The following is a 121896-nucleotide window of genomic DNA, read 5'->3' on the forward strand; positions in this document are numbered from 1 at the left end:
TCATTAAATAGTTTTACAATTTAACTGTATATTCTTTTAACTTATTTATTCATATATAGAAGTATTTATTCATTTATAGAAAACAAAATAAAACTTGAGTTTCATCGTTCTGCCAAGCTTCTTCGAAATCCTCCTTCGTTTGTTTCCAGTATAGTGATGAGCATAATCCCGTAAAATTGTCACCCGAATCTTCTTGTTCCGGTTCATGGGATCCATCCCTTGGTGGAGTCGAGCCCATTCCCGGGCTTGCTCGAGGTGAATTACCCGATGCCTCGTCTAAAATGCAGTCGGACTGACTACCATTGAGTAGTTTCTTCGTCTCAATCTCAATATCCAAGTTTACGTGCGGATAATTAGCTTTCTCAGCTTCGTCAATTCTCTCAAACGTGCCGATTGTCATTTTCGACGATCTTTTTTTAAGTATGCTTCGTACACTTCTTATTACAAAGCGAATGCTGTTGCATATCTTAAATGCCATATTTATACCAATTGCCGCGAACTGCACATTAATTCAAAGTTGAGTTTTTTTTTAGCGAGCTTAATTCCATTTTTTCAATTACGAATTTTATTTTATGGCTGCTACGAACGAAATTCTCGCTCAATTTTCAATCTTTAATTCGCGGCTGTGGCAAAATCGAGAGTTGAGTTGGCACAAATTGCTGCTTTTAGTCTTATAAACGTTAATTCGTTTTTTCACTCCGGAATGTAGCGCTTTGACGCTTTCGGTTATCGATAAGGCACGTCGGAGGTGTGCGAAACGTATTTCATAACAAATCATCGATGGTTGACGAGTTTGGATAAACATACATTGGACTTATGCGTGTGGAACATAGAATTTTTTATCGCCGCTCTGGTAAAATCGAGAATCTTCGTTTCGTAAATTAATTCGTGTTTTCGTGCAATGCATAATACTTATGATACGCATTCGCCTTTTCTACCCTCGTGTATCTACATTATATTATCTAGATATACAGTTTAACACTTGATGTGATCATTAGTTGTTATCAACCACTTATCATCAGAATCGATCAGACCTATATAATTTATGTATGTTAAGGGCTCACGGGTACCTTTTTCTTCAAGTATTTTTCTTCACCCTTTGTAGCATTTTTTTAAACTTTCAAAATATTAATTTTTTACTGATATACAGCTATTTCTATGAGCATTTTTCGCATACTTTGCGTGTTCAATTTTTTAATCTGTAACGTTTTCTGGCAATAATAATGAATAGTACGCAGTTTCACATTTTTTCCTGCTTGAATAATGATGGAATACAATTTTTCAATGTCCTGTTGGTTAATCATTGGAGCAGAGAAAAAATTTCGTTTTGAAAAACCCAACTAATCAATTTATACTGGGAGGTACTATTCTCTGAAAGTTTTTGATGGACTTATCGATAATTTCGCGCTACATACGAACGCGTTAACTCGATCGCCACACGCTCATTTCTAAGTCTGCGTGTGCGCCCGAGGTGGATGCTACACGAAAAGCGAGCGCCGAAAATCTGCGCACGCGCTTGTGCAGTCTGCAGCTGTCGCGATTATATCGAAACGGCCTGCCAGTATCATTTGGCCAGGTCGGTGGCTCGAGCAGTGGCGGCGAGCAATGGCCAGAGCCGAGAAAACGCGACGACAAGAGCATGACTCGGCTGCGTTGAAGTTTATCTTCGCTAGATCCGCGAGATAAGGAGCGGTCTTATACATCAAAGCTAGCCAGGAATCGCGGCTAGTTGTAATAACTTGCGTCGAAACGTCGATTAGGAATATCGAATAGAGGAGTTCTGTAAAAATTTTAAATATCTCAAATTTTAATTTGAGGGTTTTTAAACTAAAATCAACTTTAATACAACGTATTGAGATAAATAAGTTATACGAAGTTAGTCGACGAAATCATCTCGAGGGAGACACTTGTTTTTTAGAGAGCTACTACATTGTTTACTCTCGAATTCTACATTTCTAGAAGAATTCAATTAGCATTAACATGTATAAAAATTTATTCGTTCGAATATTAAATTTTAACCTATTGGATGCTTGTAGAGTATTTATTTAAGTTTTGAGTCTCAATCACTGTACCTACGAAAATTTGTCATATCTTCCTAAATATTAAAATTGGGCTGATAAGCTTGAGAAGTTTTAAAAAGCGTTTATAGATTGAAGACTAGGCATAAGTTGAAAGTTTGAATTAATTGAAAGTAAAAAATTGTGCTTCATTTTCCTCCAAAAATGTATTTTTAAGCTTTAAAGTCGTGTATTAATGAAGAGAAATGTAAAAAATTGTAAAAATTTATGATATCATTAAAAATAAAAATGTTTTGTTCAATTTTCAGAACGAATACATTAGGTTTACATCATCGTTTTAGAAAAAAACAAAGTTTTAACATTTAGTAATACTTAATGCTCAAACTATACACACTTTAGTATTACTTATTTATGCGAAAATCGAACATGCCTATCGAGACTGGTTTGATATAAAAAAATCTTTCCGCCCACATGGGCCCATTTTGAGAGGATTTTCCACATTATAAAAAAATTTTTGTTATTTTCTATATCGATATAGAAGTACTTAAACGAAAAAATGCGACGATCAAGTTTTAAAATTTTTCAGAATTGTTGGGACCATCTACCACTCTCTTTAAAAAGTCCTAAAATCTATTAAAAAGGCGTCAAATTTGGGCCTCTTGAATTAAGTGATGGCCCCAAAAGTTCTGAAAAAATTCAAGCATATTCTTTGAAAAATTTTAAAACTTTTGATCGTTGCATTTTTTCGTTTAAGTACTTCTATATCGATATAGAAAATACCAAAGATTTTTTTATAATGTGGAAAATCCTCTACAAAATGGGCCCTAAGGCCTATTGGATTAAACTAAGCACAGGGAGCTTCAGTATTGAGTACCAAAAGACCCCAAAAAAGTTTGGTAAAGATCTGTGACCCGGACCTGAAAAGCTTTCTTTGTGAGTTATAACTCGTTTATACTATAGAATATTTTTCAGTCAACTTTGTAAATTCATAATCACTCCTTGCGTTGAAGGATTAAAAAAATTCTTAATCAGAACATTAAAACTCTGTATACGATAAATCTCGTTATAATACACAAAAAATTTAGAATTATCAATCGTCACATATTCATATATGCAATTTTTTCTGGAAAATATTTTAGCATTTACTGCCGTCTTTATCTTTGTGAATGTTCAACTAGGATACATTTAAATACAACGCTATAACGCGTCCCAGTCTGGAGTCATCTCATGTACATACATAATCACATGTTCGGGGTTGTAATTCTGTAGCATAAACTATGAAACAAATGCAGCAGCCATTGTTTAAACTTCTCGGTAAGTTTTCGTATTATTAATAATTGATTTTAAAACATTCTGTTTCAGATGAAAATCAAATTTTTGAGAAGGTTCAATGTAATCACTGCAACGGATGTAGCAGCATGTGCGTACATTTTTTTATCAACTATTTCTAATATTTTTTTATACTCATTATTAAATCTCCGATACCTTTTTTTTATTCAATCAAAGTCACATTTATTTTGATAGAACTGATACCCTAAAATATCAGATAAAATTATATTGATTTATTGTTCATTTTTTTATTTTAAAAGAAATTGATCTGTCAATTGGCGCTTCTCATAGACAACAGATTCTCTCATTTTTAAAATTTTTTATCAAATCTCGAATCGCAGTGCGTCACTCGACACTTCTCAGCTCGTCAGTCAGACAACTTCAAAAAAAGTCGCCTCGCGATAAGCGCATAAATTAGCCTCGGTCTCACACATGCATCTTGTGTCGCTACTGCACCTTGCCCCGCGAAAGCCAACCGACTTCAAGCCGAGTCAGTTCGGAGTTACACGCATCGACGACGGGCCATAACTCGCATGCTCGGTGCGCAGCGCGCAAGGTGCACCTATGTACTCCCATGTGTATAGCTATACACTATCTACTACGTGCGGTCGCAAAATTTTGCGGTTTTGTAACGTCTTAGTGTATAAACGTATTGCGCCTTATAGACTCGATGAGCTACCTATACGTGTGCGTGCGCGCTTACTCGTATACACCGATGTGCATCACATGCGGGGGCTTCTTGCGCATATATAGGTTCTATATGGGCCGTTTGAGAAACTCGTATACACACACACTTGCGCGCGTATAAAGATGTATACGAGGCGCGACCGTATAGGTAAGCCGTTCCCATAGAGGTGTACGGGTGTCTTTTCTCCCTGAGTCTTTCCGTTATCCCCGCTTCCCATGGACTTCCTCGGCTAAACAGCGACTTCCTTGAGCCGACACCGCCACTGCCGCCGCCGTTGGCTTGGCTGACTGCAGATGCGCGCGCCCGCTCACTTGCCCTATTAACTTTTACCCTGGACTCGAGAGAGAGAGAGAGAGAGAGAGAAAGAGAGGTACGCGTTCACATGTATATAGACTCGAAGGTCCCACTTATTCTCAAGACTCATTCCTTAACGTCTTTTCTTGGCGCGTTACGCTTCTTCCTCCTACCCGACACGACTGCACTGCTGCCTCCCTCTGTCCCCCTCGCTCGAATAATCCCTGTATATGCATTATACCTACAGATATGAGTAGTGGTGCCAACGCATACCCATACGAAGCATATTACTCATGCATCTCTCTTTCTCTGCTGTGTGTGTGTGTTTTTCACGCTCGGACGACGTTGTCTTCTCTCGGGTGTAGAGTGCATGAGCGCTTATACGTATAACCCTCCGCCAAGAAAAAGGCGTTGCACTTGCCATGCTTGTACATACACACCGCTTCCTTGGGGATCCCTCGATCGGCTCTCACTCACTCACTCTTTCTCTCTGTCGAGCGCCACGCTCTATGCTTTTTTCCCACCGATTCTTATATAGTGCTCCGTATCGCTCCTTGAGAATACGGCCCATCCACGCACGCAGCACCAAGTTTATGCGCAAACGAGCGGCGGTTCAACTTGCACCTGTAATAACGACCGAAATCGCGGACGGTACCGATTTTTTTGTAACGCATATTTTTTTTTAGCAATGCTGTTGCTGCTACAGATGCACCGAGTAGTGCGCGAGCGATATTATGTATGTAATCTCTGAACGAAATGGTGAGGGACCGAGCGCGCGCACGCATGTGTGTGGTGCAGGTAGCATCTAACTGCCTCTAAGGTAGCAATTTTCCTTTTGTGGCGCCAGTTAATGACTTGAGCGCGCAAAAAAACGACCAAATCGACTACATTAGATGATCGTAAACATACGCTACGCAACGGGTGGTAGCTACCGTAAACTAGCGCTAGTGATTCACTATAACTCGCGTCAAATCTTTCCAACTGTTATAGTATTTATTTAAACTATTTCAATTTAGTCTTAAAATTGCTGATTTCGGAGCAAAGAAACCCTGATCCCTGAGCTTCAAAGCTTTTAAATGTACCAACCCTGATAGAAATCCTGGACATTGATAATGACCTGATGATTTAAAAGTGATAAATTTAAAATATTTTACAATGTACACAAGTATAACCATTGGGTGGTTTTTGGCGATTTTTTTGTTACAAATATCAAGCGCTTTTTAAGTAACTTGTTAATTATAATCTAATTATTTCCACAAATTTATAACAATTCCCAACCACTCTAAACACGATGATACTACTTGAAAGCTCTACCACTAGATGGCGAGTACCCATTCACATGTAAATTTGCAAGTGCCAAAGCAGAAATAATTGTATAAGTTACGTAAGTTTTGAAAGATTTAAGTAATATCGATAGTGCAAATATATTTTACATTAAAAAAATAGTTATAAAGTAGGAATAGTTTCTCTTAAGGGGTTACATAGCTGTGTACTTTGTGTGACGGAAATTATTATTTTTTTTTTAATTATATTTCAAAAACGGAATGTTCAATCAATTTGAAATTTTTACACAATGAAGTTTATTCATTAGAAAAGCTGTAAAAAATTTTTCAGATAAAAATAATGAAAATTGTTGATTTTCCATCAGTGTTCCTCGGTCATCCTGTTGTCCTGCGGTAGGCTGGATATTTCCTGACAGGATCATCTGAAACCAAAAACTCGACATATTTCTTAAAGGTTATACCTTTGTCTAGTGATTGATCGAAGGAAAAGAAAAAAAAATGAAATTTGATGAATTGACAAGAGTTTGAATGCATTTTTGCCCTGATTTTTAAGCATTTTGCAAATTTTGACTATTTTTCACTACTAAATAATTTTATTTAAAATAACAACGAGTCGACCGATCAAAAATCCCTTCGATCAATCACGAGTCAGTACCCTAGAGAGGATCTGCGCAAAATTTCAACTCAATCGGTTGACTCATTCTCGAGAAAGCATGCCTACTGCACGAGAAAACAAAGTTTCGAGAAAAACGCGTTTAAAGTTTTTGTACCGTGATTTAAATGATATGAATGATTTGAATTGTATATGATAGCGACTTACATCAAATCTTCGATTCCGCATCCATATAATAATTCCTTAGCTTCACCTGCAATTTCTAGAGCATCTTTTTGATGTTGTCGACGAATAATTCTAGCCTCTCGAGTAGTATCCGAAGCTCTTTGCTCAGCGATCAGCACGCCTTTTTCGTGTTAGAAACAAAGTTTGATTCTCATACTGTACATAATTGTAAGTAAGGCTTCTGTCCCTTAATTAAACACACAAGCAGCAGTGTATGCAGCAATTTCAAATATTTTTGAGCCAGCAGGTAATATTTTTGGTGTAATTTTCCAAATCAGCTGATATAGAACAATAAAAAAAGTCGATTTTTCGAAAATTACAAAGCTATGTAATTCCTTAAATTCTCTTAGATTTCTATTGAGTATATTTAACTAGGTGGCATTACTATGCCGTTAATCTTATTTTCTTTTAAATCATCAGAAAATTTAAGAAACGTTTCGATCGTGTCGCCTTATCGGAAATCGAGGCAGGAGAAGGAGTGCCGCAAGAATCACTGCGAAGAGCAGTAAATGCTGAAGCCTCCGAGAGAGTACACTTGTCTTGCGAACATATAATTACAACAAATTTGTACAATTACTTTGTAGAAATAAGAAGTATGATTGATTTGTCAAAATAAAATTGTGGTTAATTATAGTGAGTTTATTTGAAAAACCAAGTGCTGTATTAATTCTGTGCCCCGAATTCTACACCTTTTTTACATTTAAATCTTCCGAGGAACTCAACATTTTCCGTTTTACCACCACCTTAACTTTCAAGGTAGAGCGACTCAAATGAAAAAAAAGTTTTATAAAATGAATTTTGAATATATATATGTTCATTTCCATTCTGAGTAATTCAACACTCAAAATATTTTAAATTCTATCATTTTTATTTTCAAACGCTTCAGCTATCAATTATAAGTAAAAACGAATCAGAAGATCAAAACAATGAGTCGAAATCAAATTATGATTATACATTTACGAAAACGGAGCGACAAGTTTGAGTAGTCGCTTAGCCATCGGAACTTGGCAATAAAATTTAATTAAAAGGAAGGCCCGAAACGCTGCGAGGGAAAAAAGCTAGAAAAAAGGCAAAAATGAAGAATAGAAAAGAGGAGGGAACGGTTCGAGTGCAAGTTGAGAGTAGCAGCGGCAGCGTAGCTCGTATCTTTTGCGTCGGCAGAATTCAGAAATTGCGCGAGTGTGTGCGAATAAGCGTGCGCAGGTATATATATACGTAGGCAATGCATCGGGGCCGGGAATAAAAAAGAATACATATAGACGCCGAGCAGCATCAGCATCAGCAGCAAGAGAGTAGCGGTGGCAAGGCAAAGGGAGAGAAGGTCAGTCAAAAGATATGATCGCGTCAGAAGTGGTATATAGCTGCAGCTAGCGGTGGTGGCGGTGGCGGTAAATCGGCGCGCAGCTCCCGTCTTGAGCGTGACTCGCGTGTGTGCCCCGCAGCTCGCACAGCAAGAAGAAAAACGTCCGCAGGATGGACGCGCACCATATACTCTGGAGGAAGGGGGGCAGAAAGATTCATCTTAGCGCGCGCAAGCGGCCGCATCTGCTTCACGCTCGTATATTCGTATTGTATACACACACATAGGCTGTATATACATACGTGCATTGTGCGTTCCACGACACACGCAGACGCACGAAGCAGGGCATACAGCTCGTCTCTCTCATTTTTTTTCTGTCCAGGACCAAGTATGTACCCCGCGCACGTGTATGGCCTCCTGCAAGATCGTCGACGACAACGACGATGAGCCTATAGCTATTTAAACTATGTACTTATTCGATACCATTATAGGTACGTGCTATGTGCCGCCTGCTGCTGCTGCTCCTGCTGATGCAGTGTCATCGTTCGCCAGCAGCGTATTATGTATGATCCAACGATCCTTGCGCGATCGGGATACGTTTTCATCTTTGAGATCGCTCGGGCGTGACCGATCGCGTAATTGTATCGATAGATATATACCGCGTGCCGCTGCTGCTGTTGCCGCTGCGTGCCAATGTGTAAAAATCACTGGACCAGTGGCTTGTGCATGCTGTGCAGCTTCGCAAGTGCTGGCAGACGATGCAGCCTGCGACCACCGTGGGTGAGATTCATCCAATGTATCATTGGAGCGCGTCATAAATTCAAGCTGACGTGAATAATAATAATAATAATGATTACTTAAATTATATCGATCAATGATTCGATCGCAAAAATCGCACGAAATTAATAATTGATAAAAACTCTTACTCTTTACTTTACTTTCTCTCTTTCGCTCTCTCTTCCCGTTGGCAACTTCCTCCTTCTCTCCTTTTAACCATGGGGTGAATTGTGTTTTGACGTTGCGCTTATTATTATCATCATAATGATTTTTTCTCCCCAGCGTCTCTTACTCTCTCTCTCTCTCTCTCTCTCTCTCTTTATATGTGTGTATGCGTTTATATGCGCAGCACAATGCAATCTATATCCCCTAAGCGCTACCGGCGAATAAAGGAGAGAATTAAGAAGGAAGAAGAGAGAATTCAAGACGCGAGCGAGAGCACACGCGAGTTGGGCCCATATTATACTTGAGATGAAAAATAAAAATAAAAAAAGGAGAGGAGAGAAAAAGAAATACTTTGAAGAAGAGAGTGGTAGTAGTAGTAGCTGTTGTAGTAGTAGTAGTAGTAGTAGGTAGTAGTAGTATTAGTAGTAGTAAAGGGCATTTATATGCGTAAAGGGGGTTCTTGTTGTGTGTTGTGCTTGTGCCTGAAGAAAAAAAAACTGAATGAATCCGGCTGCATGGAGAAAGTATAAAACGTAATCCATGAGCTCGACGCCGCCACCGTCGCACCGCTTTATATGTTATTATTGTGCCTCGCGCATTTAAAATTCGGGATGGGTCGTCGTCGTCGTCGTGGGCACGCGGCGACAAAGCAGTGCAGAGCATTATACATTTATATAATAATACATATAACCCGATCAAGCATAAAGCGTCTTTGACCTCGATTGCTTTTCTCCTTCTTTCTTTCTCTCTCTCTCTTTCTCTCGCTCGCTCTTTCTTTCTCTGGCATGTGTATCGTCGATACCTAGCGCTAATCATCCCGAGTCCTCCGAGCTCCCACCTCGAGATTTTATTTTTTATTCATCTCGTTTTGTCTTCCGCCTTCGGCGCATAGTACGTATAGTGGGCATAGAGAACACACAAATTGGGTGTCGTCGATAAGATAATATGGTAAACGGATACGCCGCGCGCACGGGGCCGGATATACGTTTTGTTAGACGTAGAATTCGGCAACAGGTTGCTACACGCACATTTCCGAAAGTGATATTACACTCCGGCGTATAGACTCATTGCTCGAATAGTTCTATCGCTCTAAACAACACCCAAGTTTGTGTGTCACTTGCCTCGGATGGTAAGATTCTTTTTTCACAGCTTCATCGACATTCAAAGAAAGTTGCCGCTTAGTTAAATTTCCGGGGCCGATCCTATTTTCTTGTGCAGTACACTAATTAGAATCGAAACACGGGTTATATTCGTTGGAAAAATATCAGGTGCCACAGTGTAAAATGATGCGGCGCCATAATACTGGTAACGAAATCACAGATTTGGTCAGCTTGTACAAATAATCGATTTCCCGGCTCTATGATGCCTATGATCATTAGATTACGCGAGTCATCGTCGTGCGCTCGAACCTCATGGTCTAAACTTACACAAAAAAGTGTCAAAAATTCTTAGTGCGTGTGTTTACGTTATTGGATTTGTGTGTTTGTTTGTGTGTACGTGATTCGAAAGAAGATTCTTGGATCTAGGAAGCGTCATCGGAGATGTGTTCGCGACGCCAAAAAGTTATCGAGTCATAGTCACTGCTAAGCTAATGGTACGCTTATCAACTTTTGTTTCTTTTTGTTCATTTGTTTTTTTCTTCCTCTCTACTGTTCCTCTAATATTCATGTGTACGTCAGTGCGACATATCACATTGTGTCGCTCAATGAAGTACTTCCTCGGACTTTCGAGAGTCCTTATAGGAAGTCGAGACTCTCATGGCGTCGCAGGGGTGAAATCACCGCGCGATTGTGCACACTTGATAATGCCTCGTAGCGCGAAAATTCGCTGAACGTCCTTGTGCGACTCACAGTGCGCACAAGCAGCGAAATTCTCCGTGGGAGCTGGGAAGCTGCTGCTGTTCGCTGCTGTAGATCTCTCTTCGTGCTGCGTCCGAGCACTCGAGAACGGATGGATACGCATATTATGTATATAGGACCAAATAGAGGCTCGCGCGCGAGAAGGAGAATCAGTGGCTGAAGGAAAGAAGGAAAAAAAATGGGCCTGTGTGTGAGAAGGAGAGAGAAAGAAAGAAAAAGAGAGAAGGAAGAAAAAGACGAAGAGCAAAAGTTGTATACTGTGCCGCCCCCCAGCAGAGTCAGTCTCTCATTCTCTCGTTCGTTCGCTCCATCCTGCGCGCGCTCTATAGAGACGCATCATCTCTATATCCCACGCTTTGGCTTCTTGCTCTCGAGCGGCATATTATATATTATAATATCGAGTCTGTGTGGGTCCGTGCGGCCGTGCTATATATATACACAAAAACCTATATAGGATACGTGTATTGGCGCGCGGGCACTTATATGCGTGTGTAAGTATTCGAGAGCGAGCGAGCGCGCGCACGACTGGTTTTCGTTCCTCCTCCGACGAGTGGAGTGCGATCTGCTGCTGCTATACTATAATGCCTTCGTCCGTCTGTGCGTGTCGAAGCCAAGCTTCACTCATGTATACCAGAATAATATCGACAGCGCGAACGCTGATTTTTTTCTTCATTCATTATTTTATACGTAATAATACGCACGCCTATATATCGATGTCTGCTTTCTGTTTTTGTAAACACACATGTGCGTTGTGTATATCATTGTTATTATTGTGCTCATAGAGCTTCGCTGCGTCGATTGAAGTTACGATCTACGTTTTTTGAAGTCACATCCGAGTGATAACGAAGTTTCGAACTTCGAATTTCTGTCCCACCGCCGAACAAAGAGCCTCTTTCATTTTTTTTTCGTCTATTTATACTTCATTCGGGTCAAGGTCGAGGGAAAATCTCAATTGGATCTTCCTATCTCTGAACTTCATCGTTCATTATTAAATATGAATGCGAGCTTTCAGCGTGTGCAAGTACACCGGGGACTGTGTGAAAATTCGGCCCGCGTCGACTCTTTGTTCGGGAGGGAGGTGAAAAAAAGGAGGGTAAATAAATTAAGATCGCGTATCGTCGATGAGTAAAACGGCGCGTATAAATAAAAGAGCTTGCTCACGCACACTCGCGAAGGTACTTGAGAAAATAATGATAGTTGACGCAAGGAGCTATCGCGCGAAGAAGTAAGCCTTTTTCTAATTTTTCTTGCGCCTCGAAAAATTGGGCAAGGCTTGGACCATTGCGTCTGGTGCGGGGGGTTGATGCGGAGTCTTTTTCTTTCTTTCTTTCTTTCTCTCTCTGTTCCATCGATCATGCGCTGCCTACGTGCCACCCTCGAATCAAATTGGTATATAAGAAAAGAAGCTGTAAAGAAAAATATATATAGGTGAGTCGTAGCAAATAGAGGAATTGCACTTGGAAGGAAGCGCAGCAGTTCGGCAGCTTATACATAATACCTTTATGCTACAAGAAGTTTGAGCGCGCGAAAAAGTGTGGCAGCTGCTACTTCATGGTCTCGTCTCGTCTCTTTCTCTCTTTGGCCCCGACGACGGCGGAGGGGGTGGGTATGGGGGCCCTATACGTAAGGTGGTGCACGCAGCGCACACACGAATGATAAGAATGAGAGAGAGGCGATCCGAGCCCCCGTCTAAGAAGGAAGATCGCGCCAAGAGAGAAAGAGCTGTGCGCGAAGGAAGAAAATAATACTTGCAGTCCTCTATACGTGTATACGCATATAATGCGTGTGCAATGCGTGTGTTAGTGTGTATATATGCCGGGGCCGGCACACGCGCTCTCGTTCCCTCTCTTTCTTCTCTCTCGATTCTCGCCGTCGTCGTCGTAAGGATCTTCTTTGTAAGGGGCCCCCACTATTTCTTCTGTAGGCATGGAGTTCTCGTGTGCACGGCAGCGGCACACACGGCCTGTGGTGCGTGTGTTGTATATATAGATATATATGGAAAAGCTTGAGTATATACAAACGACGACGACGATGATGACGACGGCGCGGCGGCGGCGGCGGCAAGTATAAGCAGGCCTTCTCAGAGCCTTAAGGTAGGGGAGCATCGGCAGCAGCAGCACACCATGGGCATTATGTGTATCGCTCTCTCTCTTTCTCTCTCTCTCTCTCTACTCTTCTCGTGGTGGCGGCGACGGCTATACGGCGGCAGCGGTCCGCGTGTTGTTCTTCCGTGCATGGTGTGTTTCTTTCAAACTCAGTTTCGAACAGTCCTTGGCCGAAGACGCAACTCGCGTGAGATATGGCTGGCTGACTTTGAATCGCAGAAAACACAGACGTCTTCGTTGATCGCGTATACGCACGAGGGGGTGGTCGAGCAACCATCGTCAACCCACGTTGTTATCGATTATTTTTTTGTTGTTATCGTTGTAACGCACGCGAGACCGTTGAACTTTTGATCATTATCGATCGAAACGATTTCGAATCGAAGAGTTACCCGCAAAAGTTGCCCCCGGTGTCAGTGTGTTTTGCGACTTTTGACAATTATCTCGTAACGTTATTATTATCAGCGTGTCGAGTGATCGAATCTGAATTGTGTGTGGAAAGCAGCAGCGATTCCAGGACATAAATAAATAAAAAATCTCGACTCGCAAAGAGGACTAGACACGAGAAGGAGGCAAACTACTCTCGACTGCTCTGGGGCTTTTTTCACTGGTAAGCACTCTCGAGTCTTTCTCTTCCACATAATAGTCCTGTCAGACGTTCAACTATTATCGCGCGCGCGTGGCTATTACCGATCATCGTCATCCTCGAGGGCCCCCAACTTGTAAACGCGTATAAGCGCGCGGTTGACGGGTGTCTGCGGTATGCGGTACACACACTTGCGCGCGTGTGTACATAATACGCGTATAGTAGTATCTAGTCTCGCGACAAGTCTTGGATAGTAGAGAGGTCCAGAAACCAGTTCCGCTTATTATGAATAGAGCCGAGAGATGAGATGAGAAGCTGCTGGTGGTCATCCCGCTCTCCGCAGCTAATGGACTTCAACCGGATCACGCGCGCCTATATGGAGTACTTTTGGCATTGTGTGTGTGTGATATATACGATACACGGGGAGACGCAAATTACACGTTTATATAGCATGAATTAGCAAACGAGATGTGGCTCGCGGCGCTCATGGGTGGTACGTAATGTGTAATATATAGTGGCAATTGCACTTGTCGCGCATGTTAGTACCGGCGATTATTATCTGACGGAGTTAACAAAAAAAAGAGGGTTGAGAGCTTCTGATACATGCGCGAAATAATCGCCGCATAGCAGTTTTTTAAATGTCTCCCCTCCGGTATAGTATATCCGTGCGCACGCGTGCAACGAGCCGAGAAAAGCCCGGACATTTAAATGATTTTTCGCCTATATAATAGCGTGTAGCACATGCTCTCTCTGATCCATTGAATGCACACTATATACACGTGCGTGGGTGTCCCCTCCCCCGCACGTTCTACTCGGGGACAGCGAGAGAGAGAGAACGTGTATAAAATCAGAGCGGCGCGCGATTCCAGTCGGGGGAGGAGGCCTTGCCTGTGTCTGTGTCTGTGTCTGTGTCGTATTATATATATCGCACCGCGTGCAGACACGTGTTGCGCTCGCTCGACAATTGCCCGGTGCGGAAAAAGGTGTGTGCTGCTACGTGCGTTATTCGAATTACCGATCCGCGATTATGCTTCGAGTCTTCTTTGCTCACCTTCGTTCTCGCCCTTGAAGCGTCACGACCCGAATGATAGAGATTCTTTTTGCTTTGTGTATCTCGACGAAAATTCGTGTAAAGTTTGAGAGACGTGAAAAATAAAATTGCGTACAGAAAAAAATCAGATCTATCAGCTTGTTTTTCGATCGAATTCGATCATCTATTTCGGATCGAAGACGCGTGTTTATAATACCCAACGAGCTCGCGAGACCAATTAGACTTTCGCTCGTGAACGTCACGATCCGCGCTTGTAAAGACGCGTTCTTTATAAACATAAATATATACATATATACGCCGGCGTCGCTGTCGATGATGATGTACCTGCGGTTATATATTCATGAATGAAAGTGCTAATCGGTCGTTCTTCGTTCGGGAATTCCGCGAAGCCTCGAGTTCTGTTTATATCGTTTTAACTTGCAGGAAAATGACTCGGATGAAACGATCGGTTTTTCACATCAAAGCTTATTAGCTTACACGTTTATACGCTGTTAGATATACACCTCTTTCTCTCTTGTTTCCTAAGTTTATAGAGAAAATAATGTACAATATAGTGTAATGTAATATGCGGGTTATTTTTTCAGTCTCGAATTTATATACATCTTCTTCCTCAAACTTACACCTTTTTTCATTGTTCAGTCCCGAAAAGTCTATACAACATTCGCGAACGATACGTGTGAAACACGAAATCGAACGAAATACACGAAAATGCCGTAAAACAGATCACACGTGGATTTTCGTAAATTTAACGCGCTCGCGCGCGAGATCCCGCAAGTCTCAACCCTATTCATATCATCCCTTTTTTCGCTCGGGTGTATTAAATCTGTTGCATTACGGCACATTTTGGGAAAGTATAAATTCGTGAGCGCGGATCCGTTTCACGCTTTCGCACAAAAGCCCGCAAAAAAGATACAAAAGTGTACCTGAATCGAGTAACCCCCTTTTCCACGAGATGAACTGACCCCTTCGCGACGCGCCGGCAATCTATCACCCTATCGCTACTATGAATTGCACTGGCACCGCGTCAGGATTATGTATAGGTATTTTTTCTCTCCTCCTATGGCTCTCTTGAAATATTCCCAGAAAGCTGGAAAAAAAATGAATTGCGGCATTGCGTCGTCGTCGCGCATCTGTCTTATACAGTATAGTAGTAGTAAACGCTCGGCGGACAGTTGCTCTCCGTACGTAATAGCTCGAAAAATGTCTAATGCACGTCGTCTCCTCACTCGCTCGTTCTTTCTCTCTCTCTGTGTATGTCAGTGTGCGTGCAGCAGCAGCAGCTCTTCTTTGTACTTTGGCCGAACAAAAAGCAGCAGCATACATAGGATATATCGGCACGCACAGGCGCGGCGGCTGCCCCTGGAGTCCTCGATCCATAATAATATTTAAACCTGCGCGTACACGTACGTACGTAGGTACTCTTTGTGCCGAGATCTCCTAGAGCTTTTCCATTTCGCGACGATGTTCCCCTTCTGGAGTTGAGCCTAAGTACACGCATACGCACATCCACGCACACACAGAAAGAGGAAATGTGCCTCGTCTTCGTCGTCTCTTTCTTCGCTCGTGCGTAAATATTACACACACGCGCGTGTGTGTGTGTGCGTACGTCCGTCCGCCGGTCCGTCCCTGGGTGTAGGTAACTACTATAAAAATCGACAATAACGTAGTCACGATCCGTGTAAAAGGTGAAGAAAGCAAAAGATTCGCTTGACGCACACACGCACATGTAAACGCAGACATGTGCGCCGTGCGTAGGATATATCGTATGTGTATGTGTATCGCTCACGCTCGCGCGCCCAAGAGAGACAGTTCTAAGATTCAATTGTCCTTCGCAGCTTCTTACAAATATATAATATAAATCTTTGCTCTCTCTCTCTCTCTCTTTCTCCGTGCTCAGCTCCTGCAGTACCCGCGATCCGCATGACGGTCCATGGGGGATCAGATGGAGCATGTTATATGTAGGGTATATGCACACATACGCGCTTTACACCGGGAGATGGGATTATCCTCGCTATACTTTCTCTCCTCTCTCGCTTCTCTTCTCTTTCTCGAATTATGTTTGAAAAAAGCAGGCGGGGGAGTGCTCCTGCTGAGACGACTGCTGCTGTTGCTGTTGTCGATCTGTGCGCAGGGGGCTCCTCTTTTTTCTTTCTCCTCGATCCGTTTCTCTCTTAGAGCCTCGAAAAATTTGGTGTACGAAAGAGCCAAGACGAAGATATCTCTGCCTGCAGTACGTATACTACAGGGCTTGGAAGTTCGTTAAAGATTTGCGCTGCATCATACTAGTACCTGAAAGAGAAAGAGAGAGAAACTAGAAGTTGCGACAATGGCTGTACATAGGAAGCGCAACGAAAATGATCATATTGTCCTTTGTGGACCAGTGTGTTGGGTATATACCTTGTAAATACGAGATTCGTTTTAAAGATCAGCTCGGCAGCAACTGCAATATCGTGTCATATGTACAGAAAAGAGCTGACACGATCTAACTCGAACTTTCGTTCGCATACATTTTTTTTGCGTACTGGAAAGACCGTCTATCTGGCGTACACTACGCAGCCTTCAAGCAAAAAGATCGTTAGGAATATATTTTATGAAAAAAAAAAATTAAAGTCGTTGCGAGCACGATGGCGAGTAAAAATTTGCGCGCGTTTCGTGGACCCAACAACGGTCTCGATCAAACTCGTTCTATTTTTATATATTATTATGTATACCTCGCATCGCTGGTAGTAGTACGCCAGCCAGAGAAGCGAAAGATTGAAACGAACCAGCAGTCCGAGGTTCGCACGTTTTATCATTCCGCACGTGTATCCGTACGCGCGAGGCCGAAATCGCGAGCGACAATGAGACAGAGAGAGAAAAAAATATGAAAAGCAATGGTATTCCAGTACGGGACGAAGCGTCCCGTCCCGTAGGCAACAGCACCAGCACCAGGTCTCAAAGGTGGACCTGTCGGGTTTTATAGAGATACAGCCTCTAGATTAGTCGTCGTCGAGCAAGTAAAGATGATGAGAAGCTGAACGGTAGCTGGTTATAGCCGGCCGCATAGGTACACATACACACAGCAGTCACTCGGGGGGAGAAAAACCGGTATCCTTGACTAGGACCGTTGGCGAAAATCGCTCACTTTCTTTTCTCTCCCGTACGAGAAGACAGGTTTGCGTCTTTGTGCCCGTGTGTTCTCTGTGTACGTGATATTCGCGCGCGTCTATCTATCTTGCTCCCAATATGCTAATGCCCAGCGCACAACGACGTGTGACAAAGAAAAAAAATGAGAGAGAGAATCAGAAGTGGTAGCAGTATAGGTAGTAGAAGAAGAAGAGCTAGAGCAAAGAAGTTGACAAAACAATTGGGGTAAAGACAAGACACAAGAGGGTTGCTTTTTAAGCTCTCGGGTATTATTATGCATATAGACAGAGAGAGAGAGAGAGTGGCAAAGAGAGAATTAGCATATTTTCGGCCCGCAGATATAAATGTGTGTTAGTAGGGGCAGTTGAATCGCTGCTAGCTTGTGGGGTGAGTGTTTGCGCTCATCGTCGTTCGTCTTGCTCTTGTTCTACTTCTTTCCACCGTACATAGCTCTCTCTGTGTGTCTCTCGTCGGGATGTCCCACGTGGGAATGCGAGTTTTTATAATCGCATGCACTTGGCCCCGTACAACATGAGCGCAATGATACACATAACAGTTAGAAAAATAAAAAGGGACACCACACCACGTCTAATAATGTAACGTTCGCCTTTTTTCCTCATTGTTCCGCACACGTTTAGCCATTCATATGTATAACATAAAACCTATATATATGGTAGGTATCTCTCTCTCTGCCCTCGAGTTTAGCATCCGCACATAACGTATTATGTGTAAGGGGTCACGCGCATCGCCCATCGAGCTATGGGCCATCGAGAGAGTGCGATAAAAATTCCGGCCGCACATAGTTTACCTTGCACGAGGTGTTGACGAGGGATATCTCAGCCATTGTCCTTGCGCCGTCCTCATGTTTGACCGTGTCTCTTCGGCCTTTGCATTTATCTTTGTGAACTATGGGAAAATGTAGGCCGCTATGGACACACTGCGACAAACGCATTTCAATGATGCATTACTATACATATAGGGACATTATAAGGAGCAGTGGCAGCTGGCGTACATTTTACGAAATATTTCGAGAAATCGATGCCGTTACTAATATCGATCGTCTTCCTTTACATCTTCATCGTGCATATAATGCCCCAGCTATGCATATATTCCACACACACACACACACACATAATATACGGACTACTTATATACGGTGAGAGAGCTGCGTGAGCGTATATATGAGCGACGAGCAGCTCTACTGGGGGTGTGTGCGCCGCTACCGTGTGTTGGACCACCTCGACGCATCGGCCTCGGCCGGAGGTCTTTTGCCTCTTTTGCGCGCGATTCTCATATTATTATACGCTCTCGCATAGGTCTCCCAAAAATTGAAGATCCGCCGTATTATTGTATTATTTTCGCTCGTAATATACGTCGCGTATAATACGAAGACGACGACGCACCTTTGGCGCTTTTTTGACTTTTTGTCACTATGTATGTGACCATTATATGCCGTCGACGTACGTGTCATTTTTCTCGGCTCTCTCCATCTCTCGTATATACAGCCGTCCGAGATGTTTGCTCGCGACCATACATCGTATGCTTATGTGCGTGACCGAGCTTATGGTTGTATATATGCTGATATATATAAAGGAGAGAAGGAATACACGTAAGAATGAAAATACGTGTGGCTGACTTTTGCTGCGACTATGTATATGTGTGCAGGTATACATGTATAATATGCGGCCGGTATATATAGTACGCACGGGTCCTGTGTATAATACGTTTATAAAACTCGGGGAATGCCTTGTGCTCTCCGGCTTGATCGCCTTTTTCTTTTTTCTTTTTCTTTTTCTTTTTTTTTATATTTTATATAATGGGTTGAGTGTGTACGACTCTGAAGTTTTGCGCGCGCGCGTCGGTGTCGTTTGAAGACCTTTCGGGTATATAGAGCGCAGCTTTTATAATATGTATCACGTGTATTGTTGCCGTTTCCATATATATTACGGGACGAATCCTCCTCCCTTTCAGCAGACTCCCTCTCTGTGTGTCTCTCTCTTCTTCTACCTGTTTTTTTTATTTCTTTTTTTTATTTTGAGGTAAAAAATGAGTAAAAGATATGTACGGGTCCTTCATTTACGCCGATCTGACAAAAAAACCGCCACTAATGCCGCCGCCTCTCAATTTCCTGCGCAAGCTTTTGCTCTGCTCGCTCAGCACGGAAGCTGAAAATTGTCCTGTGTGCGAAGATCTGCGGTGCGGGGGGCGCGCGTCTCTCTCGCCACCACCACCGCCACTTGCGCGTTAATTAGTTAACGCAGCGACAATTAGCCACACAGGGGGATATAAACGCGCGACGGGCAGTGGTCGTCGTGGCGAGGTGAAAGAAAGGAGATGATCGAGAAAAAAAAGGAAAAAAATACAAAGGACTCGCAGTCAGCCACAAGGTGGAAAGTATTTTGCTGCCGGCGCTCTGTGTTGCTCTCTCTCTCTCTTTCTCTCTCTCTCGGTTGAGCCATGCACTCTGCGTTCCAATACAACACACACACATACACACCTGTGCAGACAGAGAGAGAGAGACTTTGTATATGTAAGCGGGCCTTCGTGTGTGGTCCGGTGAGCCATCGTAGCCGCCGTCGCCGTCGCCGCCGCAGCAACAGCAGCAGCAGCTCGCGATGGGTATAATACTCACTCGTTCGAGCTCTCTCGCGCGCAGCCAGAGGTGTCGTTCCTTCGGCCGCCGCCGCCGCCTCGTGTGTGGTATATACTTACTTAAAAAACAGCCTAAAATTTCGACCGAGCTCGGAGGTGCTCGCAGGTGTTTTGTGTGCACTCTGCAGACTGCACTGCAGCCCAAATGTTCGTTCACCCTGCGCAGAGAGATTTTTACCTGCCACGCACGAAGGAGGAGCATATATATACGAAGGCGAGTCGCGAAAAATGTTTTCTTCGGACCGGCTTATCTTTTGTCGCCGGGACACGCTGCGGTGTTTATAACGACACGCAACAGTCACGAATGCAGACTCATGTATACATCATGAAATTCCGCTAATTAATCATCCGAACTGCGCGTGCCGCAATCGTCTTATCACGCGCAGCGATTTTATTATACATACGGTGTTCCCTCCTCATGCACACGTGTGCGCGCATAAAATTACCCGGGCGATTAGCACCACGCGCCTACGCATGATTTGCGCGCGTCTATGTGGCATGAGGTCTGTGTGTGTATCTGTGGCGGTATTATAATCCTGCCTGCATACACTGGACTGCGACAACGACCACTACGACGAAGACGACGACGACGAGAAAGAGCAAAAAGGAAGAAGCCAAAGCCATTCAAATCAATTGGCTTCTCTCTTTTGCCGTGTTGCTTCTTTCGCTCAGGATATTGTGGAGATCTCGCTCTCGCGAGTGTATGCGTGTGTGTGTGTGTGTGCATGGATAAAGAGGAAGTTCTCGCAGCCATAATACCTACACACACCAACGTATAATACTTGTATGTATATACGACAAGAGAGTGGAGCCGTTTTCAACGTGGGAGGTCCTGTGGCTCTCTTGCTGCTCCTCGTCCTTCTCTGTCTTTCTTCTTCACTCGCGTATATACATCGTATACTGTATGCATACACACACACATCTATACGGGCGCGCGCATATCATTTGTCAGATATAGGCTCTCTCTCGCTCGGGGAAGAGAGAGAAAGAGAGAAATAAATTCGACTCTGGGGCCCCCGCCGTTTGAAGAGGCGCCAGCGACTCTCAAGACTCCGCAGGCATACTCGTCCGCTCTTATATCCACGCTCAGAGCTATATTGTGAAAATTAAAGAGCGATTTCGTTAAACGGAGTAATTACCAGGTATACGCGGAGCGAGCATAGACTAATTTGGCTTGGGACCATTTTAATGTGAGAGAGCCGACGATCCCTAATGCGCGCGTATATATATACAGGGTTGTACGTCTGCAGTCTGCGTGCTATGTAGCCGATGTTGCCGCGCATCTAAATAACGCCGTTGTTGTTGTTTTTTTTATTTCGGAGCCCGGACTCTCGAGCTGGACGAGATTTTGCTCGTAATTGCAGTATCAGCGGCAGCGAATACTTTGTCGGAGGCTAATAACTCACGAGAGAGAGAGAGAGCTCGCGGGGCCCCCCGGTAAAATTAAAGCTCGACTCATTGAATTTTCGGGGGCTGCTCCGCTTCGTGCGCGCAGCGGGCTTCGGGAGCAATTAAGCTTGACGCACATTGTATTATATTACAGGCGGCTACAGCACCTTTTCGGATGCTATATCTCGCATAGAATGTGCATTATTATACGTATAGATATATTTTAATGCGATAAAATTGCGGAATGATCGAGACAAGCCGCGAAGCCAAGAGAATATATTCGTCGAGCGAGAGAGGCTCCGACTGCACGGAGGCTCTTCGAATCCGAGAGTCAGAGAAAGAGAGAGAGAGAAAGAGAGAGGTGGGAGGACCCCTGGTGAGCATGGGTATACATGCACAAACGTTTCTCTGTACGTGTGCATATTCGATATATACACGCACACACAGAGACACACATACATGGCAGAACATACCTCCCGCTGAGGTACAGTAGCCATCTTCTGTCGACTGCGAGACACTTTACGAGCGAATATCTTTTGCGGATTATTATTACAATGCGTAGTGGCTGCTTGGGAGCTTATATTATACATGTCTACGTATATAAGTACGTGTGTGTATGCGCGGCTCTCGAGGAGCTCGAGCCATGCCACCGCCGCCACCGCTGCAGCTCGGACTCGTGCAAACATTCTATGTATATAGAGCCAGCCGAGTGCAGCGATCGAAGCGCAGCAGGATCGAGAAAGAGGCACCGCGGAGCGCCCGAGTGCCGTGAGATTTTCTCTCTCTCGTCTCTCGCGGCCTTCGCTTATGTATTTTATTATATTATATATGCGAGTCGAGCGCGTAACACGGGTGGAACGGATTATCGTTGCTGCTGTGTCGGTGGTATATGGCGCGGCGGTGGCGCGCCTCTACAGGGGGCAAGACCAGCACCAGCAGCGATGGTAGTAGTAGTAGTGGTGGATTCGACCTATGAGCCTCGATGTTTCTTTTTTCGTCATTGAATTTTCAAGTATAGATTTTCCAAACTCGGATGGCTTCACGAGTGTCCTCCGACAGCGTTTGGACTGTCCCATATGCGAGAGTCGTCGTGTGTTTCGGAATTCTCACGTTAATACTTGTCCCGCTAGGCTCCGAGTGCATTTTTGTCTCTCGTCTCTCGTACATTATTATCGCACTGTGTGTGTGTGAGAGAGTAAGCGAGACACGAATTCTCGAGGTTGCCTCTGCGCCGAAACAAATCATAATAAAATCCCAAAATTTACAACAGCACGCACCGAAGAACATATATCCATGTATCGCTTGGACGAATCTTCCCGTGTCGGGTGTGTGTGTGTGCGTCAGTCAGTCAGTCAGTCAGAGTCAGGCTGCAAAGATAAGGAGAAAAGAAGCGACGTCGCACAAGCACACTCAGACGTCCGCCTTGTGTCTTTTAACTTAACCTTGGCGTATTTTGCACGTCGCGCTTGCTTGACAGCAGCCACATCAGCAGCAGCAGCAGCAGCAGCAGAGACAGAGACTTCAGACTCGTGGTGAAAGAGGAAAAAGAGAGCGAAAACATTTTTCGGTTAGGGCGAGAGCGCATATACCTGCGAAAGGCAGAGTGAGAGAAAGAAAGAACCTGGCCAGGCTTCTATTAAATATATTTTATACATTTGACCAAAGCAACGCGGCGCAGAAACACAGGCAGCAACAGCATCAGTAAAGCGTAGCGATATAGCTATATGTATAATATTGTATGTGTGTGGAAGCGAGAGATCAAAGGATTCGTGCCGCGCACTCGCAGGGGTCTTATATTTTATTACGTACACACACACACATACATACATACACACACAGAGACAGACGTATTATACACAAAGATGAGGCGGCGGCGGTGGCGGCAACAGACGTACACAGCCTGCGATGCGCCGGTGGGAGAGCTGCCACTTAATTCTTCTCTCCTTTCGTCGTTCTTGTCTTTTGCCTTTACTCTCGTCGTCGAGGCGAGCTCTCACTCGAAGTAGTAGTTATAGAGTCTTGTAGTAGAGTAACAGAGCTCGCGAGCAGCCCGTGCGCGCGATGATACGATGATGAGACAAACCAGCGAGAGAGACAATGGATAATGTTAATGTGGCACGCATGCGACATTATTTATATAGATGACGATCTGCGCCATCGCACACGCACATCTTTAGTAGATCAGCAGCTACTTGGAAGAAAGAGAGCTGCGAGTTTTTTTCGGAATCCATATTGACTGGGGGGGACTGCTGGACATCTGGCGTTTATCTAATTATTGCGGCCTTAGCCCGCGGGACTGCGCCATTATGTACACGCGCGCGAATCGAGACACGACAAACTATGATGTACCGCGGGAAAATCGTCACCCAAACTCTTATATAGCTTTTACTTAGCGCTTCAGGGATGTCTCCGCGCGCGTATGTAGAGCAAAATTTATGGCACATGCTCGCGCGGGACAACTCTGTATTATACCAGCGGCGTGTTATTCATCGCGCGTTACACATTTGTGTGCGCGCCGCGAGATTTGTTGGCACTCGAGTGCTTCTAAACTCGCGATTAGTCTCTAGGCAAACTACACATATGTGTGTAATACTTATCGTGAGAGATTTTCCCAGTATATAATAGTGCGGCAGCAATGCGCGCTCGACGCACGTGTAGCTTACGCACGTCGATATTGTACATTATTATCCGCGTCTAAGCTCGACTTGCGCTGCAGCTCAAGTAGTATATAGTAGTGCTCTTATCGCTCGATTCTATTCTCGGTACGCGGCTCTTTTTCTCCGTTTAGTTGCAAAATTCGCCAATCGCTTCGTGATCCAATCAATAACAACAACAACAACAACAACAAAAACAATATTATAATGAAAAAAAAAAGAAACGAAAATATAAGAATCATCGATCTGTCGTCGGTATATCGCTCGAGCGTCCGATCGTCCTGATGATATGCCGATCAGCGACTCGCGCCGAAATTTACCTCGACGGCGCGCGTCTGTCTCGCTGAGCAATCGAGCTTATCGCATACTCTCTCGAATACATGCGCTTTGGAACGAAAAATTCTCTCGCTTTCCTGTACGAGCGTAATTTTTTATTGTTGCTCTTCTTTTTTTTCATTCTACTACGTACGAGTCGAGCGATAAATATACAGACAATGCAGAAAATTTATTAGCTCGCGGCGTGCGCGCGCGCAACGAATCAATAATAACAATAAATATATACACTCGCTCGATTCTCTGCGCCCAAGTCGTGTGTGTGTATTTGTTTTTAATTGCATAAGAGTAGACAACAACGCGACAATTGCCTGCGCTCTCGGTTGTATATGAAATCCGTCGACGCATCGACGACAACGACGATATGTGCTTGCTACTATACGTACACGATCGGCGCGACGCTAGACGTACCCGATGCACAACTTACAATTGCATTCATGCTATATACGTGTATATAATCTCTCTCTCTCTACTCTGAGAAAGCGACGAATCGCGTGCATGGCTTGTTTACCGCTCGGTGCGATCGAGTCGAGAGACTCTCGGGGCCTTTATCGCGCCTCTCTTCTTTTTCTTTATTTCTTCCTCCTTCTCGACTGCGTCGCACACTCACACACACTCATACGCATATACCCACTGCACACCACTAATGTCTCATATTCTCTCTGCTATATACGGCGTGTTATACGCGTAGCGGCACGGAACCTCGACGAGTCGAGCTCGAGTCCGCAAGACCCCCTTGTGCGCACGTTTCGATCATTCTTATCGAATTTCTGCCTCCTTGTGTGCTGCGCGAAGCGAGTGTTTTTGAAGCGAGGCACGCACACAGACTTGTATGATACGCCAAGTTTTTGTTTTCAATCGTTTATTTCTTTTTTATTTTCTTCTTCGTCTCTTCTTTTTTTTGCCAAATCCATCGATAATCGGCACTCATATACCTTTAGCCGTGCTTATCGTTACATCATGTACACAGCTGTATGTACAAGACGATGCGTTTATAGCGCACATACCCACACACGTTCGCTCGGAACAACTAATAATATCAAGCGCGAGCCGTACTTATAAATCGAGCAGCTCCGAAAGTGCAGACACATTAAAGCCGTCTATATCGAGTTTAATCAGCTGTTATGACAACGCACCGATTGATACGCGCAATAAAAAAAAGAAGAAGAAATTAAGCTGGCAGTGCACGACTTATTTCCTCGATTTTCGTGCAGCTCCAGATGCATCGCTTCTTAAATTTTGCATCGCGAGCCCGTTCAAAGATAAAATATATAACGAAGCCGCTGCCGCCAAGTAGTAGTAGCAGCTCGATATAGCCTGCGAAAGTCGGAAATTCCTCATACGAGACATTTGCAGCAGCGGCAGAGAGTCGCGCGATTGAATTTTTCGATAAATAAACGCGACTCGTGCGGAGGCCACCAATCGGTTTGACACGATGACTCGATCGCATTACTGCTGCCGCTGCCAATGTATAAATATGCCTATAAGTAAATGCTGCGCCGCGCGTGCGTGTCCAATAATGCATAAACAAATGCGATCGCGCAGCTCGACCTCTCTCGTGTCGCAGCCGCGTGTAGCTCGAGCATGACGAAAAAAAAAAAAAAATAAGAAAACGAGTGAAAATAAAATGAAAAGAAGAGAGAGAGAGAGGAAAAAAGCAACACGAAGAGTCGAACGCAACGAGCGTCGCGATAGCGCGGGCGAGAAAGACCTCCCACTGGGCCAGGTGTGTTGCTGTTGTTGCTCGCGCGCATTTGATACACACACATATTCAATAAGTATACTCGTTAGATGTTGCACGAAGGCGACGGTGTTAGTATATGATATACATTGGTATATGTACACACGGACGGATTGAAACGCACGTGAATCGGCGCTCGTGTTGTCATGTCTCTATTATAGCTGCGCACCGACGATGTTATATGTATGTATTATATAGAAGACGATGTCGTCTTGTCGTCGTCGGCGTTGCGGAGGCGGCAGCAGAGCACTTGATACGCGATAAGAGAAAAACGAGGGAAGATCGACACATTCTCTCGTGCTCGACATGATAATCGCATTTTTCTTCATATAAAACATGTAGCGACGCTGCTGCTGCTGTGTGCTTATATGTACGCCGACGAGATTATATACTTACCTGTCGCGCGGCGCAGAAAAAAAAATTTGTATTACAATGTATGCACATAGAGATATACGATGCACTCCGTTGAGTACACTTGCTCACGAGCCGAGCGATTGAGGAAAAAAATCTTTTTTCTTTTTAATTCTTCTTCTTTTTCTCAGCTCTCTATCTTGGCTTTGCGTCGTCGTCGTCGTCGGCCGCTATACGAGAGAGATGCACCGATCGACTTACTTTTTTTTATCGGAATAACTTTGCGCGCTTGTTTACAGCGATTAGAAATCGCCGAAATTTCTGGCTGAATTACGGCTGGCACGCGACAAGCTCTTATCTGTCTTGACTGCTGCTGCTGCTGCTACTGCCGCCGTATAACATTGCGGGAATGACATCGAGAAAGTGCCTACGTGACCGCAATGATCGCAATGAGATTTTTTTTATTTCTCCTTTTTTTTATTCGAGCTTCTCGATTATATGCGTATAATCGTACATACATTCATGGCAACAATTATACACATAAAATATGAATACATGCGTATATCAAAGTCGCGGGCAAAAGTCGCGCGCAGTGGAAGATTTTTTGCCTCGTCTCGAGCTCGAGCGCACGAGGATCCCCGACAGCTCGATCGGAGCAGCCGCAGTCGTCGTCGTCGAGTTTGTCATGCACACATTTGCTTGCTCCGCGACTGCATATACACGCGTATGTTTTATAGGTATATATACACACGTCGTAGTCGTCGCCAGTCTGCTGCCGTGCAAATATTAATATTGGAGCCTCCGAGTACACTCGGCGCGCAGAGCAGCAGCAGCTCCTAGCCTCTCTACATACACACACGCATATGTACCGATCTTCGGGCAAAAACATATTTTTCTCGGTTGGAAGGAGTATCGTGCACACACGTACCCCACCTACGGTCGTATAGCCTTCGTAGCGGGCCATACGCGCACGTGTCTACCTATTGATACATATATACATAGATGCGGGTGCACTATCGTGCGATCGTGTTTCTCCCGTAATGCTGTACTTTATTAAAAATAGTTCGGCGCGTCATAATTTTGCACGTATACAACAAATAATAATTTATTATACGCGACGCGATTGTAAATATTACGCAACCTGCTTTTCTTTTCACTCTCTCTCTCTCTCTCTCTCTCTCTTCCTTCCGAGATAAAATAGAGAGAGAAAAAAGAAGCTGTTATCTCTCTTTTTCCCCGGCACGGCCTAATTATATATAATTATGCTTCCATATACGCTACGACTCACACACGTAGCTCGAAAATCGTGTATCGTAAATAGTCGAGATTATATGCGCGGTGTATAAGACTAACGTAGTATAAGACTATCTGCTCGGGTGCATCGGCGAAGAAGCGATGACGTGACAAGTGTCGTGTCTCGGGGCAATCGCATCGAAGCCGCGCCGCGCCTCAAGGTGCCGGAGTGTATAGACGGCGGCTACGGAGCTCTCGACCGACGCACGATGACGACGATATTAATTTTGTTGATTTTTTCACTCTCTCTCTCTCTCTCTGTTTCGCGTGTATTATTGTTATAATTGTATTCGCAATGCAGACGTGTGGGCCTGTCTCCCCCCTTCCGCCGCAAACGCCCCCGCTGCCGTTTCTATTTAATAATAATCTCCTCCACCACGCGCCGCTGACGAAAGATTAAAAAAATCGTTAAAAAGCCCTTATGTAACTCTCGACTCTGTCTCTCTCTCGTTGTTGTGTTTTCGTCTTTCCTGTCTGTCTCGCGCACGCACACGCATACACCACGATTGCGCTTGTCATGTGTATCATAAAAGCCAGCTAAAGTACATATTAGATTCAAAATAATAACTTTTATTAATTCTCTCTCTGTTCGCTTTGGCGCGAGTCGGTTAAAATAAAATACAACAATAAAAAAAAATCCGCCGCGATATTATTGAATTTACAAGCCGATAAGCCGCGCATGAGTCTGTACATACTCCGAGTTTACGTCTGTGTATTTGTAAGTGCACACACCGAGCTTATCGTCTTCTGTGCAACGCGATCCCGAGCTGATAATAAATGCCGATGTTTCTCATATACCAAATGCAATTGCATCTAATAGCGATGTATCCAGCTCGATATACACAAAAAACACGCATTTAAATAAACATCTCGGCGTCGCGAAAGTCACATTTATACGCGCTACAACAAACATCAAACATCATCGTCGTCGTCATCATCATAATGGTATATAGTAGCTGCTGCTGCGAACGTTGTCATCGCTGCCGCGCGCTCCTATATACGGAGTCGAGAAGAGTCGCAGTAGCTCCCCGGGGGGTACACATAATAATCGTCTTGTCGTCGCGTCTTCGTTGGTTCATTCACGCTCTCTTTTTCTTTCTTTCTCTTTATTATTATAATACGAAATATTGGCGCGTTTTATCGTGTCGAAGTCGTAACTCTATCTCGCCCTGTTATAACACACGACTCGAACGCGAGCTTCTTTTATTTTTCCGGCCCCGACATCTCTCTGTATCACCAGAAGCCGCTCTCGCTGTCTCTCTCTCTCTGTCGAGTTTTGTAGCTCGAGCACAGATTATAAAACGCGAAGTAATAGGTGGGGTCCGCGATCTATAACAAGGTCACGCACCAAGACATGCTGTACATACATTTTCTTCGACTTTTTCCGCGGTAAATTTTCGCGCGCATTCGATGTTATACGAACGAATCGCAATCGCGACCCAAAAAAAGTCTATCTGGTATTTTTCGCACACGAGGGGGGCCGCCGCGCCGGTCTAGCTGGCACATGTACAGCAATCGTGGCTCATGCGTGTAATATAACTCTTTGCCGCGAGCAACATGTGTGTGCGTGGCCCGCGTGTATTGTCTTCGCTCCTTAATGTGCGTGTGCGGCTATACGATGTGTCCCCACTTGAAAGCATCACGTACGTATAGCGGAGAGGAACTGATAGCGCTTCTGTCTCTCTCACACGCACACGTTTGCTCTTTAGCTCGGCGCGTTTATAAAAGACTCGCTGCGGCGCGGACTCAGCAGTTGTCTTGCGCCAGTCGCTTCGATCGGCATATCATTCTCAGCTTATTACAGTAGTAGCTCCGTAATCGGTCGGCTCTGCCACATACACAAGTACATCTAATATCTCGTGCGCCAGTTCGTTCCTATCTCTCGCTCTTCACTGCCTTTTTTCTGCCGGAGCCACAGCGCCAGCAGCAGCGGATCGAGCAGCTCGACTCCTGCGTCGTGTGTAGCAAAAAGTGTGACAGCAGCAGCAGCAGCTAGGGAGAGAGGGACAGTTGGATCCCGCGCGTGTGCCCAGTGCCAAAGGGAAATTAGAAAAACGAGCATAAAAAACCTATCGTCATAATGGAGACGTCGTACTCCTAGCAGTGGTTCAACGTGTGTCTCCAGAGTGTGCTCCCGTTGATCGCCCGCGTATCGCACCGCACGCTCGGCTCGTGCAAAGAGAGAGAGAGAGAGAAATAACTAGACAGTTTCGTAGATAAAGCGCGCTGGTCGCCAGCATAATTAGCCCAAAAATCACAGCCAACAGCGACAAGTGTCCGACTAACAAGTGCGCCATCGAGTTTAGCGCGCGCTCCTGACATACGCCCAGTGTCCCGCGAAAGCCTCATAATTCCGTACATTCGAACCGCAACCATACGGCCCAGACATGTTTTCCATCGAGTACAGCAAGCAGTTCCTGAGCTATCGCATTCTCAAGTCCAACCGTTTCAAATACATCTGACCATAAGGACTCGGAACAAGTTGTTATTGTTATTTTTACGTTCTTAAACGAACCCCACCTGCACAGCAGCAGCACCGCAGTTACACCCGTCAGTGTTCTAATTAAACAAAAAAAAACCTCTCTAATCGAGTTTGATCCTTGAAACTCTCGCAGGAGCGATTAAAACGACGAGAAGAAAGAAGAATCCTGAGATTCGAGTGTTTTTTCGAGTGTGTACCCCGCCGCGCGCGCGACCCCTTCGAAAAATATTGAGAGAGAGACCTGGAACGTCCTCTCGACCGATTCGAAAACAAACGAAAAAAAAACTAGACAAAAAACAAGCAATTATAATCAAGAAAGAAAAAGCGAAAAAGTCTATAAATTTTGTTAGCGCGCTAAGGGAGAAAAGGAGGAGGAGTCGTTGGACTCGTTGAAAAAAATTGTCGGAAAAGTTTTCTAAACAAAAAAAAATGATTGTTTACGTACCTGGCAGAATGCCTGTGAGGGCCTACTACCCGCACCATCACCAGCAGGGCATCTATCAACATCAGGCGGGGGTGGCAGGGCCGATCCACGGCTACTACAGCGGACCAACGAGCTCGACGGCGGCCCAGCACGGCAGCGGCCTGATCTTGGATCAGCATCGTCATCAGCAGCGGCGGCAGCACACCGTGACCATCGGTGCTGACCGTGACCCGTTGCAAGGCGCCAATCTGCAGGCTTGGCCGAGGATCATGCCGCAGGACGAGGAGATGCAGCTGATGCCTGTGGCGACGGCGCCGGTCGCCCAGCAGAATCCGGCCTCGCCGTCGGATCCCGTCAATGCCGGTCCAGCCAGTCCGGCGCACAGCGACTCGGACGCTTCGAGCTCGAGCCTCGAGGTGCCCAACAGCAGAGGCACCAACGAGCAGCAACAGTTGTGCAGGTCAGTACTCTTCGTAATTACATCATCTTACGTACATATACATGCGATCGCGTATGCCTATATGTCTCATTTCGATAACATTTCGATCGTCGTTGAGTCTATAGGCTAAAGCGGCGTCAAAAATAGCTCCACGCATCGACGACACGATCGGCTAATAATAAAATCCGACGTGTGTGCAGGCGGGCCGCGAGAGTACAATACATTATCGATAAAATTGCGTGTAAGTCGTGCCAACGCGACGCGGACAGGTCTACGATTATTCAATTTATCGGCGATATCGCTTTGCCGCGCGCACTCGGCAAAGCACCGCGCGTTTATTGACACATCGGTACACTACATACCTATATGTGTGTATGCGCTCGAGATTTATCTCTCTCTTTTTCTCTCATATATACACACGAGCACGTGTAATTGTAATTAATATAACGTCGAGAGCTTGTTACGTGCTCGATCGTGGGGCTATTGTAGTACATACAAGCGTACGGCAACACTCGAGATTAAACTCGAACGAAGAAAAAAAAGAAGAAATATAAAATATAAAAAAGAAATAAATAAAAGTCGTCGAGACGCCGGTAATTTTCCGTATTATATCCCCAACGTGTGTATGTATGTAATATCTCGACACTGCGCAATGTATGCGAGAGCGTATAGTATACGTCGTCGTCGTCGTCGTTGTAGCTCGCGACTCGCAGGTCTTTTTTACTCAATTGAAAAACAAGGTATATAGACATTATAAATTGATCAAACATCGATAGATAGAGAGAGAGATGCGCGTGTGTATACACAAGCGATTCATCTATACGATCGGAGATTAATCGTCGCCGATCGGATCGACGGCGGGAGATGATCGATATAAGATCGTTTCTTGATTTTTCTTTTTTTTTTTTACGCACTCGCGCGGGCGACACAGTCGATTTCAGTCACGTTACGTATCATAGGTCAAACGAAGCTAAAACGACGCGACGTCCAAGACACTGAAATGACTTTTATTGAAACGATCATATACGGCACTGGCATCGGAAAGCTCGGCTCGCGCGCGATCCGGTTTCATCCGGTAGCCCGCCTAGTGTGTGTGGATCGACTTAGACGACGTCGAGTGAGAGAGCAAGAAAGAGAGAGAAAGAGCGAGATCGAGTACTCGAGAGAGAAAGAGAGAGAAAGAGAGTAAATAAACGAGATGAAAAATCACGTTCCGATCGTCATTTGCGTATTTGCGCGTAAAACGGGTGCTTTAATGCGCGTATTCATATGCGCTTACATACACCTTTGGTCAATAATATCGGAGAAAGGCAGTAATATTGGCACGAGACGGTCACGTGAAAAAGCTCTCTCGGTATCGAATCATATTAAATCCCCATTATCTTATCTGACGAGCCAACACCGAGAGCTCTCTACGTATTATATACCTATATTTATAAAATAATGTATATAATATTTATATATCTTGACAACGAGTCTGCGCGTATTTAAAATATAGATATAATATGCGACAAACTCGCCACGCCGAGTGAGGATAAGGAGAGATGTCGAAGTTGCATCGATTTAAAATACGATAGATCGTTCGCTTGTTACGGCCGATGATCGGTTGATTCTTTCAACGACATATGTATGTACATTATGAGCGTAGTCGACTCGACAACGACTCGAGCACGTGCGCGATCATTACTTAAATAAATACATGCGAGAGACAGAGACGGGCTGAGAGCTAATCATTCGTACGTACATACACGTACGACACATTTAAAAGCTGCTGTGACGCATAAGCCGCCTGTTGAAGGTTCCGTTGATATTGAAAATCGGCTACGCGCGATCTCGTCTTTTTTATCATCGATTCGTTTTTTTCCATCATTCAAACGAATCTAAAAAGATTAGGCAGCGATCAATAATTTCGATTATTTCTTTTTTTGTTACCAATAGATGGCAAAACTGCGGAAGATGGTGCACGTCCCTGGAACAATTGGCACGTCACGTCGAGAAGGTCCACGCCGCGCCGGGAACGCGCGGCTTGTTCTTCTGCGGCTGGGAAGACTGTCAGAGAGGAGAGCGAGGTTTCAATGCGAGGTAAGCAACAAATCCACAATACCGATTTTTTTGGTCTAGTATTTAAAATCAAAAAGAATGAAAAACTTAACCGATTTAATTTACTCTTTACCTCGCAGGTACAAAATGTTGGTGCACGTGCGAACGCACACGAACGAGAAGCCGCATAGGTGTCTGCAGTGCGACAAGAGCTTCAGCCGGGCCGAGAATCTAAAAATCCACGCGCGCTCGCACACGGGCGAGCGGCCCTACGTCTGCCCGGTGGCGGGCTGCAACAAGGCCTACAGCAACTCGTCGGATCGTTTCAAGCACACGAGGACCCACTCCGTGGACAAGCCCTACTGTTGCAAGATCCCCGGCTGCCCGAAGCGCTACACCGATCCGTCGTCGCTGCGCAAACACGTCAAGACCTATCGGCACTACGTCAACAACAACAACGACAGTACCACCAACAACAAATCGACGACGGGAGCAGCAACGACGACAACGACGACGGCGACGACGACCCCGTCTAAGGATGAAACGACACCGATGATCGTCGTGAAGAGCGAAGAGTCGCTGAAAACACCCACACAGGTCAACAATAGCCTGAACTCGAGCCAATTGGACCTGGATAAGAAAGATTCGAGCCTGGAGAGCGTAAACGCTAGCAGTACTAGCTCGACCTCGTTCGTTAGCAGGTAAGAAAATCGTAAAATCATGATATCATAATTTCCCAATTATCGTTATCTCAATCTGATTGTTTGAAATTAAAATCCCATTTCTTTGCTCATCAGTGACAGTCCCAAGGGTACAACGACGAGTTTCGAGGAGCAGCAGAAATTCGTCGAGCTTCAAAATCGCTACAACAATCAGATGCAAGAACCGAAACATGCGCCACAGCAACACATGAATCGGCACCTGACGTCGGCCCTGATGTCGTCGCCCGCGTCGCCTCTGTCCACGTCGTCCTCGTCGAAGAACAGCAGCGGCTACGAGCACGACTTCCACAGCAGCGGCAGCCCGTACAGCAACAGCAGCGGCAGCAGCCGCATGTACGACGAGTACATCTTGCCGAGAATCGCCGCAGCGGCAGCCAGTGGCAACGGTACCGATCAACAACAGCAGCAGCAGCAGCAGCTGATTGTCCGCATGTCGATGAGCAAGTGCCAGTCACCACCGCAGATGCTGCAGTCGTCGACGCCGATCAAGAACGAGTCGGTGGATTATCGTCACATCGAGTCGATCGTTAATAGCAACGCGACGCCCATCAGGCCTGCTTCCAGCGATCTCGTGCGCAACTCCGTGATCAAGCGCGCCAAGTCCAACGTTACCGATCCGCATCAGTTGCAGCAACAGCAGCAGCAGCAACAACATCATCATCATCATCAGCAACAGCAACCAATGCCGATGACGCAGAGTCCCGTGCCGGATCACGACTGCTGCTGCAAGCGTCACAAGTGCTGCAAGCACTCGGACGACGAGAGCAACAGCAACCTCATGGAGAACACCAAGATGCTGTCGGGCTTGATTTTGCAGTCGCGCGCGCCAATTGTTCGTCATCTGCTGGCCTCGGTCGATCTCAACAACGACTTTAGATTCTCCATGTGGCAGCAACAGCAGCAGCAACAGCTCCACCAACAGCAGCAACAGCAACAGCCACAAATATTACCATTCGAGCAGATGGCCATCAACACCTGCGCCCGAGATCTCAGAACCAAATGCGAGGCGAGCGACATGGATCAGGATTTGCCGCTCGATCTGACCGTCAACAAATAAGAAAGATCACGCGTTTTATTTTATCAAATATTTTACCAAAAAAAAAGAAAAGGAAAAGAAAAATCAGAAAGTAATATCGATGCGATGATAATATTGTGCCTAATACATTATATACATTCATAAATATATACCTTGATTATTACCTATATACACGAGAGAGCAAAGAGTCGAGTTTTATGAAAAGCCAAATATTGCATTCTAGTGTATATAATTTTATCTTTTGTGAGATTCATTGATCGTCGATAGTTATCTTTTATGTATCTGCGATGAGCTTATCGAGTCGTGTGGTGTTCTTTTTTCTTTTTTAATTATTATTTATGTATGATATTATTAAACAATTATGGGGGCTACTTTTTTATGAATATTTTTTTGCGAAAAGTGCCATTGTTGACTTTTCTAGTATCTTTGACTGTTGTTTATGCATTGCTTTATGCTGCATGGGTTCAGAGCGACAGCGATCGATGATTATTAGCGATGTTTCGGAGGATGGCTGATTTTAATTCGGTCGGAATTACCAAATCCCAAGGCGCCTGGTAATTTCACGTACCTGTGATCATGATTCTACATTGTTGTACAAAAAAATGTTATTATATCCTATTCTATATCTTTTGTACATTGATTCTTCTTGTTAAATAAGATGTTTGAGTTTGTCATTTTTATGAGCATTATTGATGTTTTGGCGCAAAATTAAGACTTAGATTGTAATTTTAAACTAAAACTACGATTGTCAAATTACAAGTTGTCAAAATTTTTAAGTGTACAAAATCAAATTTATTTAATCTGTATGTTAGTTTTAGAATTTGATCATTATATTTTGATTTCCAAACGTTTGTAAATCATCGTTAGGCGTGTAACCTGCCATAGTCAAGCAGCTGCCAAAATGCTGGTTTTAAGTTGATAAGTAAGATCAACACTTATTTTTGTAAATTTCTGTTGTATTTTATTGTGATCTTGTTGAGTTAAATTGTCGTTCTCAAAATCTTGTCTTCTACTTAATTATCTCCAAGTGCCTTGAAAAAAAATGTTCATTCAACAGGAATTGAATTGAAATATTATGATAATTGGAGTACCTCGAATAATTACTATTTTTTATAAGGCGATTTATTAATGCTCAAAAACTGTAAATAAAATTGAAATCAGAAACAAAACGTCGTTTTCAATTCTTGTACATTCATAAGGGGAGTACGATTGGGAAATTTAACGTCTCTGCTTCGTACTTGACATTATGATTGCGCAAAATAACGCGACATTGGGATGAATATTGTTACCACGAATTGGCATTTGTCCGAGTGCCGCGTTTGGACGCGTTTATAATGGAATTTATAAAGTTCACGAAGTTATTATAATTGTTATTACTTTGGTAATTGTCAGTACGGAATTGCAAGTTTCAATAATTAATGAACGTTTGGAAAATTTCGCTGGCCGTAAGAATGATAAGTTTTATGAAAAATATGTGCCTTAACTCGAACATTTATAAATTACTTTTGTGGATTCAATAAACTGAATTTCATCAATTACACATATCTTATGTATTGTTTTTTTATTATTAAAAAAACGTAATCTTTTTAGTAATTATATATTAAAAAATATTATACTTATTTAATACAAAAATTCCTTAAAAATCCTTAACAGCTCCACACATTCATACAGTCCAAATAACAAAATTAGCTATCCAGGGATGAGTATCATCACTTTACAAAACTTTAAAAAATATAGTTTTTTCTTCGATGAATTTGTCATTAAGTTCATAAGGTAAATTATACATTTGTATTGTCTAGCACTTGTTTATTCAAGACACTGAACCGTGACTGCTTAAGAGTTCCGACATTCCATCTTTTATAATTTTCAAACTTTCTAAATCGTGGTTGACGGTGTCAATAAGTTGTGCCATTCCTTGCTGCTCCATATTTAGATACTGAAAAAATATCAAGTATTTTGTCAAAGATTCAATGTGATCATTTATAATAGTAAGTCTACTTCAATTCAAAATTGTTGCTGGAACTTACCGATTTAATGTCGTCCTGAGCCATTGGATCCATTGTGTATCTTTCTTGGCTTTGATTCTCTGTATGTCTTCGCATTCTTAATTGAGATAGCATTTCACTAATTCGACCTTTGAATTGCGTGGGTGCGCTAATTTGGGAGTGCATGGCTTCAAATTTATTCGTTAGAGTTTCTTCCTCCGGTTGCAAAGAAAAACCAACTTTTCGACTAGTTTCTTGACGCACGAGAACCTATGAAGAATAGTATTTTTAGTTCGAGTTCTTTTCAATTTGAAATACATTAATTGCGTTAATCTTACCGAAAGAACTCTGTGTTGAAGCTCCAAAAGTGTTCTACGATGTTCTTTTAGTCTAGCCTGTGTAGCTATGTGCTGCCTCTGCAGACCCTGAATATCTTCTGCAACCATATCAAGAAAAGCTCGGTGTCTACCAGTTTCTTCCTCTTGACATTTAAGCCTATGTTTAACTTGTTGAAACCCTATCATAGGCACAGGTATATAATTTTCAGGATTAGGATTGTCAAGTTGGGCCTGTTTCCATAAACGTGGATCAATGGAGCATGGTGGATTATCCATATACTCTTTGATTTGAGCTGGATCCAATTTGACTTGAGGGAAAATATTTTCCACCCCTATTTGGGTAAGTTGTTGTTTTTGCATACCCTGTGTAAAGTAAGTGTATAGTTCATTGGCCGGAATTTTTCTAGCAGAGCCAGTAACTCCTTTTTCAGTTACAAAAATAGTGGCCTGACTTTTACTTTCACCAACTGGTTTGGTACTGTCAACTGTAACAGTGAGATTGGGTTTATTACCCAAAATTTGATTCAAAGATGCAATGAATTGAGGCCTGCCATCTTTCAATTCTTGTTCTTTTTTGGCAAAACAGAGAACTACTAGACCATCATTATTATCATTTTCAGGCATCCGACTGTATCCAATCGCTTTAAATCTGCATAAAGGATTTTCTTGATTCAATTCTATAGGTGGAGCTGCAGCTGAATAATAAGCCTTTCCTGTACCCCATAATGCCTGAATTAAATTCCACCTAGCTATGGTATTATCTCTTTCGTCATTAAATAACTGACAATTAAATACTGCGTTATACAAAGCTTCAGATATTGCATTTGCATTTGATTGAACCTGTTGTTGTTGCTGCTGCTGTGGTTGCACCTGTTGCTGTTGTGTTAAGCCCGAACCAAAACTAGAAAAAGCATTTCCTGAAATGATTACATACAATGTTACATAAAAAATCTATAAAACCACTGAAATGATTTACTTTATTATAAATGAAAAAATTAACTTGGCATTACCTGTTCCAAAACCACCAAAACCAGTGGAAGCAGTAGTTGCTGCAGGCTTAGCTCCAAATCCTCCAAAAGTATTTGTTCCAAAAGTACTTGGTTGTGTGCTTGTGTTAGCTCCAAATCCTCCAAATAAGTTAGAGGATGTGGAAGTTGTTGGATTAGTGCCAAATCCTCCACCACCAAAGCCTCCAAAAGTAGCTGTACCAAGACTATTAGTTGTGGCTGTTGTTCCTAAACCAAACGTCGGTGCCGATGATGTTGCAGTAGGTGTTGTACCAAATCCACTTGTATTTCCACCAAAACTGAAATTATTAGCTGGTGTGCTAAAAGTGTTGGTGGTGGTTGTTGTTGATGTACCAAAACCTGTTGCAGCTGGTGTACCAAATGTTCCAGTACCAAAACCAGATGCTTGTGTAGCTGCTGGCGTACCAAACAGCGATGGTTGAGAAGTCGCAGCTGGTGTGTTAAATCCTCCAAAGTTACTTGAACCAAAACCAGCTGGACAAAAATGAAATTGAAAACAAAATGTTCATGACATTTATTTGTTTATGTTTTAATGAAAATACATGGTGCACTTTCATATGTCTATTGAATATAAACACCAACCTAAAAAGTTTATTGATTTGACAGATCAAATTGTTTGGTTAAGATCAAGAATATTTTTTGTACAAGGTATCAAATTGTTTACTCAGAGTATAATTTAACATTATTGGTGATATTAAGATAGAGTATTATTGCAGGAGATTTCATAGCAAACATGTCTAACGACATGATGAATAATTCATCTGAAAACCATCCAGAAAGAAAAATAAACATATTAGAGTTGGACATTGAAGTTACATCTGTACCATATAAAGATATTGTAAATTCTCATGGATCATTTGGAATATTTCCCCAAAACATTTTACTAATTGTAACAGCATCTTTGTGTGCTGCTTTGCTTTTCCTTTGCCTCATCACCCTGTGTTTATTAAAGCGGTGGAAGAAAAAATACTACGATTGTGTTCAGGGTGGAGAATCAAAGTGCGATCCAAGATGTGGAGGTTCACGAAGACCTCTACTTAAAAGGAATAAATCAGCAGACTCATTGAGTAGGACAAGCAACAGTTCAACAAGAGAATGAAGTTTGCTTGACCTTTTAAGAAAAGTTTATCGTTTGGAGTTCATTAACTTATATGATCATTTGAAATTTTATCATATTTTTTTGTTAAAAATCATGTACATTGATTTTTAAAGTGATAAATAAAAATGAAATGAATGGGAATTGAAAAACAATGCGACATAACCTATCTAAGTGCAAAGAGCCAAGGCATGTTGTGTATACCTGGTCTGATCGGAGTAGCCGTTGTCGCAGCACCACCGCCGAACGAGAAGGCTGAAGTGTTGGCCGGGGTGGACGAGCCGAAGCCCGAGCCGAATGACATCTTTTCAACTGCTTCTCAAAATTCAAGGTTCAGGACACAATAACAACAGTTGCAATCAGAATCGCAACAACAATCGAGTCAGGCAAAGTTGTAAATATAATGTGTCTTTTCCTTGGCTGCAACTTTTCCCGCCGCCGTCACCTGCTGCTACTTGGGCGACACGAGTTGCTGAGAGTCAAAAACTCTCGAACTGCTTTAAGCCGGCGTAAGTCGGTAACATAACTGTCTGCCTGCTCATTCCGTACCCTCCGTTACTTTTGGCGATCCCTTGTGGCATTCGCACGAATCATTTTGCGGTACATGGTAAAATATGGATCATTTCGTCCGTCATCGTACACAGAGAGAAAATATACGCGTTTGAGGGGGGACCTGTAGTAAGCAAAAATCGCTGGAACGGTTGCCTGGCTCAATCGCTGGCTGTCCGGCGATGATCGTCGGAGACTCCAGCGTTGCTTTGGCCGCTCGTGAGTCCTAGCGTGGAGTCTCCGGCGATCATTGCCGGACAGCCAGCGATTGAGCCAGGCAACCGTTCCAGCGATTTTCGCTTACTACAAGTCCTCCCTCAAACGCGTATATGAGCGCGTCCAGCATAAGTCGGCCACCCCGCGCGATTACGGCATTTTTGGCCGAAAGTGTCGTATGTTTAGTTCGCTCGGACACGTTTACTAAGAGTCAGAAAAAAAATCAAAACACATAGATCGATAGATTTTTTCCTCCTCTTTCTAGTGGTGTAACTCAAAAAATTCTTAAAAATTGATTTTGAGGTTAAAACTCGACTTGAATGTTTAAGTCCATTTTCCCAAAAAATGTATCCTCCGATTGCAATTTAAACTGCACCAATCGAAAGAGGAGGCAAAAATCTATCGAAAACGATGTTTTCCAGGATGGAGAAATGATAAGAACTATTAAAGATATCGAGATGAATAGCGCGGGACGGCGCGCGCGGACCTGTTTTCCGTGCGCCAGCGGCGGCACACGCGCGGCGCCGTGTCTTTGTCTTTTCGACTCGCTCGTAATCGCTTAAAAAAGGCTAGAAAAATGATGTGAACACGTAAATCGATAGATTTTTTCCTCCTCTTTCTGATGGCGTTGTTGAAAAAATTCCCAAAAATTTTTTTCATAGTCAAAACTTGACTTGAATTTTTAAGTCAATATTTCTTCTAGTATTTTAGTATTTTGACCTCAAAATTAACATTACCAATCGAAAGAAGAGGAAAAAATCTATCGATTTACGTGTTTAAATTATTTTTTCAGCATTTTTTTAGCGAGTCGAAAAGACATAGGCAGGAAAACAGGCCCGCGCGCGCCGTCCCGCGCTATTCATCTCGATATCTTTAATAGTTCTTATCATTTCTCCATCCTGGAAAACATCGTTTTCGATAGATTTTTGCCTCCTCTTTCGATTGGTGCGGTTTAAATTGCAATCGGAGGATACATTTTTTGGGAAAATGGACTTAAACATTCAAGTCGAGTTTTAACCTCAAAATCAATTTTTAAGAATTTTTTGAGTTACACCACTAGAAAGAGGAGGAAAAAATCTATCGATCTATGGGTTTGGATTTTTTTTCTGACCCTTGGTAAACGTTTCAGAGCGAGCTAAACATACGACACTTTCGGCTAAAAATGCCGTAATCGCGCGGGGTGGCCGACTTATGCTGGACGCGCTCATATTTTCTCTCCATATATGAAGTAGGATTTGGGAAAGAACATAAGTAATAAAGTAACTCAAAGATAGTAATTTTTATCGATACTTGTATTCTTTATTTATAATTAAAACAGTAGACGATTACCTCTAAAAGATTTCGTAATTGCGCAGAGTAGTCTGCGAGCTTTCTGCGCTTTTTTATATATAATCAACCAAAATAACAATTTCATGTGTATATATTATACTTAATACATATTATTTTTTACATACCTTATGATAAATAATAAAGAAGATCGAACGTTTTCTTTCGCGTAACTTTTGGTGTGATTGATTTGAATATCAACATGACGCTTATACATTGTCGTTAGCGCGCCTGTGTCATCAAACCTCGTCTTTTTTTCATCGTTACAATGTATGCATATAATCGATGAGTTTATTAAAATGGAACAAATCTTACATGTACATAGATAGCGGCGTTACATACGTGCGTAAATCTGTCCTCTGTCTCTCACTCTGATCTATCAATTCCTCTTAATATATTACAAGTTAAACTCATATTACGCGTAATATTTACAAAATGTCGTACTCGACAGAGCAGGTAATGATAATTAATTAAATTATACATGTACAGCAACCTGCGTTACATTGTTCAACTCGTCAATACCCGAGAGATCGCACGATAGCTGTTAAACAGCCGCCAGGAACATAACAATACATTAATATTCGTTTCTCGATTTATTAAATCCTTTGAACGGACTTTAAATCTATCGTAGCTTACAACGCAGTAGGCTGACTTTTTTGTTAAATATTTTATTTATTGATTTTCTTTTTGTTACCAAATTTACAACTCGTCACCCATAAGTCTTAGGTATCATAATGCGTGAGCAGTCTCATGTATAGTGCACTCAGCCGCACGCGAAATTATTTGATAGTTTGCAACGCAGTCTCGACACGTTGACAACTCTTTTATGTGTTTGGAAAGATACGTGACGCAACTTTCGCCCGTTTCAACGCTAATACTTTGAGTTTTTATTACAAAAACGATTAAACATCATTGTCATGCATTTTTTATACAAATAAACGTAATCAGTATTCTCTGTTTTTTTTTTCTACAAAATAATCTACCTCGTTGAATTGTCGATAAACATGGAAAAATAGACATTAGAAAGGCGCTTGATTGATTAGTTTTCATTCGTGTAAACATTGAATAAGTACATATTTACGATATTTATAAATGTTTATAACATCACATGCGCATATATAATAGTAGTAAGAGCAACGTGTGAAACTTTTTTTGCAAATGTACGTCTGTGTGTTTAACTTCATATATGCCGTTGCACACGTATGAAAAAGTTAAAAAATAGATGCATCAAGTTTTTCTTTCCAGCTTAAGAGTACTTAAATAAGTGTTATCCTCCTTGAGCGATGAAATATTGACTTTACACAATAATTGACCGCACGAACAGTAAAAAGGCACCGGGCATTCGTCGGCATATCGCAATTACTATACAATATAATATTTATAATTTTTTGCATATCGGCATATCAGCGTATAAGAGTATGCATTTTTCAGACTAAAGAGATTTGTCAGGTACACGCGTGCGGAAAAGAAAACATTGAAAATGACGATGAAGAAATTTGGCTGATTGAGAGAGGATACAAAGGTGCGAGAATCTTGGCATGAAACTTGAGTTTCGTGTTGTAGAGGCCGCATATACGCGAACGTCACCAGAACATTTTTAAACATTATAACGAAGCACGAGTCGAACTAGACAAGCGTGTTGTAGTGCAGACGAGTACACTTTTTTTTATATATATACATGAAATAACAATAGCGAATCAGTCTCGCTTAATTTTTTTTCATCGTCCCCCGTCTGCATGTATAATGCAGGTTTTTCAGGGCACCCCGCTGCACGTACCGGGACACTGCGCCGAGCACAGCTTCCCCAAGGTAAACGCACGTCGCGGTCAGGCGATACGATTCCTTACGAATATCACAATTTGTTAGATGATTATCTTCGTAATCTCAATGACTATTTCGATTGATTGATCGCGGCGATTCCTCGGTCTTTGAAGAAGCGGAAGACGAAGAATCGCGCGGCTACTATCAGGCGTAGGACTGGTCCAGCGATATGGCAATTTTGTTGCCCTTTTCCACCCAGTTGCGCAGCCGTCCCCTCAGCTCCTCCAGGCTCTTCGATTTGGCTTTGTTGATGCGTTTGTACTTGACGTCCTTTGGCTTGGTCACCGATCTGTGATTGCTCATGACTCGATTGTAAGTGACCTGCGAACGGTGCAACGCAAAAAAGAAGAGAGGGCAAAAGTTAGTAATCGTCCTTTTTTCAAGTGCTCGTGACCAGAGCTGGATTTATAATAGAATGTCAGATATATATTATAACGCACGCACGACTGAACGCAAAAAGCGTATGAAAAAGTTTTTACGCGCGCGCCCGGCCCGCGCCCAAGAGGTAAAGCAATTTTAATGAGTCGACTTGTTGAAGCTTTACTTTTGCTCCCTGCGCCGGAATTTGATTACGAAGCGTCAAGTGCGCGCGTACAGACCTCTCTATAATACATACGCGTATACATCTCCATCCATCGAAAAGTTAGACTCGTCGGCAGCGCGCAGGGAAATTGTTTTCATACGAAGGAAATGCGGTACTCGCTCGACCGTCGCGCGGGAAAAAAATCGTACTTTGGCGGAAACAGCTCGAGCAGCGGAGAAACTTGCCGAGAGATACGACAGCGCGCGAGATGTACTTCGATGACAAAGATCAAACGGTACAAAAATTCAAGATCCGACGCGTAGCTAAACTTTTTTTCTCTCTTTCTCTTCCAACTGCGCGTATACGATTCAATGAAAAAGTTTTGCCATTTCAATGCGCGAACGAGGTGGCGGCGGCGGCGGCGGCGCGCTTATATTATATGGCTTTAAGTGTACCTGAGCTTGTTGGCTGTCGTCTCGGCTGCTGTTCCTCTGATTGCCCGAGAGTTGACCGCAGCAGTTGTGACTGTTGAGCAGCTGCTTGCACGACGACCTGCCGCTGCTGTCATACTCCTGCCGATGCTGATGGTGATGATTGTGCTCTCGATCGAGCCTCTCGAAGCTCCCGTAGATGTCCCTGAGTCGCTTGTTCTCGTCCGGCGAGGAGGACTGCACCTGCTGCTGGTGGTGCTGGTGCTGGTAGAGCCGCCGCCGCTGCTGCGTCGAGGCGTCGGCGCTGACGTTGTCCTCCTCGTCGGCCTCGATCTCGTCGCTCGGAGCTGTCTGCTGGTGCTTCTGATCGGCGTTGTTGGATGCCGACTTGGCTGTGTTGTTCGCGGAGCCGCTGTTGTTGTCCGCGTCGGCGTCCTCCTCGACCGAGTAGACGGTCTCGAGGACCTCAGGCCTGCGCAGTAGGCCGTTGCTGCGCCTCGACGACAGATTGTACTTTGGTTCAACGGCGTCCGACACGGATCGGATGAGCGTCACATCGGTATAGTTCGAACGGAATCTGCAACGACGAATAGAGACATTGCATCAAGATCGATCGAGTAATGAGATTTCGACGCGATTACGCGCTCCGACGATCACGAATGACGTGTGCACGCCTGCGAGATTACCTCGATACTTCGATATTCAATATTCCCTTTTTTTCCATTCAACTCCTATATAAATGCATATAAGTAATAGCGTTCCGACTTCATTCTCCGAAATCGCCAGCCCAGACGTAATTCGTCGTATATAGAGACGACATTTTCCTCAGTATGATTAAATTTCGTAACCATGCGCGGAGGAGCTTTGCGTGATTCGAGCGATGCATTATGTATACTGTTACTTATATATACGGGATCGTCGTCGCCGTCGTGGGCAGCTCTTATCAATGGCGCAAAAAGGCGAAGGAAGAAGCACAAGAGATATATAAGGCTCGAGACCGAGGGAATTGTCGCGCGACAATATATCGGGTAAAAAGAGTTATGCAAGTTTGTCACGAAACGCGAGCGTGCCGGACTCGTGTGGCCGCTCGTTGTTCATTTTCTTTGTGCAAAAGCAACGGCGGAACAAAATTTCGTTCTCCACGGAATAAGCGCGACACACTCGGCGAGCATCGAGCATGATAAACCGTTTTACAGTCTCGATGACTCTGTTGGCTCATTCTATGGATGTGCATAGTTGCGCTTAGTTTTAAGACGAAACAAAAAATACGTAAAAATGATAAATACGTTACCTTGGCGGGGTAAAGTCGTCGGAGAAGGCCTCCTCGAGCACGACGGCGCTGTCGCTGTCGCCCAAACTGTCGAGCCGGTCGAAGGCGTCGCAGCAGGGCGGCGAGGCGGACGAGTCCCTCATCATGGTCTGCTGGAGCAGCAACAGGCTCGCCGTGTCGGCCGACTGCTTCATGCTGGCGCTGTTGCTGCTGCCGTGATGATTGTTGTTGTTGACGAGGAGCTCGTTGCAGGCGATCCTGAGCTTGCTCTGCAGCTGCTTGATGACCTTCTGCTGGCGCAAGATTATCGACTCGCGCTGGGCCAGGCTCGCCTCGATCTCCTTCTGCTTGCGGCACAGTCGCGACTCGAACAGCAGTAGCTGAGACGACAGGCTGCGCAACTGATCGGCTTTTTCGCGCGTCAGACGAGCCACCAGCTCTTCCTGCGAACGGGGCGAAACAAACAAAAAAAAACGTCATTCATATAATACGTCGGTTTAATCTCGGTGTCGATGCGCTTTCATACGTCGCGTCTTCTCTCGCTCTCTCCCCCGACCTCTCCCTACGGGGGCTTTGTCTTTTTTTTCGAATCCTTTGTTTTGCATCCCGCACGCGAGGTAAAAACGTCAAACTGTCGTATTATTAGGCGCGTCACGCGTGCTGCTGCATGTCTTTGAAGAGCGATCAGCAGTGAAGCACAGCACCGCGAGGGCTCACAAAATATAAAGCGTGGCGCGCGTCCCGAACTAAAAAGTTTTTTATCCGCGCACACTGGCAGGCAGGCAGCAGTCCGCATCGCGCTTATAAAACAGTATTAAAAATATTCGCCAAGTAAAAAATAAAAAAAAATCAATTTAATATCGACGTTCGTACATATACGTATATGGGCTATTCCACAACAGGTGTTGCAGGCCCAAAAAATGAAGTTGAAAGTAACCATTTACTCTTCAAGAACACAATGAAAAATGAAAATCCTGAAAGGCACAGCCCCCTAGGTCCAACCCTTATGGATCTACAGGGGCTCAAAGTTGGATTTTCATGGTATGAGGATATTCTGCTTCTTACTCTGCTTTTCTGGGTGGACATAAGAAAAAATTTTTAAACCATGTTTTTTCATGTAAAATTTGATGTAGAATTCAAATCTGTACTCAGATGAGACATTAATAACCTCAAAATCCCTTGAAATAGAAAGTATGGTGTAATAGGACATAAATGTCAAAAAAAAAATATGTTCGTATACCTCAAATCAGCCCATATTGTAATATGTTCATCGATACACCAAAATACAACTTCTGATAAAGTTTGGTAACTGAGTCTCCATTACAGACAATTTGGTAGCTTTTGAAAGCCCAAAAAACATGGTTTTTTCCTCATTTTCCATGTTTTTTGGCTCTTTGCAAGCTATCAAATTGTCTCTTTTAGAGACTCAGTTACCAAACTTTGTCAGAAGTTGTATTTTGGTGTATCGATGAACATATTACAATATGGGCTGATTTGAGGTATACGAACATATTTTTTTTTTGACATTTATGTCCTATTACACCATACTTTCTATTTCAAGGGATTTTGAGGTTATTAATGTCTCATCTGAGTACAGATTTGAATTCTACATCAAATTTTACATGAAAAAACATGGTTTAAAAATTTTTTCTTATGTCCACCCAGAAAAGCAGAGTAAGAAGCAGAATATCCTCATACCATGAAAATCCAACTTTGAGCCCCTGTAGATCCATAAGGGTTGGACCTAGGGGGCTGTGCTCCTCAGGATTTTCATTTTTCATTGTGTTCTTGAAGAGTAAATGGTTACTTTCAACTTCATTTTTTAGGCTTGCAACACCTGTTGTGGAATAGCCCATATATATATTTCAATTCATAAAATATGTAGCTCCGAGCTGCAGCAGCCCCGCACTGCTGACGCGCGCGCCCGTATATTACGAGCCGAGATTAAAAATTCAGCATATCGCGTCGAAGAAAGGCTTGTGTGCTGCAGTGCGGAGCCCGGGACTCATGAGAGTAAATTACCAAACTGTTTTGCCACGCGCGCGCGCGCACAAGCGTCAAAGCGAATACATCAGACGATTTAATATAGAAAGGGAGCCCCAAAGAGAGGAGCGCGAGAGCTTACGATTGCACAAAATGTTACCTCCCGAGCGCACAGCTGATTATTATGATTATTGTTATTAGTATTATCATTATTATTATTATTATTGCTATTATCGTGATTGCTGGTATTATTATACTTTTGAAATAAAAATAACGAATTTCACTCGAGCCATCTTTTGTATAAGCTTGGAGCTTATAAAAAATCATAATAATAAAAAGTACGACAACAACAACAACAATAACAACGCCAATAATAATAAGAAAGATGACGACAATAATGATGCAGCGACGATGATAAGTCGAATCAATTGTAGTCGCTGGAAAAAAGCTATATACGGCCCGTTAATAAACAATCAGGACCAAGGAAAAAAAGGTCGTAAGTTTTATTACGTATGTGAGTAACACCCACTCGATCCACATCCGGGGAGTTATTTTTAGCCTTCGGCAGCGATTACTTTCACCGAGGCGCGCGCAAGCGCTCGGCATTCGGAGCTACGTGTGCTCTCCCTTTTTAAACGCGCGCGCGGAAAGCAAAAAAAAATAGCGAGCGAGTGAGAGAGAGAGAGAGAGAAAATGTAATCGTGCGCCACAAGGCGTATGACGTCGTACCTGCAGCTTAAGTGTCCTGCGCCAAGCGAGCATCTGATGGGCTTGTGCTCTTTGTCGGGCTTTAAGCGCCCCGATGACTCGCTTGGCTTCCTCTAAACTTTGTACCTCCTCGCTGCCTAATAGCAGTAACTCGTTACTCTGTTGCTGCTGCTGCTGCTGCTGCTGAGTCTGATGCAGCTGCTGTTTGTGCTGATGATGAAGTTGCTGCGGCTGCTGAGTCTGATGCTGCTGCTGCTGCTGCTGCTCCGCCGCCGTTGATAGGCCGCGACTCTGCAAATGATCAGCTAACAAGCAACTCTCCATCGACGACTCGTCGAAACTGTAAGACGAACAAATACCAGCGGTTATTAGAAACTTTTGTACGATTATATTATATATAAGGAGGGTGGTTTAAATAAATAGATCAGCAAATATATACGATCGTGTATGGAAACGGTACGCGGGTATAAATTAATATTTTGTACATCGACAGCAGCAGAAGGAGATGTTCTGCCAGGCGCGCCGCGACGAAGAAAGAAAAGTTTTTCTTCACCGAAAAGTGTAATTTTCGTCGCATCGGCACTTCTATAATCTCTCTTTCTCTCGTTCACTCGTCGGCTCGTCGTCAGCGGCCCACTCTTTTCTTTCTTTTCCCTTCGCCCTGTTATACGCTTCTTCGAGCGAATGAAATTAATTTCGTTAACTTTTTGTATTTACATTGAGTTATGAAACTCGGCGCGTGCGACAGGGTGGTGGTTTTTTTTGCTCTCCTTCTCGAATGTTTTTTCATTCGCTTTCAGGGAACTTTAGAAAAAATTGTGTATAAAAAAGGAGCCCAAGTAACCAGTAAATCGGCTCGTTTTTCTCACAGAGAGACCGAGGCCTCGCTCGCGCGCGCGCATTGTAAATCAATGCGTGCCGTGCGACAATTTTCGAAAGTGCAGCACACGCGAAACAAAAACAACGCGAAAAACAACGCGAAAAACAGCGCAACGCAAGATAGCAACAAAGTTCGACGTCTATACAGCGAGAGCGAGAGAGAGAGAGAGAGAGGTATATAGACCGGTGTTGTGCCGCACCTATGTGTACGTACTGTATACGTAAATGCGCGCACGCGATGAAAAGCAAATGCTATTACATTAACTGAGTGCGCTCTTGGCTATGCATATACTGTATACAGCGACTGTATGTGCTATACGAAGCTCTGTCGTTTACCCATCGCCGACTCGTCAAAGAATGCATCAGAAAGCCCGTTTAGCGCGCCAGAACAGTAACAACGGCAACAACAACAACAAAAACGACAACGTCGACGACTACGACGAGACGTGAAAAAAAAATTCAAATTAACGAGTCAAAAATTGACGAGAGACCAAAGCCTCTTTCAGTTTTAGAGCCCTTTAGAGCCCGGAGAGCTTTTTCACGTATCAAAACCAAACTCAATAGTGCGTGAGCTTGTGTATATGGAGGCACTCGCGCGTATGTGTACGTACGTGTATACAAATGCAGTTAACCGTGTTTTTCCCTTATTTTTTTTTCTTTCAAATTTTACAGTTTTCATACACATATTTTCAATAAACTCATAGAATATACAGTCAAAAAAGTCTCGTGACTTTCGAGCGATACGCACAACACACCACGGCATACATGCATACGTGTATAGAGAATTGAAAAGAGGAAAAATCAAGAAAGCAAAAAATAAGACAATATTACTTGCACACCAGGCGCGGGCGGGCGGCGCGATATCGGAGGAACAAAGGGGCCCCGGCGCAGACGGTCGAGGACGCAAGACGACTTTCGTGCCAATAACAATGCCGTCAAATATACGAAAAAACGCTTACGTTTCGAATAATCTGCGTCGAAAGTTATACAGTACCACGACAACGACGACGGGCGCGCGCGCGAGCTGACATTACATCAACAACGGGGGGTCCAACATAATTATAATTATTATTATTGTGTGCGGGTACACGATCAAAAGGCTCGTGTATGTATGGGTGCGTTTAAGTGCTGCGTGTGGGTGAGTGTGTGTGTGCGAGTGCGCCGCGCGTCGTTATGTATACACAACATATTATACATTACGGAGAAAGCTCAAAGCCAATCAAATCCTTAATTTTGTCCCTTGATACGAATGTCGTCTACGTATATCGCATGCTCGCATGCCTGCATGTGTTTATACGTGTGTATATGTAACGCGTAATGTATATACCACACATATACATGAGTATTATTATAGAGTGTATGCGATATACGTGTAGAGCGAGTCGCAGCGCAGGTAGATGCGGTAGTCGTCGTCACGCATAACATTCGAGTGCGCGCAGAGATTGCCCGTGGAGAGAGAGAGAATGTGTGCTTGCAGGCACATATATGCGCTCTCTCGCACGCGCACACACATACACATATTTGAGCTTGATTAGGCCTTCTCTGTCCCCGCGCCAATATGAGAATATATATACACAACGCGACGCAGCGGCGGTGGCGGCGGTGCGCGTTTCTATGTTTATATGCACGAGTGGCATAGCAATACACCTGATCACAACTGGTCGCTACAGACACATACAATACATATGCATGCATTGCTCGTGCACAAACATATTGAATGTTACGTAGATAGGAGAGTGGGCGAGAGTGAGAAAGACGGCAAAAGGAGGAGACACACAGAAGGGGTTGAGGGTACAAATTGCAAACTATCCACCAACACATCCGTTCCCTTTGTTACATTTGTCGTACGTCCATGTAGGCGGATTAGAATTTGGAATGCGCGCGGATATACAAATGCGGCTTTTGCAGTGTGCAGTGCAGTGTGTGCTGCAGCTCTATGATGCTATATATACACAGCTCTATATATATTTACGCGCACGCATGTATTTCGCTAACGTATCGGATCTCTCGACTGCGGTACTCAGTCACCGTTGCGCGCGGAGAGCTTTTTTCACGCATGGATTTGTATTATACGAGTCTCGAGTCTCACGACACGATCGCCAACTAAACTACTACTATACGATACATATGTGAGTGTGTGTAACAAAATAATGTACATGCAGCTTCGCGCGAGGGGCGCAGTTCGGCTATGTGTATAATAATATATATAAAAGCCCCGAGAACGTTCACAAGTACTGCAACACGGATTTAAAAGAAGGCGCGGGGAAACAACAGCCGGTCGGTCGCGCGCGCGCGCCCGCGTGGGAGGGACCACTATAACACACAGCAAGCAGATGATTATCGCATTAACTTTTCAAATACAAAAGGTGTGCATTTATATGTGTACAGGTGAGGGCGAGTTTGTGTGTGTGTGCGCGCGATGTTAGACGTCGACAGAAAGAAAGAGAGGAGGCAAGGAAACGAAACAAACAAAAAAAAGTAACAAGAAAAAAAAGAAGAAACAGAAGAAGAAGGAATAAACTGGCCGGTGTAAAAACGCGAGGGCGCGCATCGAGTCCATCGACAACATCGAGCTCCAAAGAGCGAAGGAGAGTAAAATAATAGTAGTAACATCAAAGTACGTATCGCGCTGAAAAAAGGAAAGAGCTACTTTGTGCATGCGTTTGTGTGCGCATACAGGAGGAGTCGAGCGAATAGGAGACAATATATACATATATCTAAAAAGTCCACTCATCTGTCTGTTTGTCTAATGTAAATGGCCTGGGCTGCCGTAGCTGTATCTGCTGCTGCTGCTGCTGCTGCTGTCTCTTTCGCTCTCTTTCTCCGTTGGGCATATCGAGTCGTCCGGGACTCCGAAGCGCAGCAGCTGATACCACCGTAAAACGTAGGGCTCTTTGTGCGTGCTCCGTGTTTGTGTTCGGCCGCGCTCGGACTCCGCACCAGAGTAAGCGCGCTCATTTTTCTTTTCTCTTACACACCGATAGATATAAGCGCGTTTAAGCGTGTTTTTTCAAAAGCCCGCGCCCACGCGAGGACTGGCCAGCATAGTAGTAGTATAGTAATCTCTTCCTTCTTTTTTCGCGGCTTGGCGCAGCAGCAGCGACTCGACACGACGGATATTTTAACGCGACTGAGCCGCCACCGGCGCGCGAGCCAGCTTTAAAAATACGCGCGAGCCCGGCACGATTCATTTAAAATTCAGCGTATGAAAAAAATCCAGCTCAGCGGCAAAGAAATGCACTCTCGAGCGCGCACACCCCGACTCGCACGCACTTAGCCGCACGTAGTAGTAGGATGTACGTCAATCCTGCCAGTCGTCAACCGAAACGAGCGCAAATCGCCTTAGATCGTCGCGAATATAAAAGGCGCGCGCTCGAGAGTCGGCTTTTGAATTCCGAGAAACGCGCCTCCTCCTCGCTCTGCAAAGCACGGCAGCAGCACTAGACGTACGAATTGCAACTGACGTTACGCGCGCCAGTACGAGGGCTGCGGAGTCGTAGCAGTCGTCGGAGTCTCTCGTCGACGGTTGTTGCCGCGCGCGCCAAACTAGCCCCGTGTGCGCCGTGACGCGCTCTCTATATAGGACTAGTAAGTACTCGCCGGCGCGCCTCGGCTCGTCAGTGTATAAGCGCGCTGCAGTGGCAGTGGCAGTGGCAGTGGTAGCGGCAGCAGCGGTAGCGCAGCGCTCTAACGTTGTCGTAGTCGGTTGCGTCGTCGTCGTCGGGGCAACCTGCCACGCGCCACCAGCAGCAGCAGCAGCAGCAGCAGCAGCTCGATCCGGCACCGGTAGTGGGGATCTCCCAGGTGATTTTACTCGACGCTGGGCTAGGCTATACAGCGTATACCTACCCGTTGACTATATACGTATATATTACTGTGTAGTAGTAGTGGCGCGACGCATACCCGCACCAACACAGCAGCAACAGTAAAACCATTTATGTATACCCTATATTATATACCCGGGATACCGCGCGCGCTCGCGTTGCTGGTGGCAGTGGCGGTGGTGCGGGGGCGAGCTTTGAAAAAAAAAAAGAAAAAAAGATAAAAAATGTATGTACATTTCAACTAAAGCTGCTTTTTAGGCGCAGCTCGCGCGCTAGTGGCTCGTCGTTTTTTCGTATAAGCCATATCAAGCTCTCTCTCTCTCTCTCGAGCTGGCAGCGCAGGGCCTGCCTGCAGGAGTTGCGGGGAGTATTTCGTACTGCTCGAGCGCACGAATTCTCATCCATTATTCTTTCTTCTTTCACCTCACCTCACGCTCTTTCTGCGCGTCTACTCGGTTCGCGCGCGCTCGCGATATCGAGATCATCGCCCCACGATTACCAACATGCGATCCAAATTATCCCCCGTGAAAGATGTATATCGCTGTATATATGTGCTTTGAAAAAGCGAGGCGAACGAGCTGTGTAATATCAAGTCCGGCTTGCAACAGCAGCAGGCCAAGGGTGTGTTGTGCGTCTGGCCCCATACCGTCGATTCGATCTTATATATATAACTGCTGCTTCTGCCACCGCCACCACGCTGCTTAGTGCCCGCCAAGATGCTAATTTATATAGAGAGAGTATAAGAGAGCGAGAGAGAGAAAGCGAGAGAAGCGCAGCGGTGCTCGAATAAATTGGACTGCCAACTCTTGTTGCTGTGCATACAGAGACTGCTTATATACTGGCGCCCAACTTGTGCGGACTGTCAGCTGTAAATGCCTCGCTGCTGCCGGGGCCGGGTTTCTGCGGCGAGCTTAATTAATCGAATCGAACGTTTGGCCTATCGAGTTACTCATGCACGCACACCTATACCGCCATCAGACTACTCTATACAGACACAGTCAGTGGCGGCGGACGCGACGCTATATATACAGTGTAAACAATTTCACGCGGGCGTCTCTGTGTCTCTCGTCGCTTTGTAGTCGCTATCTATCGCTGCTGCTGCTGCTGCTGCTGCTGCTGTATTCCTTTCGCACGTCCCCACAGCACAGCTCAACAGCAGCGGCTGAAACTCCTGTTTCTGCTGCTGCCGCGTGCAGTCGGCAAACCCGTCATAGAAATGTACATCCGAGGCGGTATATACACAAGCCGCGAGAAAAGAAGATTGAAATTTTCCGTACGGGAAATTATAATGCGCTTGTGCGTGTTCGCAATCGTAGATACGAGACGTACATGTATACACAAATACACGCGCACACTCACGATCGCATCGAGTTTTTTCCGTACATTTCATATTTTCTTTTCGCGCGAACTGCGCGCATATCCGAGGGGGAGTAAAGAGATTTGCGCGTGGCGCGCTATTTGATGTTTTATGTATTTAGAGCGTAAGTCGTCGAATGGATGTTAACCACGCGAACGGCTCATCTTGCGCGCACACACTTATTTTTTTGCCTCTCCGATCGTCGGAGCTTTAAAGCTCTGCTGAGCGCACGTTTTGCCATCGAGGGTAATCGATAATTGAAAATACATGTCAACTTATCATTACACGCCGTAAAAAAGCTGCATTAGCATCTCTCTCACCCTCGCGCTTTGTTGGTCTCGCTATGCTTCGTATTACAGCTCTTCCGATCGTTTCTCTCTCTCGCCCTGTCGGAGCCAACTCGAGCTTTCGACGAGCCGCAATAGTAATAGCAATGTTCATGCAACATGCACGATTTCAGCATTTAGCCTGCGGGGCTATAAGGTAATCCGTGCGTGCGTGACAATCGTTTGTCCGAACGATTCTGCATCAGCTATAATGTATATAAGCGTTTCCACATACACACATACACACACTGTACAGAGGCTGACGATTGCATAATATAATATACGTATACATGTACCTACTGAGCTTGCAATGTATATGCGGGAAAATCCAGAAATCACTATCCCTTTCAAGACACTCGATTGAGCCGTTTTTTTCATATCTTTTAATATTTCTGCTTAAGAGTCCGAGTCAAAAAGTTGGATAACTTAAACTCTGATGTCAAGTTAAAATGGAATTTCCAATTCTTCAAATCCTGTAATAGATTTCTAGTTTACTTGACTCTAAAACGTTGTCTTTTCTCTTTTGGTTTCCGAAAGTTTGGCCCTATGCCATCTAGCGGTAACTAATCAACTAATACGTAACGAAAAAAAAGTTAAAATACGTGTAATGTTTAACGCGCTTACCTTAGTTCACAATAAATTAGTTTTGTAGTTTTCAAGGATATTGTGTTTCTTTTGATATGAGTATTATAATTAAATTTCATAAAATAACAGTAAAGTCTTTACTTTATAATTCACATAAATTTCATTGGTTTTTGAGATTAAATTTTATAATTTTCTGGTAAATACAATGTAAAAGGTCATTAGTACGGTATACTCATTTCAATACCGAACGTCCTTTAAAAGTACTGATAATTTACGAATAATTTTTACCAAGTACTTGAAAAGGTGTAAAAGTTTTAGAGCTGTGCTTTCAAATTTTCATCCCGAAATTATTTAGAGCGGCCAAGTTCTCCAGATTATCCCATTTATATGTATTTCTACCCTCTAAGTATTTTTCATCTATGTAAGCATCATACATAATGTACATTAGTCCAGTCAATATCGCGTATACATATTACACACTTGCATATAATGCATGCGGGCGTATTAATATGAACGGCTCATCACGTAGACGTACACACGCGTACGTACATTATTATACGTCCGTATACTTATGTCGAGATTTGATTTTTCCTCGCTGCCCTGTACGCGCGGGTTAATGGCACTGCCCTCACGCGTGGTGGTTGGCCACTTTAACGTAGCTTTACTCTCCTTCTCTCTCTCTCTTTCTCTCGTATAGGTCTATGCACAAAGCGCGGCGCGGCAGCCGAAGAATTTCAGCCACGTCTAGCTCGTCCGGTACGGAGCGCGCACCGCCGCGCCGCAAGCATAAAATCACGGATTATTATTAAAATGACGAGGGATTTACATTTCATAATCTCGATTTTAATACCCCTGGCTTGTACTCTCATCTACTAGCTATGCGTCGGTATATATGCATAAAGCCGCGCCGCTACGAATCGAGCGATATTAATTCGCCCGTGTAATCCTGCAGCATCGACAGTTGTCCGCGCAATCGCAATTATCGCGTACATATTATTATTTCACTCCTACCCTAGGCGCACTGTCTCTGTTAACACAACTGCGGTATTTTTATTGAAAAAAAAGGCAAAAATTGTTGATTTTACGCCATTCGTTCATTGCAACCGTAGTAGCACCAGTGCCTGTGCAATGCTTTACGTACGTACTACCGTGGCAAGTACCGGCGAAAAATATCATAAAATTTGAGTTTGCCAACTCGGATAATAACGCTTGCGCGCGCCAAAAACCACCGTCTATGCTGCCGGGGCGAAGCGTCTATAGACTCGCGAGAAATGAGAGATTAATTTGCTGATAATATGTCCCAGAGCGCGCGGTGTGTGGAGCTTTCGACGGTTTTACCTATCTATTTTATGCGAGCTTGCGTCGCTCGCAGTGTGGCTGCCCCGTGTGTGTACATTATTATAAGCTTTGCGACGGGGCAAATTTCAATAGAACTTGCTTCTCAACTTTCAATAATATTATATACATACAATGCTCGAGTACCACACACAGGGCCAGGTGGAGCGAGAGAAATCGACGAGAGGCAGGTTATACGTAATATGAATTTTGTGGTGCAGCAAACGACAGGTTTATCATTGCTATATGTTGTTTTTATCTTTCTCTCTCCCTTGCAAAATTCCAGTACTAGTGCTCGTCTACGATCACTTGCTCTCTAGCTCTCGATCTATTCATCGCAATCGTCGAGTGTTATTTGCGCGCCCTATAATACGAGTGTATACGTGCGCCTCGTAGTAGTCCATATCGACGGGGCGTACATGTCTACGTATAAATATAATAAGCTCGCAGCCGCACGGCGTTTTGCGTGTATAGAAAACTAAATATTATATCACTGCGGCGAATTATTCGTGGAATGTCTCGTGTTTTGCGGCGGCGGCGACGGCAGCAGCTATACATACACGTACAATTCCGAAGTGCGCCCGAGCTTTTTTTCCCCGAAAGCTCTCGAGCGGGCGATCGGCTAAGGCATACACAGGCCTAGGCTACAGCTACCTACCCGCATTCGTGCACCGTGTGCTGCAGCTGCGCAACGCTCGGAATGCTCGAATATTTATCCATCGCAGCACCTGTATACAGCTGTGCGCGAATCCGTTTAGACATGCCGCGCACCGCTGCTGTTTTTCTCGTTTGCTATTTCCTTCTCCCCTCAGCTTTTTTCTTTCTTTTTTTTCTGTACCCTCGACTTCGAAGTATGTCCGTGTGTATACGCGCGATCTATGCAATATATGAACGCGTGCCGAGCGCGCGCACGGCTTCGTGTTATTTTTTTGATGAAACGGAAACCGTAATATGCAGTGGATATATATATTTCGGAGTTAATAAGAGTCGGGCTCGGGTTTTAATCATCCCATATCGAGCTTGTCAATTGGCCGCCGAGCTCTTTTACCGCTTCGATGCTCGACGATATCGCTCTGCCTGCGCGCCTTCAGCCAAGTTAGCCGTGAAAAGTTCAGAGCGAGAGAGAGAGAGAGAGAGAGAGAGAGAGACAGAAAACGATCTTCATTTTGTTGTTCCATGAGGAGACACACAACTGCCACGAGCAGCAGCAGCGGGAGGCGCACAACACGCCACGCGCACAATTATGGCTTATTACAGTTTGTTATACAGTTTGGATGTTATTTTTCTACGGTTGCAAGCTTACGATCATTTGTTTTTTTCTCTCGTCTATTCTTTTTCTTTCTCTCTCGCTCTCATAAACTCCAGCTGCTCGAGCGCGACTCAGGAAACACAGAGAGAGAGAGATAGGATATTTTTATTACCCAGCAGTGCTTCTGGCTATATGTTTTCTCGGAATTAATGGACCTCGAGCACGGAGTTTTCTTTCTCTCAATCAAAAAATCAGTTTACCCCGTCGTCTCTCTGTACGCGTAATATATATTAAACGCATCTCATTTCCCTCCTAATTGAAGCCTGTATAAGCTTTGACGAATTAAATAATTCCATCAATGCGAGCTAGCGAGAGAGAGAGGAAGACGAGTGCGTGCTTGACCGGGGATCGCGAGACGCATGCCTGACAAGTGCAGATGTTATATATAGATTACATTTGCTGCTGCAGCGCGCGTATACGCGTATCGTTATAACGTGCTCGACGCAGTTTCGCGATTCCAGCTTCGGAGTTACAACTTGTAGACTGTGTGTATACTAAACACTTCGGAGCACAAACTAATTAACATGACATTAATACACTTTGAGGCGAACTTTTGGCTTTATGCCTTGCGCTACGCGTAGCAGCAGCTCTACGTATACGTGTATACAATTACAGCAAATATGCGTGTGCGAGCTTTCGCATGCGTCTGTGTGTGTGCGCATATTTGTATACACAACGAGTGATCAACGTTAGCTAATGACCAGACGTGACGCACGAGTAATCGCAGCTGCCGCGCGTATACATATAGGCACTGACACAATCGCGAACTAGCGCGCGAGCGCGGCTGAGGGAATTACACAAGTCGATCGCGCGCGCGCTCAAAAGCTCCGCCATGTGGAACGATCGATCGTCAATTGCACATCCGATAAGGTGCACTACACGATCAAAGTTTGCTCTCTCTCCCCCCGATATATCGGCTCTAATATACGCGCCGAGTATATCTACTTGGCTGACTTTGCCGATGTGTATACTGCTGCTGCGTGTCTTGGGCAATATATATAAGGCAATGATCGAAGGAGGAAGCGCATCGAGCCCATTAGACACGCCAATAAGATTATAGCGGATCGACCGAATGTGTTTGCTATGTATATCGTCGAGGGGGCAACAACGTTATATTCTCCGAGCACTCGTTGCCGCTGTTGCTGTTGCTTCGCCCAGAGGCGCACTTGCTCCGCGCGAGAGTTGTTTCGCGAAGCGACGGTAATCAGATTCGACGACGTCGCAGTGACGCGACGCAACAATAGTAACTATTTGCCAGCGCGACGAGCTATGTATTCAAACCCATAGAATCGTGAAATTGGAACGCCGTAGTAGCCCATAGCATCGGCATCCCTTGACTTCGTTAGCTTCTTTAGCTTTATGTGTATTAATGCGCCCGAATGCAACAGTTGGATACTTTCGAGGCTTTGCAGTTCTTACGCTATCCACGTTGTTGCGTTATGTATACTATAATCTCTGATTTTCGGACAAAACTCACTCGATCGAAAAATCTCGATGGTGGATTACTATATCTCTCTGTTTTTTTTCTTTTACGACGCGCGACCGTTACAGTTACGATATCGCGTTAAAGAGGCAAAAGAAAGCGTGCGTACACGCGCACAAACACTGCGTTGATTGCCAATTCAACGGGCTCCAATTATCAGCCGAAACGGTTCGAATTTATTGTGGCGCGCGGTTTACTTTTTTTTTATAATTATTCGGGTAAAAGCCTTCGGGACAGAGAGAGAGACACGCGTTACGCTCATTGCACGACGCGATTGGCTAATTATTGTATCAATGCAAATTACGGAAAATCACTCGAGCGCCGCGCACCGCCACGGCCACGCATGTATAATACATTATTAAGCCGTAATACGTCGTTGTGCGGCCGCGGCGAATTTTAGATAAGAGGTACACCTGTTATATTCGGATCGTTAGCTGCCTGCCTGCATATAAAAGTAAGCTGCACGTACAATATGAGTATATGACATGTGCGGTACGGCGGGGAATTAAAGTGGATCACTTGGGCCGCGCGCATAAAGTCCTCTTAGCCACTGCTCTGCACCATAGTGGTCTCGCTCCGCGTAGCAGAGACTACTCTGTGTGTGTAATTTGCATCGATTCGCCGTAATTCCGTTGATACCGCAGCGGCCGCGAGTCAAGCGATCGTTTTCAACATCCGGGTTAATATGGCACCGGCGGTGGGCTGTATATAGCAGCAATCCGAGATCTCTCTCGAAGCTGCGCCTCGTCTGGTGTGTGTGCATAAATGTATTATTGTCGGCGCATGCACGTACGGGCGCACATAACGCGCAAGTGCAAAAGCTTAATGTGAAACACACACACATCCAAATGCATGTGTATTTATAAACACCGGAGCTAATGACGTATACACGCATACTATTACACAGCCCAAGAGCGAGTGCAGTGCGGCGAAACTCTCTTGTACTCGTAATTTCATTTTTATTTCGACGATCTCGCGAATGTATCCCGATGTTATTACCTTGCGGAAATCTGATAATTTTAAGAGAAATGAACCTTTTGAGGTATTTCAAATTGATAGATTTTACAACCTCGCGGCGCGATTCGCTCGCTCTTCTATACTCTCTCATCGAGGCGGCGGCTCGATCAGGAACGCATAAATATAAAAAAAAACACATCGAGAACGAATAAAAATCGTTTTTACCAATGGCAATAAATTGCCTGCGATCTTTGCATGTATCTTTGAACTCTGGCGGGCGCGCAGACTGTTTATATACACGCGTATTCGAGGTATACGCGCGATCGCGCATCGCCGAGCGTATATATAAACACACACAACCCCAGCGCGAGATGCAACTGCAGCATTACGTTATATCTCTTCTCTCGCAGCTCTCTCGGCTGTATACGTTTTTCGCATTAAAAATTCCATCAGATGTAAGAGAGCTCTCGAGAGCACCTTTCCTAGCGCGCAGCTATACAGCGGCGGCGGCGGTGGCAGCAGCAGTAGCATATTACAAGAAAAGAGAAAAAGAGGAAGAGACAAAACGGATGTATAGAGATTTCTCTCTCTCTCTTTTTTGCTGATGCCGATAATATAGCGTATATACCGGCTTATTATATAGAAGCGCTCGCGCGCATTCCGCAAGAGAAATAATATTTGTTTACAATCGCACCATTAGCGATTCCCTGAATATTTTTTTTTTTTTTTTGTTAATCCACCCTCTCCATTTTCGAAAAAAACACAATGCCGCAACCCCTGCGCTTATTGAATATATTCCAATTTGCATACATACGAGATGTATCAAACGTATTTGCGTTTAAAAGTACGCGTCTCTCTCGCTCTGTATGTATAACAATAACAAATAAGCGTGCGCACGCTCGTATGAACAATCGAATGAGCATAGAGTCGAGGCAATATGGTACGCGTTACGTTTGTATACACACATAATAATGGTAACGATAATAATTCGACGCGTGGAATAATATATTTATATGCAAACTTATCGCGTCGCGCGACTCGTTACGAAATTATTACAATGGGGAGGCCCCTCTGCACGAGCATAAAAATGTAATTATTCCAATCAGCAACGGTATAATAACTGTACTTTTTTTAATATTCCACGTTGAGGTGAAGAGTGAGAGAGAGAGAGAGAAAGAGAGAAGAGAGAAAGAGAGAGAGAAAATAATTACACTATTAATGAGTGTATAATTTTACGGCGAGTATGGTGCGAGGGCAGTGCTGATGATGATGATGATGATGATGATGCGCCTCCTGGCCTCGTATTCACATAGCGGAAGGAACAACATATAATGTAATACTCGTACGCGTGTGTGTGTTGTGTATGAACAGCATAACTTTTTTTTTCTATCATACGTACATACAATATTATACGTTTTAACGAACTCGCACTCGGTGAGCAGCGCCGCGCATACGTATACATGCACGCGCGCTCGGCCGTCTATCGTCCTCTCAACCGCACGCTCAACAAAACTCTATATATACCATACACTTCCAATGCAGGCACTCGAGAGCCGAGGATCGCGAGCGTTCGAGAATATATCCTAAACAAACGATTCAATTCATCGAGAGAACACCTCGGGGGGACTCGCGTATAGCTTTTGCACGCGGCGGCGCTCGTCGGAATATCGTTATGACGTCGCGCCGTTAATCCCGACGTTCAATTATCTCGTTTGTATATTACAAATAATATGTATATAATAATATTGCACTATAATCGCGCGGTTATATCGGGATAAATTGAATCTATTGCGCAAACAGAGTACTTCGGGATCTCCTCTCGCTCACACGCTCTCAGCGCGGGCCTGGATGCGATATGTACATAATAGCCGCCGCCGCCGCACATTGGACGCGCCGCAGCTCCACCCTCTCGACTTTTCGATGATTGCCGTTCATATACATACACACACTCACATATAGATTAAAACGATTAGAGCATTTCCACATGTATATTATCGTAATGCTTCATCGTTGCACCCTCGACTCAACGTGTGCACACAACGGCGATCGCTGCGCAGCGTACGACTTTCGAAATGTTGTATTATATACGTAATATTATATCAAGTGCACCGGCGCTTGAGCGGTGAGTACGAAGCGTGGCTGGGCGATTATTGTTTGATTAAGCGATACCAAGAATCTTTTGAATAATTTTCCTCGACTCGACTGTGTGTATATAAGATACTTCCAGAGAGAACCTGCGCGCCATTGTTTATACGCGAACCGAAAGTAGCTGGAAAATTCACCGACGCAAGAGGGAATTTTTGCGTCCGTGGATTCTCTCTCTCTCTCTGCTTTGCTGCTACGGCTAATATATTGTTTTCCGATCTGTGCAGCGTACGCTTTGACTTCTTTATATACGTACGTACATACGCTTTTGCGTGGGTGTGCAAAAATGTGCCCCTGCAGCAGCAGCAGCAGAGGCAAGCTCGTCGCTCGACTTATTCGAAAATACGAGCATGCCTCGTATAATTGGATGTATATGAGCGGTTCGTAATTTCTCGATGCAAGCTCGCAAGTAGTAGTAACTCGGTAATTTTTCATTGTAATACATCGGCGCGTAAAACGTTAAACATGACTTACACGCACGTGTATGTGTGTACTACCTATAAATATATAGTTACAGTAGCGAAGAGAAAAGCGAGAATGACTTTTTGCCGTCAAGTGTGTCGAGCTGCACGCGCAGTAGCAGATTGACGCGCACATCTGTGTGCTCTCGCATACACACGTACACGCATACAAGTGAAGCGCGCAAAAAATAGGTTACATGAATGGAGAGGTACACGCTGTAGGTTCGTCGCTTCTATTGTCTCCGTTTGGCTCGGATGGAACAGGTAGTTTCGCATCGCTATAAATCTAAGCTCGCACATGCCGTGTGTAGTAAACGCGCGATGTATATAGCTAGGTATATAATACCGCGCACCAGCCACACGTATAGCAAGTATGTACCACTCGATACACAATAGGCATGAAGTGGGTCCTCTGCATATGTAGGCAGCAGCCGACACGAGAGCCGGGAGTGCACTTACAACGTATGTAGTAGTGGCATATTATATATGTATGTACCTCGAGTGAACTAATATTCCGCGCGTGTGCGATCTACCTTATTGTAATTGACTCGCGATGACGCATCAGCCTATTTCTACACGTTATAACGCAAGGTATTAAAACCAAAAAGACTCGCAATCTCGTTACGTGTATATATATTATATACGATATACAAAACTATTGTTTTCTCGACTCCGGGCTGGGATCCCCGAGTATTAGCCTCGAAATGCACGAGTGGCTGCGCGCGGGATTTCTCTTTTCTATGCCGCGTGTACTACGCGCGCTGTACACGCCGCTTTTTGGATTCAGCGCTTCAAGCTTCGCTCCATTATGAGCTTTCGAGCGCGTGTAATTGCTCGCGCATGCTTTCATCCCTCTCGATTGTACACACGCAGTGACCAGCCGCGTCTTTGTTCTTTTCGACCAGAGGCCGTCTTTTTTTTTGTTTCTTTTTCTTTTGTTGTTTTTTTTTCTTTTTTGAATCGAAAATAGAAAACTTCTGATTACATTGTCCGAGGCATTCGCGCTTGTAATTGCTTCTTTATTTTTCATTCCTTCATCGATATTTTTCAATCAACGCACGCACATTTTCCTCATTCATTTCCGAACAATATGTAATTTTAGCATTATTAAAAGTACAAAATAAATAAATGTTTTCCGCGCTGAGTCCATTAAAATTATTACGTACACTATAATAAATTGATCGAACGTGCACGCGCGGCTATCAAAACAAACATAATACACCAAGCGTGTGTATACAATTTTCATCTCGAATATCGCCTTGTCATTACAAGGTATATCTTCGCCTCCACAAAAGCGAGGCATTACCGCGGCATTATCATTTCCTAATAGAATATTTTAAACGTTCCCCATTTTGTACGTTATTACTCTCACGGAAAAGTGTGTGCCTGCGCCGGCCTATGTGTAAGTGAAAACTACTTGGGCAATGATTTTAGAAAACTACCTGCAGTGATTAGTCGGGAATTGCCGCAGCGCGCGATCACGAGAAGTTGAAGGGAAAAAGGGAGAGAGAGAATAAGAAATTACATTCGCACAACGTGAATTTTTTTTTTCGTCCACTCGCAACCACTAATTATAGTTGTTTACACGAAGTATGTCCAATATATAGACTCGTATAGTGACTGTATATTAACATAGCTTATAATCATGTGCATCGTGTAGGTTCCGTTAAAAGCCTAAGTAAAATTCAAAACTCGGCGTTTTCTCTCTCTCTCTCCCTTTCTTTCGAGCATAATTCAAAAACTGCAGCAGAAAAAGCCGAAGCCGCATCTATGAAAATTATGCACGAACTACGTCGCTACATATTATGCAGAAAAACAAGCATCGAAGGCAGCAGCAGCAGGACCATAACGTGTGTGAGTATGTATATAGCTGCGAGAGAGAAGAAGAGTCTCCATAATATCTCAAACATCCCATCCGAGAAGTGCACGCGCGCGCGATAACGAAGTTCAACCCGCGCGCTTCAGAAGCATAGATAAATGCATATGCATGCAGAGGCGCATCGAGAGAGGGCAGCATCGCACACACATATGCACACAGACACACTTATATGCATTATGGGAAACGAACAAAAAATAATATATTTTCCCATTTCACCTTTTACGACGATCGTAAATCATTATATTATACGCCAACATGTGTTGCGGCTCGCCGAGGTACATATATAACGACACACTCACGTATGCATATTTATATGGAACACAACTGACTGCGAGCAGCGTCCCATTATTAGTTTCCTTTTTTTTACCTCCATTTTTATTTTCCGTTTTTATTTTTTCATTTTTGCCCAAGGACACGAATTCGTACTGTACGTCGTGCACGTGTGTGACTTGATTCCAAGCCTGCAAGCTTTCAAGAGCAAATTCAATTTAAATGGGTCAGAGAAAAAAAAACTAAGCATAAATATTGAATATGAATTATTTCATTCTAACGGTAGTATAATTATTATTTATATATCGTTAAAACCATTGTCAAACAAAAGGCAATATCGTTAATTTCCACGTCGTCTGACTTGCACGTCGTCGACATTTCCTTTTCTCTTCCGAGAGACTCAATCTAGTTAAGGGAATATTACAGGAGAAAGAGATTGAGTAAGTCAATGTTGCAGCGAGTAAACTCGCTTTAAATTGTCCATGAAAAGAAAGGCGACTAGTTTTAAAAAGATAATGCAGCTCGCAGACCTCGCACGGACTTAATAGACAATTTACAGCATCTCGCGTCTTTATTTTTCTCTCCCAATCTCTTTCTCTCTCTTCGTTTCTAGTTGTTGGCGTTTTACAAATAGGTGCTACATTACAATGCGCAGCGGCGGCGGCGGCGGCGTCTCAGAGCAAAAAAGTAAAAGGCGCGCAACCAGCCGAATCGTTAAATTTATCTATTATTCTCGATACGATATTCGCGCGCGCGAGTAATAGCTTTTGACTCCACATTGTATAATATACTCACGTCGCACGGTATATAATATCTAAGTGTGTGTAGTGTGCAATATGCATCGACACGTTCATTCGTCATGTATATTTGTTGTTTGGGCAGTAAGTCGAGTCTCGAGTTCGTCGTAAAAGTCGATACATTTATTGAAATATACATTGGCTGAGCTGCGCAGCTCGTAATTTGGCTTAAATACCCACGCAATTGAGCGCACACGATACGCGTGAGCTGTATTCCACTTTGATAAGGTTCGATCCTGTCCGCGTCGAGTTAGACGATTCATCGTCTATAGTGAGATAAATCTGTTAGCCTCTCTCGGTACATGTGGATCTTTTTGTTATCTTTTTATATTCGTTTTTAATTTTATCATGCGCTTATTCTGGTGTGATCACTGATGATTAATTCTACCTTGTAATTACTATGTTATTTCTGTTCTTTATTTTCAGTTTTTGTTAATACTATTGTTAATACTATTGTAAAATTGATAAATTTACCTGAATTGTATTGAAAAAACATTGTTACTCGTTTACTAGGCGTAAATTAAAGCTACACAAAAAGACTGGCGAAAAACCATGTACTGTTCTCGCTATATTTTGAAAAACTGTGTCTGCACGTCAGTTTCGCGGCACAGTCTTTAAATATCATACAAGTTGAATATCATATCAGCTTTTAAATATCATACAACCAGGTGGTGTTCAAACTTATACATATAACGTACACTGTTGCTGTTTTTCAATTCGACTCGAAACTGGTATTTGTACCAGAATCGTCTCGACAAAGTGAGTGAAAATGAAAAATTGCGGAGTTGCGCGCAGAGCTCGGACGATAAGGCAGCGGCACGGCAGTGCACGCGGCGACGCGCCAGCATAATATCTTGTATAAGTGTTATATATACACGAGCGGAGTCTCTCTGCGATATATATACCCATTATGCGCCCAGAAAGAGGAAAATTAAACTTTCGGCCGCAGTGAGTCCGGGCGCGTAATAAACCGCGCGCGCGGGTGTCTCGTGCCCGCGATGGGCAAGCCTCGTGCTCGGTACTGTATAAACACGCGCCTCCGTATAGCGCATATAGCATGGCTCGTGTATTTGTACAGCTTTTGCAAAAGGACCTCTTCTCGTTCGGCGCTCTATAAAGCACGCGCGTGCTCGAATAGTTGCTATATATTTGTGAATATATACCCGATATGTACAGGTATATATATTTAATATGAGGAAAAAGTGAAAGTCTTGCAAGTTTGCATTATACTCTCGAAACTGGCGGTTGCACCGCATTGCTGCTGACAAGAGCTAGCTAGCTCTAGCTATAGCTCGCTAGCTCGCGCGCGCGAGGTATAAATTGTGAGAAAAGGTGAACGTTCTCAGCTGCGAGAGCTCGAAGCTCCCCCTCCTCTCTCTGTTTCTCCTCCTACGCCTCTCCCTCAGACACAGCTCAGATATCAGCTCGCATTAGGCATTCATTTATGCGAATGATGCTGCTGCTGCTGCACCTAAGCAGTCACCGCAACAGCAGCAGCAAGCCTAGCTGGCGTGTAGGTGGTTTTCTTCCGGCATCCTGAAGAAAGATCATGCCTTGTGTCTCGGCCGATTTGCGTCTCAAAAAGCTCCACGAATTATGCATGATAATAATCATAATAATCATAATAAATACAATAATAATAAAGCACGACGCTTGACGTTCCGGCTCAACTCTACACGAGATTTGAGTCACGTCTATGGGCCAGCTGACATTCTTTTTTTACCTTTTTTTTACTCTTTCTGCGGATAAAAGCTGCGCTCGGAGCAGTAGCCGCGGCGGTGGGTGCTGCGCCACGATCGCGAAAATCGAGAGTAGGTCAAAGCGATTGGGAATTAGTTGGTTTGCATTTTGCAGCGCGCGCGCGAGCGATCTTGAAGGAGCTTTCTAACGATTATGACTTTTCGTGCTCATATCGAGAAGATTTATGGTGTAGTGGTACATATATGCCATATACCGCCACCGCGCCGAGTTAAGAATGCGCGCGTATGCTCGTATAAGTTGCGAATATATATATCGCAAGGTCGAGTGTGTGCCTGCCTATGTGCCTGCATGCACCGGCATTTTCGCTGCTTGCGCGGCTCTTTATCACAGATATAATATTCATGTATGCTACCGCTGCTGCGCTGGCTGCGGATTTTCATTGTTTATAGCGCGACTGTTTTTATGCATAATAGCCCGTATTATTTTGCATCAACGCGCGTGCGCACAACCTGCTGCGGGGTCCTGCAGCGGAGCGCCAGGAATTATATAAATTTTCACGGCATAACCGTGTACGCTGGACGCGTATTATACAGCTGGACTAGTATAACGCTTTACGTTTTATGCTCTTCGCCGGTCTTGGGCATTGAAAAATATTTATTATTCTTTCGATTTGTTTTTCCGCGCCGAAGAGATGAGACGAGAGGCACACACACATACATATATCCTATATGTATAAACTGCTGCAACGCGAGCGGCGATAGTTGTTGTTGTTACAGCTCTCGAGCAAGGCGCAATTGATATAGCCACGAGAGCGCGCGTATTTTTCCCGCGGCGATCTGACAGTGCAACACACGGCACGCAGCACGTACTGCACGGCACACACACACATAACGCACATAATTCCGCTTTAAAATCTAATAACTCTCGAAACGGAGAATTGATTTTAAATTGCGCTTGAAAATTATTTAAAAGGCTTTTCAAAATTATATATCGCAATAAAGTAGCGCTTTATTATTATGTGTGTATATGTGGCCAAGATGGAGCTATGCAATAAACGTCATCCACCGCGCGCGCTTCGCAGATACAGATATACCTACGCGTGCGTAATATTGCCAAATCCGTTTTTGCTCCCTTTTTGCCCGAGTCGAGTTCGCGCGCGAGTGTATATCGTTATGTGTATTATATATGCGCGGCCGCAGAGAGAGAGAGAGAGAGAGGTTATTCAAAAGTCTTGCTCTCGAGATGATCGTCCGCAACGCGAAACACATTTTTACGATGAATGTATAATGTGCCGCGCATTTACGAGCCACAAATGGATTGGTTTTTAATGCTCAATTAATCTTTTTTTTGCAATTTATAAACGTCAATAAAATCAATCGATAATGTATACATAATACACGCGATCGCGGCTCGCATTTAGATAATGTGTGCCATCAAGGCTGTTTTGTTGATCTACACGTAGCCGCGCGCTTTTTGTTGATTTTTGCGTAGCCCGCAGACAATGATACAGCCACTCGCTATATAATAGATTACATTTACATCCAAAAACAAATAAAAATCTCGACATTTTTACCTGTCTCGACGCGATCGGCCGCTACGTGCCACACAGCTGCACATCACGACATCTCCGTGCCACGAGATCGGATCTAACTGTATACAGCCATTGTTTAATAATGTACTCAAATTTAACGATGTATTATTACACTTAACAGCCTATACGTTGTACGATATAATATATAATGAAAATGCAGACCACCAGCGTAGACGAAAAAAAAAAGGAAGAAGAAGAAGGGGGATGCACACCCACGATACAGAGAGTCATGTAGACCCACGCTGCACCACATCCACCGCCGCGCGGATACGCGCTCAATCTGCCCCGGCAACAAGAGAGCAGCTCAAATTTTAGGAATTCCACTCCAATTACTCAAGCTCGGGTTGGCTGGTGCGCGCGCGAGTGAATCGATGTCGTCGTCGCCGCCGCCACCACCACCTCGCACAGATATAATGAACATAATCCCTTCGCTCTCGCAAAAACCCCCGCACACGACGCGCGCAGCAGCGAGTACATTTTCAACAACGACGAGGAACGCGAGCTATATATAAAGCTAGCTAGCTGGGCCACTGGCTAAAATAATATTACACGCGATATCGCGTATGCATAGCAGAAGTGGCTGAGATATATCGAAGGCGCACTTTGACGCCACTGATACGTGAGAGGATGAAACAGGAGAGTTTATAAGCCGAGTATGTGTACGTCTGCTGCAACAGCACATTTTCTAAATTATATACACTCGATGAGCGCTCCGACCTTTCCGCATAAGTATGTTTTACCTTGAGTAGGAGGGGAGAACAGAGAGAGATCGTATACGCAAATAATGAGCTATTACCCAAATCAAGTTCAACGCTGAGTCGTCGTCGTCGTCGCGTCGCGTCGAGGAGAAATAAAAACGACGACATTGCGTCCGCGATCGATCGAACGACGCGTAAAGAAAATTTATTCCAGCGGATATGAATGTAGCCCAGCGTACACTGGGCTGTATAGTACAATAAAAAAACTTCTCCCGCTCGGACCTCCGCTATATATGTATACGAATTATATAGATGATACATGGCAACTTGCCTTATCATGTAGACGGAACAATAGCAAATTTTTCTCGATCTTGCGTAATATTGGATTTTGATGAGATATTCGCGAAGCTGGAAAGCGAGAGAGGGAGAGAGAAAAGTTTTCCTTGCGTAATAAATCAATGCTACGCGAACGATTGTCGAGCGGCGGCTCTCGGCTCCTCGACGCTCGACTGTTGCTGCTGCTGCCGGTGCTGCTTTTTTTCTCTCGTTACAAATCACGCGCATAATGATAATTGAAAGGAAAAAAAGAAAGTCATAACAATTTTACAGGTATATACACCGAGAGCAGCGGCCCAACGGGGCAAAAAATCGACTCGACTTTTATCGGCATGAATAAACAAACGTGAAATTAGTCGTCGCGCTCTGAAATATCAGATGTGAAGTGTCAAAAAAACTCGTTAGCCTACTTGCAGCGCGCGACAAAATCAACACTGCGTTAAAGAAAACGTAATGTACTTTCTATAGCATCGTCAACTCTCCTGTAGCATCTAAATCTATAAGGCATTCTCGATGCGTTTTATTCTTTTTAATACTAGAATGTTTATGATCAATATCCCTATAGAGATCTTAGTGACACAGAAATCCCTTACCCTTTTAGTCTTGTTTGAATATTGCGTACGCTGTTAAAAAATATAGACAAATTCAATTTCATGTAAAATTCATTTAAATCATATTCATTTCAGTTTTATTACAACGACGAAAACAGATTTATATACGTAATGGAAAGAAAATTCTTATGCTCTTAAATTAATTTTCATATAGTTTCTTTAATTTTTTACAATGGAAATGTAAAACTTTAATTGAAATAAATTTATCAATTTAAATTTGATAAATTATATCATGTATTGCAACGTATTAATATTTTGTTTACAAATACATAGGGATTTTGATTTTGATACATACATAGGGATATTGAGCATAAACATTCTAAAGTTAAAAGGAATTAAACGCATCGTGATTTCCTATAGTTTAGACCGAGCTCTGAATTATAAGAATATTTTTACTTTGCTACTTGTAGATGTACAGATAATGGTACTCGCCATCTAGTGGTGAAGGTTGGTTTTAGCTATGATTGAATTTTCCTGAAATTTTTTAGCAGTTTCATCAGCACGTCTGAGTTTATATTAAGAATGCATTAATAATTTAAGGTTTTACTCAACAGTTTTGTCAAGCCTTAAAAGATTATTCATTATCCTCTCTAGATAAAGTACGAAGATTACACGCCTTGCGGAAATTTTTTATAAAAAAAGCCGCAACTGAACTTGTCCCGACTCTCGTTTTTGTAATAATTTGGCAAAGAAAGTATTTTCTTTTTTGTCGAATGAATTCGATAAAACTTGATATTAATAAAACCATTTATTTATAAACTTGTCGAGAGAGTGTATTGTTTACTTTGGAACGACAAACGACAATTTTAACGCGAAAAATATCCTTTGAAATAGTTTATCAGCGATCGTATTAGTTCGTTTATGCTTATTATTTTTCCATGAAAATATTTGATGTCGAGGGAGTATTTTGATGAAGCTCCTGGGTCAGCTCGAAAGCCTCTATCCGCTACTTAGCTGAAGAGTCTTGATGTAATGAGAAATTTAATTCGATGAGAGCAGAAAAATTTTAAAAATTCATCGAGCAGGGATGAACTTTCCGCGTCGATAAAAAGCACTATAGCACCATTCGAGTTTGGGCAAGAAGAACAAAAAGAAAAGGAAAAAAATTTTTAAGCGCGTAAAAGCAAATATAAGAGCAAAGTTTCACGATAACAAAGATTTTTCCCTCCTCCCGACAATGGGTAATAAAATAACACCTATTTAAACGATCAGGGGGAAAACGGAGGAGGAGGTCGTGGAATGGGTATATAAAAGTTCAGGCGCGCATTACAGCTACGCAGCTCGAACGACGAGACAAGAGCAGCGGCAGCAGAGGCGGCTGAGAGGCTCGAACGCGTAATACTCTCTTCTATATAGGTAAAACACGGCGTTGCAGCAGGCGGTGGCGGCATACGTTCTCTCCGTGAACTTTTAGTTGGCTATATCGATTATGCGCTTGCCCGAGCTGCAGCAGTCGCTGCTGCTGCTGCTGCTGCTGCTGCAATCCCAGGCTTATGTAGCGCGCTGCTGCCCGTTGCCACTACTACTACTACTACTGCTACTCTCTGGTGCCTCTGGGTCTGTCGCCCTTGACTTTAAAACGACCGCTATTATATCCCAGATTCTGTCCGTGTGTCTGTATGCATGTGTGCGAGTCTCGGTACACAAGTCTCGCTCGCTTACTGTCTGCGAGTCCGCATCCATGTCTCTGCTGTGTGTGCATTATATATATCGTGTGCTCGTATCGCCCGATGCTTTCATCTTTTCTTCTTTTATTTTTCCTCCTTTTTTTCGCCCTCCGCGAAATAAGACTTTTTTTTCATCTTCGGAAAGAATCATTTTCTCCGATCGCCTTTTCTCCTTTTACTCCGAGCATATAGTCCCCCATCACTGCGGCTTATATAAAAGTAGTGGTATATACCTATCAGGCGGCTATCGAGTTCGAAGCCGACGAGCTGCAGTGCACACGGGCAACGATTAATGAAAATTTAATTGCTCGGAAAATCGCGCAGGCAGGCAGGCAGCATCGGCAGCAGCTTCGTCGGCGTATGCGCGAGCTCTGTGCAGTCACGGGTCGTACGCATAAAGCGATTCCCCCTCGTCGTCCGCGTTTACGTAGGTGAAACATTAGGATGAACATTATGTGGCTTCGATTTCAGAGAGCTAGCCGCGGCGGATGATCGTCAGATCGATGCTCGCGCGCGAATCTGGGCCAAGCTCGTCGCAGCACAGGTAGCAGCAGCACACACGTACGGCAGCAGCAATTAATGCAGGTGCGGTCGCAGCAGCAGCAGCATCAGTGGCCTCAGTTCGAGATATATAGCAGTATAATAATGTATATAGCGTTGCGTCCGCAAGTCATTAGCGATGGTAAAAGAGTCCGAAAACGACACCGGATCCTTCCTTTAATTTTCTTTTTCCTCTCTCGCTCTCTCTGGACTGGGCTTAACGATCGCGAGATGCTGCTGAGAGCGTGTTATAAGGTTTAAAGTGCGCCAGCGCAAAATAAAAGGTCTCTCGGACTCAGCGAGTCGTCGTCGTTTTTACACTGCAGCAGCAACACAGAGCAGAGCAGCATGGCTAAGGAGAGGGGCAAGGATGACGCGTCCCGGGGACACACAATCGTATATATTTACATCGGACAAATGCAGCAGCAGCAGCAGCAGCATCCCAAAGGACGCGTTTGCGCTAACCTCCCTTTTCCTTGTCGCTCGAAAATTGACAAATGCCCTCGACTCTCGAGCTCCTAAAAGGTTATACGCTTATTATACCTATATAGTCAGATACATATATACGTGCACTGTCCGCAACACGCTCTTTTGGCTGGCTCGCATTTTAAATGAAAATATCGCTCTGCGGATTAACGCGTCCGCGCGCGCGGCACGAAAGAAGAAAGGATCAAGGATGAGATTTCACGCTAAATAATATTTTTCGTTGAAAATGAGAGCGGCGCTTTGTGAGAGACTCTCCATCTTTTAATGATAATGTTTATAACGCGCTCTTGCCTTAGTCGATGCTGTTGTTGTTGTTGTTGTTGCGGCGCATTTATAAAAGTGAAAATCTTCACTTCTATACATTATCATCGTAATTACGCGTAAACAAAATATCGATTTCACTCGAGCAGCTCGTGCCATTATTATTACACACACATGCTATACCATACTATACGTTATATATATAGGTGAACACACGCGACTCGCACGCGCGAGCGAAATAATTTATCAAACGCTTGCCATGCGTGGGTGTGAAAAGCCTCATCGCGCGTCAATAATTGCCCCGCATTTTACTTGCCTCTTTCTTTTTACCGAACAATTTGCGAGACGTCTCTTTCTATTATACGGTTCACGCGATCCAATAATGAACTATTATATAGTGCAGCGCTTTTTATACGAGAGCTACATGTATGTACGAGTTAAATCAAACACGAGATGCCCGTGTGAACACAGTTTTAAGCGATGGATGATATTTTGAAATTTCATCCAGAACTTTATAATCCTATTATAGCTCGAACGCGTAATCGTATACTTTGTTTGCTCGCCAAAGGACTCTAGGATGTTATACCCAAGACTGATCGGCTCTCCTCTCTCCTTCCTCCGTCTTCGTTCCTTTTTTTCCTCTCTTCGTCCTTTTTTCTCTGTGACGATAATATACAAGAAAGCTTACTCGGCATAATATAGGCACTTTCGAGTCTTTTTCTTCTCTCCGTTATCCGTGTATATTTACGTATATTCGCTTTTCGAGCGCGCCCGCGCGACAGAAGGATTTTCTCTCCTGGGAACGAACCTTGCTTCAAAGCGTATATACGTATAGACAGCTATACATACACAACCGTATCATTCGTCTTGTGTATATAAATCGAGTCTTTTTCGCTTGATTTGTCGCGCTGCAGTCATCCTTCGACTTTTTCCCTGTCTCCCTCTCTCCTTTTCTCTCGTTCTCGCTCTTCCTCGAGTGCGGCAGACAAAACAATTTTTTTCTCCCTGTAATACACTTATGCAGTTAAATCGTGCATCAGCCGCGCGTGCATACGACGCCTCGATTCTCCATTTTTCCGTCTCAATATTCATCGAAATTTATTCCGGAAAACATTTATTTATCATTGCTCTCGCTCATACACGTACAATAATGCACACCACTCGTCGGTCGAACGAGATCGAATTTTGCTGCGAGCTGCTCGCTCGAGAAAGAGAGAGCGGAATAATCGCAAAAGCAGGACAATAAATCTGTATTAAGCACAGAGCAGCGCTATATACGCGTCGAAATTAAGAAATAAACAATAAAAAGAAAAGGAAATAAGGGACTGCGAAATGAATCGAGTGCAGAGAACATAAAATATATATAAGTGTATAGCTAAAGAGAGATAAGAGTCGAAGCGGACGCGGACTCTTTGCACGTATGGACGTGTGTCTTGTATTTGCGCGAGTCACGGCGTCGTGAATGCTGCACGTGTGCGGAGTGTATAGTTGGGCACAAAAATTTATCAGTTCAGTATACGAAATATTGGCTTTGTATTAAGGGCTGAGGCCCTATCTAACCCCATTACGCACAACAATAACGTCAATAACAACAGCAACAACAACGTGAGCGCGTCAATAAAAAAAATAAACGGGGCAAAAAGACAAAAAAGAAACGACGAGCGTCGGGAGCGAAGCAGCAGCAGTACATATAAGAGCAAGATACAGTCTAGAGAGTGAACGAGAGAGAAAGATATGGGCAAGTTCATAAAATAGATTAATCAACCTGGCTGCCTGAGAGCTTATATTATTATATACATGTAATATAAGTGCACATGTACACAGCTGCTGCTGCTGTTTCTGGTAGTAGTGCGAAGCAAAAATCTGAACATATACCTATAAATATTTATATTGTATATAGTACACGCGAAAAAGAGCAATAATATATGTGTATGTGTGCATAGCAGCCGGAAACCTTGTAAGTACGGGGGCAGACACGAAGAGTTGTTGTAGTCGTGTGCGCCGTATATATGTAGGGTTTATCGATTGGTTGCGGCGATGCGCGGCTATATACATGTGTGTATATTTACGCGTTATATGTGTGTTTGTTTGCGTAAGCGCGAGCACGTCGACTGCTGTACTGCCACTTTACATGCACACACGAGCTATTGCAACTATCTGTATATATATGCAGAGCCAAAGAGAAGACGAAGAAGAAGAAGAAGAAGTGCCTCTCGAAGCGCTACGTAAGCTCGCAGCTTCCTGACAAAATTAATCTTCATTTCTCCCCGAGCTGCACACACGCGCGCGTATGTAAAAGATCGATCGCTTCATCGCGCCGATAGAGCGCAATTTTCCGATTTTCCTCCGAGGAATAAAAGGCGGCGGCGGCGACGCCAGTAGTAATAGTACATGAGATGAAGCTATGAGAGAGAGAGGGAAGGAGCGAGAGACGGTAAAATATCGAGCGACCAGAAAGCGTGCCGATATAAATGCATAAAAGTACTACATAAGATATGCATGCGCCGCATTATATATATTATATGTGTGTGTGTGTACGTTCGACTTTGTATACTAGAGAGAGAAAGAGAGATCTAAAAAGAATTTATAATCCCTCCGTGCGATCTAATGACCCGATGAGTCGATGAAAGTCCAGAGATAAGCGCGAATCTGCTTTTTATCTCGGCTCCGCGTATATAAATACATTTTCTCCTATATGCGAGCGCGCGCGCGCGCCAGGATACATGCATGCATCATTTTGCATAGCCAAATAAACATGCATAGCGCACGGTTGGTACTTTTTTTTTACTCTTCGTCTTCTTCGATTCGAGCGAGAGCAAAACAGCGACGCTGTATATATACAGCGTCGCGGTGAAAACTGCGCACGTACACGTACACATAAACAGTCTATTCCGTAGCTCCAACTTCTGTCATCGATCGCAAATCCTTTCGCTCTGCGACTCAATTAGATTTCGCGCTCGCAACTTTTTCTCTCTCGTGCAACCACAGCAGCAGCATCGTCATTAATCAGCGAGTGATTCAAATGTATATTATGTAGGACTGCATGCAGGCACCAGCGGGACGGGAAATTGCGATTATTAAAAGTTACATCCGCTGCCGCTTCGTCGTCGTCGTCGTCGTCCCAGCGCCGCACGTGATAAGCATTTCCTGCCGCGAGCGAGGAGATGCGATAACAATTTGTAGAGCAGATGCAGCAGCAGCAACAGCGACTCTACCACTACTGCATGGCGAGCAGCCAGTCTTTGTTATAGAGAAAAATTTATTGCGTCGAAAGCGAGAGCTATATACCAGAATGAGACGTGCAAGTATGTATGTATGTATGTGCTGTATATATACGAGCTGCACAGATCGTTATTTATGGGCAGATCGCGCTCTCGACACGAGGAACGTTGCACCGATGACGACAACGACGACTACTACGACGACGACTGCACTTTCTTTTCCGCGTATAACGTCTTATATGAAGCCATTTGCGAGCCGAGTGAGTGAGTGAGCAAAAGAGAGAGAGAGAGAGAGAGTCGTTACACGACGGGCAGAGCTCGTTTTGTGTTATCTGCGACGCGTGGGCCAAGTCCATATAGATCACACAGTACTGGAACTTGCAGGCGGCAGGCACGCGCCTGCTCACGGACGTACGTACGACGAAGCTGCTCGACTTGCGCTGCGACCTTTGGGGAATGTTGCTCGATTCTCCGAGCTACATTATGTACACATGTGTACGTACACGTATAATAATACGTATAAAAAAAAATTAACTATTGCCACGAAGGATAAGTGTACGCGCAAACGTACAGCAGCGGCATGCCTTAATAATGACAACCGGAAATGCACAACGCGATAGTTTCCGCGCGGGGGGCTTTTTTCACCAGTGTGCACTCTCGAGATCGCGCACTTCGCCCAGAGTAGTAGCAGTAGTAGTCATAGTAGTAGTATGTGTAAGCAACCAGTCAAACTCGAAAAGCTCGCGTGACCAATGCAAATAACTTTTAGTCCCTCGCAGCTTTTTTTTCTCCCCTCGATTTAACTCTCTCTTTTTTATTTTCTTTCGGTATTTGCGCGAACACGAAATCCAAGCTTGGCGTAACTCGCGTAAATAGCGTGCCCTCGAGCACGTCCCTAATCTATATAAATCATCTCTTTTTCCTGCTACTGTTGACTGGCTCTCGGCTCGCTATATCCTCATTAGAGCCTCCTTAATTTCCAATTTCCACTACCAGCAAGCAGCAGCACCCCCTCGAAAGCCACGCGCGCTTGGCTCAGCTTACGCAAGGACTCTATATAGCGTAGCTGCCGTCTATAAATACGTACAATAATGTATAAGGTAACGCACGCGCGTCTGTGTTTTTGTATCGTCCGGAAGCTTCGGAGTCGAATCCGGCCAAAATAGATGACGTGTATCATATAGAGTGGAGTCCTGCGCGTGTGTCCTATCCCTCCGTCGATTACCGTGAATTTATATACAGGTATACATGTCGCACACACATCGTAAGCTCGTTTTCGACCGCAAGGAAGACGGCCGGAGGTCGTCTCTTTCCTTGTTATTCCGCTCCACCCTCGGACGGACTTCCCTTCCTCGGACTCGTTATACGCGTCCAACGTGTAACGCGTATACGGCGGTCGCACACGTGTCGTCACGGCTACACATGCGATATAAATGTGTGTGTCGCTCGCAAATACATGTGCCGGCTATATATCGCACATCCGACGGAATACCAAAGGCTTGCTCATGTTGAAAAAAAAAGAAAAGAAAGAAAAAGAAGAGTGCTATAATACGGCAAGCACACAGCTCACCGGCAGAAGCCCGAAAAGTGCCTCGAAGAAGAAGCTGGCCGTGCAGCGCGGACAAGCAGCGGTAGCAGCTCGTGGCCCTTATATTATTCGAGCCTCGATTCATCGGCGATCGATTTTCTCTTTAGCGCGCGTTAGAGTATAATAAGAGCTCTGCTGGCGAGAAGGGCTGCTGCTTTTTTCTTTTTCCTTTCTTTTTCTTTTTAGCGGCCTCGTTTCCCGCGTATACGTACGTATAAGCGTACCGATCGCTCCAGTTTTTCGGTGCATCGAGGATATAATGCAACTCCTTCGCATCCTTCAACTCGTATATTTGAGCCATATCGTTTCTTTTGTCTTCCAAGACGATCGTAAGAATATACGTCAAATATAAGCTGCAAAATATCGAGAGCGAGCGAGCTCGAGAGAGAGAGAGACGAGATAAGAGACACGCGGAAGAAATGCGCGCATGGGTTTTGCGTAAACGATACCTGCCCTGCCTGCTGTCTATTACCTTCTTTCTTTCCGTGCTTGTCTTATATGCTGAATGCATACACACGTAGGTATATATAGTAGCGCGCAAAGTCAGGAAGAATATCGCTGTCACGCGAAAAGGAGTGAAATGAGATACCAACTAGATTGAAACGCGAATCGCGAGTTCATACACACACACACACACACACACACACACACGCAGCAGCAGAGAGAGACCCGACTACTTTTGCTTCAAGTGCAATAGGCGTATATTATAGCAAAAACGAGCTCTCGCATACGAATGCACGTATATACGCGCATGTAAAGTATAGCTTCAGCAACTTTCGTGCAACACGTCTTTTGGAGACTCGTATGCACCGCGCATATGTATACACGCATGCATGCCGTATAGCACCTATATAAATACGTATCTGTGCTTAAACGAATATATACTGGTTCTTCTTTTTTTTTATCTCTCTCCTTTTTTTTGTACTTAACTTGCCTTGTTTTTGAAACGTCAACACATAATAGAAATCAGACGTCTGACGTCCGACGACAACATTTCGATTCTCTTGATCGACGACTACTATATAGTACACATATACTGTCGCTGCGGCTCGCTCGAGTTTCACTCTCGTTTTCAACTGGTTCTGGTCTCTGCGCCTCGCGCAGCACACGCACGTCTAGATTAAGCCATGCATATACATATATACGCACACACACACAGATACGGTGGTGGAGCCGTTTTGAGTTATTATTTTCACGCGCGCATAAATTACAAATTATATGGGCAACGGATGTGCACGCGCTGAATGCACTGGAGCTGCCGCACTATGGGACACACTATAGTACACATAACTATATAGATGCACGACGGCAGCGGCGGTGGCGGCAGTGGCGAGGCGCACTGCAGGTAATAAACACGAGTCTGGAATAATCAATCGCGACCAGCATCTCTATGTACTGTATTTATCGTTCCGCTAATTCGAGCGACGCGTCGCGAATTTCAAAATCGCGGATGGATTTAGAAATTGCCACGCATCGAATAGAGAAATCAACGGGAGAATAGAAAAAAAAGGATTAACCGAAGCCACGTGTGGCGCTGATGGACTGCGGCGTATATAATATCATTATCTATCAACGGTGCACACGCGCGTTAACATATATAATTGGCTTGTATGTGTGAATACGCTGCGTATACAGGTACGAGCTGCTAACCCGCTTGAATGGAGCTTTAATCACACGCGGCCTCAATTTTCAAGCTGCAGCGAGCAGTTGCCACCGTTGCCTGCGCTGCTGTGTAGTTCGCCAATGCAAAGTCGATTTTCCAAAGAAAAGAGCGAAACTCCGAGCTGCAGCGCACGTTGTAATATTATAATTTGCACGAAGCTGCTGCTGCTACCGCTGCTCCGTGTCAAGGTTGACTGGCATGTGCTTATATTCCACGTCTGATGTATACGTGTGCCATGTGCAGTGGCAGCTCGGCTCGGAGCATATAGCCCCCCGATGTACAAAGGAATCAAAATCAATCGATTGGAATTTGTGATTCGTACATATACCATCTATATGTGTGTGTGTGTATGCTATTGCGAATTCACGTATATACCGAGCCACTACGGCTCTCTTTTCCTCTTTCGCTCGCTGTCTCTCTTCTAATTAGCCAAATGCATAAGGTAAATCGATGCGAGTCATTACAATTGCACCGAGAGCAGATATATATGCACAGTCCAACTGAATTTTCGGGACGCAGAAGCGTATCGGATATGAGCTCGTGATACGATATTTAGCAGAGGCTGGCCAGGCAATCCGAGACTCGACTCGCTGCCTCATTATGACGTAGTAGGTACGTGTACTACAACGTTATAATACACAATTAACCCGACGAGCCGCACGCGCACTCGTCCATATAGTCAGTCTGCTGCTGCTGCTGCTGCTTGCGTAAATGTGAATTTAATGCGACGCTCCTTGCGTTTTGTTGTTGTTTGTAGCCGGCGGGCAATTCGTGAACAAATTTTCTTTCTTTCTCTTTCTCTCTTGCTTGCTCGCTGCGCAGACGCTCTCGCTTCATAATACGAATTGCCGGAGCTGCTGCTGCTGCTGTATAGCAGCTTTCGTAATGCCCCACACTCCGATAGCTACTACTACGCGTCAGGTATATAACATCTTGTTTTGTTTTCAGATATAATTCACCTGCTAAACAGTCGTTATATACGATTGCGCAAGTAACACTTTTCAGACGAGGCGAGGTATTTTGCTCTTACGATCATTATCATTTTTTTTCTTTTCTTTCGTTTTTTTTTACTCGGCTGCGCTCGCGCGATAAAGCCTTTCTTAATTATGCTGTTTATTAATTTTCTCACCTGCCCCGCGCGCGCGTACACATACACATATATAATATATATACACACAAACGCCAGAAATAAAACAGCCAAAGTTAAGTGCGGTTTGTCTCCTTTATGCATGATAAACGACAGTCCGTCTAGTAGTAGAGAGACTTTCGAAACGCTCGCCGCCCGGCCGCTCGACGATATATATAATATTCGTTTTAGCGTTTAGCTCAAATATATAATAGCGGCTACCAGCCACCTTGCAATTATTCAATTATTCATAATTATATGGCTTAGCTATTAATATGCGAATATTTACTCGGGATTTAAATCGACTCTGATAGTATATCGAAGACGCCATTTAGCGGGGCAATGAAAGTCGAATATATGTATATGTGTCTTCTCCTCCCACCCCGCGCCCGTCTGAGCCGAACAATAGAATCAGTTCACGCGTTAATTAGGTATTTTGTATTCCTCGCCGAGTCCATCGTCAGCTTTTTATAATATTCATAATGGTATTGTGCTGGCTGCGAAAAAACAAGTGAAAGAGTCGAGCTCGCGATTTTTTTCCCTCTTTTTATTATTTTTTTTCTTCGTCTCTCGTTTCATTTGGCGATAATTACAACGAAAAAGAAACAACACACACACACAAACACGTAGGTACGTATACACACAGATATACAGACACAATGGAGAACGGAGAAGAGCAAATCTGGAGCACGTGGCGCGCACGCAAAGGTGCAATATATATTCTCCAATTCAGAGGATGCACTTTCGAGACGAGGATAAGTTTTTTCTCTCCTTCGTTCGCTGTATACTATACTACTACGTAGTACGTACTGCGATTCCGAGTGAGCGGGAATTCACATAGAAGTTAGGTAAAAGTTTATTTTCAGCTGAAATATTTTTGTTCATCTGTATGCATTACAATCGCGACGCCGAGATGAAATAAAAACTTTCCAACTTCGATAAAATAATAATAGAAAAAAAAGGAGAGGTAAGGAGAGGAGAATCTCCGAGAAAAGCAGGGGCGGTAAGGAGGTCATCCCAATCAAATCAATTGTAACCTCTGAGACACACACACAGACAAACCCTTGAGTAAGCTTTTTGCGCGCGCGTGTGTATCCCCTCCTCCTCTTATTACGCGCAGAAAAGGTGAACCTTGAAAGGTGAAAATTCATCTGTTTCTAGCTGCAGCCTCTCTTTTCCTCGTTAGTCGCGTTCGAAAAAAAGACGGCCAAGCGCGTATTTCATTCCCAAGTGCGAGACACGAGAGCGAGAGTGTATTGCTGTGTAATTTCTCCGCGATTTATGATTGATATTATTTTTCCGAACGATGTTATTAATCGAGAAAAATTTTTCGTACGCTCATAAATCTTCGTCCAAGCGCGCACACACGTTCTACTTTTACGCGCTGGCAGATAATAAAGCATATAAACTCGAGCACACAGAGCAGCAGCAGACACATACCCTTGATTAAAAACGCGTTAATCGCGCTAATACTCGGCTTATTTGCCCAGGTGCAAATATGCTGCGCTTAAAAAAAAAAACAACAACAGCGGAGTAAAAAAAGAAGAGCAAAAAGAAAGGCAACACTGAGCACAACAGGTATCGCGTACATATACGTAAGAAGTGTAAAAAAATTGGTAAATTAAACGAATGCTCGAGGTACTTCTTCGTTTATTATACGCTCGGCGGGGCAATTAAAGCGAGCAGTAAAACGCACGAGACCAGCAAAATCTTTTATACTGCATTTCTGTAGCCGAGCTGCTGCTGCCGCTGCTGTGCTATACCTTCTGCCCTTAATTTTCACTCGGTGCAATATACGAATCCTTTCATCGTTCTAAAAAAGAAACGTGAGATACAATACCCGAACGTTCGTGCGGCTGTATATCTGTGCTACCGACTGTATACACATGCGCGGCAGGCACTCGCGCACCGCAGGCACACATACACACCTTTGTACGTGCGGTGTGTGACGCGAGCGCGTTAAAAGTTTAAGGACGCGAGGCACGTCTTGATGAAAAGTGTATATACTTTTTTTTTTTATAGCTGATAAAAAGCGACCACGGTACGTTCTCTCTTTTCGGACGCGATCGGGTTCCTTTATAGCAATAATATTTTCGTTTTTTCTATCTCGAATCAAGAGTCCGGATTACGAAACAATTATTAGAGAGCCCACATACCGAATTATTTCCTCATTGACTTATCTTTGAAAGCACATTGACTCTTTGACTGATAAGAGAGTATAGCCACGACGAGAGAGGCAATCAGCCGAAAAAAAAAATTAGAAAGTTGTAAGAGAGGAAAAAAAAATAGAGACTTTTTCGCCATCCAATCGTGAGCTTAACGCTCGATACGTGAAAAATTTCAAACATTTGTGAAATCATCCTTCGCTCGTGCACGGAGCCGAGCCGCGCGCGTGTACAGTCATCTTTATTATCACTCGTGCACATTTTCCATAACACGATGTATAAAAGCGCGCGAGGTATACGCGCGGGATGGATATTATCAGGGGGGTAAGGGTGGGGAGAAAAGAAAAAGAAAATTGCACACTCACCTTACAGCTCTCTGAGTTTTCATGTCGGTAGTTCTTTTGGATTACTTTTCTCCTCTCGCTCGCTCTCTCGTTTTGACCTTGGCTCTTCGCTACTCTCGAGTATTTCGTCTTTCCCAACGATTATTCTACTCCACTTTGCGGAGAGTTTAAATGCACTGCGCGAAATCCGATCTTGGAAACTGAAAATAGAGCGATAAGGCAGCGATTAGATTTCCATATTTGTTTTCATCTCTCGGTTGCAAATATATAATGTGTTGCAATAAATGTTTTTTCTTTTTCTTTTTTGTTATAATTGATTTATCGATGAATTGAAAAATGAATATAATCGTTGCGCAACGCCGTGCGCGCGAGCGGCAGCGGCAAACGAATCGCACTCGATGATCGAGCTTTAATTCACTCTCTTTTTACTCGATTCGGGTAAAATTTTAACGACCCTACCTTTATAGACGCTTGTCAAAGTGCCAATGAAAACATCTGCTTTTTTTCCTTGCCAGCGCGCGCCTCGCGAGAAACACAATTATCGCATACTTCTCATTTATCAAGAAGATACTTGCAAACGAGGTACTTGGAAAAATGAGCCCCGCTGCTGCTGTAATTAAGGGAAAGGTACACGCTCACACGCGCGTTATATACTCATATAACATCGCCTCGAATTTATATGTATAATTGGAAAACTTCAAAGATAGCGCGCATAAGAGCAGATGAGTAGCATACGTAGGTACCCTTGGATTTGAAATAATTATTTCGTGAGCTGTGATGCACGTGTTTGCTAAGCGCTGCAAACGATGCTTTTTGCACCCCGACTAATCCTTTTTTCTATTACGTTTTAAATCTTCTAATCAATGGAGAAAGTATGGAATGCACAAGGCTCTGTGGGCTAAAAATATGAGTACACGCAGTACTTATATTTAGAATAAAAATGGTTTCGCGCCATTTCAATGAATAATTTGCTATTATCCCGGAGTTTTTAGCAAAAGTGCTTAGATTTTTCAATGAACACACGAGCTTGCGTGCCAAAACAAAAGTGCCAGTGAAAAATGACGTTGTTCCTTCGTGTACACACACACATGTCCGCGAGTCGTTCGTTTCTTCCGAAGGCAAAATACTTTCTATTGCAAAAGAAGTATGCGGATAAACGTTTTACTTCATTAGACAAGTATTTTGCGCGGATAATACCGCACTCGCGTCGTGCGAGCGAGTGAGAGTTTGTTAAACTGCCAGGGATAAATTGCTCTTTATAAGAGCGTAAGGTTGTATTAAATGCGTTTGTTTTTTCTCGCATTGAGGAAATAGTAGTTATATGCGTATTTATATACGTAATAATGAGGCGAGCGCGAGCAAGCTGCTCGTCGGGTTTGTCCGTGTGTATAAAATGACAATTTCGGGAAATAAAGTTTCGATGAAAACTTGAAATAATAGCGCGATAACTTTTTTTTGCCATTCCGTATGTGTGTATACCGTCGTCGTTCGATATCATTTTGCTCGCGCGCATCCGACACTGCACACACGGTACTTTATAACTCGCGCGACGACGACGATCGTCGTGTGTTGACGATGACATTTTTAACGCCGCACGTTTTCGAGCTTTACGTATTTCATACGATCATGTATCCCCCACCATCGTTCGCGAATAAATAAAAAAAAGGGAAAAAAATCTAATTTCGTCGGGGAGAGACGTATTCTCATAACTCGTGCGGGCACGTGATTCGCGCCACACTTCCATACGGGAAGGCGCGATCGTGACTGTACTTATAGTGATCGCGCGCAGCCTTGGACGCGCGGGGGAGCAGAAAGGAAAAAAATGAGTGTCGCACTCGAAATTTGCATCGAGAATAAGTATAGGTTTTGGTTGCTATACATGCTGCACACGTATAACGTAACCATGTCGCAACTTCATATTTTTCATCTTCAAATTGTCTGTGAAGGGCGAAAAATGTCTGACTGATACATGTATATTATAAGATCACACAATCCTTACAAGATCCAGCCGCAGCAGCCACCGACACACAAGACGAGAGCTTTCAATATATACAAAGTCTCGAACTCAATACACACGCCCGGAGCTATTTGAAGGACTGAAACGACGTAGCATAATACTATAGTCGTGTGTCGATGTATACATATAGCTCTTATATGGGTATTGTATGCTCTCGCGCGTGTATGTATATGTAATGCAGAGAAATAGAGAGAGAGAAGACAAGGTAGGTAGTATACGCACGAGTTAAGCACGAGGAGAATAGCGCGGAGTAAATAGCTAATGAAGCTCTTCTCGTTGTCTAGCATGTCTTTCGCATAAAGATTATCGATGACTTTGTCGGTTTATAAGACAAACTCGTGAGCCGCTTCGAGTATCGCCGGGTATTATATTTCCATCGCGAGCTTTCAAGTTTTTATATACCTATGTGTATAGTACGCGATGCGTGTCACAATTGCAGGGCGGCGGTGGTGGCGGTCGATATGCCGAGGATCATTATCGGATATCTTTGTTAATCGAAGGAATAATGACTCGACGAGAGAAGACGACGACGACGACGACCAAGGCTGTCTCTTATATATATCTGCTATTTTACCTGCATATTGCTGCTCTCCTCTCTCTCTCCCTCGCGCAACAGCGAAGAAATCGCATCTCGCTCTCTCGACGCGCTCGTTTGGATTAATGTTTGAGGCAACAATATCCCAGCCATGGTGTGCTGCGCAGAAGGTATCCGAGAGAGGGTCGGGTTGTGCTAGCGGATACGCATTACGCACCACCCGCCCTCCCCCCCTGCACAGCACAGCACCGACGCAACGACGACGACGAGCCTCGCGATCGATTCTCAAATGTCCGTGCATAGCAGCAAGAGAGAGAGAGAAAGAAAGAGAGTGCCATACAAGCTATATATGCGTGTGCGTATATAAAGGCGGAAAATGAAGACGCGATACTTGTGAGAGTCGAGCTGCAGAGTCGAGCCATCGTCAAAGCTATATAATATATTAAGTATCTCGAGTGGACCCCGGTCGACTTTTTGTTTTACGCGCGTCGCCTCTATATCCATATTATAACGTATATATACCAGTAATGTGCATCGTGCATGACGGAACGAAAACACCAGGTGTTGTATACGTACATTAAATATGTATGGTATAACGCTCTCCGCAGCAGAAAGCCGTATGCTAGCTGGCTCTACGTGCGTTTATCATGTATGCGTGCATGTGCCTCCTCGCGACTTGGCTTTTGTTATAATGCGGCAATTCTGCACACACACACACACACACACACAAGAGGCCACAACAAGTTCTATGCTCTCGATGACTGTTCTCGTGTTATAGCACGCTAATAACGGTATACGAAATTTTCAAGTGTTTCGCGAGTAGCGTCCCAAGACGATAGGTCGCGCACACGTACGTATTATATATAATTTAATACACAACTGCACGGATGGAGCAGCCGAAGAAGGACTCGAGGACGTGTATGACGCAAGAGACTCGCGATATATATCCGACTCTCTCTCTCTATATCGTATTCTCGTCCTTATCACGCGCATGAATTTTTAATCGCAATCCGGGAAGGATCGAAGCTGCTACAGGTGCTGAAGCGAGAAGGATGTAGTCTACTTATATACGCGTGCAGGGATCGATCTAATATTATTGGGCCAAAGAGGAGCTGAGCTGCCGGGGAAACCGCCGATCGGTTCATTTGCGTCGACAAGAAGACTATTACTAATACGATAATGGAATAGATAAGCTCGTTGCTGCACAATGTAATCGCATTGGGGCGCAGAGGGTATAAAAGAAAAGGACCTTATGCTACTGCAGCCGAGCTGTGCTACGCAAGGTCTCGTGATCGCATTGCTGCGTGCATTATGTAATCGGTTACGATCTTATGTGTGCGCGATCCAAATATAAACACTGTCAAAGTGGAGTTCATAAATCGATGCGCATATTACGCTTCGCTGCCGCCGCTGCGAACCGTTCGGTACGTAGTAGTAGTAGTAGACACGGAGCTGCGCGAGCGCCGCGCAAAAAGAGCCCTAAAAAGGAAGGAAGAAGGAGTATTATAACTGCACGCGAGCCGAGCCATCGCAGGCTATAAGGCACAAGGCAAAAGAGTGTGTGGCGCATCGCAGAGCGGCAACACAGCGGCAAAACACAGTGCACGGCGCGCAAGGCCCGTCGAGTAGCTCCGCTCTGTCTGTGTGTTTGTGTGTGTGGAGGTGAATAGAGGTGCACACTGCAGTATATGCACACCAAGGAGAGAAAGAGAGAGAGAAAGAGAGATATGCTCGCTCACACACACACACACAGTTACGGAGAGCTGGAACAACGACTGGTTCTTCTCGTTGTTGCGGGGCCTGCTTTTGCGAGTTGCGAGGCGCGAGTGCAGAGCCGCGCTTGGCGCACCGAGTGCAGCAGCTCACGATATGTAGTATATAGGTATATATATATATATATAGAGGAGAGGTGCAGCGCCTGCTGTTGCTGCTGCTGCGGTTTCACGACCGGCCGGACGAGAAGTTCTCCATTGCATATAGCAGGCACTGCGGCACTGCAGCACAGAGTTTATATATACGGAGTGTGCAGAAACGATAAGACCCCTGCAGCAGCAGCAGCAGCAGCAGCAGCAGCAGTGCATGGGAAAGAGAGAGAGAGAGAGAGAGAGAGAAAGAGAGCCGGTACCGTTCGGTGGTCTCTTCGCGCGACGCTGAGCAAGAGGATCGTTGCAATGTACCGTCCGACTCTACTACTACTACTATACGGAGCTCCGGTGCATAAGAGCCTCGTGCAACACGGCATAAGGCGAAAGGAGTACCTCGCGCGACTGTATGTGCAGTCTCTCTTACTCGCGCTGCTCCGTAGCTCGTGTACATGTACATGTGTGTGTGTGTGTACACTACATAGAGTCGTGTTCGAGCAGCAGCAACAGCGAGCGAGCGAGCGAGAGAGAAGAAAGGCTCTGTAGCGCGCAGAGTTTGCCCGAGCTCTCCGCTGCCGCTGCTGCTGCAGCACAGAAAGGAAAGAGTTGCGATCGGCGTACACACACAAACATAGACAGACCAACACTTATAGTTGCGTCCGTAATACCTGCACTGACACGATCCTCGCAGTCGCTCTTGTAATAACAGCTGAAAAACCCCCGCGATGCCGTATGTACTTGATACCTCGACAGTATTAGCGGAGGTTCAAGAATACATCCGCGTTATCCAATGTTATATCTATCCGAAAATCCACGTATTATTTCGCGCAGCTGCACACTTATAATTCGGAGTCAACCTTCCACGGCTATTTATGCGCCCAAACCGCCACCTCGTGCCTTTTCCATATACACACATAGGTATAAGGTAGAGAACAGATCGCGATAAGAGAGCAGCAGAGAGCCGCTCGCGCCACGCGTTATTTCATACCACAATACCTGTGCGCCTGCCTGCTTGCTGGCTCGTGAGCATGGTGTAGCACACGCACATGCACTACGCACACAAACGCATTATTATAAGCGGCTGCTCGGCCAACAGTCACGAGTTCGCTTCGGTTTTCGCAGGTGTAATGCGCGTGTATACAGCCTAACGCACACACACACACACATGCGTATAATATATTCGCGGTGTATATAATGTGTACCTGCGCGCGTATATATATCGTGCCCTAGGCGTGCGATTCCCCCTCCTTTTTCTCGCCCTTCTCGCTCGCTCCTTTACTCTACTACTACTCTCTGTGCTGCGTGTGCAGCGAGTCAGGCACTGCAATTCTATATATATACACACGCGCGCGCGTATTTCTTTCGCTCTGTGTCTTTCCAATTTTTTCTTTCTCTCTCTCTCTCTTCCATTTCAAGTACAACACACTGCACTGCTGCACATGCACGTACGACGGCACGCATGCAACAACGAGCCGCTTATACCTACAACACATTTATAATATAATGTGTATAAATATCGCGCGAGCACATCGCGTTACGCGTTCTATGTATAATGCTGCTTTCAGAGTCGCATTCGTTCGGGTATATAATAGAATATGGGCATTAAAAAATTATAATGGCTGTTATAAGAGCAGTCTTGGATATTTGAACGCTTGCAAAAAAAACAAAATAAAAAGAACAAAAAGAAACAAACAAATACTGTAAACAAAAATCAACATCAATTGTTATCGTTACCTGCGATGGCTATTGTCTCTATTACAGCTGCAGTCTGCGGATTTTTATAATCGGAGCAACACATATAATAATACACAGATACATCTACATGTTACACACAGAGATAAACACACGTAGCACAACAAGACACCAAACACATATAATATACGGAGGAGCGCCAACTCCGTATTACCGAGAAAGAGACAGTCTTGCGCGGACGACGCGAAAAAGGCTATTGATGTCGCCCCTCGTCGTCGTCGTGACTGTCGTCGTTGTTTTTATTTATTTTCTTTTTATTTTACCCTTCCCCAAATATAGACGTGTAGTACACTGTGTGACACTCGCGCTCGCCGCGTTCCACCTTTCTCGCGACGACTTGTGTTGCTGCTGCTGCTGCTGCTGCTGCTCTCGATAATCAAGCAACGACGAGCATGACTCTCGATGGATATCGGTGTATATCGTTATGTACCGATATATTCGTTAATTCAAGAAACGAAAATTTATCCTCCGTTATACCGCTGCTGTTGTAGGTTTGCAAGCTGCAGCATGCGTATATATATAGTCGACTGCACACATACGTGGCTGCTGCTACTGGTGGTCGCGCCACTGGATCTGGCCTGCTGTATATAATACGGATATGTGTGCGCCAGGTAATAATGCACACACGCATGCAGTCACTGCTGATTTAGAACGGCGCTTGCACACACACGCATCCACATGTAACACGCATTAAAGCATAAACAACGAATCTACTTGCAGTACAACAAAATATAATCAGCTGCTGACGGAGCATAAGGTGGAGGTTGATGATGTTCGCATGCGTATATCATATGATAGCGGTATCGCGTTTTAGCGTAGTAGCAGAAGGATGACGATGGTCACCACTACTGCGCTGGGATGCAATTGAAATTCAGTCGCGCCTCGTTACCTAACTGTTGCTCCTGCTGCTGTTGCTGCTGCTGATCGTCGATGGTCCTGCTGTCAGCTTTGGAGCTGCAGAGAAGACGATGGGACATGTTGGTAGCGTCGGCATCGAGTGTCAAAACCTGCGGCAATCGACTCGCGCGCTCCGTTTATAAGATAATCGTGTCCCCGCGCAGGTTTTATTGGCTGATCGTCAGCCGTTGTTGCATCGACAGGCCAGAACGATGTAAATCGATCATCGCGGCGCGTCTATAGCAACCGCTTGCACACATATAATACCGCAAGCTTATAGTAGGCCTATGTTATAATTGAAGCACAGACACGCTGCATAGAGCAGTGCAATTTTCAAATGCGTCGCGGTGTACAAATGTATGTATATAAACACAGAACAGCGATGATGCACTATATTCTACTGTATATTTTGTCGCGCTGCAGCCTGACACGACAATAGCAGCTGCAGAAACTTTCGGACTGACTTTTGCGCGTGTATTGGTGCTGCTGCTACGGCTCGTGTTGTTATGGCCGGGCAGGCGGCGTGTTGTATACTGCCCTGCATGCGAGTACGACAGCAGACTCGTGGGCTCGTGCTATATACTCCTCTCTCTATACTTGTGTGCGTCTATACATAGGTATATACAGTGTCTGTACTTGCTGCTGCTGCTATACCCACCTCCCACCTTACGGATCGCGCGCTTAATACTGTGGCACTGCTTGGCTCTGTGCTGCTCTGTGGCTGCCTCAATGCTGCTGGCTGCTGCTTGGGCTCTCTTATACCACCCACCCGACTCGACCGACCGACTCGCGCTTATACTCTCTATACATACGCTATATACATATAGGCATATTGCACATTATATAGAGGACCAGCAGCGTGTGCAGCAGCTTAGCTTACATATCCTAACTGCAAGAGCAGCCCCGCGAGTATACTCTCACTGTATACCGCGCGCACTGACTGCACTCTGCAACGTGCTGCTGCTGCTGTTTGCCCTATCCTCTTACTCTTTTCTGTGTCCGCGTATGAATACGTGTGTACATATACTTGTATAAAAGCCGAGTTTAGATCTAGCTGCAGCACGACGAGCACGCGTACGTACCACCGGCATTGTGCTCCGACTTCTTATTCGAGTTGACTCCGCGAAGTAGCAGCAGCTAAGCGGCTAAGCTAAGCGGACGATTGGATGCTACACACAATCGTATATATTATCTATACTACTGGCGCAGGCGATTGTATACGTCGTTTCCGTGACCTTCTCCCGTTTTTCGAACTTGAATTTTTCTTACGTACACATACACATACAGGAACCCCGTCTCAAAGCAACTCTTTTATCGCGCACCGAATCGATACGTATAAATACGAGTATGTAAATCGCGAAAGTCGATTGAACTCTCGGTACGGAATTGATGATCTTATTCGGAGTTGGATTTTACTCTGGAAGTGTGTGCCGGTACAGCGCACACACCGCGAAGCATCTTCACCGCAATGAATATAATATACAAACGTTAATGGGTATGATTATTATAGTATACCGATACTGAGATGAGCGTGTATCGTCGATGTAAGTATACTTACGTTGAATATTCGATATCGCAGCTGATATTATATATCAGCGAAAACGAGAGCAAAACAAACAACTCGCCTATATCCAGCGACTTCGTACACACACATACACTTTTAATGCATTCACTGAATAACGTATCACGGAAAACACCAAGTGTCATGCACGAATATCATACAGAAAAACTGTAACGTATTCGCGGCCGCGCACCGAAAAAGAGAGGATGGAGAAAAAGTTTTTTGTTTTTGGATGGTAAAACTGCCTGTGGAAGAAGAAAACAATCTTTAACCGCGGCACGTCGACGACGACGACGACGATGTCTCGCGCGGCTTTTGTGAAATCGCGAGCCGAGTGGGCTTACAACTACTTGCACTGATCGCGCGTTCGAATCGACGCGATATCGTTGGTCCCATCTCTCTCTCTCTCTATCTTTGTCTGTGTCTGTCTGTATCTCGAGTGCAGACAATTGTCGCCAAAATAAGTTGCGGCGCGAGCGACGCACAACTATATCTTATAAGCAGCGCGCGGATTCGTGATAAGTAGGTGTCGGGCTGATCGGGCCCCGTCATAATACGCGACTTACCGTGCGTAATCAGGCATGTGTATAATCGTACAAAACAATCTCCTTGGCGCACACAGCTCGCCGATCATAATACGCGCGTCACGCGGGACATACACGTAATAATGATACGCGGCGATTGAACTCTGAATTACCTTGTGTGTATATTGTGTATGTAGTAGAAGCTCGATCGAGGTCGCGGAGCCGCCTTGTCTTTTGGATTATGCACACGATAATACCCATCCGTTTGATCTTGTTTTTTGTTGCTGCTACAGCCACTTGTAGCCCATTCGTCAGATTATTATCGCGCTCAATGTGCAGCGAGAGAGAGACACACATTTGTTGCCTCGTCGAGCTTTCTGCTGCATTGAATCTCCGGGCCTTTGGCAGCTTGACAAATGTCTTATATTGCGGTCTTCATTCGGTTTGCAGCACAGGATCATTGAGTTCTCAAAAGACAAAACAACACTCCCAGCTCTTTCTTTCTTTTCTCTCTCTCTCTCGCACGCGCAAGTAGAACATCGGGCTTTTTCGTGGCGAATAATTCATAAGTTTATGGCGTGGCGTATATATTCCCCCAAGGGCGAGCAAACGAATGAATAATAAAACAAACGTGGCACTTGACATGGGTACACGTCCCGCATCCACGCTGAACGCAAGGGAGAGAGAGCAGCAATTTTTCACACCGAAAAAATGAAATCTGTACAAGTTCGCGACGCGAGGAACGATTTTTATCAAAGCCGCGCGTGTGCGCGCTATAATTCGAATTAACGGTGACTCGGGCGTCACTGCTACCATCTGCTGGAACTTTTTCCAACTTTTTAAAGTAAGCCCATGTTCTTTTATTATGAATCTTACCAAAAGTTTTTGAAGTACAAGGAAAAAGAATAGTTCAAAATCGACTTTATGTGTCGAAACAATCAGAATGATAAAGTGAGATAACGTAAGGTCAGTGTGCTTTTGACTTGTGAAATAATTTAGTCATTCATTAATTATCAATATATTGATACTTTATAAAATTCTTTTTACTAGATACATGTAAAAGTGCCTATTTTTTTTTTTTTTTTAATACATAAAGAAAGAACGTTTTTTTATATACCCCATAATGTATAAATATTTAAAAAAAAACAATTGTTCGTTATCAAAACGCATATAAAACACTATTTACAAGTACGCACATATTATTTACAAGTTTTGAGCTTCCACATGTTTGAGATATTTGATTGCCGGAAAAAGCTAGAAAATGCTGAACTAAAAATACAATTTTAATATTTTTAGTCAAGTTCTTTATATTCGTTATATGATTTTTAACTTTAATTTTAAAATTAACAAAAAAGTATATTCAAAATTAAATTATTTATTAGATTACTTTAAGAAGCTATTTACAAATTGATGACCTTTAAGATCGCTGCTATCAATTTCTAAAATCCAGGTATAACACGTCCTCTCTTAGCTGCTTTCTTCATTTTGCCCATCTTCACATCTTTTTTGCGTTTCATTATGTTTTCTTTTCTTGTGTCTTGTCTCTGTTGAATACCTCTTTCAACAGCTTCTTTTCTGGCTTCCCATTTTTTAGCACTACTCTTTTTCTGATGCTCTTTTCTTTTAATTGTTTTCTTCAATAATTCTGGGTCATCTTTTACCTGTAAATAAAAACATTATATGAGCGTTTTGGATCAAAAATATCATTCTATGCATCTATAGAAGTAATAAAGAAAGTATCGACGCGCAGTGCCATCAAAAAAGTGAAGAATAAATGGGCTTAAATAGAAATTATACACACCTTTTCTCCACTTGCTTTAGCTAAAGCTGACTGCCACGCCATTTTTTCTTTTATTTCCTGAGCTTTACCAATTTCACCAGCTTTTTCCAATTCTTTCACTTTATTCTTTGTTTCTTCAATTTTTTTCAAAATTTTCTTTGGATCTTTTTCACCTTTGTTAGACTTCTTTTCAGATCCGAATTCTTGGAAGTCAAATTTGCTGAAAACCATATTGCCTTGGGCATTGAATATTGGTTTTGGTTTGGATGCTGGTTTAGGAGCTTCTTCCTTAATACCATTTTCTTCCTTTATGCTGACAGTTTTCTTTGCAGATGCAGCCTCTAGTCTGGCAAGCTTTCTTTGAGCTAATTTTTCTTGTTTTTTGATTTTCTTTTTCAAACCCTTTTTCAGAAGTTTGTCTTTGTGAACTAACACTTTATTTTTCATGTCCTCTAGCTTTCCACGCAGTTCTTGAATTGTTTGGGCTCTGTCTACTTTTTTATCTTTCACGTCTATAAGTAATAATTTTAATTGTTAAATTCTCGAAAATTATTAATCAAATTATTAATTCAAAGTTATATTAAACTTACCATTGTGATTGTTGTTTGGTTTTTCCTCAGATTCTTCGTCGGAACCTTCGAAAGGAAAATCTTCTTCATGACCATTCTGGACCGCTGCAAATTAAACAATACATGTTATTTATACATGTCAATCAACTGTATGCATCTAAGTATGTAGGTTAGAGAACGAATGATTACTTACCGAGCTCGGCACCTGGAATTGGCATTTTTGAAAATATATTCGATATGAATGCATCCTCCTCTGCAAGCTGTTTTTTCAGCGTCTTGAAGTCCAACTTCTTGTCAATCTTCATGTTTGTTACTAATAAATATTATCAACACGTGAAACTACCGTAAAAGCAATACGCAGCGGTCGTTCGGTGTTGCGGTAAGAGGCAAGAACATGCGGATTGCGGCGGCTGCATGAGGCTCACCGTCTGTCACTGACTTACTGCGCAGCATGCTGAGTCGACAAAAAGCGCGAGAATTTGAATTTGAGTAAATAACTTGTAAGCTTATAAAAATGTGTAATTCGTGATCAATATAAATAGATGAGAAAAGAAAAACACAAGAAAGTTTTTCATAATTTTATTCTTTTAAAATAAATTTTAGGTTATTATTTTTTCTGGACTTTGGGAAGTTTTTCAAAAACGCTTGATAAGTTATTTCAGTTAAATAATAATAATTATACAAAGTAAAATAATAAATTACATTTTATTATGATGAATTTGTTCTATAAAAATGTACTCAAAATGTATAGAATTGACGCAGACACTACGTGTAAACAAGTTCTTTTGCTCGAAAATAATTGAATGCCGAAAAATTACTCTATTGATTTTGATTTAGGACTCCTTCTGCTATTTTACTTTAAATTTTTAGTAAACGATTTAAGTAAAAGATCGAAATCATTCTGTAATAAAAATATATATTGCTTTTGATCAATGTGTGTTGTGTATGAAGAAAAATAGACAGCACAAAGCAGCTCATGAGTGGCAAAGGTCACAGAAGGAGGTACCAACAAGGTTTCTAAAATGCATGTAAATAATTTGTTTTGATCGTAATGAGGTACAATTTGACACTTATATCATGTGTGGTTCTATTTTCTTGTTTGTAAGATTATTGAAAGGACACTAATCATCTTGCAAAACAGAGATTTTTTTCTTTTGTACAGACAAAAAACATTTTTTTATGCTTGAAATGAAAGAAAATGAGCATTATCTCCAAAAGTTCTCTGTATGCTAGACCAGTCTCTTTTTAATGAGAATTGCACACTTGTAACTCAATTCCAACTTACTTTTATTATTATAAAGGAGCTAATAAATTAAAAAAAAGTTTTTAAATTATTTTAGTTTTTAATTTTAAAGCACATCTGTAATACATTTAAATTTAAACTAAAATAGTAACATACAAAAATTAAATTTACATAATGATGTTTCAATTGAAGGATATAAAAAGCCATATTTTATAAAAATAGAAAAGTTTGTCACCTAAGAATTTATAAAATTATTTTTATGAACATTTTAAAAGCTCAATTAAAAAGTCTATTTGAAATAATTACATTTTATATAACATACATTAAATGTAAGAATTAGTTGCGAGCTATTTCCATTAGCCGAGATGGACGAAGAACAACTAACTTTTTGTTACTTAAAACATAATTATCATAACACTTTTCAATTTCTTTAGTATCAGCTTCACTCTTAAAGTAAACATGACAAAAACGAATATCAGTATTTCCTGCTAATGATGTGTCTGTAACTGCTAGTGGCTCCCATCGATTAAACAAATCTAACATGTATGCACTGCCATAACCCTTTGGTATATTACCAACAATTATTTCTCCAGCTGGAAAAAATTTTTTCTGAGGTATCAAGCCCGTCTTTTTGTGTACGACCAAGTCTGGAACATCATTAATGTCCTCAATATTGGTAACAGATTGAGAAACATGATGTGAGTTATTAGCCACTGTTAAATTTGTTTTTTGAAATGAAAAATTTTTCTCATTACTATCAAAACTTTTAGATGATAGATTTGAAAAATTGTTCTTAACAGATTGATTATCCATGCAATGAATCTTTGAGCTAACAGTATAACCACTGCAAGTTGATTGATTATCATTTTCAGTACCAAATACATTTCTTTGTGCTCTATCACTTTTCCTGTGGAAAAAATTACTTCTCTCTTCATTGTTTGTATTAGTTGTTGAACCTCCATTAATTTTTTCTTTATGTTTGTTTTTGTTTGGTTTCAAATGTATCGTTGGATGATTTTCTAAACCACGCACAGCGTTCACTGCTTCTTCTTGGGTTTTGTATCTCACAAAACGAAGGCCTTTTTCATCACCAGCTTTATTAACACCTCTTACAGTACCAAAATTGGAAAATATTTTTCTAATTTCTTCTTCATCCAATGCAAATTTATTGGGAAATAGAACCCAATAATTGTTCTTTTCATCTTGATACCACAGATCATCATTTACCACCATGATTATTAGATCTCTGCAATAAAAATAATTCTGTTTTTTAAAAGTTAGTAAAAAAAAGACAATTACATTCAAGATTAGAAATCCACTCCATAAAATAATTCACGCATGAATTCAAAAATTAACGCAATTATATTAGTTTTATTAACAATTACGCGGTAAAATAAACGAACGGTACAAATATTAAAGAGCTTACTTTTGTTTCAATTGTTGACAACTTTGATTAAAAAAGTTTTACTACAGAATTTTCGTTATTCTTTTGTTGGGTTCAAGCGTAACCTACGCTCTATATAACTGTATGATGAATCCTGTAGACGTGACACAACGAGTGTTGTAAAAAAAATAAAACTATGGGGAAATATTCAGACAAAAGTCTCAAGTCTCAAACGCCAAAAATAGAAAAAAATCGGTACAAAAACTCCGAGAAGAATGGTGCGTTCAACTGCCTGGCCAAGCACTCACTGAATTACTAGAAGTCAACTCCATACTCCATCATTCATTCATTATACAATATACATTCATTACAGCGCAACCTATTGGGTTAATACAAAATTAATGTGACAATGGTCTAATTAGAGTTATAGACTCATTACTCATTAGTCGACACGTGGACTTTCGAACGTACGATTGTAGAATGGATTTGTACATACAACAGGTATCTGTCAAGTCCGCAGTACTTTGCAGACCAATTCAAACTGCCGCCGGTGTGCACGTGTGCATAAAATCTCTCACAAAATTATTTACTGAAAGAGCAACACTCAGCAACTATCTTACAGTTTTTAATGATGAACATTTTTTAAAAGGGAGATAAAAATTCGATTTTAAAATGATATTAAATTTATTTATTTGCAATTTGAAAAAATATAATATTTTTTGCTCTGGATTATTTTTAAATTCATCATTGTAAATCATTATATTAATTGAATTGAATCTTATTAATATAATAATACATACATAATAATTTTATAAAAATAAATACGAATTGATTATTAAATTTTAAATATTAAATTAAAATTTAATTGTTGATTGATTAGTTTTAATCTACTTGATTAGGTTAATGAAGTTTCAATTTCAAAACTTATAAATCTTTGAGTACAAAATAACAATATTGAATTGATGATATGAATAAATATCATCATTAACAAAATTTAAAACTACTTTCTTTTATTAATTGATTAGGACGTAAAACTACTAATCTTTGACCTAACAATTCCATTTTATCAAAGCGTGATTCAATTTCACAAGCATCTTTTTCTGACATTAAATATATTCTGCAGAATCTAATATTATTCTTTGTTGTTGAAATATTAGTAACTGCAAGTGGTGTCCACTTTTGGAAAAGATGCAACATATAAGCACTACTATGTTTATCTGGAATATTACCAACTATCACTTCTTGTGCATCTAAAAATATAGGTTTTTGCATATTTTTGTTAGATGCTACAAGGTCAGGAACTTCATCAACGATTGAAATATCTTCATGTATACTTTTATCCTTGTGTCTTGTAGTAACTTTTTTAGTCTCCTCTCTTAAGGATGGAACACTCGTTGTAGTACTTGTTGTATCATTAAGTTCATTATCTTTTTCATTTTGCAAAGAAACTGAATTTTGAATCCTAGGAGTTGATTCGTTATTCAATTTTTGGTTCCCCTTGTGATGAATCTGATCTTGTGCTGTTGAGTTTTTATTTTCAGAAGAGTCTTTCGAGAGATCTTTTCCAAAGTTCTCCCAAGGAACAGAATTTTGAACCTTAGAAGTTGAATTGTTATTCAATTTTTGATTCCTTTGGTGATGAATCTGATCTTGTGCTTTTGAGTTTTTATTTTCAGAAGAGTCTTTCGAGAGATCTTTTCCAAAGTCCTCCCAAGGAACAGAATTTTGAACCTTAGGAGTTGAATCTTTATTAAATTTTTGGCTTTCCTTATGACCAACCTGATCTTGTACTTTTGTGTTTTTATTTCCAGAAGAGTTGTTTTGACGATTTCTGTCATTGTTTTTATCTTTTTTAACATGTTGCAACAAATTAATTTTGGAATGATCTTTCATACCTATCATAGCCAACTTAGCCTCTTCCAAGTTTTGATATCGAATAAAGTGATATCCTCTTGTATCTCCTGCTGCTTTAATCTCAGCAACAGGTCCATACTCTGAAAATATTTCTTGCATTTCTTCTTTTTTCATATTATTAGTATTTTTGAATATTAGGCTGTACAAGCCTCTCATATCTTTACAAATGTATCTATCGTATTCTTCCATTTTTATTCTGAAAAATATAAACAATTATTAAAATTGAGCATTCAATAATATCACAAATTTTGTAGTTGCTTGTAATAAAATATCCACTTTAATAAAAATATCACTATTGATAAAACAATTCTAGAAGAGAATTAAATTAATCAATACCTTTGTTGGTTTTTTCTTCAAAGAAAGAACAAAGAAATCGTTGTCTCGACGCCTTTGGAGTAAATATAAACGAGTGTCGACGGTTTGTTTTCCTCCGATAACAAGAATAGTCTCGGGTGAGTTCACGTAGCAGCCAGGTAAATTTTTATAAACAAAGTCAACCACACGTTCGAGTTTACGTTCGTATTTTCACGGTCAGAATCGAACTGCGTCAACTCGATGGAAACTCAAATCCAATTGTCGTCGTTCACCCTACTCACACGGTCAGTGTTACACTGTTTCGGAGATCTTACAATAGAACGCCGGTTCTTTCTATAATGCGTCAGTTAGTCGACACGACTTTGAAATTCAAGTTTCCCTCGAAATGCGCGTCCAGCGCCATCTGTATCAAATTTGAAAAAATCATTCGAACACGCGCAAGTTTACCAAGCGAGCCCGAACTGATGTCGAGAGGTCTCTGCCTCCTGCGTGTCGAGCGGCATCGAGTCGAGTGGACGGTCTCGAGCTGCTCCGACTTTTTATGACCACGTTTGCCTGTACGTGATACACGAATACGCGTGTGTATGGGTATTGGTCGACGGCGGCGTCGAGCTGCGCTACACGATTCCGCGGAGCTGCACATATACATCTGAACACACGCAGCAGCGCACACTATATATAGCGCAGTACATACAAGTACGCAGATTATATATATGCACGCAGAGAGTTCACTGTGCAGCGTACACAAGAGTCAGCGGCCAGTCGTCGGCGAGCAGCAAGCGGGGCGATTTTTACGCTGCCGCACATACTTACACACACACAGACAGATACAGTCGCAGCATATACAATAAGGCGCGACTTTTTTTTTACCTTCTTCTCTCTCCCCGTGTGCATATACACTGCGCACAGCGTGTCATCGTTCGCCAAGAGAGCGAGAGAACATTTCGTTTGTTTATATACGTAAAAAGGAGGCATCGCCGAGTTGTCGCTGTTATATTATTGGCTAACTTATATTAGGAGGCTCGCGTGCAGTGCGTCACATTGTTGTACTACTACACAGTGCAGCGAGTCTGCTGCTGCTGACTGTTTGTTTGTTGTCTTATAACGTGTGTTTTGTTACGTATCATCGACAGGACACGTGATAATTTAAAGTGCCATAATAAAAGTATAGCTATAAAACAACGTAAACACGTTGGCGAAAAATCACAACGATTGACAATCATTGTATGTATACGATATATTAATTGCGGAGCATATAAGAGAGAGAACGTATCATTATATACACAGTGTATACGACATATATGTAGTGTATAAGGCAACAAACAGTATACGCGATATTTAAGAGGGGTACGTACTCTCGATATATACTGTAGCGTAAAGGAATAACACGGTATAAACGCATATACGCGACTACACATTCTGACATGTCTATATATACGACATAGGCGCGCGAAGCGGCAGGCGAAGTTCGGAGCAGCAAACAGAATCATCGTTCGCAGCAGAGAGGAATCAGAGTGTCTGTGTGTGTATGTGTGTGCGCGCAAAAGAGAAGGAGACATAAAGAGCGCGAGAAAGAAAGAGACGGACTCATTGCGCTGCCGATGCGCATAAGTCAGTGTGTGTGTGTGTGCGTGTATTTTAGTGTAGAGCCGCCGCCGCCGTAGTCGCGCACAATCCAGCGCAGCGCAGCAGAGAACGTCGCGCGAAGATACAGCGCGCTGGGGAGAGCACCAAAAGCTGCTGCTGCGAAATTTCATCGACTCGCCGCGCGTACTCGCATTTAATAAGTGTACGCGTAAACACACGTACACTCGCACGGGGCGCCGCGTTGTGAGTACCCCTATATATATACGCACACATAATAATAATACCTCGAAAAGTTCTCGAGCGAGTGAGTAAGGAGATTCGTCTTTGTACGTGTATACTTGTGCGCGAAGGTGTGTCTGTGTGTATTCGTGCGTTAATACATTGCAACAACTGCAGCAGCGGACTGCAGTCGTCCGAAGGAGAGATCCGAGAAGACAAAGAGAGAGAGAGAGAGAGAAGCTGCTGCTGCCGCCGCTGCTTGCCGAGTTGCCGTCGCTTTGCCCGCGCGCACCGCCGTCGCCGTTGCTGATGCTACTACGTACGGCTGCTGCTGCTACAGCTACAGCTACTTGCACACAAGTCTACTGTACTGTGCCGATGTTGGCGAGTCGCTGGCTTGCCATAACCTCAAAAGGCGAGTCATAAAGAGTAGAAGAGGAACAAGTTTCATCAGTGTCGGCTATAACAACAGTGCTCCGGACACAGTGTGTTGTGGGTGTGAGAGTGCTTTCTGTTCTTTTATCTCGAGCGACGCTATTTAGTTTTACTTTGATTACATATATATTTTGTTCATGAGCGTCGTGCACATCGTGTGTCTGTGTATTAAAAAAATATATACACGCAACGATCCCTCGAGCCTTAGTGCGTTTTGGTTCGGGCTCGGTTTCCTCGACTCCCCAACAGACCAGTAGCAGCATCATCGTCGTCGTCATCTCTCCCTGAGACGATAAAGTCAGCGAACGAACGTCTTTTGTGGCGCCAAGAGACATTACGAAGGGTATATAAATCCGTGAATGGACAAGGACAACAATCATCACGCGAACAACATAATGCTGCAACACGGAGGCTCGAACGTAGGCCTTATGGGCGGCCAAGGACAGGCTGGACAGAACAGCGCTGCTTACGGCAACATGGGCCAGGTCGGCGACGGCCAGGCCGGTCAGGGTCCCGAGCAGAGCGTCGAAGCGCGCAAGCAGGACATCAGCGAGATTCTCCAGCAGATCATGAACATCACAGACCAGAGTCTCGACGAGGCGCAAGCCAGGTCAGTACAAAAAAAAAACAGTGTCTAGACGCACGTTCGTTCGACGACCTATGTGTAACGTTCGAAAAACTTGTACGCTTGCAAATTAATTCTTCTTTTTTTCGTAATACTCAGAAAACTTTCATTCGTGTAATTTTTGATTATACATAATTGCTTACATTCCCATTCTTTCTGTCTGTTCTTGATTATGCAGGAAACACACGCTCAACTGTCACAGAATGAAGCCAGCCCTGTTTTCGGTTCTGTGCGAGATCAAGGAAAAAACAGGTAAATACTTTATCATTGACTCGTATTAATTCGTCGCATAATGATCTCTTGAAACCATAATACATATAAGAAGCTGTATACATACTTATTACACATGCTTAGCGGGTGTATAAGTAGTAGGTAAATACCGCATAACCGAGAGAATCTCCCAATGACTGTGTACATTTCGCACCTCGTTAAATGGCCAAATAAAAAGAAGAGAACCATTTATGCTGCTCTCTTTCTCTCACATCCGACTTTCTTGTTGTTATTATTCTACACGCCGGCCGCGAGTTCTCTAATCAACGAACGAATTGAAAATTTCGGCACGCTATCCCTAGAGAGAAAGAGAGAAGAAACCGATGATCGTATAATTTTTTTATATTACGCTCGCACCCCGTTTAGTTCTCCGAGGGACTACAATGAGCGCAAATTAGCTGCGCCGCTTTTAAAGAGAGCAACGCGATTAATCCTTAAACTGCCTCTTTACGTTGCGTTGTAAACACAGCGTTAAAGAGGGACTCTAGCTTTATTACGTGCGCGAGCGAGGGCCTGCGTTTGTTTATGCGCCAAGCTTATGTCCTTATACTATGTTTGTTGCACACAGTTTCCCATTGTATGCGTGTGTGTATGTGTGTGTGTGGGTAGGTAGGCAGTGTACGCGCGAGGGGAGAGAAGTTAGTGCGAAGTAGTCCTTTACGCACCACGCCCCTTTTATACGTTTGCGTTTGTATTCATGAAAGGATAGCCCGTGAGCTCTATATATAGTATGGACTTTCTCTGTCTCAGCGCGCGCGAGAGACCGAGAGAAAAAAAGAGAGAGGCAGGGAAAAAAAGGACTCTACTACGCTCGTCTCGCTCCGTATATATAGACCTATGCCTATCCTACGAGCGAAGATGAATAATTCACTTTTGATGAAGTCGCGCTCGGGCTCGTAGCAACTTATAGACGTAGACTGCCGCTGTGTACAGGCTCAACACGGACACTCGGACAGATCCACGTGGTTCATGATAAATGGATGTGTGCTGCACGCGATATAGATATATCGTCGTGTAAGAGGCGCAGATCTCTCGATACATATGTATACAGCAGCAGCTAGCGCATGACGCGTGTTACGAAAGACTCGATTTCAGCTGCCGAGCACGCGACGTCTCGTCTGCTCTTTTTTTTTCTTCTTTACTCCGTTTATACACGCGTCAAAAGTACTTACAGCTTATGGGCTGCAGAGGCCCGAGAGCTGCACAATTTTTCGAATTAACGCGCTGCACCGCTGCCGCCGTCGACACTGCTAATATACGAGAAAGAGGAAGAAAAAGTTGTAAGAAGCCTTGGATAATTTATCGCTACGCGGCCAGAAAGTGCCGATCGTCAATATCGCGCTGGGCTCGTAAAAATAGAAAATTATGATCATCCCATATCGGCGAGACAAGAGAGAGAGAGAGAGAAAAGTAACGAGAAGAGAGAAAAAAGCTCGCAAAGAGCTGTTGCGCTTCTCAGCACGGTCCGCTCGTATATAATACACCTCCTCGAGATTTATAATTCTCTGCTCTGGACCGAAAAGAAAAAAAGTCACTAGAGACGATACACGAGCATCGACTCGAAGATCAATTTTCAGCGGATGATCCTTTGGCTTTTTGTCGACAAAGCCTCTTCTTTCTCGTTGTGTCGCTCTAATACGTTTTCGGCCCTCGTCGCCGGTGACTTATACATACGGCAGCACACACATGTGTATTTCCCATTGGCTCGGATGCCTAATAGATGGATTTTACTCGACCGTATTCTAATAATAAATTTCCGCTGCCTCCGTTAGCCGCCCGCGTGGAACAAGCGCAGAAAAACAAAGAGAGCAGCCGCTGCCGCCTTCGAATCGCTCTCTGTGTATCCGTGTGTTTTTTCTTATTCGTCTCTTTTTCTTCTCAGTTGCGACGTGTAATACACCGAGAGCAATGGCGATAAAGGTCATGTTTTCTATAGTATAGACCAGGTTTTGATTCGTCTTAATTAACACATGCGTGCATACGATTAAAAATAAACGAGTCAGGTATGATGTAAAATGGTAGGAGGATCTTTTTCGGATTAACAACGAAACTTCAACGGTGAAAGTACACGTGCTGGGAAAAAAATGTGTGCTAGCTCTATCCACGAGGCCTTATGAGATGGTAGCGAATATCCACACGTTCAATTTGGCCGAGATCCAGTTCTAAATCTATTTCCTTGTTACGAGAATCCCGCGAAAATTGAATGCCGTACGAAAATTCGCTGGGGCTCCGAACTTTCTATCTCTCTCTCTCGATATTGCGCACTCGGGGCTAGGATGTATCGTTGTAAATCATAAAAACAAGAAGATAGAAGTAAAGTCAAACAGTTTTTTTTGTAATTTTACGTCAGCGTCTGGTGTGTGTGTGTGTCCCTTTCTCTATCGCGCGCACACAAAACGTGCCGATCGCACGACGAAGGGCTGATTCGCTAGCTGCTTTTAACAAGCAAAAGCCGAGAGATAACGATAGAGTCAGCGGGCCGTGTACGTGCGTACGTGACAAATTCGCTAATTTTTATCGAAGAGTAAATTTAATTTGGAAAAGTAAATTCGAAACAAAAGTGTGCTCGATGCACATTTTGCAATTTACGGTGATCTGTGCTCCGAATTCGCGACGCTTCGCCTCCCCCCATTGCTCGTGACTTTTTTTTTTATATATAAAATATATACAAGCAAGGGACTTGGAGAGAAAAAAATCTTTTTACGGAGACCACGGCTAATCGTGAGAAGAGAATCTATAGGTTTAAGCTTATAATATATAATCCAACTGCACGAGAGAGAGAGAGAGAGAGAGAGAGAGAAAGAAAGAAAGAGATCCCTATGCAGATGCGATGCTGCGACTGCTGCAACTCAGTCTCCAGACTCTCTGCAGCAACAGCAATAGCAGCAGCAGCAGCAGAGTCAAGGTAAACCGGCTCGAAAAACCTTTTTTTTCCTTCTCGCTTGTCTGCGTGTAAACGCGAGAGTCAACGTTGTGTGTATGCGCAACGCGCATCCTCCTACTTTTCTACCGATGAGTGTGTGTGTGCGTGTGTGCATGTGCGAGCATATACGTATACATTCGCGAGCGGGACTAACGAGCCGCCGACCCCGAAGAAAGAGAATGAATCGATGCACGCTGCACATTCCTTTTGTACGTACAGCCGCTGCTGCTGGGCGAATTTTATATAGAAAGAAGAGGAGAAAAGGAAAGAAAGGGGAATTGCAGCGTTAATCGCGCGCGTTCAAGAAGTTGCGCGCACGACCATTTCGCTCTCCTCGAGCTGAAGTTTAGTCCTTCGACGATCCTCGCGCCTCGAGATGGAAATTTTCAATTAAATTATAATATCGACGAAATGAGAAAATAAAAATTATAATTCGCGATGTCGTCACGGTATTTCGATCGCTGCACTCGATGCGATGTGCATAGTATACAGCCATGCGACTATTACGACTATCCGCAGAGACACTTGGAGCGTATACGTATATATACCGCGGCGCTGACTGCCTGCCATCGGATGCAGGAGGAGACACAATTTTCATAAAACGAAAATAGAGTTAGCCCAAGTGGATACTTAAGCTGTCAAGCTTCTGCGGAAGCCACATATCATATCAAGCGAAATTCACGTGCGCGCACAGTGCATAAATTTACTCACTATATTTACTAGGTGCATAGAGTTTCTCTAGTCGTAATCGTAATCCGTATATAATATATTATTGCATCGTTCGCTTTCGTATTATTGGTAATTTTATCATAAAGGTGAATTCTAACTCGAGGGCAAAAATAAAAATCACGCAGAACATCCACTAACTCCGTGGTATTTTCAAACGTCCTGTCTAACAAGGGTGGATGAAGGATCAGTGCGCAATCCCATCAAAGGATCCGATAATAATACATAATTTCGTCGAAGGCAATCAATCGCCTCTCTCGAGAATGATACGCACGCATCAATTGAACTGCCCGACTACTGTACCTTTGAACCTTTCTATCTATATATAAAGAGAGAGAAGAGAGCTCATGGCACATAAAGATTTAACAAAGCATAGGTTACAGGCGATAAAAAGCCTCGGAACTGCGTGCGAGCTCGCGCGCGGCTTCTGCGCGCGTTGTTATATCATAAAAATCTCGTAAAATAAGCTCGTAAAGCACGCCGCGCGCGAGTAGCTGTGTGTTGTATCTATATGTGCAGGTACTCACACACACGCGGATAGAGCAAAGCTCTCGGCCGCGTGTATAAACGTGGTGTATACGACGCAGTTGTTTACGCTCGATACCCTGAAAAATGCCCACAGCAGATATTTTATTACGCTTGCTCTTTTATATTATTATTATTATATAAATCTCCAACGGGCGCGGTTAATTACCGATAATTCTTTTTGTCTTTTCATAAAATCCAGTTTAGCTGATGGTGGTCGTCGTGCGGTTGGTGTACGCGCAAAATATGCAATATCGCATGAACTAATTAAAAAGTTGGCGCGAGATCTTCCCGCGTCTTTTTGTTTTATGCGAAATATAAGGAGCGCGCTTGTATATATAACTCCGACGTCGCAAAAGCTCGTGCATATTATACTCGCGCGCAGCGGCGAAAAACCGGCTATGTCTTTCTTGTCTGCGTGCGCGCGGCATTTCGTTGTCCTGCGGCGCCCACGACGTTTGCTCGAGCCCGAGCTCGACTCTCTTCTCTCGGGCTGAGCAGCAAAAGCAGCAGCAGCAGCAGTCCTTAATAATCGTATGGTAATGCTATGGAGATTGCGACGAAGTATATATCGAAGTTAAAAGGAAGCCCTTATCTTTCTCTCGTTGCGCTGTTTGTGTATATATATTGCGCACTGCACCCCACGCACAGAGTAATGCTTCGCGTACGTACGTACAATATATATTTTTGCTCCTTTGGAGAATTTCAGCTTTTATAACGTTGACTCCGAGCACCAACTTAAATATTTATGTACGTGTTGTGTAGCGTCGAAGCTTATACGTGTGTGTATGTATAAATGAAAATTTCGACCTCTTCGTTTTCTTCTCCTTTACGCTCGATTGAGCGTCGCCAGCTATACATGAGCTGCTGCTGCTGCTGCTGCTGTGCCTATGCAGATCGACTCGCGGCACGCAAGGGGATATGATTTGCATAAAAAACGCGTATCTATACACGCACGCCCGATTGTATAAATACGATCGTCGTTCACGTGGTCGCTCGGCAGCGATTCCTCCTCTCGATGCATACTCCGTACATACATAGAATAAAGAGCTGCCATGTGTATAGTATGCACGCACGCGGGTGCGGTATTACGCATGTTGTATATATGTCGCGGGGCATGCTGCTGCTGCACGTAAACGACACTTGAATGGCAGCAGCGTTATGATATTACTGCATTATTCATGCGCTTCGAGCGTCATTTGCGGGGATCAATTTTCGATTAAATTTAAGAAATCAACTTTTTGCCACGATTTTCTTTGTATTCATTATCGCCGAGAGCTCTGGGATGCCCGTTTATTTTCCGCCCGTCAAATCGATCTCGAGCGAGATACGTACACGAATGATTTTTATTTATATTTTTTTAAATTCGCTCCATTGGTCCATCGAACTCTCCAGGTGGCTTTCGTTCTCGGCCATAGTAATGGCATTGTTATGCAAATTCGATATATCTCCATACTTCGATGCCGTGCTGTACCGCTGAACTTCTTGGAAAGTTGGGTATGCGTATATTTTCGAGAAGAGGGTCGCCCGCGTCAAAGTGTTGATGGAAACGAAGAGCTCTTCTCTATAAATATTGCATGAATTTATTTCTCGGTCGAAAAATTGTTCTGGAATTCTCAATTATACATTTGCCAAGTATTGCCCGTGTAAAATGATAAATTTATCGCGCCACTGCCGAGCGCCCGTCCAAAAGTGGCGCGTTGAAAAGAGCCCACCACCGCAGTCGAGTTTATATTATATGCATATTATGCTATCTGCTCTTCCTGCGCTCCACGCTCTCTGTATTGTGTTGGAAAATTTTTTTATTAAAATTCATGAAGCGTTGCAGGGACGACTGCGCGCGCTCTACCGTATTATACGTATACAGCAGACCGACTTTTGAATTTTTCCTCTGCACTTGAAATTTTATCTGTTTACTTTTTTTTTACCCGTTATATACGCAGGATGTCGAAATACTGTACATAGGGTGAGAAAAAAAAGGAATAAAAATTTTCGACGTGAAAAGAGATTTCGGATATTGTATAATATAAGACGAGTATCACAAAATGATCCTCGGCAATTCGTTCGACCTGATAAGCCTGCTCCTCGTGAACACTCAATTCCGCATTGGCCAACTCGAGCGTATAATATAGTTTCATAACATGTGTCTGTATATGTTATAATACATGTGTACATATACGTTTGACGAGCGAGCGCAACTGTAGTACACAGTAAACCAGCGACAACCGTAAAAACACCGTAAAATCTCCTTCCCTTTTTTTGCCGCTCGCTCTTGTCCTGCACATAGCGTAGCAACAGGTCCTGCATATTTACTTTTATCAGGATATTTCTCAAATAAAAACGGACCTCGACTTATATTAATATTCGCCACTAGTCTTACTGTCTCTGCTGCTGCTGCTCGTTGGAAGAAGGAGAAAAAGAAGAAAAGCAAAAAAAATTCGATCGTCGCATTTGCCCTCATCGCGTATGCAGGAACATTTCGAGGCGCATATTTTCTCGAAAACTGTGTTCCACCTCTGCTACGCTAGCTATATGGCATAGAGCAGAAAACACGTAGGAAATTTGAAATTCCTACGCTCGACGTCGCCTGCTAGCTCGCACACGTTGCTGCTGCTCCTGCTTATACTCGTATGATGCATAATGCATGTCTACTGTGGCACCAAAAGAGTGGCGGAGCTGATGCCTGTTTCCTAGCACACGCGTATACGCAGACTGAAAAAGGAAAAAGAAAAAAGCTCGAGTTTGAAGCAAAGAGAAAAATCTCATTCGGCCCTGTCCTTTTCTTCTGTCCTTCGCATCCATCCTTAGCGAGAGCTTTGCAATATTTATAAGAAAAGACCGCGAATTTTCCTTATCCCAGGTCAGCGTGTGCGTGTTATACGTACGAGACGTCGAGCTTTCTCTGAGCTTTTTACCTCTTGACGTCGCTCTTCGAGCTTTTACGCGTCTTATTTGCTATGCGTGCATCGCTCCGATATCGCTCGGCTGTCCCCTCCAACGTCTACTACCGCATGTATGCTCTTGTGTGTATTCTCCGTGCCCACGTCAAATGAGACATCTCATTACTGCTGCGTGGGACAATCGCCGGATTTCCTTAGATAGTTTGCATAGATATATAACGACGCGCAGACCCCGACTCTTTTTTTCCTCTATATTTTCGTTCGAAGAAGAAATAATCGACTCATCTTGCGCACGCACATGCGGCTCGGAAAATTGTATCCCGAACTTTCGCGGGCAAAAATATACTTTACGCCTGCGAAATCCAATTCTTCTGAAATCGTAAAATCCATTTTCGATATTGCAAAACTCGCTTCGTGCGTATGTTATATATTATTATATGAAAAAAAAAAAGAAGAAGAGACATGTGCATTGCGCGCCATTTTTCTCCTTCCACGAGCGGAATTCCGTATACGCACGAATGTCTCCCAGCAGGAAACCGGAAGATAGCTCCGCAAGGATCTATTGCATCTCCAGCGATGCGACATTTTCGTGGTCGTCGATTCGCTACTCGAAATTATTTTTATTATTTCGAATATTTTTATTTCAAAAGTTCGCCATGTATACTTGCGCTCAAGATGCATCGCTAACATATTGTATCGCCTTGACTTGTTTATTCGAAAAGTTGGAAAAAAGTTGCGAGTGAGATAAGTTTATAAATATAATACATAAACGCAGTGCAGCTTTGCTTTTTTGACTCGTTGCAAGTTTTTTCTGCGCCATGGGCAGGATTGACCAAAAAATGCTTTATGCGTGTATAGTACTATTATTTTCTATTGCTACGCTTGACAATTGCATTAGCTAGTATAATGTAGAATAGAAGGAGCATTGTTATTTGGATATAGGGATTTCATACAATAATCTTGCCACACACATTTCTACATGGCAGATGTGTGACTTTGACTCTCTTTTGTCGCGTGGCCGCCGCTACAAAGCCTTATACTGTACGATATAATGGCTTGCTCTTGAAATGCATTTTTCTTTTCACGACACAACATCGGAGTCGAGTCGCAAGATTTGCCATTCGTGGCACTATATAGTCTCGAGCCGAAGGATTAAATATATTGTCCTTGGTTGAAAACGCGGCAGTCGACTGTGCGCATATAATAATAGGCAATCAAGCAATCGTCGGTAGCGCGTCGTAATAGCCGCGACTACTGCTCCCGCTGTTGCTTCTGTAATGTAATGAGGGTGGCAACAAACGAGGCAACACAGACCGCGAGGTATAGCCGGCTGCTGCATAGCACTGTCGCACAAATGTATAAAAATGCGTTTGTTGTGGTGTTTGTGTACATATGCGAGGGCGGCAAACAAGTTTTCACGTACGTTGCTCTCTCTCTCTTTTCCTCTCTTTGCAGGCAGGGCGCCGCGCGCATGGCAGCAAACAGCCGGCATCGTATATAGCAGAGCGGAGCAGCGCGCGCCATAGCAGCCTGCAAGCAGCCACTCGATCAATACGCGTTTCAGCCGCGCTACTATATACGCGCACACACAAGCAAGGACCATCCCCCGCTATGACTTTACACCAGCCGAATCTATATATATAACTATAGATAGGAAAGAGTATTATACAGCGTGGAGGCGATATATATAGGAGTATACACAAACCCGTAGTGCGCGCGGGGTGCACATGCACGCGATTCCGCAGTCGATTTTGCGTTGCAACGCGAGCTGTTTAAATTTAACTGTTTTTAGGATGCAACATATAGCCGAGCTCGCAAAGCAGATATACGATACACATCTGAAAATGCCATCAGCTAGTAGCTGTGTATATGTACGATGTGTAGTAGCGTGTCTAGCCGCATCGATGGGCTGTACCATCTATACTGTACGTGAGCCGCCGCTACCCCCTGCGCGCGAGCGCCCGAATGCGAGAAAGACAGAAAGAGAGGAGAGAGAGAGAATAACAGAAGCTATTTTATTGGGTCCACTTTTGTTTGCCGACCATAGCCGACATTTCGTGCACCTGTTCTGTGCGACTCTCTCTGCGATATCGTACAGCCCTCCGCGCGCGTCTGCTACAAACCCGTATATTGTCAAAATGCCAGAGCGCAAAATGTACGAAGAATTCTCATTTCATCGAAGCTCTCACTCTCCCTCTCTATCTCGCTATCCGACTATTTATTCGATAGATTTTATTTTTACCATTATTTCCGGCTGTTTTTTCCTCCCCCGCGTTGGTCGTTTTTTACTCTGTTGCTGATCGCGTATCTCTTCTCTTCCATCGCTCACGAAACAGTACAATTGAGAAAAATCGTCGCGTTTATATTTCTAATTGTTTTCTTTTTTTCACTTCATCGTCACTCTCTAGCCAGCTACTACATTTTTCTCGTACATTAAATGTAATAGCTGCTGTTGCTCTTATTCGAGAGAGAGAGAGAGAGCCCCCAACATGAACGACTACGACGACGACACGCGTTCCCGTCGTATTTCGCGCATTCCGACGCGTCTCGTTGCTCCCGCAAGGGTGTGCTGCTGCCACACAGCCGCACATAGAGAGGCCTTTTCATTAAACGCGACTGCTATATAACTTCAAGGAGAATAGCTGAGAGAGAGAGTCAAGTTGACATGTCGAGCGAGATATCGCGTATACGTGTGCTTTTATTATTGTTATTATTTTGCTTTTCCTTTTTCTTTTTTTTTTTACTTCACACTCGAGCTGCTCGAGTTAAGCGTACTTGAATAATTGTCGAGTACCATGTGTGTGTGTGTGTATAAACACGCTCCATATATTCCGGCTTTATTTCGCGCGACACGTGATACTCTCTCCCCTGAGATGGCAAGAGGGTGAAGAGTAATCTTAAAAAAGGAAAAAATATCACACCGTGCATAAAGTCGTATACACTTGAAATACGTCACTTTTTGAGCTTTAAGACCACGACGCGGTGCCACAAATGACGCGCAGACACAATACTCGCGTCGATTCTGCGCTCGTAAACTTCGACACACACCTCTAGAAATCCCCGATTCCCGAAGTCCTCGACACGGTGCAAAAGCATGCACGTCGCTAAAAATTGCTTTCTTGATTTACAAATACGTATACCCAGAAATGGATATATATTTTTTTTATAAATTTTTTTGCCTCGATTGTTATCTTTCATGCAATCCCCGGGCGTGTGTGTGCAACGTCGAGCGTATCGTTGCTTTGTGTATATCGAAAACTTTGCAATTTCGGAATATCGTTCTTATTTCTTGGCATTTTTATCTGCGCTTCGTGTCTCGCGCGTGTTACAGTATAAATCCACGTTCTCTGTATAAAATACATGTATCGCTGTCGTCGCGTCCTCTCACCCTCGAGGCGGCCTCGGTGATATTTTACATTTCGATTCGTTCAAAGGCAAAACAATACAAACGAAACGAATATACACCGAACTCGTGTTATATCGGGAATAAAATTCAACAAAAATTGAACTTCGGAGCTCTGTATATCGTTTTCTCTTTACGAGTTTGACTATATATACAATATTATTATTATCAGTTCGGAAAAGAAAACTCTTGCAGCTTACGAAGCTTTTTTTTCTTCGCGAACCGCGCGGGAAAAATAATCTTTTTGGAAATGAGCGCAGCAACTCTTCTCGTTTGCAAAAAGTTCTTCAACTTGCGGGTATAGATAGCGAGAGCTGCCGGGACGAGCAGCTTCTCTCGTTGTACCTTGAATTTCATACAAAAGCAATCCTCGTTTTTCCGGCTATGTACCATACTACTTGGCTCGTTTTGCGCAGCTGGCGCGCGAGCTACTATGCTACTTCCACCTCTACTACTACTTCTGCCGCTCGTTGCGCTTTTCAACTCGCGAGTATGAATCCCATGATTTACGAGGCCACAAGATTAAAGGCGCTTTATGTATTTGCTGCGATTTTATATTGGATTTTCTTCGTTCGCATGCACACATACATACTCGAGTACAGATACACATATATATTGAGAGTACGAGAGCGAGCGAGAAAGAGAGATAAGTAGATTTCCATACAGGCTGTAGGCGCTTATCTTTTTCTTTATTCCGCGCGGACAATAATTTATCGGCGCGCCGCACAAGCTCTCCTACGCAGCTGATACGAGCTTCGAGTCGAGCACACAGACCAAGATTACGATGGATTCGAGAGCTCGTGCGTCTTGCAGTTGGATTAAAAACGACCAGCTACGGTTGAGGTATCAAGCGACTATTGAGATGCAAGAACGTAGAAATAATTTTGCAACTATTTTTATTCTTCAATGAGAAACGCACTATACACACGCGTATTTTTCAAAAGAATTACGAGCGTTGGTAAAAAAACAATCATTCGCTTGTTTCGTGCGTCTGTGAAAAATTCAAGGTAGACCCCCGTATATTTTCCGTGCGAAGGCGATTCATTTCAAGAGATTAGATTATAATGTAATTGTGGCGCCACCACTGATGTTGCATTATAGATATCTTAAACTCGTTTTCTCGTCTGCCCCCTCGCCTTCCTTGTGCTGCATGTGACACTGTGCGCGCGATACACCCCTTTTTCTTTGCCACGTCGTAGCTCGAGGGCACCATACATTCTCCACAGAGTAAACTATCGCGTATTGCGCGTACACCATTTCAATTGGTAATAATTTGAAAAATTTAACTTTCCACGTATCCAGTCGCGCGACGCCGAGTTAAGCTCGTCGGTGCAGCAGAAGCAGCAGCAGCAGCAACGGCAGCAGCTTTTATGGAGCTGTTCTGGCTCGGTCGTTTCCATTGCGCGGCCCGTAAAAGTGCGATAAAAGCGTTACGACGCTCGCACGTATAAGAAAGTCCCCGGGTCGTTAGTGGTGTACATAGTCGTCTACGGGAATGAACTAAAAATTGATTTTTTACTCGCTCTAACTTATACTCTGCACGTAGAGCGCGCAGCTCTTAAATATTATATTATGCACACTCCTGTTCTTTCTTTTTCGATGAAATTGCAACGCCAACAACAACTGATCGATCGATTCTCTTTTCTTTCTTTTTGCAGTTCTGTCGCTGAGAAACACGCAAGAGGAAGAGCCCCCAGATCCACAATTGATGCGCCTGGACAACATGCTGATAGCCGAAGGTGTAGCCGGACCCGAGAAGGGCGGTGGCGTTGGGGCTGCTGCCTCTGTGTCCGCGGCAGCCGCAGCTGCTGGACCCCCTGGACAGCCCGACAACGCCATCGAACATTCGGATTACCGAGCCAAACTCGCGCAGATCCGCCAAATTTACCACCAAGAGTTGGAAAAATATGAACAGGTAAGCACTTTTGAGCGAAGAAAATTCGACTTGAATTTTTTATTTCTCACGTCGTTTCACCCCTGTGTCGTAGGGGGTTGAAAAAAAAAACATGACTAAAGTGCAATTTTATTTCTCGTACGCTTACGTACTTGTACGAGACACACATAGGCGGTAGAGCCCAAAGAGTCACGAAAGATAGAATCTACTCTGAAATTAGGAATCCAGTCAGGACGACGCCTGCCTTATCCTCGCCCTTCGAGTTATAACGCACACACGCAGGCAGCGTCGAAAATCACGCGTGGTGGCGGGCACCATGCGAATACTAACTAACGAGTGCGGAGAAAATTACTTTCTGCGCGTGTACTCCCTTGCTCACGATAAAGCGTTCCTCACATGCTCGAGAGCCGTTTCATTTGCGCACCAAACTGCACGTAATACTCGAGAGCTGAAATGTTCATTTTGTGAATTTTCCTTTCGCAGGCCTGCAACGAGTTTACCACCCACGTGATGAATCTGTTGAAGGAACAGAGTCGCACCCGACCCATAACTCCCAAGGAAATCGAGAGGATGGTTCAAATTATACACAAAAAGTTCTCCAGCATTCAGATGCAGCTGAAACAATCGACGTGCGAGGCCGTGATGATTCTCAGAAGTCGTTTCCTCGACGCCAGACGCAAGCGACGAAACTTCAGCAAGCAGGCGTCGGAAATTCTCAACGAGTACTTCTATTCACACCTAAGCAATCCGTATCCGAGCGAAGAGGCCAAGGAAGAGCTCGCCAGAAAGTGTGGAATCACAGTCAGTCAGGTATGCTGGAAACTCCTTCATTGTCGCGGCGAGTGCTCTCGCTTTTTCGTCTCTCGAGAAATTGTATAATTGTGAATTTTTCTTTTAGGTTTCCAATTGGTTTGGCAACAAGAGAATCCGATACAAGAAGAATATAGGAAAAGCTCAAGAGGAAGCTAACTTGTATGCGGCTAAAAAAGCTGCCGGTAAGCTGTCAAAATACTCACCGTACTAATTTACACGACCACACAACAACTTTACAACATGAACAAGCACTTGATCTTTTGATTTTAGTCAATAATGACAACTTATCTTTTCATTATCACTGATGATATTGAGGCTAGAAAAAGAATATTTATTTTTCAGTTTATTTTGTGTTTTCGTGCTACTGAACTTTTCAGTAAACAAATTTATGTCCCTTGTCAAAATCATGCGTATCAACTTTTTTTGTAATCCTCTGTATCGGAAATAATATCGTATGCGTGAACTACTTTTACGGTGTCTTTGTACTATTTCGTGAAAAGATATTATTGATAATTAGTAAAAAAAAGATTAACGTGTTTCAAACAGCTCGAAGCCGTTTTATCAAATTTTACAATTAGCTTTATTCTGTTTGAATTTAGAAAGTCATTACATGTATATAAATAATTTTACTTTTTATCGATGATGCTTAAGGTTTAACAGTGCGTTTGTATGTTATTTGAACTACGATCTGTTCTTCAATTTAATGTTTATTTTAGAATAAAAGACTTTATTATGCAACATAAACAAACCAATTTTTTTTACTTTTTTTTTACACTTTCAAAACTTATTATTTATCACAAACATGAAATTTTATTTCTTCGACGAGGGTGTTTATTTATTTATTGCTATTTTTATGCTTTTCATACTTTTTTACCATAATCATTCGGTAAAAGAATAATTAGCTTTAGTTGTTTAAAAAATAAAAAACACATCCTCTCCGGAGAGTTGTAAGCACCGCGATTGTTTCTACAGCAGCTTTTGCAGGAGCCTCGCCGTACAGTATGGGCGGCGCGAGCCAAGGCACACCGACACCCATGATGTCGCCAGCGCCACCGGGCGCGCCACAAGACATGGCATACGGCATGGGCATCAACGGCAGTGATTACGGCTCGCAAGGCTACAACGACGGCTCAATGGGTTACGATCCAATGCACCAGGTAAATAATCCAAGGGAGCGCCATGACTACGATGATGAGTAGACTCATCGGCTACTATAACGGTAGTGCTGGCTTTTTTCTCTTTTTTCTATTAATGTTTCGAAAAGACATGTAACTTGAACAAATACTTTTCTCAGCTTCAGGCATAATTTCTATTGATGCATTTTTATCGTACTTAGCTTTTATAATAGAATATAGCACTCTAATAATTTTATTTTCTCCTTTTATGAATTGCTGTAGAGCATGAATTTGCACGCATTATTCATGTAAATTTATTTTTGCTCCGTCCAATCTCATTTATTTTGAATGAATATGTATCAAAAATATTAACTTATATGATTTGATCTGATCTAATGTCAATTATTTCGACGTAACACTTCTATCATTGGTGCGATTGATTTCTAAGTAAATATTATTTCGTTAAATTATTACGAAGACGCGGTGAATTTCATCTATCGGATGACTAGTTAAATTCATTCTAGTAATTGTTGAATAAATCAATAGAATCAGGCACTCAAAATGCACAGAAAAAGTTACTTTGTTAGTGAATTTAAATATTGTAGGTAGTATTTCCAACGTATGAAATAGTATATTATGATACGTGTGACTGAAGCAGGCCATTTTCGCACGGCACTGTTAGCATCCGAGCGAAGCGAGGGGGCTAGTGCCGTGGTGAGAATGGGCTACTTCAGTCATAAGTATCTTACATTTTTTTATAGCACTGTGCTAAATTCACGTTTAGGCCCCCTTTGGCGAGATATAAGGTGCTCATAATAGCGTCGTGGTGCAATAATGAGCAGCTTAAGTCACGACAAAGCGAGCCTTAAACGTGAAATTTAGCCACGTAGTGTTATAAAATCAGTTTTCATTTCTGAATCTTAGAATAACAAAATTAAATACTCTAAAATTAAACTCTTTTCATATGAAATACTGAATTTTTAAATTTATAAAAATATTTTTCGCAATGAATTTAACAGTGGTTGAAATTAACTAACCAATTGTTTAATGTATAAAAAATATGAAATAAACAAGCAATGATTCGATTTGCAGTAACGTGACTGAGTGACACAAATTTCCGCACGGAGTAAGTATGAAATCGCCACGGTAGATGTAAATTTTAACTTTTGTAACGCCGATGAAGCTGGAACAAGCGGTGACTCGCAATGGACATTGACCAGCGAGTTTGAGTTTGCCAACTTCGCAAACACGCGCAAAAAAACAAAATACGCAACGACCATGTACACTCGCAACAATTACTTCGCATGTAGCACGCATTACTTTAAGTTATAAAACATCTCTCATCGCGTCCTTTATATACAGAGAAAAAAACGATAGACAACGTGTGCAATAGATTCTGTTTATGCTGATTCAAATCTCAAGGGTGCTCGAAAAATAGTTTAGAAGTTTTCAATCAATCTCAGCAGTTCGATAATTTTAAAAATATTAGATAAAATGTATTGTAAACTGACAAAGTGTGCAATAAGATTTTACAGTAATAATATTTATACGCCTAGACTTAAATGATGGAAGGAAAAAGATACTATTGTTTTATTAAAAGTAAGCATTTTTATGCAAGAATTTCTGCATCGGCCTAAATACGTAAAAAAATGTGTCTTACACTACGATTAATCAAAAAAATTTATATAAGCTTTAGCATGTACTTTTGCACGTTGATCGAGTATTTGATACATAATCTCCATTTTGAATAACGATAAATTTTATATTGTAGTTTATGAACAATAGTTCACTTCGGGTTGTTTGTTACATATTAAAAAGAATCAATTGTGAATAATACATATCAGCATAGTATGTACTGCGAAAATAGCAAAACTTGAGCACTTGCTAGATGCTCCTAGAGCAAATCATATTAGTAACAACTCAAATAGCCACCAGAGTTGATGTACTGAAAAAAAAAAACAACATGAAAAAACTATGAATGGCTCAGGGCAAGCCAATGTCTGATGGTTGGATTATGCATTATCAAGGCCATCAGACCGTATCAGATTATCAGTCATATTAAGGTGTCGATTCTGCCGATTCGGACTCAGATCAAGAAAACAACAGAAAACCACGCAGATAAAAGCTCTCAAAACAGCGATTTTTGTCAGACAAATTCGTTGTAGATACGCACATGTTCGATGGTGGCTAATTTGCTTATCGCGTTTTTAATTTAGGACTTTTTTCTTTTCGTGTATCGCAATTATTATGCATAGTTTAATTGTATGCAGATTGATATTTTAATGTTTTGATATTATGTAAATTTAGGTTTTATCTTGTATAATCTAAGTTCGCGAGTATAGACTATGTAAAATAGAGAAAAGAAACAGTGATGAAAACTTGACACAGTGAATCATGATTGCGTGATTGATGAACGTACTTTATTTGTATTTCTTAACTTGTTGTAGATGTGTCGATCATGACATGCAAATTATTTTATTACTTAATTTTGAAAGCGAATTATAATCATCAGTTTGGAATGCTCGTCATACGTTATTTATTATTACTTGCCCGATAATATTTACAAAAAGTCAAATTAATTTTAATTTATCCAGGATCATATGATTAATATACATTAAATGTATAATTAGAGGTGAGATGTTAATATTAGGTGACTCTCTATTCCTTATGATTGAATAAGGATGAAGAGAGCATCGCGTACGGATTAGTTACTATCACATACGCTAGTTTGCTGCTAAACAATTTACGAGCGCCCATTTTTCACTCTCTAACTTTTTTTAATCAAACTTGTTTCGTGCCTTTTGTCGTTATGCGTATATTATAATTATTATTATAACTATACTTATTGTCATTTATATTACTATGTGTATTTTTAATTGATTTTTTCAGTTGTATATTATAACAATTTTATTAGGTTATTTTATTTTGCACACATATTCAAGCTTATAATTATTGTACCTTAAAATTTGTAGTTTTTACTGTAGTTTTTAAAATTATTATTTGTAATCTTATTTTTGCATGTAATTAGTAAATAGAGTAATAATCAAAGTACATAGTATTTTGGTTTTACGTGCAAATAAAGTATACGATTTTGCAAAAAAATAATTATATATATTTTTTATATTTTTATTTCATATTCCTTATATTCTTTATATTTGTGTTAGTAATTTTTATTTGTATTTAAAATTCTTAAGATTTTATAATAAATTTTTACAAATGTATAAGTGTTTGTTTTTAATTTCAATTTACGAAGAGATCTATAGTTGAAGAAGAATAGATCTACAGTTTAAAAATTAAAATCTAATTGTTCATTAGTTGAAATATTCTATAAATGATATATTTCAACACGTTTGAATTGTTTGCACAAGTTACATGAGCTAAATAATTGACAAGTGGGTTTTAATACTTAATACCTTCAAACATGACGTTTAATTTCAGGAGCTGTCACCTTGAAGCCCTTAAACAGGAAGGCCTATGAATTATAAGCAGATTCAATTGAAAATATTTCAAATATCTGTGAACAGCAAAAGAAATTTTAAAATACACAAAAAACAACTGCTCTTGAAAATAAAAAATTGAAATTTGCGCTCGTGCAATTTGATCACCTTACCATTCGTGATCTTAAATTTTAATCGTTGATAAAAAAGCGATAAATTTGAAAAGTAAATTGAGAATATCTAAATAAATGTAAGGTATTAAAATTAAAATTTTGATAAAAGGGCCTGGAACTACATAGAATATAGAACTATAAACAGTTATATTTAATTAATCTTTAAATATTCTCGAATCCTTCGATTTCACTGAAACTAGCACAGGCGAATTTTTTTAAATTATCAACTCTTGCTTGTTACCAAAGAAAAGCGAGCAATTTTAAATAAAAAAATAAAAAAATAATAATCAAATAGTAAATTTATTATGTACATATGAAGTGCATTGGAAATTGGATAAAAGGAGAAGGATCGAGAAAGAACGTATACGAAAAAACTGTTTTTTAATCTTACTCTTACCTAATTAAAAATGTTCATAACTTTATACACATATGTATGTACGAATTTATATATGTACACAGTACATATATCTCTACGCTGAAAGGTATTGAATTAATTCCTAATTTTGGTTTATCTGCATGCGAGATTTTGCTCGCAAAGAAATTACTTGTACGGTATAAAGTGAAAATTAGCGTAAGAGAACCGATAATACTAAAAATTTAAAAGATAATTAGAACGAGAAACTGGCGATACCATAAAAGTATACGAT

The 121896-nt window shown here is 43.0% G+C and overlaps 7 protein-coding genes across 13 annotated transcripts; 2 read left to right on the forward strand and 5 right to left on the reverse strand.

Annotated features, from left to right (window-relative positions):
* The first annotated feature begins 29592 nt into the window (after positions 1-29592).
* On the forward strand, positions 29593-36516 carry LOC106650176 (zinc finger protein GLIS3-like). The gene is made up of 4 exons (XM_014368058.2): positions 29593-31195; positions 33113-33256; positions 33355-33915; positions 34012-36516. The coding sequence occupies exons 1-4, from the start codon at positions 30741-30743 to the stop codon at positions 34991-34993; spliced, it is 2142 nt and encodes a 713-aa protein (XP_014223544.1). The 5' UTR covers positions 29593-30740; the 3' UTR covers positions 34994-36516.
* A 126-nt stretch (positions 36517-36642) lies between these two features.
* LOC106650177 (nuclear pore complex protein Nup54) lies at positions 36643-39723 on the reverse strand. Its single transcript, XM_014368059.2, has 5 exons — positions 39624-39723; positions 38306-38797; positions 37296-38212; positions 37000-37227; positions 36643-36908 (listed from the first exon to the last, which is right to left on the reverse strand). The coding sequence occupies exons 1-5, from the start codon at positions 39721-39723 to the stop codon at positions 36783-36785; spliced, it is 1863 nt and encodes a 620-aa protein (XP_014223545.1). The 3' UTR covers positions 36643-36782.
* A 3288-nt stretch (positions 39724-43011) lies between these two features.
* On the reverse strand, positions 43012-92892 carry LOC106650222 (putative uncharacterized protein DDB_G0272456). 2 transcript variants are annotated; one of them, XM_014368141.2, is made up of 6 exons: positions 92473-92892; positions 83873-84051; positions 48268-48586; positions 45577-45998; positions 44310-44862; positions 43012-43652 (listed from the first exon to the last, which is right to left on the reverse strand). In XM_014368141.2, the coding sequence occupies exons 2-6, from the start codon at positions 83893-83895 to the stop codon at positions 43476-43478; spliced, it is 1494 nt and encodes a 497-aa protein (XP_014223627.1). In that variant the 5' UTR covers positions 83896-84051; positions 92473-92892; the 3' UTR covers positions 43012-43475. The 2 variants fall into 2 exon arrangements, with proteins under 2 accessions (XP_014223627.1, XP_014223628.1); XM_014368142.2 differs by lacking the exon at positions 92473-92892 and adding an exon at positions 90000-91472.
* A 1113-nt stretch (positions 92893-94005) lies between these two features.
* On the reverse strand, positions 94006-95742 carry LOC106650064 (surfeit locus protein 6 homolog). Its single transcript, XM_014367846.2, has 4 exons — positions 95542-95742; positions 95370-95453; positions 94801-95291; positions 94006-94660 (listed from the first exon to the last, which is right to left on the reverse strand). Exons 1-4 carry the CDS (start codon positions 95651-95653, stop codon positions 94439-94441), a joined length of 909 nt encoding a protein of 302 aa, XP_014223332.1. The 5' UTR covers positions 95654-95742; the 3' UTR covers positions 94006-94438.
* Positions 95743-96723: 981 nt separating this feature from the next.
* Positions 96724-98279, reverse strand: LOC106650071. Its single transcript, XM_014367855.2, has 2 exons — positions 98018-98279; positions 96724-97837 (listed from the first exon to the last, which is right to left on the reverse strand). The coding sequence occupies exon 2, from the start codon at positions 97822-97824 to the stop codon at positions 96928-96930; it is 897 nt and encodes a 298-aa protein (XP_014223341.1). The 5' UTR covers positions 97825-97837; positions 98018-98279; the 3' UTR covers positions 96724-96927.
* Positions 98280-98802: 523 nt separating this feature from the next.
* Positions 98803-100663, reverse strand: LOC106650068 (uncharacterized protein PF14_0093-like). The gene is made up of 2 exons (XM_014367852.2): positions 100226-100663; positions 98803-100085 (listed from the first exon to the last, which is right to left on the reverse strand). Exon 2 carries the CDS (start codon positions 100076-100078, stop codon positions 98960-98962), a length of 1119 nt encoding a protein of 372 aa, XP_014223338.1. The 5' UTR covers positions 100079-100085; positions 100226-100663; the 3' UTR covers positions 98803-98959.
* A 347-nt stretch (positions 100664-101010) lies between these two features.
* Positions 101011-121181, forward strand: LOC106650181 (homeobox protein extradenticle). Of its 6 annotated transcripts, none has more exons than XM_023463382.1 (7): positions 101011-103055; positions 103249-103322; positions 115476-115732; positions 116195-116521; positions 116610-116706; positions 117497-117743; positions 121078-121174. In XM_023463382.1, the coding sequence occupies exons 1-6, from the start codon at positions 102805-102807 to the stop codon at positions 117721-117723; spliced, it is 1233 nt and encodes a 410-aa protein (XP_023319150.1). In that variant the 5' UTR covers positions 101011-102804; the 3' UTR covers positions 117724-117743; positions 121078-121174. The 6 variants fall into 6 exon arrangements, with proteins under 6 accessions (XP_023319150.1, XP_023319149.1, XP_023319151.1 ...); XM_023463381.1 differs by lacking the exon at positions 121078-121174 and adding an exon at positions 118732-120470; XM_023463383.1 differs by lacking the exon at positions 121078-121174 and adding an exon at positions 118732-120470 and having other exon boundaries at positions 117500-117743.
* The last annotated feature ends 715 nt before the right edge of the window (positions 121182-121896 follow it).

The sequence above is a fragment of the Trichogramma pretiosum genome, unplaced genomic scaffold (assembly GCF_000599845.2).
Source record: "Trichogramma pretiosum strain Unisexual culture from Peru unplaced genomic scaffold, Tpre_2.0 scaffold121, whole genome shotgun sequence".
In the NCBI taxonomy this organism is placed as follows: Eukaryota; Metazoa; Arthropoda; class Insecta; order Hymenoptera; family Trichogrammatidae; genus Trichogramma; species Trichogramma pretiosum.

Excerpts from the sequence above, each read along its gene's own strand:
- LOC106650181 (XM_023463382.1), top strand. The coding sequence starts at position 102,805 with ATGGACAAGGACAACAATCATCACGCGAACAACATAATGCTGCAACAC. Across the intron at positions 103,056-103,248 it reads CTCGACGAGGCGCAAGCCAG|GAAACACACGCTCAACTGTC; the intron begins GTCAGTACAAAA and ends TTGATTATGCAG. Across the intron at positions 116,522-116,609 it reads GTGGAATCACAGTCAGTCAG|GTTTCCAATTGGTTTGGCAA; the intron begins GTATGCTGGAAA and ends TTTTTCTTTTAG.
- LOC106650064 (XM_014367846.2), bottom strand. The coding sequence starts at position 95,653 with ATGAAGATTGACAAGAAGTTGGACTTCAAGACGCTGAAAAAACAGCTT. Across the intron at positions 95,454-95,541 it reads AATTCCAGGTGCCGAGCTCG|CGGTCCAGAATGGTCATGAA; the intron begins GTAAGTAATCAT and ends TTTAATTTGCAG. Across the intron at positions 94,661-94,800 it reads CTAAAGCAAGTGGAGAAAAG|GTAAAAGATGACCCAGAATT; the intron begins GTGTGTATAATT and ends TTTTATTTACAG.
- LOC106650222 (XM_014368141.2), bottom strand. The coding sequence starts at position 83,895 with ATGAAAACTCAGAGAGCTGTAAG. Across the intron at positions 45,999-48,267 it reads GCAGGACACTTAAGCTGCAG|GAAGAGCTGGTGGCTCGTCT; the intron begins GTACGACGTCAT and ends CCCCGTTCGCAG. Across the intron at positions 43,653-44,309 it reads ACGACAGCCAACAAGCTCAG|GTCACTTACAATCGAGTCAT; the intron begins GTACACTTAAAG and ends CACCGTTCGCAG.
- LOC106650071 (XM_014367855.2), bottom strand. The coding sequence starts at position 97,824 with ATGGTGGTAAATGATGATCTGTGGTATCAAGATGAAAAGAACAATTAT.
- LOC106650177 (XM_014368059.2), bottom strand. The coding sequence starts at position 39,723 with ATGTCATTCGGCTCGGGCTTCGGCTCGTCCACCCCGGCCAACACTTCA. Across the intron at positions 38,798-39,623 it reads GGCTACTCCGATCAGACCAG|CTGGTTTTGGTTCAAGTAAC; the intron begins GTATACACAACA and ends ATTTTTGTCCAG. Across the intron at positions 38,213-38,305 it reads TTTTGGTGGTTTTGGAACAG|GAAATGCTTTTTCTAGTTTT; the intron begins GTAATGCCAAGT and ends TAATCATTTCAG.
- LOC106650176 (XM_014368058.2), top strand. The coding sequence starts at position 30,741 with ATGATTGTTTACGTACCTGGCAGAATGCCTGTGAGGGCCTACTACCCG. Across the intron at positions 33,257-33,354 it reads GAGCGAGGTTTCAATGCGAG|GTACAAAATGTTGGTGCACG; the intron begins GTAAGCAACAAA and ends TTTACCTCGCAG. Across the intron at positions 33,916-34,011 it reads TCGACCTCGTTCGTTAGCAG|TGACAGTCCCAAGGGTACAA; the intron begins GTAAGAAAATCG and ends TTTGCTCATCAG.
- LOC106650068 (XM_014367852.2), bottom strand. The coding sequence starts at position 100,078 with ATGGAAGAATACGATAGATACATTTGTAAAGATATGAGAGGCTTGTAC.